The sequence below is a fragment of the Pongo pygmaeus genome, chromosome 11 (genome assembly GCF_028885625.2).
Source record: "Pongo pygmaeus isolate AG05252 chromosome 11, NHGRI_mPonPyg2-v2.0_pri, whole genome shotgun sequence".
NCBI lineage: Eukaryota > Metazoa > Chordata > Mammalia > Primates > Hominidae > Pongo > Pongo pygmaeus.
In genome coordinates, this window is record NC_072384.2 from 137,916,309 (window position 1) to 138,060,487 (window position 144,179).

At 45.7% G+C, this 144,179-nt stretch overlaps 1 protein-coding gene and 1 long non-coding RNA gene across 3 annotated transcripts; both read right to left on the reverse strand.

Annotated features, from left to right (window-relative positions):
- Nucleotides 1–11,618: 11,618 nt before the first annotated feature.
- On the reverse strand, nucleotides 11,619–101,836 carry COL6A3 (collagen type VI alpha 3 chain). Its single transcript, XM_054477909.2, has 44 exons — nucleotides 101,612–101,836; nucleotides 84,198–84,318; nucleotides 82,056–82,673; nucleotides 75,093–75,695; nucleotides 68,419–69,003; nucleotides 66,139–66,738; nucleotides 64,277–64,849; nucleotides 61,947–62,555; nucleotides 59,270–59,875; nucleotides 56,092–56,706; nucleotides 54,216–54,815; nucleotides 53,227–53,564; nucleotides 51,881–51,959; nucleotides 50,789–50,934; nucleotides 49,269–49,361; nucleotides 48,650–48,703; nucleotides 47,615–47,686; nucleotides 46,895–46,921; nucleotides 46,739–46,783; nucleotides 46,568–46,621; nucleotides 46,055–46,117; nucleotides 45,348–45,413; nucleotides 44,869–44,922; nucleotides 42,403–42,438; nucleotides 40,851–40,913; nucleotides 40,032–40,094; nucleotides 38,639–38,701; nucleotides 37,655–37,717; nucleotides 36,111–36,161; nucleotides 35,847–35,882; nucleotides 35,305–35,367; nucleotides 33,982–34,044; nucleotides 32,682–32,714; nucleotides 32,560–32,596; nucleotides 32,443–32,454; nucleotides 31,852–32,345; nucleotides 29,615–29,711; nucleotides 28,013–28,711; nucleotides 26,582–26,684; nucleotides 23,662–24,074; nucleotides 22,154–22,417; nucleotides 20,988–21,086; nucleotides 13,159–13,323; nucleotides 11,619–12,413 (listed from the first exon to the last, which is right to left on the reverse strand). The coding sequence occupies exons 2-44, from the start codon at nucleotides 84,286–84,288 to the stop codon at nucleotides 12,373–12,375; spliced, it is 9,549 nt and encodes a 3,182-aa protein (XP_054333884.1). The 5' UTR covers nucleotides 84,289–84,318; nucleotides 101,612–101,836; the 3' UTR covers nucleotides 11,619–12,372.
- Nucleotides 101,837–112,947: 11,111 nt separating this feature from the next.
- LOC134737766 (uncharacterized) lies at nucleotides 112,948–122,601 on the reverse strand. Of its 2 annotated transcripts, none has more exons than XR_010122983.1 (3): nucleotides 122,275–122,595; nucleotides 120,839–120,934; nucleotides 112,948–113,034 (listed from the first exon to the last, which is right to left on the reverse strand). It is a non-coding gene; the product is annotated as an uncharacterized LOC134737766 (long non-coding RNA). The 2 variants fall into 2 exon arrangements; XR_010122984.1 differs by lacking the exon at nucleotides 112,948–113,034 and adding an exon at nucleotides 119,731–119,842 and having other exon boundaries at nucleotides 122,275–122,601.
- Nucleotides 122,602–144,179: the final 21,578 nt, after the last annotated feature.

The following is a 144,179-nucleotide window of genomic DNA, read 5'->3' on the forward strand; positions in this document are numbered from 1 at the left end:
ATAAAATAAAAGACCGTTAGTGGGAGTATAAATTGGTGTAGCTTCTCTAGCGGGCAGTTTGATGATGCATCCCAAAAGACTTAAAAACATGAGCCATCTTGGACACACATATTTCATTTCTTGCAATTTGTCTTGAAGTAACAAAAAGAGAACTGGGTAAATACCTGTGCAAATGTTACTCATCACATCAATGTTGTAATAAAAGTGTGCCGTCACTGTGTAGTGAAAAAGTAGAAACGACATAGGTGTCCAAGAAAATGAGACTGCGTGACAGTGGTACACACATACCTATGAAAGATCAGGAGTTTATGAAAACCAAGCTGCAGAATCATAATCAGTCACGAGAAACACAACCGTGATCTCATTAGGAAGGATCGCCAAATACTGGACACTGCTGGCCACATTCTTCTCCTTGATGTTCTCTCCCACCCCTACTCTTGGTTTCCAGAATCCACCCTCCCACCTCCCGCTTCCTGTCTTCCATTCCCCTTGAAACCTGCGGAAGGCCGCATCCCTGTGTCCATCCCGAAAGGCAGATGCTCCCCGGTGGCCCTTGCCTCTCTTTGCTCACTATACGTTCTCTCTGGGTGACAGCATTTGAATCCAAGGCTTCAGTGTTGTAGGGATTCCTCCCGAATCTCTAGCATCCAACCGACTTCCTCACCCTGCTTGGATGAATAGATCTAACTGCTGGCTAATTAGCTTGTACCCCGTAAGGACTCAAAAGCAGGATGCATTAATTTTCTTGACCATTGTATAGCTCATCATGTGTTCCCTGTCTCAAGAACGGTTCCACCATGCACCCAGACAGATGGGCACCTTTGTCGCTCAGCCCTCTCCTCACCAGACACATCCGGCCAGCCACCAGCCCAGATCCCCTCATTGTCTCCTTCCCATCTCTTCAATCACCCACCCCTTCCCTTGCCCAGGGCTACAGTCCTGAGGAAAGCCTTCACATCTCTCTCTCTAGACTGTTCACGGCCTCCCTGCTCCACTTGACATAAACCTAATAGCTCATTATAAGGGAAAATGGAGAGTAGATTGTCCTGGATACTGAAATGCAATCATGTCCTCTGCTTCCCTAAACATTTAGTCAATGTTCCTCCCTCTGTGCTGTCTTAAACATAAACTCCTTTGTATGACAGGGCCCTTCAAGACCTATTTGTCAGCTGTCAGTCCTGCCAGATCTCCACTATCCCAGGAAGGACCCCAATGACAAAGCTCATGCCCCCTAAATAATCCCCTCTCTCCAGAGACGTCAAGTGTTTGCACGTGCACAAGCACTCACCGTGCAGAGACGTCTCATCCTTTCAGCCCTACTGAAATGCCAGCCCTGCTACTCAGTCTCCCCAGGTGCTGTTGAGTAGACTTGAATGTGTTTCTCCTCAACTCCCAGTCTTCACCCTCACCTCAATTGGAAAAAATATTATCTTGTCTTTACTTGCCTGTGCATCTGTCTCTAAATGCTATTTAAAAGCAAGGGCCAAGATTTTTCATTTTCTTATCCCCACTGCTTTTCACAGTGCATGGTTCACAGAGGGTCTCTTGATGGCATACATGCCTTCATCAAAGCTCCTGTCATTTTGCACAGCAGTCATTGTTTATACATCTGTTTCCCCTGCTAGGCCAGAGACAGAAACTCTAATGCTTTCATCCTTGTGGATGCACATCCCATAGCACAGACCATTGCTTGCTAACTACACACCAAAGTGGTTACCAGACATTAAAACTTACATGTACGCCCGTGCTAGCATGATCGTTCTTGGATCTGCTTGGATTTTTTAATTACCAGATAGGATGATGACCAGCATAGGCCAAATCTCCAAGGCCAGTTTGAGCTGGAGGACCTGGCCTGAAGCATTCCTTCTAGAAGCTCCTTTCTTCAGGCTCTCCATTTATGGAAGCTTCCTCGGCATCTGGTGCCTAATAAAGCTTGATCTCCTCTTTCCTCATGGCACTGGTTCAGCAGCACATCCAGAACGCGCATCTGCACTGTGTCAAGAACTCGGCTTATTCTTCATAGAAACAGCCTACTTAACACAACCGGACCTTCAGACAACTCCGGCCACTCTCACGCCGAAACACCTATGCATTCACTATATAAACCTAGGTCTGTCATCTGAACAGTCTTTCTGTTGGGGTCACATTCAATGATCTTTTTGTCAAGGGCAAGGGCATTCATTCCCAGGCCGGATGAAGCTTTGCACAGCACTCTACAGAAGACCAGACACAGAAACATGTACTTAGAGGTGCATTTAACCCAGTGCCTCTTAACCAGAGATTGCAAACTGGTGGCTCAAGGGCCAGATTTGCCCAGAAGACATTTATTTGGCAGGAGTGTATTCAAGTCTTCAAACCTGAATGCCTTTAGAATGGACACATCTTCCTTATTTGCCTCAAGCCCCAGCAGTCCCTAGTGCTTTGCTCCTCCTCTGCCCAAGAGACTCACCCAGCCCTTGAAGACACAAGGCTGTGATTCCACCTAGACCGAGTATGCTCCATGAGCTCCAAAAGGACCCCAAGGGACTGAGGCTGAGGGTGGTCTCTGAGCCATCATCACAGTGGCTGCTCTGGCTGCCAATACATCCCCTATTATCATACATTCAACCCACTTTGAAATTGTCTAGTGAGAATCCCACTCCTGCTCCTGGAGCCTAAGGAGGCCTAAGCCTTGTGCTCAGGGAGGTCACAAAGGGAGTGACCCCGAGAGGCTCCAGGATGGCGCCCTTTCTCTGTAAATCAACAATTAATTTGGGTTGGGGTTTGAGTAGCAACTTCAGCCAAACAAGGGAATCAGCCAAGTCCTGATGAGGCTCCACAGACAGTGCCTCCACTTCCACAGAAGACAGCCAGGCTGCGCAGCAGACCCTGCTGAGCTGCACCCCGCTATTTTTAGTGCTGCTCTCTGCCACGCTGGCGAGGCTGTCCTGCTCAGTGGCAGGCAATGCGTTCCATGTGTGCAGGCTGGAATGCAGCGGCTGAACCAGGGCCAGCAGCAGAGCCTGTTTCCTTAAAAGGCAAGAGAAATTCAGATCACATGGCCACAGGGACAGAAGCATGGATCCTGGGACAGGAACGGATTTCCATCCTAGAGAGCTCTTTAGGGGCAAGTGAACTAACAGAAATCTGCTTATGAACATGCTGTAGGTGAAAATGGATTTTTATATTGAAATTCAAATAAGGACAGGGATTTGAGCCGATTGTTCCATTGCATTCCGGTCGTCTCAGGAAAAGAGATCCTTGTGTGATTTATTTGTGGCAGAGACTCTAGAGCCACTCATATAAATTCCCCTCAGACATTTACTTCACAAATCAAAGCTGTTTGGCCAGCTGGTTACAGCTTGATGCTAAGCAGACCCAGGCCTCAGCTCAAGCTTCTCCCAGGGCAACCTTGTGGAAAGAAACAGTTTTCTGAATATATTCTAAAACAGACTAGAATGGAATAGAATAGAATAAAACAGAATTAGAATATATTCTAATCTGAGACCTTTATTCTGAATATCATTAAATATGCATAAGGTTTTTCTGGAAATGGTTAATATTTATCTTTCTTATCCCGAAATTGCTTCTTACACTGAGTAGCATTCATTCCCCCCCATGAGGTGGGAAATTCAACAAACGACTCATTGTGTATACATAAGGGCCAGGCAATCTATTGCCAAAGTCCTCTTTTGCCTCACAGAAAAACAAAGATAGAGACATTTTTTAGGTCCTTCTGCACAGCCCTAAACTTGTACTCAACCTTCGTACTGTTTTCCAAATCACTGTCTTAGGTCACAAGCATTAGACCTGGCCCAGGAATTAATGAAGGCCACCAGCAAATGAAGAAGACAGGAGAAAAGAGTGGCTAGGATGATGGGCACAGACCCCCAACCTTCAAATCTAGACAGTCAGCAAAGTCAGTGTCTAGTTGAGGCAGTCGGGTTGACAGTCACATAAGGACCCAGTTTTCCTGTCCCACAGTGAGGAAACCACAATAGCCTTTACATGTCATTAAGTCTTATTACTTTAAGTGCTTCCCTTAAACAAAAACTAGAAAGCTTTGTTTCTGTTGTTTTGCCTCTTTTGGAAACTATCAAGGGAGTTAGTAGGGAAGGTGATGCCTATACCTATGCCTATATAGGGTGAACTACAGGCTCTTAAATGTCACTGATGACTGTGTGTCATGGCTGCATACACATGAACTTATACAGGAGCAGTGATGAACGCAGTCCTCCCACATCCTCCCCACCAGAGCCCTCAGGTTCCTGCGCCTCTCCACAGGGGTGGGCTTATTTAATCTAAGAGGGGTTCCGGTTGTTTTGTTTGTTTGTTTGTTTGTTTGTTTTTGACGAAGTCTTGCTCTGTCACCCAGGCTGGAGTGTAGTGACATGATCTGGGCTCACTGCAATCTCCACCTCCTGGGTTCAAGTGATTATCCTGCCTCAGCCTCCCAAATAGCTGGGATTATAGGCATGCACCACCACGCATGCATGGCTAATTTTTGTATTTTTAGTAGAGACGGGATTTCACAATGTTGGCCAGGCTGGTCTCAAACTCCTGACCTTAGGTGATCCACGGATTCTATTCTTATTCCCAACATTGGCTTAGAGACATGCGACCCGTTTCTAACCAATGGAATGCCAGGGGACATCTGCCGGGGGGCTTTCTGGAGAAAAGCCACAAAAAGGATGGTCTTCCTTCTTCCTTTAAATATCATTGTGTCCACATGAGACTGTCTTGTTACTAGCCTAAGAGTGGAGCCCAAGCTGAAAATAGCCCAGAGAGATGGGAAAACCTGGGTCCTTGATGGCATCTTTGACTCCTCCCACAGCCTGTGCTCTGGATTTCTGTGAAATGGGGACAACCAGTGACTTCATGATCTAAGCCAATGCGAGATGGGGTTTCAGTTCCTGGCTGCTGAGAGCATCCTAACTCACTACACACCACAGCCCCAAGAATACTCTGTCCTTCCTGCTCTCTGTTTTCTAAACCATGAGCAGCATTCAGCACAGGTGACTGTTCCGTTCATTTTGACACAGCTTCTGCCAACGCTGTCCATGCATGACACCTGTCTCTACTGATTCTCTTCTTATTTCTACAAACACTCCTCCTCAGCCTCTTTCACCAAGCCTGTCTTCTCTGTTCAACCTCTAACCGCCAGGGCACAGACAGGCCTCTCCTGACTCCCTGTCCCTCTTCATCTACACTCTCAAACAAGGAAATCGCACCATAAATCTAGGCTTCAAATATTGTATATTTCCAAACTGCTGAATGTATATCCTTAGCCCCACCCTCTCCTCTGAACTTCAACTGTCTTCCTCATACCACCGCTTCAAAGTTCAATAAGCATCCCAAGTTCTAACACGCAAGACAGAATTTTTGATTGACTACCCTGCCTCCTTAAAGAATCACATGTCACACCCAAGACTGCCCGGCTTAAAGCTCCCAATGGCTTTCTATCACATTAAAGTAAAATCCACAACTCATTAGTTATGAAAGAGTTTTGGGGCCTGACTTGGCCATTCTCTCTCAGACTTCAACTCCAAAAATTTATCCACTTATTTGTTTGGCTCCAGCCACACTGGCCATCTTGCCGTTTCTCAAACATGTCACAGTCATTTCTCTACCCAGGATCTCAGATCTAGCCCCTCTCTGGATCTAGAATCTTCCTTCAGGTCTTCCCAAAGGTGGCTGTCTTGGGATTTTTTGTTGTTTGTTTTTTGTTTCTTGAGACGGAGTCTCGCTCTGTTGCCAGGCTGGAGTGCAGTGGCGCGATCTCGGCTCACTGCAACCTCTGCCTCCCAGGTTCAAGCAATTCTCCTGCCTCAGCCTCCTTACTAGCTAGGATTACAAGCATGTGCCACCATGCCTGGCTAATTTTTTTGTTGTTGTTGTATTTTTAGTAGAGAGGTTTCACCATGTTGGCTAGGCTGGTCCCGAACTCCTAAGTGATCCACCTGCCTTGGTCTCCCTTGGTGCTGGGATTACAGATGTGAACCACCATGCTGGCCTCTCTTGGTTTTTTTTTTTTTTTTTTTTTTTTAGCTCATAAATCAACTCTTCAGAAAGGCTTGCCTTAAACATGCAGTACCTCATCAGACAGCCTCCGCTGCAGCTCATACGTCCTTATTTACTGAGGGTTTTGTGTGTTTGCCACCTACTTCTCTTGCCGTGTAAGGAACACAAGAGGAAGACGTGTGTGCTGTTCACCCCTGCGTCCCCAGTGCCTCGTCTAATATCTGACACATGTCAGGTGCTCAGCAAATGTTTGTTGAATAAGTGATTGAATGAAAGATTGTGTACCTGTCCAGGCTCTAGGCAGCAAGTGACAGAAACTGACTCTGGTTAACATATGAAGAAAATTGAATTATTGGAAAAATATTGAGTAGGTTATAGCAACAATGGGAAGGCTAGCAAATCAGGTTCAGTTCCACAAATGGAAAGGAACAAGGTAGTTGGGCAGCCCGAGCCACAGCTGAAATTCACAGACACAGCACAGGCTCGATGGCTCTTGCTGGAGCCCCAAAACCACTGGACACTGGCAGGGTCCTTTACCAGAAGTTTGCCAACCCCCATCTGGTAGAGTGCTGGGCATACCGTGGGCTATGGTTTAAGAGCTCAGAAGCTGTGCTTAATCCATAAATCACCTCATTTCTTTCCATCAGAGTAATCAGGAGTGGACAATATGTCTCTATTATCATCCTCATCTAGACAACCCTCTCTAATCAACTTCATGTTAAAGACACTTCAATTTCTACAGGTTCATGTTCAAACTGGCTGATTGCTGATGCTGTTTATGCCTTGCTCCTTAGCCCACTTCTGAGCTCCCCTGCAGCTGTGCTGGCTGGTTCCAAGTGTGCTGACAGCACTCCACCTCAGTGGCCCACATCACTCTGCTTCTCTGCCGAGGACTTTTCTAGCAACAGTGTGTGCAGGGCAGCCTCAAAATGCTGGCATGTAACGCCCCCAGGTCAACCCCTGTGAGTGTCAATTTGACTGGATTGAAGGATACAAAGTATTGTTCCTGGGTGTGTCTGTGAGGGTGTTGCCAAGGGAGATTAACATTTGAGTCAGTGGACTGGGAGAGGCAGACCCACCTCAGTCTGGGCACTATCTAATCTGATGCCAGCGCAGCCAGAATAAAGCAGGCAGAAGAATGTGGAAGGACTAGACTGGCTGAGTCTTCCCGCCTTCATCTTTCTCCCGTGCTGGATGCTTCCTGCCCTGATACATCAGACTCCAAGTTCGTCGGCTTTTGGACTCTTGGACTTACACCAATGTTTTGCCAGGGGCTCTCGGGCCTTTGGTCACACACTGAAGGCTGCACTGCCAGCTTCCCCACTTTTGAGGTTTTGGGACTCAGACTGGCTTCCTTGCTCCTCAGCTTGCAGACGACCTATTGTGGGACTTCACCTTGTGATCATGTGAGTCAATACTCCTTAATAAACTCCCTTTCATATACACATCTATCCTATTAGTACTGTCCCTCTAGGGAATGGTGACTACTACAACTTCTAACCAAAAAGAGATGAGGGTAAGTAAACGCCCAGCTTTCTGTTCCTCGTAGCATTCTCCCCACTTTCTCAGTGGGTTTCCAGGGGGACTGAGCCCCAGTTGCTCTCAAGGGTAACATGCTTTTAGTTAACGCACCGTCCCTTGACTTGCCCACTTCTTTGTCTTTGCTTCTCAGTGGCCTCATTTGTGCTTCCCACACACCTTCTCAAACAAATGACTGCAGCCAAAACTTGGTCAGGATCTGCTTTCGGGGAACTCAACATAAGGCTGGTTTACGAATGACCAGTCAACTTCTTCAACTACAACTCCTATCAAATGTAACTGTTTTAAATGGAGTCTTTCAAAACAAATATTCTTTCCCAGATATACAAGTTCTGCCAATTTCTTTTTATTGTGCTATTTCTGTTTCTAACATCTCATAAAATTCATGTAAATGCTGGGAATTTACTATTCTCTTGAAATCAAACATGTATAGCTAGCTCCCTTTGCAGATGCCCAAATACCTTCTCTTAGATGACTTTTTGCAACAGCAGCATGGTTTTCACAGAGACATCTGACATAGGCAGGAAAACAGTATCAGTTTTCCAGGTTGAGCGATACTTGGGTGGTGTCCCCATCATGCACAGAGGCCCTTGAATCGCTGGCCTTTTCCCATCACTCGTGACTAAATGCCTTCAAGCTTTGACAACTAGATTCCAAAATACTACTTCTTTGGTGTTTTGGTCTTTAGCAGCTTTATGCCCACCATAAAGTTGGGTGGAAGACTCGAGAATACCATGGAAAAGGATTTCTGAACTGGCTCCGCATGGGATCTCAGGAATGCTGAGGGGTGGCCCAACGCTGGAGAGCTTGATTCCAAGAAAACAAGAAGACCCCAGGAATCCCATGGCTCTTACAGTAGCTCACCATCAGTATTCAGCTCCCAGGGAAGGAGAGGAACAGGCAGCAGCAAAGCTCAGGCCCAAACTAAACCGAGGAGGGGTATGGCAGAGGGCAGCCTCTGGACTGGGCCCCCTGGCCTGGCAGTGTCAGCAGCCCCCAACTACTCTGGAAGCCACACCCAGATAGGTGGAACCCTGAGAGCCTGGCTCATGGAGAGCAGCTACGTCCAGCTGGAAATCTGACAACAATGGAAATTTGGCAGGAAAATACAAACCATCTCCTGAAAATGAATCGCCATGGGGAAAGAAATTTAAAATGGTTCTTGAGGGTTTGAAACATTGGCTTTCTACAAAAAGCCTGGCACCCATTCATAAGTGCTGTGATTTCTTTTTAATTATGCAGAAAATCATTAAGAGGGAATAAAAGTATAAAGCACTTGTATTTAAAAACCCAGCAAAGCTGCTGTTGAAAGGATTGAGATGTGCTCATAGTTCAGTGCAAATAGACGTCCTCGTGACTCGGCCTTGGAGCCCAGGCAGGCCGTACTCAGCCCAGGCCACCTTCTGCACAAGCCCTCAACACGAGCCAGAGCCCCCAGCTTCTCCAAGTTCTTTCCTAAGCCAGAGCAGCTCAGGATAATGAGAAGAGATGGAAAAGACTACAATGAAAGGAAGGAGAAGGATAGAGACTCGCTGTCTGAGAAAGAGTGACGGAAGGTCTTGGGGAGGGTCATGCGGAGGGCATGCTTTGTTCTGGGAAAAGACACATGGCTCAGATCTGACTTCCAGAGAAACAGCCAGAAACATCTAGAGAATGGCAGTGAGGGTCCCACAGGAGCCAACCTTGGAGCTCTGAGAGGGCTTCTGTGTCACCATGACTTGCCCAGATCCTCCATTAGAACAGAGCTGGGTGAACAGGATCACTCTGACCCTCTGTTTCATCATCTCTAAAACTAGAATAATGACTGCTACTGAACAGCACCACCTAAGATGTGTGTGAAACACCTAGTACAGCACCTGACCCACAAAGTCTTCTGGATAAAGGTGCGCTGTGTTCGTTAAGGTCACACCAGCTGCTAGAACAGCCCAAGACCTCAGTCTCTTACTTCAATAGAAGTTTATTTCTTAGTCACAAAATCCAAAACAGGTGTTCTTTATTGGCAGGCCACCTTCCACAGGCCAGGCTGGAGGCTTCCCCAGAGAGAGCTAGTGGATATTAGGGTCAGGGACATGTCAGGGTTCAAGGAAGGACACAGAGTCCTTGGCATAGTCTGGCAGAAGATGCGTCTTGGGAAGAGAAATCCACGAGCTGTCAAGGGGTCAGGAATCCTGCAGCTCAGATCATGTTTTGCTGAACCCTAAGTTAGGACAGACAACGTAACAAAGGATTTTGTTTTATTTGCTCTGTGGGAATAAACGGGAAAAACTGCTCATCCACCGCCTGAGCACCTTGCCTTACCCCAAGTTAGCAGCACACACAGCTTAACCAGCCGCTCACCTGGACTTCATCACTTCCTGCTTCTCCTGAGTCAGGTGAGACAGTGGGCGTGATTGTCCCAGCAACCTTGAGCAGCCAAGGGACACGTACAGACAAGCAATGCATAGATAGAGTGAACCAAGAATGGCAGGGATGGGCATGCTGGCAATAGGAGGTGGAAAGGGAGAGAGGGTTCCATCTCTGGAGCCCTTGGAAGTGAGTCTCCCAGTGACAGGCCCTGCCCCAGTCTATTGTAACATGCCTTGAGCAGACCATCTAGGTATGTTACAAATATTGGTGTCCTACTCCTGTACCTTGGGCCTGACTACTCCCCCAAGTTCCACATGGGAATATCTGCAGGTCTTTGCCAAGAACATTTTCTTACACCACAGAAGGCCCCTTTGCCAGTGTGCCTGCAAGCCAAGAGGACCAGAGCATGAATGCCTCAGTGACCCGTGGAAACAGGTGTATGACTACCCAAGCTCCTTCACCCCTCTGCTGGGCTATGAGGTGCAGCGCCACAGGGGCTGCCAGGGTTTCCCCGAGGGATTAGGCTCTGGGCACCCACAGTGGATGCTGACTACACACCTCTTAACAGTGCTCTCCCCTTCCTTGTCTCACTCCCCATCTCTCAGCCACTCAGTGACTTCCTTCACCTCCCAAATAAACTACTCGCACCCACATCCTTAGTCCTAAGGGCTGCTTCCGGAGGAACTCAAAAAGTAAAACCAGATTGCGATGCTCATTTTAGGTCCATAGCAGATCAAGTCAATGGGGGGTGGGTGGGGCACGGAGATCCCTTGGGAAGTGAAGCACTCAGCCCATTACTTTGGGAGCTGGGCCCAGAGCTCTCTGCTCCTCAAGTTCCTGCAAAAGGCTGGTGTTGGGTGCCTGGCGGATCCCAGTGTTGGTCACCAAGGGCCACAGCTGAGAGCACACTGATCTGAGCACACCATGGTAGCTGCTGAGATAGAAGAGGACTGGGGAGGAGGTCATGGCGACCTTGTGAGGACTAAGTGGCGCTCCTGAAGAGTGCCACACTCCTCTCTCCTTTCCCAATAGACCAACTGGCAAATTCATCCCCTGATTTTACATAAAACAGTTCTGCCGACACCCAAGATTCCTGTAATTCTACCCTCAGCCCTTGCCAGGACATATGTATTTTATCCAATAAGTTGTTTCCTTTGTAAGTGGAACTCAAGTGCCACCTGAATATGTATTTGTTGGTTTCTTGTATTATTTCTGAAGAGAGAAAAAAACAGTCTTTAAGAAAAACAAAAAATTGAAAGACCCTGTGCTTTGTCTTTGAGACTCCAGGAAAGGGGTTGGGGGTCGTGGGGCAACACTGACTCTCTCAGCCATTGTGAGAGGGAGCAAATCAACCCCCTGGGAAAGGATCACTGTGGAGAGGAAGACAGGAGGAGGCTGAGGCTCTGAGGGCCAACCAAGAGTCAGAGGAAAAAATGGAAGCCAGCCTGGCTCTGCAAATCAGAAACACTACCGGGACCCAACAGCAGGAACACCTTCTGCTTGGCCATGGAGCACTGGAGCGTGTGGGGCTGAATCCACCAAGCGGGGGATGCTTGTTTCCACCCGGTCTCTTTGCACATTGGCTGATAAAGCTCTTTTGCCTCCTCCACTGGAAACGAAAGGGTGTTGCACAGGTCCATGGGGCCAGAACCGAACCCAGTTTCCCCAGCCTAGGGGTGATTCTGACAATCGCTGCTATGGAAACAAGACAGCCAAAAACGCCACACCCAGGAGACTTTCAATATACTTTATTAAAAAGTTTCTTTGTATAAATTTCCTAAAAATTTTAAAATTAAAATTAAATCCCCTCCCCCCTGCACAAAAAAAAACACACACACAACATTAGAGGAATGCCAAAAATATTCTCTATTACAACTTTTTTTAATTCTTTAATTAAGGCATTGGTCCCAACGGTGCACATAGATAAAGGGATTTTGCTTCCTTCTCAACTAGATCATTTGTTAGAGGCTTTAGAAAAAGAAAATTAGCTTGAAATCTAATCCAGGAAATTGGGGGCAGGGAATGAAAAAGTTGGTCTCTTGTTTCTCCACGATACACAGGCTTCCCATCTAAAGTCATGCTTAACTAAAAGGGAAAAAAAATGAACCAAGCAAAAGTATATAGAGTAGCCGTGACATTTGCATTATTTTCTAGACTTTACATTTGCCTGCAACAGGCATAACATGAAACTCCAGAGGGAATTTGAATTGATAGGAATGTTCACATAAACACCAGCAGTGGCTAACTGTTACACAACATTCAAAGTATTCGAGAGAACTGCCTGGAGACGGAGAGCGAGGGTCCACAGACACATTAGCACCATACTGACAGGTCATGCAGCAGGATGTTCCCTCCCGAGTTCGAGTGTAAATCAAAGCATGAAATGATACAGTGCAAGGGAATCTACACCCGGAGCTTCTACAGAGACAAGTTGGCGATGGCTGACTCCTTCTTCTTCAAGAGGTATATGATGTTGGCCAGCCACGCTTAGGTTCCCATCACACTGATGACTCCGGGTTTGGCGAGCACTGAGCGTCGAGAGAGGGGGTGGGTGGGGTGAGGTGAGGAGCCGAGAGAAGAAAGGAAAAGCCACATTACTGACCCAAAAGGGCACTGTCATTATCATGACACAGTCCCGCAGCCTCTGGTTTCCATCACCTGTCTCACTTTTCTACTCAGTACCATCAAAGGCCCTCTGTGACCTTCTTGGCCTGGGGCCCCGGGGCCCGGGGATGTCTGGGAAATCTGATTCCATTCTTTTGCCCTGCACCATCTACCAGGCCTTTATACGAACTGAACTCTCCCCATTCTGGCACTGACCCCAGGCTCTGTTCAAAGTGTTTATTTTATTACCAGTTGAACTGCACAATATAATGGAGATACTGGATGGCCCCAGTGACAACATTGTTATTTATAGGAAGCAAAACTATTTAAAAGATAAATTTGTGGGGGTTATTTATCTTTGGTGTTATCTGTAGTTGTTCATTATATTATCTTCCCAGGAATCATTTTTGGTGCAATATTTTACAAATAACACCAACTTAGTAACATTTCTGAAGAATGACAAGGGACAATATGTTTTTAGAAACCCAAAATAGGAATTCAAAAAGAAATTTCATGGGTTGTATTTGAAACTCTTCCTTATCTGAGGATACACTTTGTCTTTTTTTTGACATGTGTCATAATCATTGCACTTCTAATATTTTTCAAGGTGACTTATTGACCTGAATCTCTTATTTGCAAAAGCCATAAACACAAGGAAGAATCACTTACCAGGAGCGCAAACCTTTTCACATTCTTTCTGTGATCCAAATTTGTTTTCGTTTCCACCACAACCTCCATACCAGAATCTTGCACAGCTTTTGGTGTTTGGATCATAGTACCATTTTAATATGAAATCCCTGCAAGTTCCTTCGTCTTTCGGCAATTTGCATATATCTTTAATAAAAACATGAGAAAAGGACATTAATAAGAACATGCGTTTTACTCTGCTCCCAGTGTTGGGGCTAACAGTCTGATGACCCTACTGTGGCAGAAGGAAAAAAAAGAAGAGCTTCCAGGTGAAAACTCCCTTAACCTGCTCAAATCTCCATTTCCTCACTGCCATATGGATATAGGAATTGCTTACAGCATTGTGAGAGATAGATGAAATTATATCAATGAAAGGGCTTCATAAACAGCACTCAGAATCCCAAATGCTGGCAATGGTTATTGAATAATTTTAAATGAAATGAATTGTTTTTCCCCTTTCCAATCACTGGGCCATTTGCCCTCCAAATCCTTTCATGTTAAATCCCCAGAAAAGAAACTGAATTTTAAAACCTCAGGGTTTTATATTTCTTGGCAAAATGGAAATTCGATTCTGTTGGGATATAGTTCAAAAATAAGGCTCTACCTTTCATTACAAGCCAAGTAGACTGAAAATTAAAGGTAAAGCAGAAAAGAAAATCCTTTATGAGTGTGTGTGTGTGTGTGTACACACGCTTGTGTGGTAGCCAAGGGCCTTTGTGACCTGCCAAATGAAACACGTAAAACGAAGAGCTAGCACTGATGTAAAATTCATGACGGCAAAAATGTCACATAGCAGAACTATTTTGAAGACAGAGAAGCATTCTTTTTCCAGTTAAGGAAGTTTATGTTTTAAATGCACACGTCTGATGTAGCCCAGCTGCAAAGTAAAGCAAAGGTCCCCTCGACGCCTGGAGAGAAGAGTTTACAGTTCACACACAGCACGACTCCTGTTTACAGAGTTTTCTGGCAAACTCCAGATTGTTCTGGGAAAGAGAAGCATTGATGTCAACTGTTATCTGTAAGTTTGAAAACGTAAACCTTCTTTCTCCAAAACTCCCTGGAGCCAATAATTCTGCATGCTCCTGTGAGTAGCTAACAGGCTGGAATTATCCACCTCTCCCGTACAAAGGGATGCTTCTCCATCTCCTTTGTCCCCAGCGAGGCAGGCTGCTCACAGCTGCGGGGGTGGTGAGCATCTGTGCTTCAGATACATACCAAAAAGGACAAGGAAAACCTAAGTCTTCAGTGGATAATCGTAGCTGGGATCACCCACGATGGATCAGACTCAAAGGTGCACAGGACTGAGGCTCAGAATTGATCTAAAACATTTCCTGGTTGCTGCTGTCACCCAAATTCCAGGCTGGTGGCTGGTGGCTCCACAGTTACAACACCTCCTAGTCGCAGACCCTCTCAGGGCCCAGAAAGCCAGTGGTCCCCATGAGAGCCTTTGAAGACTCCAGGAAGTCAGAATAAAATGAAGACAATTTACAAAAACAACCTTCTTTCTCTCAAATATGCCAATAACTGAAGGAAAATGCCTGGCTTTCAAGGAAGGTCCTGGAGAGAACTGACAAGGCAAGGTTATTTAACCATCAAAACTGATTCCTTATTTACCGGTGGGTTCCCTGTTAGCATGAGGCCGGCGTCGAATGATCTCCCTATTCTTCCTTCCTTCCCAGAGCATTGGCCAATGGACCCTATTTGCTCTATTTTATTTGTTTCAAGTGCACTTCAGTCCCGACCATCTGTGTTTAGCTGTTCAGTTCCCAGTCCCCTGGGCTCCGCTGAACCAGTCACGAGAGGTCTGCCCAGAGCCACGGACACCCAGCCCGAGTGGCCTCGCAGCAGCGCGCTCCACTCCCCGTCTGATTGGCTTCTCCAGCTTCCTTGGGTCTCCACCCTAGCCCTCCAGTTCCACACCATGGCACTGGCGTTTTCTGCCCTTATTTCAGTGACAGTCACTACTGAGACCCTGTAAGATTTACTAGTGGAAAATAAGGACACTGTTACTGTGGACAAGCAGATATTTGGAAAACCAAGAGAAATATATTAGTGAGGTGAGAACCCAGCACTATTCAAAGACAAAAATCTGGACTTCTCTGCTTCTGAAGCACGAAAACGGGGGATTTTATGTCCTTAAGAAGCCTTCTAATGCAAACTCCACATAATCTTGACTTCTGAGACACGTCGTTTTGGCTGGACTCTCCTCAGCTATGAGTGCATATGTTAAAGCAACTGTTTTAAAGCAAAAAACAAAAAGTATTAAATGTCCTGGAGTACAAAGGGAGATGGCTGGCCCTCGTTGAACTTAACCTGGACTTTTCCCTAGAACGACCTGTCTTTGGATGCAATAGCTGTTCATCTTTTCCCTCTGAAATGAGTGTGCCCCTCAGGTATAACCTGTGTAGGAAGCTAGAGCCTTCTCTTTATCTGAGAGGAGCGCTTGGCTGAGTCTTCCTTAATTTGCTCTTCTTTATTATTGAGAACCTAGTGGGAGCCTAAAAGACAATGGGGACTGAAAACTATCCACAACTTTCCCCAGCTTCCTAACCTAGAATAACAATGTAAATAAGTTTGCTTGGAAAACAGAGAGGGGAAAGGCTGCCTGACTCAGACCACTGTCTGCTGAAACTTCCTTACTATTGGTCACTGGGCTTCAGGAAAGCATCCAAATAGAAGAAAGGAAATGGAGGCAAGCACAGTGTTAGGTTAAAACCCTGTTCTGGGAATCCCACCTGTTCCCAGAAGCCACAGGCGCCTACCTAGAACATCCTAAAAACAACCATTCAAAAACAGTGGGGCACAAGGCACCCTAAGCACCACAGTCCATTTTTGTAATAAAGATGTGCGGGAGTGGATGCACATGTGCAATGCATACACCTTCCCACAAGCAATAATATTCATAGAAAAAATAGGAAGGCTATGCATCGGGTCATTATTGGCTTTCATCAAAAGCCAGCAATGCTGTCACAATGAGAATCGTGTAACATATTTCTCTGTACATCCTGAATGCTTGACAATGCATATCTATTAACTTTATAATCAGCAAAAAATATATGTATTCTTCAGAGTGGAAAACATATATTGATTGGAAAATCTTGTCTTTTTCATAGTTTGATATCCCCATAGTGTTTCAATGCATTTTTAAAGGCATCAGCTTTGACATTTCCCAAACATATTGATTTCCAAATCACGATGTAAGTACTTCCTTGAGCAAACTGAAGGAAGACAGGCTGAAAGGTGTTTATGCTGCAGTCATCAACATGTTCCTCATCAGTTTAATGGTCCCCAAAACAAGAAAATTCAATCACCTTCTCACTCGGCATTGTTGTTATGGTATAAAGTACTTCCATACCTTGGGTGCAGGTATGATTTGCCTGAATGAAAACACTTTCCACCATCTACATTTTCAGCATTGGTCAGTTCAAAGGGTATCAAAGAAACTTACTAAACTTTCAACTTACTTAATTTATTTATTTATTTAGAGACTGAGTCTCACTCTGTTGCCCAGGCTGGAATGAAGTGGTATGATCTCAGCCCACTGCAACCTCTGCCTCCCAGGTTCAAGTGATTCTCCTGCCTCAGCCTCCTGAGTAGCTGGATTACGGGCATGAGCCATCATGCTTGGCTAATTTTTGCATTTTTAGTAGAGACAGGGTGTCACCATGTTGGCCAGGCTGGTCTTGAACTCCTGACTTCAAGGGATCCTCCTGCCTCGGCCTCCCAAAGTGCAGGGATTATAGGCGTGAGCCATCACACCCGGCCAATTTTTAACTTTATTTTAAAATGTAGCTGTGGTTAAATTTTACTCTTTCAGATCTTGACCAACAGACTTCTATTTTTTAAGACTTCAGGATAAAAAACACTCCTTTGGGCTCATCATAACCCACACACGACAACTAACCAGAAAACATCCTCGCACAGCGATGAACAACAGACAGCCTGGAGAGGACCATTTCCTAAATCCCTGTAGCTATTTAACTTACTTCAGCTGTGGGATTAGTTTGTCCTTTAAATTATTATTAACATAAAGTCAGGTATTTCCCCCAAATATACCATTTTATGCTAATCGATGATATATATTCACACAGAACATGGCCAATCAAATACTGTATTCTATCCAATATAAGAGATCTTAATTTTATGATGCACTATTATTTTATGTTCCACTAAGTAACACAAAATGCTACCAATAAACCATGATATGTTGTCAATTCTAAGTCACATTTCAGTTTCAGAAGTGTCCCAAGGGAAAAAAATTGTGCATCTTAGAATCAATAAGTAAAACGTTAGTAAACACAAAATGATGGTTCCTTCAGGGCTATACAATTGGCCCAGTCATGTCTACTTGGACAAAATGTGATCAGTTCTACAGATTGCTAATTTCAAGAATAAATAATAAAGGACATGATGATTTTGTTAGTTGTTTTGTCTAGTTTCTGCATTGAAACTTCTTTAACACGTGTGATTAAGCCAATAATTTAGGATTCATTTTGTAATACTGCAAAAAGTAAATTTTAAGTTAGATTTTTGTTGTTGTTGTTGTTGTTGTTGTTTAGAAATTCTAGAGAGTCTTATCTTTAATGGTAACATGCATAGAAAATATCTATCCAAAGCTTCCTTAGCTAAAAATGAGAAGGGAGAAGAGGGAGGTGGTAACAAAAGCCTAAAACCAAAATTAGCAACTACGTAGCACTGTCAAAATCAGCAGCAACAAAGCAGGTGGCAGAAAGGCCCAGCACACCCATGCTTTCAGGAGGCCATGGTAATGAATGAAAGATCCACTGCTGCTCACTGCCATTTATAGGCAGCAGATGTGTGACAGAAAAGTGGCTGGAGTATAATTCTTTTAGATGCTGAGCAAAGCAAAAAGCAGAGTGAGATATTTTTGTGGGGGTTCATTTGGTTTTATTTTAAAAAGTACAAATATTAACCATTTAAAATCAAATCATGTAATATTGCAAAGCTGGAATCCTGAGTGTTTGCTAACGATGCCCTGGGTATATTAATGGAATCAAGGTCTGTTAACAGAATCAACCTTCATCTCAAAGGTGAGAGTCTCCCTGCCACACACCAAACAGGGCCATATCTTGTGGAGGACAGAAAATGCCCTAACCAGGCTGCCCTCGCATTACATGCCTGACTCAAATTCCTGATAAACAAGCATCTATTCAATGTGATTGTCAAAATGGGCAAACATTAACATATGCAAATGAAAACCAACGGTAACACTGCTCCTCTCCTCTTCCCCTGCCTTAGGTGCCCAGGACTAGGAACTTTTCATTTGAGTGTTTCTGCCTACGAATTCCTTCACAGATTCAAACACAGGTCACCAGGGTCCCAGAATCCAATGTGATAAACTGTGAAAAATACAGGTTCTTAAGACAGTATCTTTTATTCACAGAAGTAAAAAAGCAAACAGTAGTATCTACTATTTAATACTAAGAAAGGGACCCATCTCTGTAAACATGTTTCTAATTAATGGATGCTGCAGAAAGTAAGAGGAATTAAAATGGACACATGCAAATATAAAAATATATATTTTAAAAACTTCATTTTGCCTGAATGGTGTAGAAAATGTATATTTGGAGAAATAATGCCTATTGTGGTCATTGGAATTTGGATGCAAAATACACATGCAACTACTGAGTAAGCATACAGTTATTATCTTTTCTTAGTTATTTAATAAAGAGTGATTCATTGTCTCTCCTTTTTCTATATCCAAATATATAAAAACCATTAAAAGATTCTCTCCCCACCCCAGGGGAAATGGTTAAAATGACAATTACAGGAGAAGGTGAGGAGGAGAGGGAGAGAAGTTGGTGGGGGGTGGGGAGGATAAGGATTCCTTTCCTAATTCTGGTTATCCATTTTGAATTTTAGACATTTTTAAGTAAATGTCCCATTTATTAGGTCGGTGCAAAAGTAATTCCAGTTGTTGCCATCACGTTCAGTGGCAAAACCGCAATTACTTTCGCACCAACCTAATAATTCAAAAAGAGCTCTCAAAAATGGCATGTGCCTGTGTGTACGCCAACATATATTCATCAGGCCAAGGCGGGTTAAGTGCTTGTTTTGTTACTATGAAGTAAGTAAGTTTAAGAGATCAGAGATCAATTATGCAGGGCCTTGTTCTTTTTTTTTTTTAAAGTAATTTATGTCTTCACTCTGGACAGGAAAACACACATATGCATGTGTACACACATACATACACAGACACACACACGTGAAATGGTGAGAGGACATTCACATCCTGGGTCTGAGGGTTATGCTCCAATTAGTATGAAGAAGAAAGGTTTTATTTAGATTCATCTGTATCAACTACTTGTAGCCTTGAAAGAAACACAAGCCCCAATTTCAAAAACTCTTTTCTCTTTATCACAGGTAGACAGGCGATCTCAGTGTTAAAGGTCTGGATCAAAAGCACCTTCTTAATTCTGAACCTCACAACTCAATATATATTTTTTTTTAAAAAAAAAAGGAAAAGAAAAACAAAACAGCCCAGCCAGACCCTTGCTTAAAGATTTTGTTGTTTATATTAACCAGGCACTGTTTATACAATCTTGTCCCTTTTGGACCACACATAAGATAACCAAAAAATCCTCAAATCTTGCTGTCTAGTTTACTCATTATTGATCTCTGATCTCTAGTTTACTCCAAGTCTTTTTCTCTCAATGAAGCACTAAATTGGCTAAAAATTTTCTATTTCCCACACTGTATTCAGGGTGAAGTTAACCAATGAGTGAGAAATGACGCACACAGATTTCAGCAACTTTGAAGTTAGAGTTGAATCTGTCCTGACCCACACCTTTGGGGAAAATCTACTGTGTTCTTTGTGGCTTCTCTTTGAGCTCAAGCACCATGGTGGGGTCGCCTAACAGGCTCATTCAACAGACACCTTTAAAATCAATTACAGAAATAAGCATTGTGAAGAGAAATGCTTTCCTCCTCCTGACGGTAGATGATACACCAAAAAATAATGAATTGTCCCCTAGTTAGCAGAAAGTTTTTGCTTCAGGTCTATAAAACAGTATTATATCTAAATTCCCATGGCATTTCCATTTTTTATGTTCATACCATCATTCTTTGCTGAACACTCTTAAGCAAAGCCTATTAACTATTTTAATAATCAGTTTCTCACGGATGAACAAGCCAAGTCCACATTCTGCTGAATGAGAGATTCCAGGTCTCTCAGAGTTTCACTGCCCAAGAACAAAAGCAAGTAACAGCTGTCAGTTCCTGAATTATACCTAACCAGTCACTAACTTAGCATAGACTATGCACACACTCTGGGGCTCAAGCACATGAGAGAGGGTATCACAGACTCACACACTAAGCTGGGGTGTGTGCTTAGGATGTCAGGACCAGAACACCCCATGGGTCAGATCCAAACCCACGCATTTCATGGATTCTAGCCAGATTTGTCTTGTGTTCTTCTAGGCAGTTGTTTTATTAGATTAAATCACTGAGTAAATGAAACGCCAATCTTCACAGCATCACAGACCACAAATCAACTCGAGTCCCAGTATAAGGCACAGGAGAAATGACTAATGGATATGTGAATTCTAGTGATAGCCCCAAATGCACCTCCCATCAAATTTTCACTGAGTCTGGTCACAGGTAAAGTAAGACTCCATTTACACCTGGGATTATGCAGAATAAGATGATGTTGGACTGCATAGAGCTGACATGGACCTATTCCCCCATAGAAGTCATGCCCGGGCTAAGACTCAGAACCCAGGAAGGTAAATTGGAATCAAGACGAGTATTTTCTTAGTGCCATTAATGGACCTAATAGTTTCACAACTCACCTGTTTCAGTGAGAGCCAACGGTTCTGTGCTCACCATTAGATTGATGGTTGAACTAGAAGCTGACCTTGCTGGCTGTGGAGGTGGGGGCTGAGATTTCTCTATAAAAGAAAAATATATGCAACTCATAGGTAAATCAGAAACAAGAGGGCCTGGGAATCCTTAGTGACTGATATAAGGTTGCCTGCTGTGATTAATGTCTTATGTGAGGGAGTGGCGATTGAAAGACACAGATCCAAGACACCTCTACACCCACGACTTATGCTGTGGGCGGCAAGTTGGATCCACGTGCTAATAAGCGACTAGAGGGGATCCCTGAACTTCTGAACAAATCCTCTCACCTCCCACACAGCCTCTGCTGCTGTCCAGGAAAATAGAGCCCTAGGGTTGACTGGGTCTTTGGACTCATATCTCTATGGGCCTAATCCATGGCACTGGTGGGAATTCCCTTTCCTCAAGCTGGTTCCTTGATCTGAATAGCATTGGCCTGAAGAAAAGAGGAGGCTTCCCTTCACATTCCTGGAGCAGTGGGGGTCAAGAAGAATGGGAGGGGGGAACCCAGAAGAATTTAGAAAGATGAGAGAGGGGACCATGAATAATGAAGAAAAGCTGGGACAGCACTCAAGTGCAGGCCTCAGTGAAATGGGGGAGTCCTGGGGACAACAGCCAGCCAAGGGCAGAGCCCAATTATGGTGATCAGGGTAGGGAGACTCAGCTATCGACATCCTCCACCCCCGGGGCGGTGAGACTTCAGGGACACCTCCATTACTCCCTAAGGGGCCAGTGACTGGTTGATGTTTTCCTGAACATGGAAACCTGGACAGGGTGGTGGGCAACCAGGAGCCCTCGCCAGGAGACGTGGCCATCTTTCCCGGGTGCAATGTTGGAAACGGCTGTGCTCAGGCGACATGGATCTGGCTTCCTCCATAAAGTGGCCCAGGACCCAGAGGGCAGGACTGCATCCCACATGGAATCCCATTTCCATTCTCTGTTTTATAAACTTAGGGTGCCACCAAAGCACCCAGGCTGAGTTGTTTTGTTGTTGTTGTTGTTGTTTTTCTAATTTGTGGTTATTTCAGAATAGTTCAATAAGTAAGTATCTCCTTTGTGTCCTATTTGATACTCTACATAGAAATCAGGTACTGACTTGTACTGATCATGTACTTACTTGTACTGAAACTTCCGTGGTAGGTGGCTCTGACCTGAGACCTCAGGTAGCAGACCACAGCCACATGGTATGTCTGCCCAGCAAGCAGGCCTCCGATGATGCGGTCCGTGACTGTAAGGTTCTGCTTCAGAACCAGGGACTGATCATGGGCTGAGGTGACGGTGAGGTCATAGAAATAAGGACTGGGGGGCTCAGGCCTCTCCCAGTGGAGTTTGGCGCTGTTCTCTGTTATCTCAAACACCTGGACTTCACGGGACACCCTAACTGGAAGATAGATCAGAGTGTGAAGATAAAAAATAAAATCCTCCATGACTGTTGTGCATGAGCGAGAGAGGAAATCTGAAAGCGATGTGTTAACAGACAAATTGACTTGAAATTTAGGTGAGGTGGGGAACTAATTTCTGTTCAAGCCTCTAAAAAAATATTGCTCTCATACATGAAATGTGGAATTCACAGTAAAGAAAAATCTCATTATTCATCAACTATCTTTTTTTCTATTAAAAATCTCCACTGTTAAGAAGATACTTTGGAAATGCAAGGCCCAGCATACTAATCATAAGTTGTGTTCGCTACAAAATGAGCCCCATAATTTAACATATATTAAGTCATAAAATTTTAGGGTATGACATGAATTTCTTTTAAAGGAATTCACTTTCTCTCTTTCATACTGTTCATAAAATGAAGATAATTTCCATTTTATCATGAGCCTTCCTTTACAGCTTGTGACATTCAGTAGTGTCTTCCAGTATCTTCTTTAAGAAAATGATAAAATAACATACTCTTGGTCTCATTAAAGCCATCTACCTTTTGTATCTAATTCAGTCTGAAATATATTAAGTTGGTACAGAGTAATTGTGGTTTTTGCCATTACTTTCAATATTTTTCTCATGGTCAGTATGAGCATAGATTTCAGCCTTGGAGAATGACTGATGGTTCAGGCTCTGACTTTTCAGGTTGCTGGACTGAACACCCAATATCGCCACAGCACACAGCTTAGGGCCCCTCTTCTGTGGGTCTGAGGCAGACACAAAGTTTGCACTTGCAAAGGGCTCCCCCAGACCTTTTCAAGGCATATTCTAAGGTAGGCGAGTCCGGCTCCATACACCAGCCCAGAAACAGCTGCCTTGCTGCCTAAGAACCAACTGCAGCCTTTTTCTTTCTGTCTCTCTCACTCCCTAAATAGGAGCTAAAACCTTATTTCGACATGGAAACTTTTCCCTTTAGTTTAAGACAACTCAATTTTCAGGTGAAGTGAGCTGTGCCCCCACTGACATTCCAGAGAGAATGACAGCTTCCCATCCCTACCCAGCGACAGGATCGAGGGCACAGGATGGGGAGTGGGGAGGCTGGAATCCCTAACCAACGCCTCTTAAAATACATCATCCAGGTGTACAAGCCCAGATCAAGGACTGTATTCTGAGTGTGCTACATGCAGGCTTTGAGGAACACACCCTGGAGCAGTAAATGAGGATGTCACAAGATGGCAGCCCTAGCAAGGGCTTTCTTACCCACGGGCTTAGTGGTGGCTGGCTTGGTGGCAGCTGGTTTGGCTGCCTGGGGCCTAGGGGCCTCAGGCTTGGTCACCACTGGTTTTGCAGCAGCAGCAGCGGGGGGTCTTACAGCTGCTGGCTTTGCTGCTACAGGCTTCGCTGCTGTTGCTGGCTTCACCACCACTGGGGGTCTAACAGTGGCCGTCTTCGTGGCCACAGGCTTGGCAGCCATAGGTTTTGCAGGGGCTGGTTTCACAGGGGCCGGCTTTGCAGCGGCTGGCTTCGCAGATGGCTGATTTACAATAGCTACAGGCTTTGTTGTGGTGGTTACAGGCTTTGTTGTAGTGGTCACCGGCTTCATCGTAGTCACCGGCTTCGTTGTCATCGCTGGGTTGGATGTAGGACTTGAAGTAACATTATTCGGAACATTTCTGTTAAGACAAATTAAATATTACCTCTACTTTTGCCTGCTATCTAAAATAAATAAAGACATAACCCCATGAGCTACATTAAATTTGTTTTAGCAAAATGCCTGCAATAGTTTTTATAGATTATGTATAGTAGTGCATGTATTAAAATTAAATTCCTTCTTTTAAGGATCTGTGCCTCCCTAAAAAAAGATATGGAACAGCATATTGAAAAATAGAATCATTAAAAATGAAGCTTATATTGTTCTACAAAAACACCTTTCAATTTCTAAAATAAAGACAGAGAGAAAATAAGAGACAATAATAAATAATATCCAACAATGTTCTCATTATAGCAATTAACCAACCAAAACATACACCAAAAATTAAATGAAATCAGTAGTTAGCTACTTACATTATAAGAAAATATCCACTCAATCAAATGCTATGTTGAGCTGGAAAACTATAAAGTTAGCATGTACTATTTTGCTCCCAGGGATTATTATTGGGAGTATATATATTTTTTATTTCTCTTAATTTTTGTGTATGTGTATTTTTTTTTTACAATTTCTTGATCTATTATCAACATCTAGAGAGAATAGCAACCTAATCAAACAGACATAACAACATGGACCCACACTTCATAGCTTTCTTGATCTTAGAAGAAAATATATTATTTTATAGTCATATCTTGCTACATGTCCTAGGAAGTATTAATATATTTTCAAGTTAATATCATAAGACTTCAAATACTAGGTTACTTCATTCATTCCATTTTCCTAAAGATAAAAAGGTTGAGCCAATTTTAGGGAATGTTTCAGAGAAAAAATACGAATCATTAGAGCCTAGAAAAATAGAGGCTACAAAGCTAAATGAAGCATCCAGTGCCACGATAAGGGTCCTAGCTGCCTTAGCAATGATATTCATTCTTGCTATGCTGAGATTTAAAGCCACTCCTTCTGAGGTCAAAAGAAAGAGTTGAAGGACTTAAGTGGTGATAGAGAGAAGGGTCTGCAGTAGGAAGAGATGGGCTGTCTTTCCCCATCTTGAGAGTCAGCCAGTAGTAAGCCAGATAGTCATTTTTCAAGGATCATTTGCATTCACGTCTCATCTGTGTATGAAGTTCAGAATCTGCAGAATCTGCACTTCCCTCCAAAGCATGACACACTGTGACGTTCTCTTAAGGAGCACACATTGCTGACACACTACAGGAGCTCAGTTCCTGCAGCCACATCACCCCAGCTAGCCTTCTGTTACATGGCCCCCCTGCCCTCTTTGCTCCTAGGGTTGGCACCTGAGATGGAGCAGGGCATGAAACACGGCACACGGGCCAGGCAGCAGCATCAGCATGGGTGCCACAGTCCTGCCCACTCCCACCTCTCCCGTCAGTCTTCATAGAACATGCACATGGCTTCCTATTATTACCATCATTACATGTTATCACAGCATTAATAATTTGAAGAAGACATGGAGTCCATTTTTTGATGTATCCAATCCTTCTTTTACTCAATCATTTCACACCAGATATGGTAAATTGTTTGGACCTGCGGTCTCAATTATCTAACTTCTCTCTGCCCATGCCTTTTACAATGTAATGTGGCAAGTCCTTCCATCAAGCCTAGTTTTCCACTCTTAAATCTAGGTTAGCCTTTGGACATGCTTTGCTCAATAGAACGTGGCAGAAGTAACAGTGTGCCAGTTCTAACCTAGGTCACAAGAGGCCTTGCACACTTGTCTTCTCTCAGGGAACCCTGCCAGGTCACCTTGTGAACAAACCCAAGCTAGCCTGCTGAGAATTAGAGACCACATGGAGCAGAAATGAGCCAGCCCACCTGAGACCATTCTAGACCAGCAGCTCTATAGCTGACAAGCAGCTGACCACAAACATAAGGGATCCAAGGAGAAAACAGAAGAACCACCCAGTTGAGCCCAAACAAAAATTGCTAACCCACAGAATTGCAAATTAAATAAGTGGTTGTTGGCCAGGCCCAATGGCTCACGCCTATAATCCCAGCACTTTGGGAGGCTGAGGCAGGCAGATCATTTGAGTTCGGGAGTTCTAGACCAGGCTGGACAACATGGCGAAACCCCATCTCTACTGAAAAAAAAAATACAAAAATTAGCCAGGCATGGCTGCAAGCACCTGTAGTCCCAGCTACTCGGGAGGCTGAAGCATGAGAATTGCTTGAACCCAGGAGGCAGAGGTTGCAGTGAGCCAAGATTGCACAACTGCACTCCAGCCTGGGCAACGCAGCAAGACTCTGTCTCTAAATAGATTAATCAAGTAAGTAAATAAATAGGTGGTTGTTGTTTTAAGCCACTAAGTTTTGGGTAGCTTGTTACGTGGCAAAAGCTAACTAATAAAACAGATTATTTGAGAAGCATGACCCACACTACCTTTGGGAAGTCACATTTTCTGGATTTTAAGGTCCTCATCCCATAAAGTCAGGAGCTGTCTGGAGGACCTGTTGGAGGACCTGTGCATTCCCTGCAGCACTACAATTTTTAAGACAATAATTATAATCACTTACACTTGTTTGTGACCAAACTTCACAAGGTTCTTTGTGGGTTGGTCCCCCTGGAACCAATCACACTGTTTCCTGATATCTGGGGACAAGTAAAAAGCATTTTCACCTAAAGAAAAAAACAAAGAAAACAATTGAACTGCATGCTAATAACATGAAAATTAAAATTAATCTGTCAATAAGTTCAATGAATCACATAACATTTATTTAGCCCATAATTATTGTTGAATTAACTATATCAGACAAACTATGTCCAGTGATTTTAAACATAAAGTATGATAGCATTTGATCCATAAAACATGCCAATATGTTCTATTTGGCAAGATTTGGGTGATTAAGTTAAAGATGTATTTATCCAACATGAGAGAGAAGACAGGGATAGAAGAAAAATCAAGTGGAGAGTTTAACAAGTTCTAGACTGTTGGACATCAGATTACAATCCAACTGCTTTTCATATTTTCTCAATGCTTTGTTGAGCAAAGCTTTTGTTTTTAATCTTTGGAAGACAGGAACAGTGACCTGTGGGTGAACCTGGGGGCTTACCTTTGCTTCACATTTTTCCTTGAATCTTTTGGGGGCCAGACCTTCACAAATGTGAATACTGTTTTCATAGACCTCAACATTCCCTTAAATAATAAACATTTAGCATATACATGTTTATTTATACTTTATAAATCCCCCTCATTTGTTCCAAGACTTGCCTGTACTGACCCTGGGCTGCACACTGTACACAGGCTCTGGAAACTATAATAGGCTGCACCTCCTCAAAGAGCAGTCTAGGGGACCACAGACCCACAAACAAATGATCAACAGGCCAGGTAATAGATGCCCTAAGTAGGGTGTCCGGATTAACCATGAGCAGGCCTTGGGAGCGGGAGCCTCCACGGCGAGCAGAAGCCATTGGAATTGAGCTTTGAAGATGAATATGGGTTTGTTGCTAAAGTGCAGTGGAGAGCATTCCAGGGAGGGGGAGCCCCATGAGCAAAGACCCAGTGTTATCCAAGCACGGGGCTGGTGGCTAAGCCTAGATCAAAGCAACTCTTTCTAGAAGCTTTCTCCGGTGCCCCTAACAGAAGTCACTTCTCTTGCAACATGCCAGCCTATTATGTCATGTGTAATAAATGTGCATTTGATCCATTTGCCCACCCATTTGTAAACTGTTAAGGACACCAAGAGTGCCTTATGACTAGGTGGTGCTTGGTCAAATGTGGTAGAATAAAGGAGTCAATGAGAACAAGGATTCTGTCTGCATGTTCCCTGCTTACTCTGACTCCTAAGAGCATTTGTGGCATATGGCAGGTGTCAATATATGCCTGTTAAATGAATGAAACAGTCCCTGTCAACACATCATTGTCTTTTCCGTGACTGTTCCCACACTTCTCCGGGCCCGAGCATAAAGCCAGGCCAGGGGCACATGCTGTGCCACACAGGACTTACTGCTGACGAAGGACGGCAACAGCCTCCCAAAGCGCATCAAAGGCTCCTCGTTGAGCTCGGTGGACTTGTCCACTAATTTGAAGAAGACGTCGTTTGGCTCACTGGCAAAGGTGTATACCTCCTTGATGTTCACCTTCCTGCCAATGCCCAGGACCACGAAGAAGTAGCCCTTGCATTTGGCCTGCAGGATGACTCTCTGGGCCTCCTCCAGCTGCTGCTCCTGCACCTCGCCCGTCAGCATCAGGACCACAATTTTCAGGTCCCGTGGGTTTGGGGCACTTTCAAAGACATTCTCTATGGTGTATTCAATGGCACTTCCCAAGGCCCTGGTTCCCTGCAACTGTGTCATTCCCCGGCTGAGGAAGTCCACCAGCTTCTCCTTGGAGCCATAGTCAGTCAGGGAGAATTCCACCTTCACAGGTGGCATGCTGGCATTGCCCATGGACTCAGAGGGCGCGTGCTGCACAACGGCCACTCTGGCGAAGTGCTGGGAGGCCTTGGGGTCTGGGCTCATGTCCAGTTGTCTGACCAGGTACGCTATGTACTTCTTCATCTCATTGAACTGGAACAGGGTGGTGGTCTCAGCGCTGTCTAAGACAAAAGCCATGTCGATGTCCACATCGCTCCCTGCTGCTCTCCTGTCCCTGAAGGAAGGCCTCCAACTGCCAAATCCGCAGGATGGGTCGATGTTGCAGATGTCTAGAAAGAAGCATGGCAGCCTATTTGTTCTGTGACACCCACAGCAGTATACACAGCTCATCAATCTGCTGGGAGACTTGGGTGATTAAAATGATCACATAAGATCAAAAGCGGGCCGGAAGCAGTGGCTCACGCCTGTAATTCCAGCACTTTGGGAGGCCGAGGCAGGTGGATCACGAGGTCAAGAGATCGAGATCATCCTGGCCAACATGGTGAAACCCTGTCTCTACTAAAAATACAAAAATTAGCTGGGCCTGATGGCGCATGCCTGTAGTCCCAGCTACTCCGGAGGCTGAGGCAGGAGAATCGCTTGAACCCAGGAAGCAGAGGTTGCAGTGAGCCAAGATTGTGCCACTGCACTCCAGCTTGGGCGACAAGAGCGAGACTCTGTCTTAAAAAAAAAAAAAAAAGATCACAACCAAAACCAATTTATATCTTGCCTTGATTTGATTACGGCCAGATTTCAGTTTCTATCACCTAATACTTAGTAGATGAAACAAATCAGTAACCTAAAATCTTTGTAGTATACCATGTGCTGGCATTTTTAAAAGAAATGAAAAATTATCTTACTTCTTTGCCACTCTTTGAAGAAATATGTTCTAGAAAGTCACTAGTGCCAATATTTTCATTCTAGATTCTAATATCAAAACTTAAGCAGAAACTGCCTCCTTCTTTGTTACCTGTAAAATGAATTATCCCCTATCAAAGAGAAGCTCTGTTTTGGGAGGTCCATTTTTAATATAGAAACTGCTGCAGTAGTATTTACTCTGGTAAATATGAGGCTTTGTGAATCCATTGAACTCAAGCTCTTTTTACAGATCATCATTATTCTCTCACTCTCCTATGGATATTATGTTTTGCAATTGCAGCTGAGCAGATCTTCCTGTTAGAGAAACAGCTTACCCAAGCAAACATGACACGTGAGAACATTCTCCAGGAAGTCTGTGAGGTCTCTCCCTGCAGGCAGGACAAGCGCATGCCCCACTGCTGTGTTATTGATCTGGTTTAAACAAAAGAACAATTTTGGTAGGGGCGTACATGATCAGTAATATCTGAAAATATGGCAGAGGAGTAAATCAAAGCTACATCAATAAAATAGATTAACTTCCCAATAGGGCAGTATTGGGAATATCTTCTCATTTGGGGGTGGGGCTAGGCTCTGAGTATAATAGAAAGACATAGGTTTTATTCTAATAGGGTGAGCTGGAGTTCATATCCCGTTCAAATGGGGTTCAGTTTTTTTCAGCTGTAAAATGGGGGGTAATACCTTCCTAATGGTGTCATTTGGAGGGTTAAATTAGATAGTAAATGTTAGTACCTGGTGTATCCTCTGGCAAATAGTAGGAACTTAATCTTATCGTTATTTTTAGCAACAACATGGGAGCTCCATTCCTTCCCCACCCTCTCAGGTGTGGTTAAAGCAAGTAACAAAATCACTCCCAGTGGGTGCAAAGAGTCCTGTCTATCGCAGTACCTGGGACACGATTAGTAATTATTCATTTAACAATTAGCTAGTTTGAATGAATGACTGAGCAAATAATTAATGAATGAATAATTTTTTGATCTTGTTGAAACCATGCTAAGAAACTCATGTGGTTCTGGGTCCCTCAGCCCACACAAGGGCAGATTTATGTGAATGAACCCCCACATCAAGAGCTCATGGCCAGTAGCCCAACTTCAACACTGGATTCCCAAGCCCAGCACTCTGTGCACAAATCATCCTGTGTTTGGCAGAATAAGCACTGAGGAATGGCAGTGATGACCCAATGTCTTTTGCTGACACAGGCTGTGGTAAAAGCACAGAATATCCAATGTGGAAGGAAAGACATTAGCAATCATCCTGCCCCAGCCTCAACTTACAGGTGACAAATCTGAGACGCAGGGAAGCTAAGTGGCGTGCACATTACTTTAAATGAGTGAGGGGAGTGTGGAACAAGGCCAAGGCCTCCTGACTCCCGGGTGGGTGGACTCCTTCCTACCCATCACCCATCTGTCTTGAACAGTATCACCAGAACTGCACTGAATAAATATTAATTGATATAGGAATTAAACCAGTTGGCTGGGTGCGGTGGCTTACGCCTATAACCCCAACACTTTGGGAGGCTGAGGCAGGCGGATCACAAGGTCAGGAGTTCAAGACCAGCCTGACCAACGTGGTGAAACCCCGTCTCTACTAAAAAAAAAAAAAAAAAAAGAAAAATACAAAAATTAGCCAGGCATGGTGGTGAGTGCCTGTAATCCCAGCTACTCAGGAGGCTGAAGCAGGAGAATCGCTTGCAACTGGAAGGTGGAGGTTGCAGTGAGCCAAGATCACGCCATTGCACTCCAGCCTGGGTGACAGAGCAAGACTCTGTCTCAAAAAAATAAAATAAAAACCAATTAAACCAGTTATTTAATAGAATTACAAGGGACACTTGGCCTCTCTGTGGGCTGACCCTTGGGGCCTGACTGATGAAAGCTTTGCACAGTGGTGTAGATTGGGGGTGCTGAGTCGGTGTAGTTTTGGGGACCTCACTAAGAGACTGCAGGCCTCCAGGGCCACCCTGGATATTCACCTTCAGGGCCGATTGAGACAGAGTGGAGAGTGGAATGGGTATCATCAGCACATGGGTTTCAGAGTCTAATGGACTAGGGTCCTAGCTTCTCACGAGCACCTCACTAACAGCAGGATCTTCCTATCCATGAGGTGAGACTGATGATACAAACTTCACCAGCCAGTTATGGGAAGCAAATGCCCAGTACACAGTAAGACACAGCTCAGAGTGTGCATAGGGGGCCATCTTGGGAGGAGACAGGACTGATTCAAACGTCCAGGTCCTCATGAATAAAGCAAACAAGTCACACCCCCTTGTTAGTAGATAGAGGGTGTCACCAACACTAGCATCACTAACCGGCAAGAGTGGCCAACATGTGAGGAGGGACCTGGGGGCAGTACTACAGGCATGTAGGCGTCCCTGTAGTGCTGGAGCCACGAGGCTGTCCTGGAGACCTCACAAGAGAAGTTCTCAGGCAGATGGCCTCATTGGGGACGTTTTAGGAGCTATGGGACATGAAGTTGCCAAGGAGCATGGACGTGTCTGAGAATTTTCTCAGAGCCCCAGAAGAAAGGGAGATGCCAACAGCACCCACAGAGCACAGACCTGCAAAGCGTTGATGAGCTGCCGGTCTTCCTGGCTTGTAAGGAACAAGGGGGTGATCCCTGCATCTGAGAGCTTGAGCACAGCCTCTCTGAGCTGTGGGGATGCTCTCGTGGGCGTGTTGCTGAAGAAAACAGCCACTTTCCTCATTAGGAATCCGTTCCTCACACGCTTAAATGTGTTCCTGGCCACAAATGACATGGCGGTCTCCAGACTCTGCTGTTTGGATGTCAGAGCCACCTGAAGGTTCTTAATCTTGTCCAGGAGGACCGACTTCCTCTTGGAGTCAGCAAACCGGATCTCCGTGGTCACCTCATTGTTGTAGGTGACCACAGCCACCCGGGCCCCCCGTGGGCAGTTGCTCTCAGCAATGGTCAGGTCATTCACAATACTCAAGACCACATCTCGCATCCGGCCGAAAGTGTCTTGGTTGACCCCCTCAGAGGTGTCTAAAGCAAAGGCTAGTTCTGTTGGGAAGACGGGACACTCCAGGGGCCCTGTGGAAAGTGGAGGGTGGAGGGTTAAAGACAAACTGTACTTACTACAAAAGGGAGGCTTCCTTTCCTTAGGAGAAAGTCACCAAAATCAACTTACCATAACAGCAAGCTAGAAAAGAAGCAAACAGAAGAAAGAGTGAGAGACTACTCTACCATGTGATAATTTCGAATGTAAAAATATGCATTGTGAGACAACAGAAAATCATGTACTTACGGCATTTATCTTTGATGCTTTGGATGAGGGCACATTGCTTTAAAAGAAAATAAAAGAATATGTAAAGAGAGCAAATCAAAGGCTCATGAGGTAACGAGTCATTCTGGACACATGCAACTTACATCGATGGAGTCGCCTCTGTTGCCCTTGGGACCCTGTAAAACCAAGGAACAAAAGGCTGAGAGGCACAGCAGATGGAGAATTCGAATAAACAGTCTTTGGCCCCCAGAAATACAAAGAGCAAGACAAAGGGGCCCCTGGATAACCTTGATTGTTTACAGCCTCTCCCTATAAACCTGATTTTATCCCTTGCAAAGCAAAAGAGAGAAGATTCTGAGAGCAAACGTGTTTCCCTGGGAGGTCATTTAGCTTTTGAAATAGTCTCATGTTCTGAAACCAGGAATCTCACCACCAATCCATGTAAAGCCCACAAGTGAGCTTGGGTCTAGATTCTGCTTCTCTTGAGAAAAGAGCTCCGTTTCACACACTTGCTTGATACGCCGTCCCCTGCCGAAGGGGCAGTGAGAGATCATTGAGCTGCCCTGGTTCCCTCCATATCTAATGCATCCCAGCTGAATTCCACCCTGAGGAGCTCTAGGGACTGACTTGAGGCTTCCCTCAGTGTCCCATCCCTAAACCTCACCAACCTGACAGCCCAGCAGGCATCTCACGTGCCATTAGTTGTCTTTTCAGGGGGCTATTTCTGCCTGCTTGGTCTTCTGCAGGAACTGGCTTAATGTGCTCCCAACACTTCACCTACTTAAAGACAGCAATCAGACCCACCTGACCAGCCTTCTTTTCCCTAATTCAACCAAACTAAGCCCTGAACCTTTCCTTCTAGGAATGATTTTCCAACTCCTGAATTATCTTTTCCATTATTTTTTGAAACTCATCAATTTCAATATTGAGGGACAATATATGGAGAAATTCAAATAAGAAAACAAAGGTATTAGCAATAAAGAGGTTTGTGAAGGGCTGTGGGAGGATGCCCTCCTGGCTCCTGGTGGCGGCATGACTAGTGGGCTTTAACTACAAATCAGGACCTCCCTTGGGGATTTCATAGACCACAGGAAGCATTGTCAAACCAAGGCCTGGCATAATTGCACTGCTTCTACAAGATGCAAGCAAAAGGTATTTAGATTTCCCCTCTTTGGTTCCTCCTCTACACAAACCTCAAATGCACCTATGCCAGGAAACTATAAAGGCAAATTACAATGAAACCTATTTTTTTAAAGTTTCTTGTTTCTCTAAAATTCAAAATCTCTTTGCTGCATCGTGATGTCAGAGAGGTGGTTTGACAACCAAGCAAATACAAAGAGAGCACGTTTTCTTGTGAGCAAAGCAGATGGTGGGAAGTTTTCAGGGACTACGTGTAAAGCACCCAGCCCCAGGTTGCTGGGTCAGAACTGGATAAATACTTACAGCTGGTCCTGGGTAGCCAGGGTCTCCCTTCTGTCCAACTATCCCTGGAGGTCCCGAATTTCCCTAGAGGGAGCAGAACAAACATTGTTCAATTGTGTCAGAAAGTGGAGAATTTAAGGCTCCTATAGTTGGAAGGGACGGTAAAAGTGATCTAACCCAAGGGACTCCATCACCACGAGAAATCTCTCTTTAAGGGAGCTAAAATGTCTCTTAAATTCAAGTTTAGGCACAAGCAACCTCAACAAAGCCAATGGGAGTCCCCCGCCAACTATAGAGGGATTGTGTTCTCTGCCAGGCTAAGGTAAGACAGATGCTTTCCCAAGAACCATTAATATGATTACTAAGGACTCCCAGGAGAATAGGTAACAGACAATGAATTAGCTAAGGTGTTCAATGTAGATAATCATCCAATGTTTTAAAGCTCTTTGGGATATTAAATGATCTAGTTTGACTGTCTTCACTGATCAAATTAATAGGATAATCATGTTTCTTTTTAAACTACATTTCAGGCTGAAAATAACCATCAGCAACATTTACCCAGATCTAGGCCACAATTTGCTAATTGAAGACTCTGCCATTTTAAGAGGGTGAGTAAACATCCATTGAGGAATAATCTGGCCAGGTGTGGTGTCTCATGCATGTAATCCCAGCACTTTGGGAGGCTGAGGTGGGAGGATCGCTTGATCCCAGGAGATGGAGGTTGCAGTGAGCCAAGATGGCACCACTGCACTCCAGCCCAGATGACAGACTGAGACCTTGGCAACAGAGTGAGACCTTGTCTCACACACACACACACACACACACACACACACACACACACACACACAGAATAAAAAGAAAAGAGCTATCAGGGCCAAAAGTAGCTTAAGGAAGAGGAATCTCAGCACCAGTAGTCTGAGGAGCCCATGGCCTTGGCCTGGCTCGCTTGCAAGCCCAGAGGCTTCAGAAGCAGTTTCCATGCCTCATTCACTCCCGTTGCCTGGCCGTCTGGGTTGGCATGGCCCAAAGTGACTGCACAGACTTCCCAGTCACCCCTAATGAGATTCGAGACTGTAGGTGGGTGCTGTGCCTGGAGTGAGCTGGGCTGGCGACCCTGGAGGTGAGTTGGAGGAAGAGGAATACACCTACAGCAGGAGAGCCATGGACCACAGCCATGGTGGCACCCTGAGGACATTGGTCTGGGGCTCAGGATTCCCTTCCTTCCACCCTGTGCTATCCCTGGCCAGGGTGCAAGTGAAGGATAATTGTCAAAGCCTCAGCAGTTAATCACATTGAGACATACATTCTCATTCCTCACTGCAGCCAGGGCCCAGGCAAACTTACCCTTCGGCCTCTGATGCCTTTGGGTCCTGTTGTTCCATTTAGCCCAGGCTCACCTGGGTTACCCTGGGAAGAAAGCCGAGAAGTGGCACAGTAAGCTCTGGAACAGAAGATCTCACTGAGGGTCCGTGGGGCAAGACATCCAGGGGACGTGTGGGTCACACTTTTCCGGGGCACCCAAGTGGTTAGCTTTGATTCACTTTTCCGGTGGGTTACTAGTATATTTGTGGTATTTGCAGATAGTCTTAATTTATTTAATCCGTAATGATACTATCATATAGGTTATAGCATTTCACAGCTTACAGAGTACTTTGATTGCAGTATATTTTATTTAAATCTCATAAGCACCAGGACAAGTGTGTATTGTGACCTCCACTTGACAGATGAGAGAGTGTTTTAGGAAAGGAAGGGTCTTTCTCAGGGTAGCCAAGTTAACTGAGTGGCTGACCCAAGACTAATGCCAAGATATTCTGATTCTCAGTCCACGGATATACCAGAGCCATCCCAAAATCATGATGATGCTTCACCAACCAGGGATTATTTACCTTTGGTCCTGGGTATCCAGGGAATCCTCTTTCTCCCTATAAAAGAAAAATAGATTATTTAATCCTTGGTTCTAATTTAAATTCATCTAAAATAAATTGACCTTGAAAGAAAGAAATGTCTGCTGAGTCATCAAAAGAAAACACTCCCTCAAATAGAAAGACAATTTTTAAAGAAATAATCCTTTTAAAACACAACACATCAGAAGTTGTCCTTGGAGCCTCCTGGCAGCAAGGACGCTTGGATAATCCTCAGCAGATACGTACTTTTTTGCCTCTGCGTCCTTCACTGCCAACTCCGTCTCTCCCGTCATCTCCCTAAGAGTGGGAAAGAGATGCGACTGTAGGTCGCCATGCCTGGCACACCATAATCACCGTCTCTGCCCTGCCACTGCCCTGAGAAGTGGATCCTTGAGCTCCTGAAATGTTTCCAGACTAAGGTACAGGAGTAGGCACACTTCCTGCTCCTGTCCTGTCCTCCAAGTGTGAATGAGACCATTTCTGTAGGTGGTGGGCTCAAAGGACTCCCGTAGCAAAATGGCACTGGCGGACTAACGTAGAAAGAACTGCTGGTTGCTTTTGGTAAAGATTCTGTTTGGATGTAGAATCAAAGACTCGTCAACCCCAAGAATCTTAGAATTGACAGGAATCTTGATGGTTACTTTGATTCTCTGCATCCATGAGTCTTTGATTCTACTTCAAAACCAAAACACTGAACTCCATCTCTCAGGCCCAGGTCATATTCCCCCTCCCCATACCCCTTCCCTTCCTTCCAAGTCATCACGCCTAGACCCCCTCCTTTCCAACACCTCCCCCCAGCATGCTCAGATCGGTTCCTGTTGCTCTCTCATGAGGAGCATTCAGAACTGGACATCATTAATTATTTCAAAAGAATCAGAAGAACTTGTGTGAATTGTACATTACTATCTCTAACGTATGTAGGAATTGCCACTTAGTTAATTTACAGTTTTCAACAGATATCAACAACCAGAGATCTGTTGACCCAAATTAATAGAAACAGAATCAGGAAGAGATTTCCTTCAACGGTTTGAATAGACTTTGAAGTCTGATTTTTTCCCTGTGCTTCTGAGATTAAAAGTAATACAAACAGATTTGTTTTTAAACTTCAGTTAGTTGAAAAGACAAAAATGCAAGAAAGAAAAATATTTTAATGCTTGGGATTAAAACAGTCAGATCAATCTGGTCTTTTTATATAGTGTTTAGGTGTCATCACTCCTTTTGGAAAAAGTCACAATGGACCGTAGGTTTCTTTATTCTTTTGTAACGTAGAAATGTACATTACAAAATTATTGTTGGTGAGTTGCTGGGGCGTTTTTAAATAGCATTTAAAAAATGAGTTACTGAGGTAATAATTTCTATTCCTAAGATGTCTCATTCAAAAGAAATTGTTTCCATCTGGACTGAGACCTAATCAAATCCAATTCCATTTTAACCCAAATGACATTTACTTCTTTGCAGAAAAGCTTCATCTAGTTATGCTTGTAAAGAATTTGCGGGACCTAAGATGAAGGTGGTTTAAGCTTCATTAGCCTCTACATTCCCTTGTATCAGGAAAAACACAGGGGAAAAAAACGTCTCTACCCACGGCCCACCCCACCTCTCTACCCCTGCCAATAAAATAAAACTTGTTAAATTAATTTGCCGTGGATGAGCAAGTTTCACTATTTCCAGCCGTATCCCCAATAATACAAGAAGCAAGGCTCATCTTTATTTGGAACCCTCTCCTGGCTTCCTGTACCTTCCAGCAAAGAGTCAGCGACAGCCTGACCCCGAGTGCTCTGTGACCTTACCGTCTCCCCACGAGGGCCCCGGTTCCCGATTCCTCCTTTTGGTCCTGGCTCTCCGGGCTCACCCTAGACATGAGAAACATGGCTGAGACCCTGTGGCCTGAGGCTGGCTTACAGTGTGATGCCAAGCCATGCTTTTGCTCTAGGTAAGGGTGCTGCAACATGCTGACTTCACCTTTGAGATTTCAGTGGAATGATTTTCTAAATTGCAACATTCATGTGCAAACTCCTGGAAAAGAATCCAAGAGAGTTTGTGTTTGTCCTTTTCACCAGCGTGGCACAGGGGACGGGCTGATGAGAAGAGAGAATAACGGCTGGGAGAAGAAGGCACGGAAGGTGGTGGGCATTGAGCCCAGCATAAAACCCCAAAACACTCTCCAGGCAGAGACCATCGTGGATTCACAGGAACTCATTTCTTTTACAGAGAACATGCAGTCTTTTCGGACTGGTTATGACAAATTGTAATTTATCTCAAAGCTAATAGAAAGGAGGTTTTCAGGCAGCCTTCATACAGCAGACTTGCTGTTATCCAGAACAGTCAGGGTTGGGGCTCTTGGATGATCTAAATGTGATTAGCTGAGCCGCTGTGCGTGCACTGCCCATGTTTAAAGACTGCTCGTTCCATATTATACTGAAACTGTGCCAAGCATTGCCCGGCTGCTCTGATGGCTCAGAGGGTGCTGCACTATTGGCACAAGCCAAGCAAGAGAGGAGCAGAAAATCCAGCAGCTGATGGAGGGCTGTGGCCAGGAGAAAGCCAGCCCTCTGAGCAGGGATGGTTGGTGGCAGGGATGGTGGTGGGAATTATGGTGGGGATTGTCGGGGGACAATGATCCCACTGGCCAAGCCACAATCAACAGGGGAGGCTGGAGTGGGAACCAGTAGTACTGAAGAGGAGGGACAGACAGACTGACCAAAGAGAGAGAGGGGCATGTGTGCCTGGCTGGTCCCTGTCCTCAGGAAAGCTCTACCTTTCTCAAGACAAACCTTTCTTCCTAGGGGACCGGTTCTGCCTCGTTCTCCAGGAGCACCGGCGGCACCTCCGCTTCCCTGGAGCAGGAGGGGAGGAATGTGTCAGTCAAGGGGTCAACCATCCAGGCAAAGTTGTCTCTGAAACCTGACTCTCCCCTGCATGGAGGTCAGAGCCCGCCAGGAGCATGGGACCTGTCCCACCTGCAAATCCCAAGCACTCAGCTCTGAGCACAGGGCTACGGACTCAAATATAAACGTGCACAGAAATGGCATGCACAAATTTAAAACATGAGTATTACCACTCAGTGCCAGTTTTCACAAATTAATGCATGTTGCAGTTATTAATGTACATATCCTAGGTTCCTGACAGGACGGCAAACTCCCAGATTTTATGTGACTTTATTCTGCCTCCCTTTTCACACCCTCACAGTGAGCACCTGGTACATATGGGTATGTTAAAGCCTGTTAGGTGAATGAATAAACTGATGGATGAAATTAACTCTTAAAATGTGGTACAGTCTACCCAGCCCAGAAATAACATAAAATAGATGGGGAAAAAGTGCAAATTAATAAATGTTTCTGGAGCTACTGGATAACTATTTGAATAGCTTTGCATCTATACCACCTTAAATTGCTGATAAATTACAAGTTAAGTAAATGTTTTTTAAAAACCTCTAAAATATGTATTTATCAGCTTTCAAGCTAGAGAAGGACTTTCTAAGCAAGTTCTTGTCTGCTTCCACCATAAAATATTTTTGTACATTTTTGTAGCAACATATTGAGCTCATTACCAGTTTATTAGTCATTTTCTGGTAATAAATGACAGGATGCCTCCCTCAATATCATCTCAGACAAGAGGGAAACCTGAATACGTAATTCCATGACACCTGATCCTAGCCCAGCAATGACAATATGTCTCTGCTCATCATTGCTGATAGCTACATTGCAAGATAACATCCGCAATCACAGCAAGTTTAAGGGCCATCTTCTGTGCTGAACTCAAGGGTGAACTTGAGGCACTCACTATACAAAATACGTAAGTACAAGGGGCTATCTCCAGGGACCAAAGGTGAAACACCTTGCATAATCTAAGCATTTTGGTAGATTTAGATTTTCCAGGATTCCATCCTGAGGCGTATCCCCTGATTTCCACCCAGGGGCCTACACTTGGAAGGAGCAGAATTGAGACTTAGAGGCCCCTGGAGCACCAAAAAAGGAAACTCTTACTTTCTTGGGGTGAAGTAGCCAGTCACTGCAAGGCCTGAGGTTAAATTTGGGGTTTTTGTTGCCAAAGAGGAGAGCTAAAGGGAGGTCTGTCTACAATAGCATCATCCGAGAAACTCTCAGCCTGCTTGGCAATGTGCCCTCTGTTCAGCTAGAGAGGGGGCTGGTATTAGGACAGGCTTACCCGAGGTCCAGAAATGCCTTGTTCTCCTATCAGCCCTGGAGGACCAGCAGGACCAGCTGGGCCCTGAGGAAGGAAAAGACCATCGTGAGTGCTAATGAGGTGACTTTCCATGAGAAGCCTCTGCATGGCATCTGCCCATCCCACAGGGCCTGGAACCTCACTTCTGCTGGCCAGAAAAGGCCACCAAAACCCACAATTCTCCTGTCTTAGCTGCAGTAGCAGCTGCCTCAATCCAGAACGTGAATAGGCAAGTGAGCTTAAAATGTATATAAGCAACAAGCATTCAAACAAAAACACGTAGGAGAATCTTCACAGAAGCATCATTCACAATTGCCAGAAGGTCGAAACAACCTAAATGTCCTTCAACCAATGAGTGGATAAACAAAGTGTGCTGTAGCCACACAACTGAGTATCCTTCCACCATGTAAAGGAATGAAGTGCTTCTACATGCTGCAATGTGGATGAAGCTCAAGAACATGATGCTCCGTCAAGCCACACACACAAAGCTGCCTAATAAATGATTCCATTTATACAAAATGTCCAGAGTGGGCAAATCGATAAAGAGAGAGAGATTAGTGGTTGCCAGGGACTCGGGGTGGAGGGTGACGGGGAGTGACTGCTAATGGGTACAGGTCTCCTTCGAGACTATGTTTTGAACCTAGACAGACGTGATGATTGGACAGCATTGTGGAAGTACTAAATGCCACTGGATTGTTCACTTTAAAATGGTTAACTTTCCGGATATAAATGCCACCTAATCATTTTTAAAATGATTTGTGAAATATCAGAGGGCACACAGTCACACAAGGAAGCACTCACCTGTGCACCTCTGGTCCCCTGCTCTCCCTCAAAGCCTGGCTGGCCAGAACCGCCCTTGTTGCCCTTTGAAATAAGAGAAGATTCAGGGAGGAGTCAGGATGGTTCCTGTCAACGTCAGCTCTTTGCTCTACAGTCATTTCTGGGCCAGGGACTTGGCAAGCAACCAGGGAAAACTCAGCTCTTCCAGAGGTAACAGATGATCAAAGCAGTAACCCCAGGGCGAGACAGTGAACACAGGAGCCAGCTGTCTCCCTGCGCTTCTACAATTGTTCCTCACTCTTGCCTCACCTCTCCTCAGACAGCTTTGTGAAACAAGGATCATTTAGACCTAAAGCAGAGGACCAAGACACCGGGAAGTTGCGGGTTGCTGATGGCCAGATAGGTGGGCACGTTCTGGAAGAGGCACCCACCCGGACGCTACTGCCTCAATCATGTTTCCTGTACTTGGACCCCAAGTCCCCACTGGGCACCATTTTCTCTAGACTGCAGAAGAGGCTGTTTAAGGAGACAGCTGACAGAGCCTCGGGAGCCATGACAGCCCAAGGAGGATGAAAGAAAAATAAATCTCAGAACCCCAAAATCGCTAAGTCAAAGGGAAAAGTCAAGCTGGGAACTGCATCAGACAGAGCTGCCTCCCATTCTATTCTTAAATAAGATAGCTACAAATATATATATACTTTTTGAGATGGAGTTTCACTCTTGTTGCCCAGGCTGGAGTGCAATGGCATGATCTTGGCTCACTGTAACCTCTGCCTCCCGGGTTCAAGCGATTCTCTTGCCTCAGGCTCCTGAGTAGCTGGGATTACAGGCATGCACCACCACGCCTGGCTATTTTGTATTTTTAGTAGAGATGGGGTTTCTCCATATTGGTCAGGCTAGTCTCAAACTCCCGACCTCAGGTGATCCGCCTGTCTCAGCCTCCCAAAGTGCTGGGATTACAGGCGTCAGCGACCACGCCCGGCCAGATTTTTTTTTTCTTTTTTTTTAAGCTGCATACCTCCCTCACATTCTGCCCACAGGGAAATTCCTTGTGGACAAAGGACAGACAGAACTGAAAGTCATCCCTCTGTTCATGGGAGACAAAGGCGTATCCAATTGCTTCCTTCACCCTATTTTTCACTAAGCCTAACTAAGGCATAGGTGACTGTTCTTGTAAACTGTGTATTCAGCGAAAGGCTAATCAGAGACTCAAAAGAATGCAACCTTTTGTCTCTTATCTACCTATGACCTGGAAGCCTCCTCCCCTGCCTCGAGTTGTCCCACCTTTCTGGACTGAACCAATGTACATCTCACACATATTGATTGATGTCTCATGTCTTCCTAAAATGTGTAAAAGCAAGCTGTGCCCCGAACACCTTGGGCAGGTGTCATCAGGACCTCCTGAGGCTGTGTCACGGGCATGTCCTTAACCTTGGTGAAATAAACTTTCTAAATTGATTGGGATCTGTCTCCGAAGCTTTGGATTCATAGGAGAGAATGTTTTTCACTCCTGGGCTGGGCAGCATCTGGGCTGTTTGAAGAGAGCCTCCTGGGGGCACTCCATGAGGCTCACCTTAGCTCCAGGGGGTCCCCTTCGGCCAAAGCCACCCTGTGGAAGAAAAAGTCCCACAAACTGTGAGGGGGAGCATGGGACGCTGGGCATGGGGCCTACAGCTCTTTCAGACTTCACCCTCTTATTCTGCGGTTACTCAGGGGAATCTTCCCAAGCACCCACATCATGCCAAGAACCAGAAACCACACCTCATCAGCCCTGGGGAAACTCGCACACACAGACACCCTTCCTCCACCCTCATCCGGGTGAAGTTTCGCTTCCTTGCTGCTCCTGTTAATCACCCAATGGAAGTTTTGAGAATTACTGCAGACCTGCCAAGCAAAATAATGACTCCTTTTGGCTGCACGATCCCAGCCAGTTTCAAATGAGGAATGTGAAAAGAGAATGTCAACCTGTCTATTTTTCTTCCATCTTCGCAACTGTAGTGAGAAGTCATGAAATACGTTAATTATAATGGAAGGGAGTCCCAGGCTCTCCAAGTGATCCTGGCCAAACACAACACACACTCGGTTAAGTAAAATATCTGAAGTGCACACATGTGCACCTAAACGTCTCATGTACTTAGGTAGGGCTCACGACTTGGCAACATTTTCCTGGATGCTCCAGAGGTGACCTTTAGTTCAAACATGTGGGCTTACTTCACAAGTAATCCATTAATTTCCACCTCAAAATTGTTTCCTCGGCAGTGGAAAGGTTTGGGGTGGGACTTTATGAATGTCCTAGGCGGTCTTTGCAAAGTTAGGGTTGGTGTTGCAGAGGCTGTGACCGACTAGCTCTGTTGTGGCGCTCAGTCATCTGCTACATCAACCTAGGAACCTCACTCTCCGCTTCCAATGGACCAGCCCAGTGATCTGCAATGACCAGTTTGCCATTATTCACTGTAATGCCACCTGCTTCAATGAAAGACCTTGGCTACCTTCCACGGAAAATTTGAGAGAAGAGGACACTCTTCTCTACAAAGCAACAATCTGGCCTGGCCCCTCCCAAAAGAGACATGCTAGAGTTCCATGAGAGTCCACCAGCACTCAGTGATACATTGCTCAGGCCAGAGGCCGCCTGCAGAGACTCTAAAAAGGGGATGTAGGCATGCTGAAGCCCAGTGGGAGGGACATATTTCAGCTTGGTCTGAACCTGGCACTGTGGTCCTAAGGGAAGGGATAGCAGGCCATTAGGCCACAGAAGGAAGAACTGAGTCCTCAAGAGCCCGAATTCAAATCCAGTTTCTACCTTGTGTGTAGAATTGAAATTAATTGTATGAACTACTCAATTTTAAGTCACTTCATGAAACCAAGTTTTGGCTCTGCTCACACGCTGAGTTGTAATAGCCTGTTGTAACATTTGATGAGTATTTCTTCTTTTTCATTATATAGCTTCTTTTTCATTATATAGCATTATTCAAAAATAATGCTCACTTCCAAGCAGTTGATCCAGGTCTTTAAAATTTATTAAAAATAAATAAATAAATAAATAAATAAATAAATAAATAGTGCTCAAACTTTTTTAAATGATATTTTCAAAATTTCTATTTTCTTCTGAATTTTCAAAGCAAAATGATGCCCATAGTCCTTCATTTGATTTTGGTGAGTCGCTCCTTTTGAAAGCCCCTCACCACAGTGTACTCTACTGGCCCAAGTGCTGGGGCCTAACGAGCCATGAGCCACTGCCCCTCAGGGCGTGGCTGAGGGCCCAGTTCCCAGCACCCAGCCCCAGCTTGCAGCCTTTGTGCTCTGTTCATTTTTGAGCAGAGACCTCTCCTAGGCACCCACCAGCATCCTGAAATTCCTTTGAGGGGTTACAGACTTCTACACCACTGCCTCCCTGAGCAGGGGTCTTCTCCCAGCTACAAGGGAGATGCTGTCTGTGCCCGGGGACCCTGGAAGCTTTTGGAAGGCTTCAGAAAAATCATTCACATCACTTTGACTTTAGCATTTCTTCAACAAGACTGAGGATTAGGCATACAGGGAGCTATTCTGCTATAGACATTTCTGAAATGTCTTGAAATTGCAAGATGCAATACACCAGAAAAGAAAGAAATCTAGTTTTGTTATTTCACTTACAGCATCCCCCAAAAAACCCACAGATAATTACAAAAACAACAAATCTGCAACCCCCTCAGCCTTCTTGCCCCTTATTCCCTCCCTCCCCCAGTATCAGGATTTCCATTTGGGTTTCTCAAATATTTAGTTGGATCAAACCTGGCCCAATATTTGAAAGTAGCAAAGATATTATTTTTAAAAGCATCTGTTCAGTATGTTTTTGGGGAGAGCAAGAATTGGGGAGAGAGAAGAGAAGAAGCACCAAGGAAATTATAAGAATGAAAATAGATTGGAGTAACAACCGTTTCAGACATCCTTTTACATTCACCCAGTAAAGAGCTGTGGACTAACCATGCACCAGGTAATGTTGGGCAGATCTTATGGCACTAAGTATTGTCACAGAGCCCCCCAAAGCCCTAATGGCACTCACATTCTTCCCAGTTTCTCCAGGTCCTCCAGGTACTCCATCTCTCCCTGGGACACCCTGGTGTGGGGAAAATTAGCATGAGATTCTCATCTACAGAGAAGAATGTCCAGCTCTGAAATGCTGCACAAGACATTGCAAGGAAAGGGGTCGATTCACAGAGGAAGAGCCCATCTGCAGGACAGTTGCACACTTTGCAGGATGCACCGGACTTCAGTACACTCCCACCTCTACAAGCCTTTGGCTTAACAAGCACCTTCCGTAAATATCTAAGAGGCACAGATTCTGCTGAGAAGCCCCACTTGGCAAGGGTCACTCTGGTTCCCCACGGAGACTTCCTTCATGGGGACTCTGCTCCTAATCTTAGGCTACCCTGCAGTGTTAAAGGCCACGTCTTTGGCCTCTGTGGCTGCTGATGAGCCGAGGAGCGTGTCCTTTCTCTTGCCCTCAGTACAGGGAGAGTCTAGGAATGTGCAGAGCCCTACCATGGGGCCGAGGTCACCGGTTTCTCCTTTGGGTCCTCTCTCCTGGCTGTCTTGTCCTGGGTTACCCTGAAAGAGACATGGGAAAGGGAAATGAGCCACATATGGAAGGAAAGCAGCTGCCACTGGACTGGGTGGTCAGGGAAATATTAGCAAGGACCTGCATGCAAGGCTTGGAGGGACAAGCCCTTCGGCCACAGCCCATCCAGGTAACATCCATGCAGGTCTTACGGAACCCAATCACAGGATCAGCAAAGCACTCTTAGCCCCAAACAGGTGCAATGGTTCTTCCCCAGGGAGGAGGATGCCCCAGGCTCACTCTTGCTTATCCTTGGCCACAGAGGCAGTGTGGACTGGAAGAAGAGGCTAGCTTGTACTGCTCATTTGCTTAAAGGTTTTACAGAGCCACAAAATGAGAAAAGCTGCAAACTCTTCTCTTTTCCAAAAGCAAATTTAAAGTGCCCTGATACCACATTTTTGGAAACTTCTCAGATATTTGTGTAACAGGACTTGCAAATGATTATCTGGTTAGCAAGAGAACAAACACATCTCCCCAAGCCCCCAAACCACAAGAAAAAGACAAAGCACATACTTTATCAACATGTTTTAAAGCAATTTCAAAAGTAGCATTCTTCCTTTCATCCCACTTTCCCAACAACCCTCTTCCCCAGGCTCAGGTCTGAAATCATCAATAAAGAAATCTTCTTTACCGGGTCCCCTCGAATCCCAACATCTCCTCTTTCTCCTTTCTCTCCTCGAGGTCCTTTATCACCCTAAAGAAAAAGCACAAGTGGATGCTAAAAACTGATGTTTCCATGTTTATCTCACCCTAAAAATCACATTCTTCAATTCATAAATCTTAACTAGAACAATGTTTACAATTTACTCATTCACCATGAAGGCAAATTCACTTCCACATATTTTTAATTCGTTTAGTAAATCCATGAATATTTATTGGGGACTCACTTTGTGCCAGGCACTGGAGATTTATTTATAACAAAACAAACTCAGTCCCTGCCCCATGGGATGTGATCTTGAAACAAGAAAATGTACTGTAATGTGTCAGAGCTGAGAGGGGATGTCATGGGTGCACCCACAGGTGAGGTCAGGGAAGGCTGCCTGGAGGAAGTGGGCTTGACATATATGAGAAAAGAAAATAACTATTCCCTAAATGAAATGTTGATATTCTTTCCATAATAGCAGCACTGTGGAAATACACCTACCCTTCTTCCAGGATTCCCTTTCTCTCCAGAAGAACCAGGCAATCCTTTGTCTCCCTGCCAAAGACAAGGATTAAAGGTCACACCTGCTGCAATTTCTATCATAGACTGGGTTGTTAGTTTCTGGAATCTTCAGAACCAAAAGCAGTTTCAACTTAGAGTAAAATCACTTACATCTTCACCGTCCAGACCATCCAGTCCAATTTCTCCTACTTCACCCTAAGAGGGAATAAGGCAGACAGGTAAGTATAGAAAGCTATTCTGGCAAAGGAAGAAATGAGAAATACTGGGAGAGTTTTCCATTTGTAAAACAAAACCAAGCTTGCATACCTTCTCTCCTGGGAATCCCCGAGAGCCCTAGAAGGCAAGGGGACAGGGGAAGCATTAGCTTTTCCTGCAGGGCTGGTCCCTCGGGCAGAAGAGGCCAAGGGCTGTTCCCCCGCTCCACCCCATTTGAATGTTGCAGTGTCTGAAAATTTAATATTAGAGTCCCACCCCTTTGGATTCCTCTCTCACCACCACGTGCGATGTTTTAAAACTAAAACTAGGACTGAACGCTTGGGTGGTCTTGGCTCCCTGGGCCAAGGGGAGGTGGGACCCAAAACCCAGGGCAAGGAGCTGACTTTGTAACTTTGCAGCCCTTCCTTTCAGCACCTGCCTTCAAACTTCAGCAAACAGAGAAGTAAGTTCACCAGCCTTCAACCCACCTGCTGTCCTCTCACTCCACTCCCTTGCCTGACTGCTCCCATGGTCCAGGGCCGGGGCGGTGGGCACCAGCCTCCCCTCCCCATGTTCTCTCCTTGTGAGGGTTTCCTGGCTTCTTCATGTTTCCATAGGGAACTATTTCTCCATTCTCAGGCTCCCCACCAGATGCAGGCCCTGCTCCTGAACCCACCCTGCTCAGAACTGCCTTCCAATGAGAGGTCACGGGCTGCTGAATGCTGAGGTCAAGAAGCCTGGACCGGTGGCCTCCCTCCCTGGCAGCATCTGGAGAAACTGCGAGTCACCTGATCCCTCCCCACGCTAGCACCCCCATCACCCACGCCTCACCTTTACTCCTCTCTGGCCCGGGCAGCCCTGGAAACCTTGAGTGCCATTCACACCAGGCGGACCACGCTCACCCTGTTGTGAGAGACAAAGGCATTTTGCAAGCTGGAGCCCTTCATCACCCTGTCTCTGCCGGGCTTCCAGCAGCATGAAGGGTACTGTGAACAGCATGCAGCAGAAAGCAGATTTCACCATGGGGAGCGCCGATCGAGGCTACGGGGAGCGCCAATCGAGGCTACGTGAGCCAGGGAGCCTCTTGGGCCCCTGCATGAGGCCTGGCCTGGAACCTGCAGTTTCACTGAAGGGAATGAGATCTGGGAGGGTAACAGCGCAGACAGCACTGCCCTGCGGGGCGAGGGTGGGTGGCCCCCAGCACTGTGTCTCGGTGGGTGCTGAATCCCAGGAAGACCCACTGGGCTGACAGCTCCTCCAAGTGATGCTTGATTCCCAGTTCTCTAGCCGAGCCCTGCCGGCTGGGCCCTGGTGACCACACTGTTCCTCGTGAGCCCCTCTGTCCCCTATCCCAGGGCTGGACCTTGATCTAGGGTCCCAAAGCTCCCCAGACAGGCGTCTGTCCCGGGCATTGCTCCCATAGACCCTGCTACTGGGGTCTGTCCATCCCCAAGACCCTCAGACACTGATGATCTGATCCAGCAACATCCCCTCCAGGGACTGCCCTTAACGGGGTAACCCCTACAGCCCTGGTGAGGTCTCCTGCTGTGTCCCCGCACCTCAGCTCACTCCCATCTCTACTTGCATGGGTGTACAAATTCGGTGTCCCTCTGCCTCAGAAACCAATTAATCCCTCCTTCTGAAACAGAGTAAGAACAAATCCCACCCTTCATGCCCACATTTGTCATACTTCAATTATCGTACTTAGACATCCAGGCAAAGTTGTTAAGAAAATTAGAAATTGATTTTTCTCCCAAAGGGAAAGCCATCAGCAACTGAACAAATGATGAAATCCACAATGCAATCTCAATGGGTAAGGATCAAGGAGGGGGTGAAATTTTAGGGACTAAAACAATTTTTACTTACGGGTCCACCCTCATCACCAGGATAGCCTCGGTAGCCGTCTTCTCCAGGAATACCCTGAAACAAAGTAAATCAGGTCCTCTGTTAAATCCCGTGGTCTTCTTTGCTCTAGAGTAAGGATCCCTGTGGTCCCCCTTCATTTGGCAGAGCAGCACTAAAACTCAGCATGGCTTTCCCTGTTACTGCTTTTTCCCTCAGTACACCATGTCACTATTCTCTCTATCAGGATCTCTAAGGCTCCTGCTCTGCCAAGAAAGCCTGTTAGTTCCTACTGACTCAGAGCAAATGCTACAAGTTCCAGCCGCCATTCACAGCCAGGCTGCTGTCAGGAACGCCAGTTCCCTTTAACATTATTTTATGAAATGAAGGACCAAGATGTTAAAGCACAGATCCCCTTATCCTGTGCAAAAGGAGGGTCCCGCCTGAACCATCTTCACTGGAACAGGCCCCAGCAGAACAGCACATGGGTCTGCCCCTCAGAGCTCCTCCTTCTAACATAAGAAATGGTCTCTCGTCTCCTCCTTCATCTCCACACTCTTCTGTTAGAGAAATTACCCCACCAAAGTAATGTCGGACTTCTGACACCTCATCTCAGGGGTGGGCAAGGGTAAAGCCACTGTACCTTTGGCCCGATGCTGCCGATGGGCCCGCGGTCTCCCCTCTGCCCAGAGCACTTGCAGGGAACCCCACAGCAAGCTTTCTCGGCAATGTTGTCCTACCAAAAGGAAGAGAAATCAAATGTTCAGATTCCAAGAAATGCCCAGCAGAAAATCACAAATGCGCTTTAAGGGTCAAAATCGGATGCGTGGGGGTTTCACGGTGTGAGATGAAGTCCCTCCAGGTGACATTTGCTGGACGACTGACGATATGATAGAAATTGCCAGCAAAGTCAGGAAGGCCCAGCTCCTGGCAGTCGGGCTGCAGGTGGGAAGTCACCAATGGGAAAGCAAAGAACAACCAAAGTAAGATAGATCTTATCCACAGTGTCACTGCAGGCTGGACCTTATTTCTAGAAGTTTCCATCATCAAATCTTAACTATAACTTACATATGTTCCAGTTCCAAAGTGCAAAGCCAAGCAAATGGCAGATGGCCAAGACTGAAGGTGGTTCCAGAACAGATATCCATGACCACCCTTCCTTGGAACCAGGGTGAGAGTCATGGGATATGGTACCAGCCCAGAAAGAGGCTTCCGGAGCAGCCGTGGTGGGAGCAGGCACAAGTGGTCCTGGCCTCGGAGCCACAAGCTTCTCAACTCCAGGTCACACCGACACCCTGTACATTTTCATCCCATCCTGCCCCTGACCTTATGTGGGAAAGGGCATGCCCAAATACATTTCCATCTGCTAAATTAATGGTGGGCATATGCACTTTCTTCCAATGAGCTTCCAAGAGCTTTCCCTTTCTCCCATATCCCAGATTTGTGAGCTAACTCAACCTACTTCCACCAATAAAAAAATCCTGATTCTAGCCCTGCAAAGAAGTATGGAAGAAAGGAAGGAGCCGGGTCCATTCATCCCATTCTCATAGCCAGAGTCCACTGTTGCTACCACCAAAGAATCTCTGAGTTCGCAGCTCAGCCCCACATCTCCCAAAAGCTCCATCCCCAGTCTAAACCCAGGAGGTCACACCTCCAGCTGAGAGAGGCTGGCCCTGGGGAGAATTAGGAAGCCTCAGAGGGAGCTTCATTGACACAGAGGGAAACAAGGGAGGGCAATTAAAGCACTTCTCCACCCAGAAACAGCCTTTCTTTTCCTGCATTTGTTGTTTTCATCATGTAAGATTTCAGATGCTCTTGACATGGTTTCCTATTTGAGGATGACCAATCTCGATGGTTTGCATCCCAGCGATAGTGTTAAAAGAGGCCGTTGCTAAGGGAGCAGAGAAAATGCTAAGGCCACAACCTCAGCGTGCCCAGGATCCCCTTCCAGCTCGCTGGATTTCCAGCGATTTGCTATCTCCATTTCCAGATTCACACGTGTTATGGCAACAAGGCAGTTCCCAAGTGAATTAAAAAAATTTAATTATCCACCAAGGCACCGCCTCCCCCATTCACCTGGTGATAATTAACTTCATTCTCTTGAAATGCCAAAAGATGTGGTATCTAAACTGGTTTGTGTACAAAGACATAAAAAAAACTCACAAGCTGCTCCGCTAGTTCATAATCCAAGTCCAGCAAGTTAAGCCTCAGGGGCCTGTCATACATGAACCCTCGCCCAAACTCCAGATGCATTAGCCGCTCCAAGTTGGCCACTCGTTCAAGGCCCACCAGGATCAAGGCATGGACACCTGCAAAGAAAGACACATTTAATACAGCTCACCTAGGCGCATGGAAAATGCAATGTCCTTTTTTCCTGACTACATTTTTAAAGAAAACTTCAGTGTAAAATTTAGCTTTTAACTTAAATATATTTAATCGAGTTGATTGGCTACTCTGAATAGTTGAAATACTCAAACTTTGGACTCTGCTGAATAATTGTTTCCGGTATGTCAATAACTAAACTTATTACTAAAGATATAGGAAGTGGCATCCGTGAAGTGTATTCATGCATGAGTTCTCAAACTCAGGCCCTCTGTAACACGAGTATGCTGTGGGAAGTATTGAAATACTAACACCTCCAAAATCAGATAGTAGCAGCCTCGTCTCCATTGCTTGGGAAAAGTAAGCTAATAAATAGAACGTTCTTAGGATAAATTGCACCTCTGTAATGGCATCCACTTTCTGATAGTCAGTGCTACCAAACACCAAAGCAAGTGAAGAGTCAAAGATCACATCTGATAACAGGCATGGCTGTCACCTTATGTTTGGTACATCATTGCTTACAATGTTTTCTTTGTATTATTTGGGTGTAGTGTTATTAAATGTTGAACTGTGATAACTGCAAACCAAAAATAGAGCAATGTATTTTTATTAGTAATTCCTAGTTTATATGATGAAGTTAAATGAATCAATATTTCATAATCTTTTGCAAAAGTATCATGCTTTCTGAACATTCTATCACCTGAACAGCCACAACACAGCAGTAAAGCTGTCTAAGTACAGAAAGAATTTTTGTTAGCTCCATCCCACAGCTCCAAGCAGGTGATGAAGGGCCACGATGCTGGGAGGAAGAGTCTCCCAAGACACGCTGCTCCCTTGGGGCACTGCATTAGCAGAGGGGTTTCTCTCCAGCACAGCAGTACACCCCGCCTCACCAGGGTTTACTTCTCATATTTAGAAAGCCTTGGCACCTACCTTCTTGGCGGAGGTTCTCAGATGCTCTGTGTAAATCAGCCAGATCTCCATCTGCTCCATCAGTAAAATGAATGACCACCTGAAGATAAAAGAGCTGTCAAATCCCAGGAAAACTAAAAAGGAGTGTTGCAGACTGCTGATAGAAAACTGAGAAACTCACTGTCTCAAACCCTTCATTTTACACTTACAGAAACTGAGGGCCCAAGTTGAGGAATGATTACCCATGTTCACAAGACGTTGATATTGCACTTAAAATGGAGGAGTATATTTGAGTGCTTAATTTATTTTAAAAAAGACAAGCAGCAATGACAACAAAAACAATTTATCTCATTCTCATATTTCTAAGATGTAGTTTCTGCAAATCATATGCATATGTGTGCATGCATGTGTGCGTGCATGTGTGTGCATGTGTGTGGGTGCGTGTGTGTGGGTGCATTGTGTGTGCATGTGTGTGCATGTATGTGTGTGCACAGGTGTGTGTACATGTGTGGGTGTGTGGGTGTGCATGTATGTGGGTGCATATGTGTGCATGCATGTGTGTGCATGCATGTGTGCGTGCATGTGTGTGGGTGCATGTGTGTGTGTGCATGTGTGCATGTGTTATGGGCTAAATTGTGTCCCCTCAAAATTTGTATGTTAAGTCCTAACCCCCAGTACCATAAGAATGGGACTGTATTTGGAGATAGGGTCTTTAAAGAGGTATTCAAGGTTAATGAGGTCATTAGAGTGAACCCTAATCTAGTATGACTGATGTTCTTTTAGAAGAGGAGATTTGGACACAGACACGCACAGAGAGAAAGCCATGTGGAGACACAGGGAGAAGACCCCTGCCTACAAGTCAAGCAGAGAGGACTCAAGGGAAACAGCCCTGCCCACACCTCAAGGATGTCAAGCCTCCGAGACTGTGAGAAAATAAATGTCTGTTGCAAAAGCCAGACAGGCTGTAGTACTTCATGATGATCCCTAGCAAACTCACATGGCGTGTGTGTCTACACAATATATATGCATGTATATACACACATGCAGGCATGCACACATACACACAGAGAAATGAAAGTGGAGAACATACTGACTGGACTATAATTAAACATAAATCAATCACAAATTCAACTCATTCAAGTTAAACTACTGATTTCCAGGATTCTTTTAGAGCTTAAGTAAGGCTACCAAAATGAGGAAGACAGGACATGACATTAGATCAGTTAATAAGTAAGGGATTTTCCATGTAGACACTAACAACCCAGTTAAACATGAAGAGGATTTAACTTGGGGGAAGGGGCTTCCTCCTTTCCAGTAAAAATCTGGAAATTGCCCAGGAAGCACCTGAACCAACGGGCCCCACGGACCTTCACACTGTCCGGCGAGGACTGTCTGAACTTGTTCTGGTAGACCTTCAGGGTGTCCTCCGTGAGGACATAGGGGTGCTGGCTGCGCATGTTCCGGAACTTCTCGAGCATCTCTGGCTGGTACTCGTCAAAGTCAAAGGCCTCCACCGGGCCCGAGGGCGTGTTGGCCACCACTGACACACGCACAGTGGGCGAGCGGCCGCCGCTGCAGCTGACCCTGTGCATCTGGCTGATTCTGTTCAAGATGGCGTCCACCTTGGACTCGAAGCCCTTCTGGGCCACAAAAACATTCTGGTCTCTAGAACCATCAAACCCCAGAATCACATCCAGATTACAAGCTGGAAAGGAGAAATGCAGGAGATGAGTTCTTAGCTGGGGCTGAGGAGATGAACTCTACTTATACCAGCAACAGGGGCAACCCAGGCAGAGGACCACGGCATCGCACTCAAGTGCAAAATAAGATCCTGTGTGTGTGAGCTTTGAGAAGCAATTTGATCCACCCCTCTCACAGAGAGAAATGAGGGCAGCTGTTAGGTGCCAAATAGTAAGCTATTTTAAAAAGTTGGCTTTTTTGGTGTTGTTAATTAACTTTGGTGTGATGATACACCATCGGTGTTTAGATGCACCCTAAGTTTGTGCTTTAAATTAAAAGCACTTGAAAATCAAATATTCTGATCTCAAATACTTGATCTAATAAATCTATAATTAGACACAGGAATCAATAAATCTGAATTGTTTGAGGGATTAAGGAATAGGGGAGAAAAGTAAATCTTATAAAAGCAAAATACGATAGACTTCTACTCTTATCTTGGAAGAACGCCCTAGGTAGTGGTGAGGTGGGTGTCAGGACCAGTCCCAGTGGGTATAAGTAAATATATGAAGCAACCAAATGCCTAAGGACTGCAGAGGTCAGCGCCAGGGACCAGACAGCTAAAGAGGCACAAATGTTAACAGGAAAGGATGGAAAATATGCACATAATGGGAGTTACCTTTGGCAGCATCAGTTACACCAGGGCACAGGGTTTCATGCATCGCATCATGCAAAGTTTCCAAAACTTGCTCGCTCAGTTCGGACAGCTCCTGGACGTTGCCCACACGGAACGCTGTGGCGCTGTTGGACGCTATCTTTCCGACCTCCTCTGAGTCGATATTCCTCACTCCAACAGCAAACACTTTGACCCCCCTCTGGGTGAGGGCCAGGCTCACATCCTGTGCATCTTCCACCGACTTTCCTCCCGTGATCACAAAAGCAATCTGAGGGACCCGCTGGTCCAGGCGGCTGCCTGCCTCAGGCACGAAGTGGTTCACCCGCAGGTGCTCAAGGCCCACCCTAGTGTTGGCGTGTCTTCCCCCTTTGTAGACCACTTTGTTGATGGCGTCAATAATCTGCCTCTTGGTGGAGAAGTCCTTCAGGAAGAATTCGTCAGTGGGGTCAGAGTTGTACTGGACAAGCCCCACTTGGATGGAGTCGCCATCTTCATAAACTGTGTCCACGATTTCAGACACAAAACGAAGCACTTCCTGGAAACTGTCCCTCCTGAAGTTGATGGAACCATCCAACAGGAACACAATGTCTGCTTTCTTCTTCTCTAGACGTGATTACAGTGAAAACAAGGAGAGATTGGGTTTCCAGACCCAGAACATAAATACACAAAAGGTAAAATTAAATAACTGAAATAAGACATTCCTAATAATTTATTCACAGTGAAACCTTCACTCAAATCCATGCCTCTTTAGTCTGTAGTTCCTGAATCTGCAGCTCCCAAACATGCTAAATACAAGAAGATGAGTGATAAATCCTCTAAACAAAAAGGAAAGGAGAAAAATTATTTGATGTCACACTCTGTGAAAACTCAGTGACAGAGAACTTCAGTTATCCCGTGCAAAATGGCATTGTGACAAGAATTCAGTAGGGACCTGGCTTTGACATTTGTGATCTCAGGTGTTTTAGGAAATGCCACTAGAAGTTTCCTTTGTGGTCAAGAATTTTAAATGGTTCCTAGAAGTGAAGAGATGTGTGTTAGGGGCAGAGCAAGGAAGGACTGGGAGAAACAGATTGGAAAATAGGAAGAGACCCCTTAACCTTCGGATGATGGTCGGAGAGCTTTGTAGGAGCTGGCTGAATATCAGTGGTATGGAGGGTAATTTCTTGATTATAATTAAACAATTGAGACTGGAATAGAGAGGAGGAAGGATGAGAGAAAGTGTGAGGGATGTGAGATGTGCCACAGGCAGCCTGGTAGGGAGCAGTGAGCTAGGGAAACGGGCATACTGCTCCCCTTTGAAGAACCAACCCTAATGGTTTGCTTCAGTTGTCTACATGGCAATTACTTGGAGGAGGGACAAAGAAAAATATGGGCTGGTGGAGAGATCCACTTTGCTTTTGCAGCCCCAAAGGCGAGAACTAGGAGCACGGGGTAGAAGCTGAGGTGGACGACTGCAAGTCTTCCAGGAAGGTGCTCCCTGATGGTCCCACCAGGCCAAGGAAGGAGGGGACCTGGACTATATTGGGCATCGGGCCACTGGGCATGGGCCAACTTCAAAGTCATGTTCAGTGGGGCATGGACTGGCTGATTTCAAAGATGCCATCCTATTCTGAGAGCCAATGAGTTTGTAATTATCTCAGTGCAACACTACAGAACCTTTCAATGGGGCTATGATTAGTCTCAGGAGTGATGGAAGATCAATAATATGCTTCCTTCTGCAATTTCAATGGAACTACTTTTCCAGTATTTAATTTCTAATATTATCTGAAGAAACAACCCAGAGAGAAGAAAATTATTAAAAATGACTACTGATTACTTTTTTAACTAAAAAACAAATGTTGATGTCACACTCTGTAGTCATGGGTCACACAGTGCGTACCTGGCCGTGAAGGGGGAGGGGTGTCCACCCCTGGAGGTGCAGGAGTGGCTGCGGAGGGTCCAAATGAGTTCATGATTCTTTCCTCTATGTTGGGAAGCTCTCTGAACTCTCGCACTGTGAAGACCAGTCTGGGGTCATTGGTGATGGTCTGCAGCTCTGTTCTGTCGATGTTCCGGTCTCCTACCCCTAAACTCACAATCCCCGAGGAACGGATCACCTGGGCAAACCTAGACACGTCGTCCTGGGATTTTCCACCCAGGACCAGGACCAGGTGTTGGGGCACCCCGTCTTCTATGCGACTCCCCGCAGACTTAACAAAGAGGTTTCTTGCCACAAATTCGAGAGCCTTGCCAGTGTTCAGTGGGGACCCCCCTCTGAGCCTCAGGCGCCGTATGGCATCCAGCACCGGGGCCTGGGATCTGTAGGTCTTCAGGTAGAATTCTGGGAAGACATCATTGCTGAACTGCACGACCCCAACTCTCACTTTACTGGGGCCAATGTTCAGTCTTCGAACAATCCTACTAACAAAATCTCGAATATGTGCAAAGCCATCCGGCCTAACTCCCTCAGAGCTGTCGATCAGAAAGACGATGTCTGCAGCATCACTCTCAACTGCTGCAGATCAAAGAAGAAAAAGGGAAACGTTCAGTGTGTAAGTAGCTCTCGCCCGGGTTTGGTGTGCACCTTGCACCATAATCTTAATCAGCCTTAAGATTATATCCCAAGATGCCTGTGTTGTTTGTATCTTGGGCTTTTTGAAATTAGCCGTTAAAAATTGGACTTTTTACACCAAAACAATTTCTGCTCCTTGAAATATTTGAAGTTATCCAAAACGTGTCTTTCTGAATTTACTCTATTTAAATTTTGGCATTGTGGTCTGGGTTACTACTGATTTCTAAAATGTAAGCAGCATTTAGAAATCAATCTTGGGCTACCATAATCTACAGAATCATGAACTGTTGCTACCAGAAGAGACCAAGGCCACTGGGGTCTATATCTTTGTTGTGCAAGAAGAGAAACAGCTGAGGCCAAAGGTCCTCGCCTTGTCCAAGGCCATCACTTAGCAAGTGAGACCCTTGAGGAGCCCAACACCATCCCAGCATGCTGCCCAGGCTCAGCCCATGGGGGCAGGGATGTACAACACAGTGCCATATCCAAGGGATCACATTAATGCTCCCCAGGCATTTGTGTCCTCGTATTTCCTTTTTGCTCACACATCTCTAGCATTTATACAAAGTTTTTATTTTTCACTATTATTCTTCTATTTCCTTTTCTTTCTTTCTTTTTTTTTTTTTTTTTTTTTTTTTTCTGAGACATGATCTCTTTCTATTTCCCAGGCTGGAGGGCAGTTGCAGTCACAGCTCACTGCATCCTTGACCTTCCAGGCTCAAGCAATCCTCCCTCCTCATCCTCCAAGTAGCGGGAACTACAGACATGAACCACCGTGCCCATGCCTTTATTTTTTAAATTTCATTAAAAAAATTTTTTTTTTATTTTTTGAGATGAGGGTCTCACTGTGTTGCCCAGGCTGGTCTTGAACTCCTGGGCCCAAGTGATCCTCCTGCCTCAGCCTCCCAAAGTACTGGAATTATAGGCATGAGCTGCCATGCCCAGCTTCCCCCACCCACCCTGACTCATTTTCTTTACACTAGCGCATTTTTTAAAATATTTAATTCTATTAAATAACTGGTTTAATTTTTTTTTTTTTTTTTTGAGATGGAGTCTTGCTCTGTCGCCCAGGCTAGAGTGCAGTGGCGTGATCTCGGCTCACTGCAACCTCCATCTCCCAGGTTCAAGTGATTCTTCTGCCTCAGCCTCCCGAGTAGCTGGGACTACAGGTGTGTGCCACCACACCCAGCTAATTTTTGTATTTTGAGTAGAGATGGGGTTTCACCATATTGACCAGGCTGGTCTCGAACTCCTAGCCTCATGATCAGCCCACCTCGGCCTCCCAAAGTGCTGGGATTACAGGCATGAGCCACCACCCCCGGCCTAGTGCATTTTTAACAATAAAATTAATCAAAAGATCCTGAGAAAGATGAGCCACATTTTCCTATTAGTTAGAATTTTAGGTACTCCTCAGATGCTATTTTATTAAACTTGTATGTTGCTACTCCACACGTTTCAACCTGCCCTTTGCCTCATACACAATTGGGCTATTTACAGTGTAAATGCAGCACAGTGGAAGCTGAGCAGCTCTTGTGATGGAGCTGTTTAAGAAAGAGAGAATCAGCCCCCACACTGGGGAGCTGGTCCAGCACACACAGCCTCGGGGTTCTCCTGTTGAGCACACAGAACCCCCACAACAGACAAGGCTACTCTGTGATCACAATGGGGCAAGATGAAAATGAGACCACATTGTAACCCTATCTGAACACAGACAAAAAGAAAAACATGGTGCAAACCACAAAAAGGACAAAAACACCCCCTGTCCTGGTTAATAAGAGTGACTGCTCTTCTCTACCAATCTATACCAAGGCCATCCTGCTTCTAGGTAAGACTTAAGATACAGCTACAGAATCACCTCCACATCTTGACAACATCCAATCCAGGCCAAAGTTTCATTTCTTTAAGCCTTCCACAAAATGACCTGCCACTAGCTCAAGTCCCCCCATTCCTTCCGGCCACCCTCCTATGGAGATGCCCCCATGCTTCACCATGGTATGCATTCTCCCTGGATGCCATGAGCAATAGACCCAACTTGTTCAATCACAGGTGTGTCCTGGTGGGGTCTGGCTGGTGGGCATGAAGAACACAAAGGTGCTGGGCACGGTGTCTCACGCCTGTAATCCCAGCACTTTGGAAGGCCGCAGCAGCTGGATCACTTGAGCTCAGGGGCTCGAGACCAGCCTGGCCAGCATGGCGAAACCCCGTCTCCACAAAAAATACAAAAATTAGCCGGGCATGGTGGTATGAACCTGTAGTCCTAGCTACTGAGGAGGCTGAAGTGGGAGGTTGGCTGGAGCCTAGAAGGCAGAGGTTAAAATGAGTTATGATCATGCCACTGCACTCCAGCCTGGGCTACAGAGCCAGACCCTGTCTCAAAATAAAAAACCATAAAGGTAAGGGCATACAACCTTTATTTTAATTTAATTTATTATGAGTACCATGGCCTTTGATCCTGTTATTTTTCATATGGAAAATGCTCCAAGGAGAACCTCCGACACCCCCATCTCACCTGGAGGTGGATAGCGAGTGCTGGCTAAGAGCTTCTGGATCTGCTCTGAGGTCAGAGTTGTGATGGGCGTCAGCAGTTTCTGCTCCAGGCTGGGCAGCTCCCGGAAGGTGCTCACCGAGAACACATATTCGGGGCTCAGCGAGATCTTCACCAGCTCCTCCTGGTCTGCGTTCCTGGCGATCGTGAAAGGGGCCACGCCAAACTGCTTGAGCTCCACTGCCGGGTCGTCCACCTCATCGTCAGACTTTCCGGACGAGATGAGGACCAGGAACTGCGGGACGCCCTCTTCAATGCGGCTCCCCAGGGGCCTCTTGAAGATGTTCCTGGACACGTACTCCAGGGCACTGCCCACGTTGATCTGCCGCCCTCCCTTGGGCCTCAGCCGCTGCACCGCGTTCTGCACTTCATCCTTGCTTGAATGAGCATTCAGCAGGAACTCCACCTTGGGGTCATCGCTGAACTGGATGACGGCCACCCGGGTGGTGTCAAAGCCCACGTCCAGGTAGTCAACCAGCCTCTCTATGAGTGTGCGAATGTACTGGAACTCAGGCCCGGCACTTTGGGACCCATCGATGAGAAAGACCACGTCCCTCTTGCCGCCAACACCTGCGAAACAAATGTGAGCATGGCTTCACCTTCATCGTCACCAAATTCTTAGCGTTCATGAGCCACTGCCCAGTTTGTCATGGAGTCACAGGCAGGGGATCCTAACACCAACCACCACTGTTAAAAGTCCAAGAAGTGGGAGTCCTGGGCATTGCAGTGTTTACACATCAGAGAGAACGGGAGCAAAGGATGAAAAACCCAACGGAGGCGGAATCAGAAGAGTTGCATCAGCACTAGCAAGGATGGTACTTGGGAAGGAGGTGACCTGCACTGCATCAGGTGCTGCTCAGGGACCTGAGGGTCAGCCACTGGGCTTCGCCAGAGGCAGGGACCTTGTCAGATGGAGTGACCTCAACTGGAGCACTTGGGGGAGGAACAAGGATGAATGACAAAGTAGGGTGGGCTCAGAAGAATGAGAGGAAAGGAACTTTAGAGTATAGATAAGTCTTTAGAAGGAGAAAGGTGCTGCTGGCAGGGCAAGTGGCGCATCAGAGAGGGTATTTAAGAGAGAAGAAGCAATGCATTTTATCATGGATGGAACCAACCAGTGGAGAAAGGGTGACACAAGAGCAAGAAAAGGAACTGCAGATTGTGCCACTGAGCAGGTGAGAGGAAAGGGAGCTGAGGAGGCGGATACAGGCCACCCAAGGAACCGCAGGACGACGTGGCCAGGGACAGCTCTCTTCGGGTTTACTTGCATTTTCTTGGAGAAATTGGACTTGAGATTTTATCAGCTGAGAGTCAGCTGGGTCAGGAGAGGTGTGAGAGAAGCCTCTGAATGGGGAGAAGGGGGAAAGAGGGAGGCTGTTCTGGAGCGCAGGAGACTGACTGGGCAAAGAGCCACAGGGTTGTGGAAATGTACGTTCCTGACAACAGAAGCTGCACCCGCACTGTGACAATATTCCCAAAGTCCATTCTCGGCAACCAGGGGCCCAGACACAGCATAACAGAGGCCTCCTGCAGGCAGATACATTTTGGAAATGTTGCATTTCCTTTCTTGTGTTGGAGACACACAAAGCACCTTAATTAGGAAGAAAGAAAGCCTCTTTCACTTTGTTTATCCCACTGTTGCCCAAATTTACCTGATCACAAATGCTTAGGAACATCCCACAGAAACCTGGTGGGCCACATTGCTCTCTTCCCCGGACACCAGCGAGGAGAAACCAAGCCCCTCTCAGTTGCACCCAAATAGTCATCCTCACCACCCTCATCACCCACTGTATCCTGCGGTGATTTCCTTTCACTTGTTTTTACTCCTTCCTCCGCTTCTCCCCACCTTTCCTTCTTTTCTCTCCTCTTGGAAGAGCAGGCGAGTGAGCAATACGAGGGAGCAAGGCCGCATCTGCCTCCTTCGCCACTGTGAGCCCCCCAACCCTAGTGCCCCGGGAGAGTGGCCCTTGGAGGGCACTTATTGAGAGGTGGATATATCTTTCCTCCTTCCTTCTCAGCACCAGGGCTCCCACCATTTTTTAGTTTATTGTACCAGGCCTAGAAAGAGGGAACAGGAAGAAGAAAATAGAATAAACTATGGTCATAAGAGCCAGGTGGCCTTCCTGCCAGTTAAGACACTTCTCAGCACCAAGCAAAGTCAAAATTATCTTCACACCTTGGCTCGGGAGATACCAATATTTCAGAGTCTATGTCCCAGCTTGCAGAGTGTCCCTGGTCAGACTCCTTCCTGCCTCACAGAAGGCTGCTGACCAAACCTACCAGGGGGCGCAGGACTGATATGGAACAGGCGTTATCAGTTAGACAGCCCCTCCCTTCAGATATCTAGACAGAAGCCTTCATGCAAAGTTAAGGAGTCTTGAACTCCAAGCTGCATATATATCCCTTTTGGAGAATTTAATTTGCCCCAAAACATGAATCTTAGCATCTCCCCCCTTGAACCTCTGTCATTTCTGCCCATCGAGGCCAAAAAGGGCATGTGGGTTCCTAAATTTTCCTGTAATTTTAGTTTTCACTTCATATGGCAGGAAAAGCAAAATTGAGAACACCTTGTGGCCCACAGTCCAGACAAGTAGCCCCAGACAATGACACCGAGTGAGGGTGCAAAGAGTTCCCTGCGTACCTGGGCTCGGTAGAGGCTGCAACACCGGCTGCAGCCTGCTCAGCTCCTCGCGGGTGAGCTGGGTCACCCTCTCAGAGATGACCTGTTGGACGGTCCCCAGCTGGCGAAAGGTGGGAATGGCCACAGCAAAGTCCGGGATGAAGGAGATGGTCTGCATCTCTGTGATGTCAGCGTTCCCAATGCCAATGCCAATGGGCACAGCCCCGCCCCTCTTCACGACCACAGAGGGGTTCCGCACATCATCCCCAGACCTGTCGGCCGTGAGGACGATCAGCAGCTGGGGCACGCCTTCTGTTATCCTGCTTCCCGCAGAGCTGACCAGGATGTTCCTCAGGACAAACTCCAGGGCGGCCCCGGTGTTGGGGGTCGGCCCTCCCAGCAGGGTCAGCTGGCGGACAGCGTTGACAACGTCCTGCTGGTTCATGTATGAATTCAGGTAGAACTCGGGCCTGGTCCGGTCGCTGTACTGCACCACGGCCACGCGGACCCGGTCCTGGCCCACGTCCAGGCTTTCCACCACTCTCTGGACAAACTCTTTCAACAGAGGGAAGCCGCTCCTGACACCCTCAGAGCCATCAAGCAGAAACACCACGTCCTTTTCGCCTGAAACTGGGAGGAGGACAGCCTGGTAACTCACACGGGACATCAGAGCAACAACTTCATATCAACGAGGTGGGCTGCATAACAGCACCCCAAGGATGTCCAAGTCCAAATCCCTGAACTTGAGAAAAGGACTTTGCAGATGTGATCCAGCTAAGGATTTGGGGATGGGGGGATTACCCTGGAATTAGCCAGGTGGGCCCAATGTAATCAATCACAAGTGTCCTTATAAGAGGGGGCAAGAGGGTCAGAGTTAGAGAGAAGATGTAAGGATGGAAACAGAGGTCAGAGAGGAGAGAAAGTGCCAAGCTGCTGGCAATGAGGATGGAGGACGGGGCCAGGAGGCAAGGAATGCAGGCGGCCCCTGGAGGCTGGAAAAGGTGAGCAGATGGAGAATCCCTTAGAACTTGCAGAAAGAACACAGCCTGTTGACACCTTGATTTTAGCTTAGTGACAATTTCCAGCCTTCAAAACTGTCAGATAATAAGGTTTTTTGGTTTTGTTTTTGTTTTTGTTTTTGTTTTTGCCGTGGAGGGGTCGGGGGGTGGACAGAGTTTCACTCTTGTCACCCAGGCTAGAGTGCAGTGGCGCAATCTCAGCTCACTATTCTCCTGCCTCAGCCTCCAGAGTAGCTGGGATTACAGGCACCCGCCACCACACCCAGCTAATTTTTGTATTTTTGGTAGAGACAGGGTTTCACCATGTTGGTCAGGCTGGTCTCCAACTCCTGACCTCAGGCAATGGGCCCGCCTCAGCCTCCCAGAGTGCTGGGATTACAGGTGTGAGCCACCACACCCGGCCTGTTTTGTTTTTGGCCACTAAATTTGTGTTACTTTGTTATAACAGCAATGGGAAACTAATACACCAATATAGGGACCCCTTTTATTTTGGAACTTTTCAATGCTTGAAGAGTATGGTTAGCTTTCAAAGATGTATTCAAGAAAAAACTTGGGATGGGAGGAGAGATATGAGATGGCAGCACCTGCACAACCACTAGCATTTTATTGATGGGAAGTTTCAAGTGAGTTGCTGCAAGTCCCAAGTGGGTTAATGGGAGGAAATGGAACCCAGATGTCGGAGTTACCATCCCAAGCCAACGGCCAATGGGCCCAGTAGTCAAAGAAGAGGTTCTGGAGTCTTCAGTTTTCATCAAAAGGCGTACAGGGGAAATTACTCTCCTCACTGCATTTTTATCACTAAATTAAAGTGGTTAAATGAAAAGTCATGGCAGTGTCAACTAGCAGTTAGGGAATTTTAATGCAGAGTTTATGATGGAAATTTATCTGTCTCTTCTAATCTTTTAATTTTTAATGAATGTAATGAAGGAATTATAACAATATAAAGGCATTGGGTGAATGTGAAGATGAAGGCTGTTTTAGGTATAATGTAACCATATGATATGGCTTTTATTATTTATACCATAAAAACTGTTTTTAAAAAAGGATTTTAACCACTGATATCTAAATCTTTATAACATGTCTTACTATGAAATAATCTAATGCCCTTAAAAATACTCACTCTGATTCTCCTGAGAGAGCAGCTAGCAAATCAAAGTAAGGAAAGAAATCTCATATTCTATTGCTCCTGCTGAAACCAGCAGGTGATTAATTTTCCACCTTTCCTGTAAACTCAAGGAGGACTTCTATCTGAGGACCAGTGGCCAGCAGCCTACCCTCAATTCATGCATTAGAGAACTGAGTGGCAGAGCAACTAGCATTTCTCTACCATACCTGGTGCTGGTGCTCCGTTGTGCACTGATTTTAAGAGATTCACGATCTGTGGTTGAAGATCTCCAATCTTGGGAAGTGACTCCGCAGCCAGGATAAATGCTGGAGACAGCACGATCTGCTCTAACTCAGCAGGGTCCGCGTTCTTGGCTTGGAAGATGAAAGGCACAACCCCACTCTGCTTCAGGTTACTTGCTGGCCCATCCACACGGTCAGATGACCTTCCCGCCACCAGCAGCACCAGGAACTGAAGCACTCCATCCTCGATCCGGCTGCCAGCAGACTTCACAAAAATGTACCTCTGTGCATAGTCCAGGGCGTAGCCCAGGTTGAGGGCTTTGCCTGTCTTGATCTTCATTCTCTTCACAAGATTCAGGATCTCAGGCTTACTCTGGTGCTCATCGAAACGGGACTCCACCTTGACATCATCACTGTACTGAGCCACCGCAATTCGGGTCCCATCTGGCTTCACATCGAGCTCATCGATAATCTTGTAGAGAAAGTCACGGACAACAGGGAACTGGCCCACGAGATTGGCTGAGCCGTCGAAGAGGAACAGAATGTCTCGCTTGCTCTCTGCAATGAAGGTAGATTAGGATACAATGAGGGAAGAGAGCATAACAGGCACCAAAGCGACTTCAGCCCAGCACCATTTGACAACAGGAGTTGGCGAAACTCATCTGATGACCACTGTGCCAGCAAGAGAAGAGAAAACCCAAATTCATACCACTTGTCTTGAAAATGTGCTATTTCAAAGCAGTGCATATTTGCAAAGCTAGTAACTAGAACAGCCTATCCCATCTAGCATCATGCTTCTTCAATAAAGCAAGCCAGGGAAAAGCTCCACCGGGTTGTGTTCTTACATCAGGTGGCAGTCGCTCCAGGAAAACAGACAGCATTTTCAAACTGTTACAGATAAAAGTATTGAAAACATGGCCCTTAATAAACTTTTGCTTTAAAAAATTGATCTCAATCTCTAGAAAAAAAAGGGGGGGCTAATATGGGTCAACCACTCAAAGATAACTGGGTTGCCATGAATCTGCTGTAATTGAATGATCAAATCATTAAATTTGAGGTTACGGGCCAAGACCCACAATAGTGCCCATTACTGCTATGTGGGTCAGGCTCCTTGTCAGTGCTTCCCAATCTGTTGTAATGAGACAATAGGAAACACAGATGACAGGCCCTATGGCACCACAACGTGTAATATAAATAACATTCTCAGTTCAAACAATTCTTAGAACTATTTTGATTAGGTTTCAATTGGTTTAGTCTTGCCAATCATCTGTGTGATGTTAGCAGACTGGTAGATCTAATACAACCATATCTTACCACCATAATAATTTGCAATAATAATAATAAGTTAGCCTTCCCCTAGAAACCATTTTACCATTGCATGAAGATGCACCCTTTGTTTGTTTTATAACAAAGAATTTTCTAGATACAGCAGAAGTTGAACATTTAAAAATCATGTAAAAATACAATTTCAATGTTTAAATAATCCCAAGGCATATTCATGTAAGAAAAATCTCTCTCTGTCTCTCTCCACCCCATGATCCCCAACTCTGGATTTGAACTCCAGAATCCTCACAGTCATTAGAGGAAAAAAATCCTTCTGAATAAAGGGTGAGGCAAAATGGACAGAACATAAGCTGGATGTTCTAGACTTTCTTTCGTGAACACCCTTTAGACAGAGTCCAACCTTGCTGGTACAGTGTCTCAAGTCCCTATTCAAACTATTTCAATGGAAGGGAGCCAATTGTCTTCCTACAGTCCACAGTGTTCTTGAGTTCAGACTGGCAAACTACCCGCCAGGGTGGTGTCTGAGGAAGGAGAGGGAGTTCCCGGCAACAGGGGAGGTTTACCTGGCTGGGCGAGTGGTACTTCCTCCACACCTCCACTAACATATGTGGTTAGGGGCTGAATCAGCTGCTGAGGCAAAGCTGGCAGGGAGCTGAAATCATCCATGAGATACACCAGGCTTGGGTTAAAAGCAATCTGCTCAAGCTCTGCCTTATTCGCCTGGCTAGCTCCAACACAAAAAGTCAGGATGCCCGCACGTGTCAAGGCATTGGCAGCTTGCAAATAGGAGTCCTCAGACTGCCCAGCTGTGAGCAGAAGCAGGAGCTGTGGCACGTGTTCATGGATCCTGCTGCCGCCAGCTTCTGTGAAGTGGTTGGCATGGACATAGCTTAGGGCTGAGCCTGTGTTCAGGCCCGAACCTCCCTGGAGCTGCAGCTGCCTCAGGTGACCAAGGATGTCTGACTTGGTTTGGTATGTGTTTAAAGAGAACTCCGTTACAGGAGTGTCACTAAATTGCACTAAACCAACACGAATATTGTCATTTCCAACATCAAGGCTGTTAACTAGGTTCATTACAAAGTCACGCACATAAGGGAAATTGGTTTTTCCAACGTTGGCTGATCCATCCAAAAGAAAGATGATATCCCTTTTGTTTGCATGAACTGCAGTGAAGCACAGAAAACAAAGTGAGACATACACAACCATGGAGAGTTTTATCATGTGTGCCTACAACACGTGCACACATGCCAACATTTAGAACACAGAGAAAGTCAGCGTGGCAAAGCATGTCCATCTTGTAAAATATGGCAGATGGCTGCATATTTTCCTCTGGTGGTGGCTGATGTTTGTGAGACATATTGGTAGCCAAGTTTACGAAACCAAGTTGGCTCAAAGAGAGCTACAACATCAAAGTTAGAATGTTTACAAACAACAAAAGTGATCAGAATCCTTGAAACCAAACACTCCTTCCCTAAAAATGAATTCTATGAAGGTGCTGCATCAGTCCACATCACTCATCCCAGTCAGGTTTAAGTTTGCCTGGCTGGATCCTCTGGGGTTCACCTCTACCCACTAACAGAGGGTCTTCCATCCATAGCTCAGAAGCAGTTAGCCCTCACTAACCTGAGAACACAAGCTCCTTAAGGCTAAAAAAAATAGCAAAAGTAGGCTGGTCTCACACTGAAGTCTTCTTCGGACTTCCCCATTTGTCATTCTCCACTGGGACTCTTCTCCTATTGGAAGTCACAGCCTTGCTAGGCAAGCATCCAACAGGGGAATTCCCCCAAAGTGAGATGATGGGACCATAAATACACAGCAAAATAGAAAGAGACTAGTTGCTAGGCTTGGCCAAACTTATACACATCAAGAATAAAAAGTATAATTCTCAAAATAGTGTATTTGACCCAACACATTTAGCATGTGCCTTTAAAATTTTATGTTTTATTTCTTCCCTGATGCCCTACTGTAACTTAGACCTCACAACTAATTGTATCCTAAGTTGAACTTTGGCTATGAAAGTGTGGATTAAAAGTTTTAAGAAAAATTTTAAAAGAGAGAGAGAAAGAGATGGATATAGAAGACCAGGGAGTGTGAAGAGAAAGCATGCATCCAGGCAACATGGGTCATGCATGTATCAGGCAATCCTCTAGTGATCCGAGTCTGCAAGGTGGGAAAGCATCATTCTGTGATGCTTATCTTCCCTTCATTAAGGGTGGTGAATTGTATTTCTTCAACTCATTAGCTCATAGATCTGTATAATGTCTTTAAAAATAACTCTCCACTGGCAATCATATTAAATGAGGGATTTGAAGAACCCCTAGATTTGAACTCCACACTAGCCATTCAATATGCTTTCCCATTGAGGGTAATCCCTTAATGAGAGAGAAGAGAGGGATTAAAAGCTGAGGACACTGTGCCCTAAACAGCTCAGACTGGGGCTGTTTAGAAGTAGATGGACAACTCAGGAAAGGAAAGCTACATCCTGGTGATGAGGAGGAGACTGGACAGAAATCACCAGTAGAAACAGAAGAACACAGGGATCTGACAAGCAATAAGAACTGAGATGTGACCTCCTCAGCCAGAAGCTTCAAAGACAGGTGGCCCATGGTCCTATGGTTTAAATCATATGGTTCTTATCATATGAAATTTTATTGCATGACATTGTAAACCATACAATCCTCAACCCAGTGCAAAAGGAAACCTGAAATAAATCGTGTTTGTTGCTGCTGTTTTCATCATTTGTTGTCTCTTAGCTAAACACAAACACACTTCATTTTGTTTTGTTCTCAAAGGTCCTGCCTGGAGACCACCCCATTGTGTGTCTGAAGCCATCACCACCATACCTTCAGGGGTTCCAGAGAGGGTCCTGAGAGGTGCCAGGAAGCCAGGCAGCATGCCTTGCAATGGGGCGGCTCGGAACTCGGCCGGGATGAACACCAGGGAGGAGTCGAAAGCGATCTCTTTCAGCTCAGCCTGATCGGCACCCTTGTTCCCGATGGCAAAGGCCATTATGCTGCTTCTCTTCAGCTCCTGGGCAGGCTGGCTGATTTCATCTAGGGACTTACCACCTGTGATCAGCACCAAAAGCTTAGGAATCCCCTCGGCAGCCCGGTAGCCGGCTGAACTCGTAAATAGGTTGTTACGAACAAAGTCTAGAGCGGAGCCAGTGTACAGGGCCGAGCCGTCCAGGTGCTTCATTTTCCGCACAGCAGTTATGACTTCCCTTTTTGTTGGATGGGTATTGAAATAAAATTCAGGCCTCACAGTGTCTGCATACTGGGCCACTGCCACCTGGATAAGATCCTGTCCGATTTCCAGCCTCTGGATGACTTTAGCAATGAAGTCTCGGATGGCATTGAAGTTGGCCAGTCCCAGTGCGGATGAGCCATCCACCAGGAAGACTATGTCTCTCTTGTTGACTTCAATGACTGTAGGTGGCAACATTATAAGGCAATTAGAATGGCCTTACCAAGCACAATCAACAATGACTTTCTACAAAGCTAACTCCATTTAAAGGACACCCTCATTTACTGTGGCCAGTGTGACCACAGGGCCACCCCAAAGGGAATTTGTCCTAATGAACACATAAGTTACGGTTGCCTCCCCACCTGCGGGAGGAAAGCTGGCTCACCTTCCGCCCTGCCCAGTCAGTACTTTTTACAAAATAGTTGCACAAAAACAAATTTAGTTTTAGTAGCCACGTGTTTTGTATGCTGTCACTGAAAATTCAGTAAGTTCTTTTCTGCCATAAATACACAACTTGGCCAGAGTGAAGTCATTGCTTGAATAATTAAAGAAACCACTGATGTCTGCTCAGAGAACCCTTTGCCTCACAGTCTTGATTTCAAAATGCTCATTGTCAAGTGCAAAAGCTGAAAGAGCCTGCACATCCCTGTTCTCTTCAGTTCTATATTCCATGTCTTCATTTGACAGATGAAAGAATTACTTAACATAAAACTTATAAAAAGGAAATCAGCATCAAAGCCAGCAAGTGCCACAAACATTTTTCACTTAAGAGACCTGTGTTTTGGCCAGGCACAGTGGCTCACGCCTGTAATCCCAGCACTTTGGGAGGCCGAGGCAGGTGGATCATCTGAGTTCAGGAGCTCAAGACCAGCCTGGCCAACAAGGGGAAACCCCATCTCTACTAAAAATACAAAAATTAGCCAAGCATGGGGGCAGACATCTGTAATCCCAGCTACTCGGGAGGATGAGGCATGAGAATCACTTGAACCTGGAAGGAGGAGGTTCCAGTAAGCCGGGATTGCACCACTGCACTCCAGCCTGGGTGATAGAGTGAGATTTCATCTCCAAAAAAAAACAACAAAAAACCTGTTTTTAAAGATCCTAAGTAATATGACAGTGATAACTTAAAGGCAAACCATAAAGCAAAAACATCTCAATAAGATCACTGTCTCACAGTGACTGTGAACTGCTGTATCCATGTGTAGGCACCCCGCCCATACTGCAAGAACCATGAAGTCTGTTAAGACCACAACACCTAACCCAAAAACCTGACAGAGCTTCCAAGAAGTAGAGGAACATAAATGATTAAACCTGAGATGGACTGTTTGCAAAAGAGTCCTCTGTTACTGTATACCATCAGATAGATTGCATGGCAAGTTGATTTTGTAAAAGCAGACAAAGGAAACAAAGTTTGGGATGAAGGTAAGGAAGAATTTTCTAAGAATCAGAGCTAACCTTCTACAACGTATTTTTATTTTTATTTTAGGACAGAATCTCACTCTATCACCCAGGCTGGAGTGCAGTGGCATGATCTCAGCTCACTGCAACCTCCACTTCCTGGGTTCAAGCGATTCTCCCACCTCAGCCTCCTGAGTAGCTGGGATTACAGGTATGCACCACTATGCCCGGCTAATTTTTGTTTTGTTTTGTTTTGTTTTGTTTGGTAGAGATGGGGTTTCACCATGCTGGTCAGGCTGGTCTCAAACTCCTGACCTTGAGTGGTCCACCTGCCTCAGCCTCCCACAGTGCTGGGATTACAAGCTTGAGCCACCACATCCAGCCTAGAACACATTTTTGAAATGCAGTTCATTTCTAGTTGTTTGGACCAGAAGCTGGGAGCATGATGCCTGGGGTGAGAATCACTGGCACATGCCAGACAAAGACAGCAGTGCCTCATCTGGGTGCTCACCTGTAGCATCAAGATGAGGTCTATGTTCTAAGAGAAGGGTAACATGTTATGCACCAACGTCCTTAATACAATAACACAGTTGCCTACTGGTGTAACAATGTGTGCAGAACATCATTGAACCTTTCCTCAATATTTCATGGTCATTGTTATGAACATCCATTCCGGGCTTTCCTTCCTTCATTTAATTTAGAACATGCTGTCTCTCTGGGCTACCCGTTCATTTTGATTTAAAATATCTTTGCAGATAAAACTAATGTGTAGATCTCTAGAAGACTTCTTATACCTTTGTACCATTAGAGAGAATATATATGTATATAGATGGATACACACATACATGTATATAGACACATATAAATTCCATATATGCTATACCATGAATCTACCACTCATGTATTTACTATGTATATCACACATGACAGAAAAATAGACAAATACTCATATAACAATGACCTGAGAAGCTCCTTGCTCCTATACCAAGTGGCCCAGATTGTTATATTCTTCTTTATAAGTACCAGCAATGGCACAACTCGGGGTGGGAGAAGATAAATATCAACCCCTCCCCTCCCACGTTTTCCCTCCCCCTACCACTGCATCACTAAAACTTCTCCCGATGAGCCAGCGGGAAGGAATACCTTCCAGATCTAATGAAACAAGTGGCCTAGTCTCCTTGCACCCAACAAGGATTCAGCTCTGGGAACCCTGGAATGCACCTCTGGTTACCAGAGGCCCTGTCCCAGAGTCCCCTTTGATTAGGTAAGAGGTCATTTACGTTTGATTTTTATTCAAGTCATGGGAGCTCATAACAGATGATATGCCTAGAACCATGCTTAGCCAAATACAATAAACACTGAAAAATATTGAGTAACTGGAAGAATAACTGAATTTCTATGTTTGCTTCATGACTCTGACGCAATTCACCTAGCCTTTGCAGAATCATTTCATTTCTCTGGGGGCTGCACCATGAATCTCCTCTGACCCAGTGATAAAAACCTTGGGATTCTCACAGCTGACTCTTCTGTGAGCCACGTCAGGGATGCATACACATTTCCTTCCACCTGACATAAATATCAACCCAAACACAGCTGTCTTATCTCTTTAATGTGGCTCTGCAGGGCCTGACTTCACTGCCTTGTTGGGAGATGAACTTGAAGGTCCTGCTACTCCTCACCAACATGGCACAACCCTCTTCAGCCCTTCTCCCACGCCTCTCTCTGTTTTCCTCCATGCCTCATCCCTGCACCTCCATCAGACTCTCCTGAAAGCCTCCATCAGGCCCACGGTCTTCCTCATGCATCACCCAAGCAGTGGACATTCCTGGAGAAGACCACACAACCAGGTACCTGCATGCCACTCTCGGAACTCCAGACCCCCATCGGAAGACCTGTGCCTGCCCACCATCCTCCCACGCCTCCTTGGGAAGTTGGCTGTCCTGTCCTCCAGAATGACTGTCTCATGGCTGTGCTCTCTGCTCAGCCCTCTGCCACTGCCTCCAAGGCCTCCTCATCTGTCTCTGAGAAAATAGAAGCCCTCAGAGGAGAGCCCCTGCCCCCACCACTAACCCACAGCCTACCTTCCTCTGCCATTGTCTCCCAACCCACAGGCTCCACTCCCTGTGGCTTCTCATCCCCCGACAGCAGCTGCTTCTCCAGCCTCCATGCATCCAGGGAGTCTGAACCTCAGGCTCCCTGTCCAGTGTGCTCCAGCTACACTGCCTTCTGACAGTTCTGGGAAGGGACTAAGCGCCTTTACGTTGCAGGGCCACCCCTCCTGCTCTTCCTTCTGCCTGGACCACTCTTCCCCCTGCTCTCCACATGCTCATCTGCCTTCGGTTCCACACCTTCTCAGGGCCTTCCATCCACCTGATCTAAAATTCCCTTCCCCAGTCTTCCTATCACAGCCCTGTTGAGTGCCCCAATGCAAATTATCATGCTCGGAATATTTTGCCTGGTCACTAGTTTATATTATTATTGTCTCTTTCCCCATTATCCTGTAACAGACGAGCAGCCACATCTGTCTCATTAAACAGCACCATATCTCCAGCGCTTGGCATAGTGTCCGGCACATGCCAGATAGTCAAGGATATTTGTTGAATATTTACAAGTTAATCATGGATATTAAACATGAGGTTTGTAATCAAGGGGTTGAAACTCTACTTAGCTAGGGAAAATCTGAAACAAGGGTCATGTGCTGCCCATTTTCATTAAAAAGTTGAAACTTCTCCTGGTACAGACATATCTTCATCTGGTGCAACTCCTTTGTCATAAATTCAAGAAATCAAACCCCAGAGAGGTTGCATGACCTGCCCAGGATCACATGGCAGGTCCACATAAGACCCAGGACCAGAGACCAGCTTTCCCATCTACAGCCATGTTGCATCGTCGGTGTCTGCAAAACATAGGGAAATCTCTGGGCTTCTATACTTTGGGATGCAAACCAATAGTATGCAAGCTCAGAGAAACCTCAGCAGGTCATAAATTTTCACTTGATTGTTTTCTTAATTGCCAGAGTCACAAAACGGCACCATAATGGAATAAGCATGAGCAGCTCCAGGCACCGGGCAGGTAGTCCTGCACACTGTGTTTCCATTGCTTCTCAATGTCCATTTGCATTCAGAACATTATGTTCACAATTCTAGTCTCTCTATTAGCTCATCTGAAGGATTTGGGCCAATTTTATGGTCCCATCAAGTGAGAGGAAAAGCTGGAAAACTGTATGCAGCAGAAGCTAAGCCACATGGAATTGGCCTTTCAAACTTAAATAAATGCCAGACACAGCCTTCAGAAGGCAACACTCACATACACTTTTCTTGCTACATCACCAGGTCACAGTTCCAATGTACAGATTAAGTAGAGATGCCATAGCCTGAGCTTTCTACCTGCAATTTTTATTACAACAAAAGCCATGGTTTAAAATCATTTGAAGCAAGTTCGAGCTAACTCAGTGTGAATTTTGTAACCCTTGTAAGGAAATGTGGTGATGTTGCCTTTACATGAATGCAGCAACTAGAACTAATGATTAGCAAGGCACTATTAAGTAGAGGTCAGTTCCTTAAATAAATAGATAGTGATTTTTTAAATTAAGACTTTAAAATGTTCTACTCTTAATTTCATACAATGGTATATTCTCCTAAAGGGTTATTTTTAAGTTATTGTCACTCCTTTATCAAAGGAAAACCTCCCTTTATCAATTGTAATTGATACAATGGGTAAAGCAGTATCTTATTACAATATTTATCTTGTAGACCCAGACTTTACTTATAAAGTTAGCAAATAAGAGCTGTGACAATGTGTTATTTCACCCAAGAAAATTTAGATGATTGGTTGCAGATGATAATCAGAGTCTTATAGGAGCCTCAGTATCCACTCACCAATTTTCACTGAGCCCATACTCTGGAAGGACAATGAAGAACAAGGTCTTATAGTCAAGGACTAATCTCGTTAGAGCATCCCAGTGTGTAAGCAACACTGAAAGTGAGTTGGGTGTTTCTGGAAACTGTTGGGGGCCACTGTGTCCCTGATTTACCAAATGGCATCCTATTGGCCTGACCTAGGTAATGAAATTAATAGGTCTGAAAAGTGACTGATGTCTCAGAAAACAGTTCAAAAGGTAGAGGAGGCTATGCATCCTGATGCCCCCACCACACCTCCTATGTTTGTTGTGTGTATTTGTTATGCGACTTGGTTGGTTTTTTTGTTTTTTAAACCACTCCAATTTGCTGTTTTGCCAAAGGCACTCCATTTGAGCCTGTATCCTAATATTGCCACCCAGGAGAATTACTCCTACACTTTACAAGCACAGCAAAAAAAAAAAAAAACTTCATAAATATTCCATCAAGTGATTGCACTGTTATTTCTTACCTTCAGAAGTGTAACTCTCAGCACCCTAGCACAAAAGGACTTTGAGGAGACACCCTCACTCCACCTTTGCTTTTGGAAAGACACTCTATGAACACACTTCTAACACTGACTTTTAGAGCCCAATGCCATGGTCCTGGAGTAACTTTCTCAGAACTGTAATGAGCCCCTCAAGCCCATTTTTAGGAAGACTGGATTATAAGTAGTTAATACGGTGATGTTTAATAATCTCAAAGCAACAGGTTTGTTGAATTAGCCTTAAAAGTACGCTTTCTCAGCAACTCATACTCTCGTAAGAGCTTTCACTCACTCATTGGTCTTTAGTTTTTCCGCACACTGCAACAATCACAAACATGACATCCAGGACCCAGCTCATCAGGGAAGGACTGGACTGTGGCTACTTACAGCTTCTCCTGTGGCGAATCATGCTGGTGCCCACCTTACGTCTATGTAAACCAACACACACAACACCCCACTCCCACACAGATGGTGAGAAGAGGATACATACCTTGTGTGACAATGGTTGGCGGTTTCAAGACAATGTGCCTTTGGGCCACGCCAACAATGTACGGCAGTAATTTCTCCTGGAGGTCCCCAAAGCTACGGAATTCCGGGACAGTAAACACCAAGTTGTCATCGGTAGCTATGTGCTGAAGCTCTGCCCTGGAGGCGGCCTGGGCTCCGAGGCCGAATGAGAACACGCTAGCCTGCTTCAGTGCTACCACCCCGTAGCGAATCTCGTCACTAGAAGGCCCGGCACTTATGAGGACCAGCACCTGGGGAACCCCTTCCTCCACGCGGCTGCCCCCTGCGCGGGTGAAGTGGTTCTCCACCACGAAATCAAGGGCGAGGCCGATATTGGCCAACTCCCCACCAGCAAACCCCAGGGCTTTCACTGCACCCAGAACCTGGGCCTTGGTGGAGTAAGTGTCCAAGGAGAACATAGTTCTGGGCTCATCGCTAAACTGGACCACCCCCACTCGGATCTGCTGAGTTCCAATTGGGAGTTTCTCAAGGAGATTTACAAGGAAGTCGAGAATGACTGCGAAATTGACACTTCCGGTGTTGTTTGATCCATCAATAAGGAAAATAATGTCAGCAGAGTCTTGTGCTTTAAAAGAAAGAAATGCAAAAAATGTGAAAGCATTAGAACAAGTGACCACATGCATTATTCAGTGTTCTGACATGTTTCTTTGGAAACCAATAAGAAACACGAAATATGGGCAAACAAAACACATGTTGATGAAGGAATGTGAAATTCTCTTTCAGTTCTGCATTCTGAATGGATAAGAGGCAACCTCTTAGAAATCATGGTGTAAAAAAGGGACATTTATAGCAATTTTTCATTTGTGCCATCCTCATAGTTAAATTTCCAAACATCATATTCACTTTTCTGAGGGGACAATCTTGGGTACATATTCTAGAAATTTCCACTAAATTTGGAGGGAAAAGTAGTTGGATGAATTGTCCACTACCAAACCTACCAGGGAAAATCAATGAGTAGGTTAACAAAACTTTAGAGATGATTTCTAATTTTTGGTCATTTCTCCTGCCTCCTCAAATGATTAGAATAATTTTTTATACAAATCCACAGCTACAAAACAGAGTCACGATTTGGTGATTCCTCAACCCAGTATGTTGCTGGATGCCTTAAGCAACTATTGTTTCTTCTTCTTTCTTGTACATGCAACTTTGTGAATCAGAACTCAAACTACATTTAAAGTTTTCATGTAAAAAATACTTTGATGAAATTTTTGTTTGTTTTTTTTTCTCGAATGATGTTTAGTTGCATAAAACTCAAATGCAGGTCTGGGATTGGGCAGTATGTTTTGTTCACTTATTTTGTCATTGCCTCTATATTCAGTCACTTAATGCAGAACAATGTTAAGCAGAGTGATATGAAACCAGTCATGACATAATTATCCAACCTTGTTTTTATGACATCCTAAACTAGTTACCTAGAAGGACCATGAGCATCGAATAAACCCCGATCAGAATTAGCCTGGGGTTACACAAAGGGCAGAAAAACAGCTGACCAAGACTTCTTCTCTCCCCCATAACGGCGAACAGAGAATTCCCAACCTGATACTGAGAACAGGGTTATATAGCAGCCCTGAGGGAGGAATAGGGATCGAGAAATCTAAAAGTCAGGGCCAGAGATTTCACAGCCTCAGTTCAAATGTTTAAATTTGGCTGATTTAAACCCAAGGAGGAGCACAATTATTCTAGTCGATGTTTTTGATAACTTAAGTATGTGTTAGGGACAAGAAGAGATTATATGTGAGCTTATCTATTTATATTCTGGGATTCCAGAAAACTACACTCAGGGTATTGTTTTTAAATGATGGTAATATTATAGGTAAGACCATTCACTCTGATCTCTGATCTTTTCAATGACAGAGAACATTTTATATTTAAAATTAATGTTTCCTTGTGCCAACAAAATTGTTTTTGTTCTCACTGTAGAAAAGGATCCAAAGCTTGTCTCACAAAATTGAAGAGTTTTGCTCTAGTGAAATTACATTCTTACCCAAGCTCTTCTCATTGTGTGAACTGAAACAGAGATTGCCAGGGTCGGAACTGCTCTCTTCCCTTCCTAATATACACAAAAGTTCCTAACAATATATTTGCAGATTAATTCTTTGCATAGGGAAATATATTAACCTGGCAACATTGCTATCACAATCCTTCTTATAAGATACAATGAGTAGGATAATTGTTGTGCTACAGTAATTAAGATCTTGTGTTTTTAGTAATTGCCACACAAAAGTTTTATGTAAGACTAGGCCCTTGATTAGGGCCCAAAGCATTTGCCACTGTTCAGCCAAAATATAAGATTCCTGAAGGATCTTCAAGAGAGTGTGGTGCCAGGGGATGTGAATTACACAGAAGGCCATAGAAATGGCCTGCATCATTGTATAATACAGAGGCTCCACAAATCCCACAAAATTCCTCAACATTTCCCAGGCCTAAACCAATGACTTCAAAGGACACGGAATAATTTGCCACTTCCTCAGCATATCAAGACATTTAAAAGAAGGATTAAATATGATCAATACAGTCAAGCTTTTAAAAATGATCCGTAAGTCGCAGGATAACACTATTTCTTCTCCATTTGTAACTTACTTTTCGGTTGAAATTTATAGTCATGCAAATAAGATAAATGGACCCTGAGGGAAAATCCTTGAACATTCTCTTCTAAAAGACTGAACATCTACAGTGGCCAGTCATAGAACACGTTGGATAATTTGTCATCACTGAATAACAACATTATCCTCTTACACACACAATAATGGGACATACAAGGGCATGCTTTGTTATTCAGGAGAGCTGAAGCCTCAAGGGCACACAGGGGCCATGTGTGCTTGTGTACAGCAAGGCGGACCAATGACCAATGTTAATGTTACAAGGAATCAGATCTATGCACAATTTAAAAGCTTTAAAGCTGTCTGGTTTTCTGCTTCTGTGCTTTGTGTATCACATCCTCTATGGTGTTTTCTACAGAAAAGTTTTATGGTGTCCAAGGAAAATTCACAGTTTCCTTCGACATCCCTGGAAGCTCTTTTCCTGAGCTCACTGGTGTGGGCACAATGCCTTTCTTAGCTCATGTGATGCCTCCTTTCATTAAGAAAAACAAGTTCACATTCTTATTTCCTATGCAGAACACAAAATTGTAGATATATTTTACAAATTTTAAAAATCTTCATCCTTTACAGAGAAAAGAAAGCTCATGCCAAAATCCTCCCTGTCACCTTTAGCTTTTGTTTTAAAATAAAGGCTTTGTATCTCAGGTATATCCGTTTTTTTAAAGAATAATAGAGGGATTTTTAAAAACACAACCATTAGAGATTGATTATTTGAGTAGAGTTCATTGACAACAGTGGTGATCGTTCATATTTTACACATATGTGTGTTTTACAATCAAGAACGCTCTATGGGGAATTTACCTAGCAGACAGGTAGTAACAAGAGGCAGCCCTAACTAATTAGCAATCTCTATAATGCCCTTCTAACTGGCTTTCCAAAAAACTATAAGCAGAGATGTACTGTTCTTCCTAGGATTATTATTCTATGTTTTTGCCATGGAACATGCAGCAGGACATGGTACTAGGAGGAATTGCAGAGTGATGTTAATTAGAAAAGACACATGAATGGATTAATTTTCTGCCCTGGTGCTGCTAGTGGCTTGGACACTAGAAGACAGAGATGCTTTCTTGGCATAAAAACAAAGGTTTTATCATCTGTGTGGAAACATACGATGTTGGTAGGTTGATTTAGCATTCACTACAGTAATCTAATTGTTTGTCCATTTCATAGTGGTTAAACATAAAGGCAAACTCAGCTATTTTTGTGAGTATAACGAAATGTCAATAAAAGATGTTCCATTTCTCTACTGGTCCCTTTCACTGTTTGTTTGTTTGTTTGTTTGTTTGTTTTAGACAGAGTTTCACTCTTGTCACCCAGGCTGGAGTGCAGTGTCACGAATTCAGCTCACTGCAACCTCCACCTCCTAGATTCAAGCGATTCTCCTGCCTCAGCCTCGCGGGATTACAGGCGCCCACCACCACACCTGGCTAATTTTTGTATTTTTGGTAGAGACGGGGTTTCACCATGTTGACCAGGCTGGTCTCAAACTCCTGACCTCAGATGATCCTCCCGCCTCAGCCTCCCAAAGTGCTGGGATTATAGGCGTGAGCCCCTTTCACTATTTTTTGGTAGGTCTTTGTTATTATCCCGATATTCTGAAATGTGATGGATCAGGGAATTAATGATACTGAGACTATGGTAGCGAGCAGTGCAGTTCATTGTAGATACCCTCTTGTCATTTCCTGGTAATCTGAGTGTTTGATTTAGGGTGCTGTTAGAGACACCCACCTTTTCCTGTCATTTGGCAGGACTGATGCCTGTGTGGTAATGCCGGGGGTGAGGCTTGTCATTTGGAAGCAGGAAACACTTTGCAGTGTTTGAACTGCCTCTCACTCTTTCCTATGGAGAAGCAGACCCACGGGTAAGGGCATCAGCACTGCCAGCCCCGTTAAAGCTGAAATCAGGGGTAACCACTGGGAAAACCATTTTATGAACAAACTTCTGAAACACCCTGGGGCTGGCTAGTTCTGAAACCCTCTTCTTCATCAAGCTCTGCCTGCCCAAGACAGCTGGTTCCTTTCTGCTGATGTTGGGTCATCTCTCTTCAGCTCCTGCTTTCTGAATCCTTGTTATGAAAAACTGACATCTGGTACTGCTTCTCTGCAACTGCTCCATTATTCTGATTGCAATCTTGCAATTCCTCTGCTGTCCCTCCCATGTGGTCCTGTAGAGTGATGTGTGCCTCCAAGCCTCAACTCTCTTTTTCCTGCCCCACCATCCACGTGTATTCACAAGAGACTGACTCTCCATCAGTCACCTCACCTCCTACCTCCTGTCTCAATGGCCATCTTGGTGGTAACCATTTTTAAAAGTGTAGGAGAAAAATCTGTTCATAAATCTTGCTTCCTATGATCAGTTCCCCTATGCCATGTGGTTGCCCACTCATTCTTTTTTGATTCAAAGAGTTATCCACTTCCTCATGCCTACTAAATACACAGAAGAGAGTCTCCAACCTTCCTACATGATTTAGTTACATTATGTTCAGCCTGCATCCACACTGCAGGCTCCGTGGTCATCTCCAGACTTTAAGGTCTGTATGGACAACCTTTGTGAGCACCACCCTCTCTGGTTTCTGCAGTGGCTGGCTGTCTATAGTTCCTACACATCTGAGGACCACATTGAGCACCATTGGAAACTCCTCCAGCCCTGCGATTGGCCCTCGGAGGTCTCCCTGTCTACACACCAGCAGTGTCTCCAACTTGCACACTCAGCTGTCTCCAGGGCTCTCCTTCTGAGCCCTGGCCTCTCATCCTCTGGCTCTTCAGAGGTCTCCTGGCCCATTCCAGCTCTCATTAGCTCCCCATGCAGCTAAGATGCCATGGCAGGCTATTTCAGGAATTTACTAGCTACCACTCTGGATTTCCTTACTGAGAAAATTTTCTTCTGTCCTCTCTATTGTTCCCTCTTTGAAAGTTCCAGTTCTGGGAACTCCTTTGATCCTGGGAGTGCCTGAGATATCTGCAGAAAGGCAGGGATCCACACTAATGGAGACACCCACTGACTCGTAATCTCTGATAGCAACTGGAAGCCACTTCAAATCAGCAGTTGCTTCCTGAATGTTTTGTGACCCCTCTTCACATCCTTATAGCAGCTGATCAAAAATAACTTCAATCCCTCCAAGCCCCCAAGCCCCACTGCTTCCCTTCTTTATTGAGATGATGGATGTCAACTCAACTTGAACTCTCTCAATGTGCCTCTTATACACCTGAATATCTTGGAAATACAGCCCCTTTTCTCATGCCTTCCCTCCATCTCAGAGAACATGTGTGTCTCCTTTCTGGAGCTCAACTCTCCCCCTGGATTCCTCTCTCATTTCCTGCTCATTCCACCCAGAATTCTCTGCTACCAACTATCAAATGGCTGCATGGGCTCATTTTCTAACAAGGGGAGGTCCCTCTGCTCTGCCCATCACTGATGAGTAAGCTCTGGGCACTCATTACAGTTGCTGTGGTATGGTACAGTTTGAAATTGTACTTGTCAAATTCCTTCCCCACTGGCCATTTAGGCACTTAGCCCTGGAAGGAGAGCTAACAGGCTTAACTGGTTAAATAACTTGTTGGCCAATTAGCTCTGTACATGCAACTGCACATGACCCATCGATGCAATGTCCATGTGCTCTCAATACTTCCAGAGTGGCTCTCATCAACTCCATTAGAATTAGAAGAGTCTCTGTGGGCACAGCCATGATTACCACATGGAAAAGAAATAAGAAGACCAGACCCACAGCCCAAATGCACAGCCTCCAGCTCCGGCTGTCACTAACCATCCACGACTAAATTTTTTCCAAATCGATCTAGACTGGATCATAGCTGAGGTTTCTTGTAATTCCGATTCTACCAACACTCTTAAATTAACTCCATGAAGTAGAAGAGAGACGCTCTCTGCTAGTCTACTGGACACGAAAACAGATGCCCTCGCTCCCGTCTCAGTTCATGCACTCTCCAACAGGGAGCTTTCCTTAAAGGAAACAGATCCCAACGCCAAATAGAGGAGTTTGATCAGATACACACCTCACCACTCTGAGGCTTTCTTTTCTAAGGAAGGCAGAGGTATTTTGTGGGATCATGATATTAGAATGTGGGTTTTCTTAGAGTGAAAATATTAGTTGTTTAAAAAAAGACTCTTCTTGTATGTAGGTGAATGCCCTACTTGGGGAGAAGACTATGGAAGAATATTCCAAATCAAACCTTTGTTTTTAAACCTGTGAACATTCATCTCTTCCCTGGCCCGCGCGCCATCCTAGCTGTTGCTTTAAGGCCAGCAGTTGCCAAGCTCATCTCCCAAGAACAGCAGGGCAGGGCGTAGCTTGGTGGCGTTGCCATTACCTGTGATGTCTTTAAGGGTTTCCGTGTCTCCAGCCCTTTCTGGACTCACGGATGAATGCACACAGGACACTAAGTTTCCTACTATGTCATGAAGTGAGGTAAAATTCTCTAGGTTGAACATATGCATATTGAGCGGTTCACTTGCTATTTCTTTTAATGCTCCTTCATCTGCATCCTCAACTCCAATTGCAAACACGTTAACATCAGCAGACTTAAGTTCCGCTGAGGGCAGAGCAAGGCCATCCCTCGAGTGTCCATCAGTTAACACTACGATAACCTGAGGGACTCCGTCACCGGCCCGGCTTCCAGCAGCCTTGGTGAGGTGGCTTTGCATTATGTATTCTAATCCTTTTCCAGTCTGATTTGTTCCCCCAATATAAGACATGTTGGAAATATGAGAAAGGACTTCTTGTTTAGTACGATACGTATTTAACAGGAACTCGGTATGTGGGTTTCCGTTGAACTGGACCAGAGCAAAATGGAAATCATTTTCTCCCACAGCTAAGGATTTTACAACATCATATAGAAACTCTCGAACAAGTTGGAAATGTTCCTCTCCAATGGTCCAAGAGGAATCCACTAGAAATATTATATCAGCAGCCGCACCATTTTTGACATCTTTAAAAAAAGACATTGGTTTAGATTTTTCTACTATGTAAGCAATTACTTCCTATCAGTGCAAAGCCTTCCTAAACAAATTTGGTTTACACTATACTGCTACTAAACACTTCACACCTCACTGGTAATACAGGAAGGTGGACCCACTTACCTGGGAACCAGGGACCTGAGCCCATGCACTCAATAACTGCTGGTACCCAGTCACTAGCCCAAGTTCCATACTCAGAGACCATCATGAATGGGCCAGTAGCATGCTCCAGATTGGGGAAACAATTTCGTGGGCTGTCTTTAATTCAAGTATTATTCCCTGTGGCAGTTTGAGCCCCGAGACCCACCTGATTAAACCAGAAGGAAGTCTTATCACAGACAACCAACCATCATTTTATAAATTCATTCTTTAGTTTGGAATACAAAACTGGGCCTTGACAAAAAAGGAAAAGTAAAAATTGCTATTTTCCATTCACTAACCCCCAATGCTTTGGGTAATTTGTGTGAAAAATAAATATAATAAATACATGTTCTTTAAGCAAGGAGGACCTGTGTAAATGTAGAGAAGGGAAAAGACTTATTTTTTCCAGATTTTTTTGAGCATGAACAAACTGTACTCTACTAGTTACTGCATATTTTTCAGAGCCAGAAAAGTCTTCATAGATGTCAAACATTATCTATCTCATTTCCAGATGAACCCAGTTCTCCCTCAAGGGTAGGGGCTCAGGGTATCAGGCTGTCAGTGGCCCCAGGAGGTGCCCTTCTGCAGCTGTGAGCCAGGCTTGCTGCTGGACTCTACTTACCTCAGGCTGACCTGATGCCCCAACCCACGTTCTTCTTCCATTGAAGTGACACTAGACTTCCCTCCATCTAAGAGCAACCTGGCCTGGAGGAAGAATCCCTCAGAGGCCCAGCTCTCTGGGTCAAGGAGAGGGAGACCCACCTGAGTCCTTTCCAGCTTGCAATGCATGAAGCATTTCCCACTTTTCTAAAACTCTGAAATCAAATTCTTAATAGAGTTAATTAGAACCCATGCTTTTAATTCGTTTTGGGAAACAGAAATCTTAAAGATCCAAGGATCCTAGATGAAAAATGCCTTCCTGCATCTGGAGTTAGAGAGAGAGGGTGATCTTTGTTTTTTCCAGGGAAAATAGTTTTTACTTTCAATCATTGACTTCTCCCTACTTTATGTGCTCAGAGACCAGCCAATGCCAGAAATGTGGAAAGTCCCTTCAGGTGGTAAAACATTTGAGATACAAACTTTCCGTTCACATCCAATGTAAAAACAAATCATGTTCAAGCCAATTCCAAGATACCAAACCCAAGTTTTAATAAAAAATAGGTCATCTCTCACTGGATAAAGAGTATCTGAAAAGGTCTATAAATCCTAGAACTATCCTATCTGACTATCCTATAATAAATGGCTTAGCTACCTTAAAAACATATCTAAGCTCTATGTCAGTGCCTGATGTCTAAGATCTAAAATCAAAGAATGATATTCCTTTTTACAAAATCAAGGACGTTTCTGGCTCTTACCTGCTTGCTGCTGCTGGGCATGAGTTGTGGGAAAGCCTGAGAGAAAGAGACAAAAGACGGCCACTAAGGGCAAGTGCCGATGTTTCCTCATTTTGAATTTGTCTGAGCACCAAATATGAACCTAAAAGAGAAAACAGGGCAAAGGGAATGATCAGTTTTTGACTCTCATTATGCAAAATCCCTCAAAATCCCATGCTTTCTACATCCTTTTTAGACTTCCAAGAAGACTTTGTATCTGATTCATTCTTTGAACCAACAGCAAAAGGATGGATGATAGATAGTTAGATAGATGATAGATAGATAGACAGACAGACAGACAGATAGATAGATAGATAGATAGATAGATAGATAGATAAAAATCTATACAGATACATACATGCGCACATATATGCATATATACAAGGAAGGGAGGAAGGAAGGAAGGAGAAGGGAAGGGAAGGGAAGAGAAAGGAAGGGAAGGGAGAAGAGAAGGAAGGTAAGGGAAGGGAAGGAAGAAGGGAAGGAAGCAAGAAGTGAAGGAAGGGAAGGAAGGGAAAGAAAGGAAGGAGAGAGGGAGAGAAGGAGGGAAGGAAAGAAGGATGGAAGGAAGGAAGGAAGGAGAAGAAGAGAAAGAAGCAGAAGAAGAAAAACAAGAAGAGGAGAGAAGGAAAGAAAGAAAGAGAAAGAAAGAAAGAAAGAAAGAAAGAAAGAAAGAAAGAAAGAAAGAAAGAAAGAAAGAAAGAAAGAGAGGGAGAGAGGGAGGGAGGGAGGGAAGGAGGGAGGAAGGAAGGGAGGAGGTAAGGTGGGAAGGTGGGAGGAAGGTAAAGAATAGGTGAGTGAGAAGTGAATAGGCAGAGCTCTCTGTCTGAGGGGACCTCAGACTTCTTCTTGTTAGCAGAACATAGATCACCTGTAATGGCAATGCTCACTCTCCTCTCTGGACATTCTTAAACATAGTTCAAAGAACACAATTACATTTTTAGAAAATAGGCATTCATAGTAGTTTCTCCACAATCTGAAAATATTCTCTTTCTTTTTCAAATTACTAATGAATGAAAAATTTATCCATTATGAAAGATAGTTTTGATTAAACATATAAATGAGAATTTTTGAATCTAGTGACTATTACTTTGGCCACAGCTAAAAGCTATGCAATTAAACCTTCTTTTCCTCCCAAAGTGATGTAGGCAGCAATTTGGAAATAGCATATTCCTAAGCAAAGAGCAGAATGGAAATGGGTCAGGAGTAAAAGCACCCATAGGCACAAGGTGTCAGGTTTTGACACCCAGCTTAAGTTTGTAAGTCATGTTTAAAAGAACCTCAGAGGAAAGCTTCAGTTTATGGAAAGAACAGGCTTTGCCCAAATTACACCAAACGCAACCCAACCACAGCAGCTGGGACCATGTCAAGCCTTTTCCATATTCTCTATTAATATTTAGCACTTTTCCTCCAAGGAAACTCTGCCATATGCCAACCTCCAATCTCACAATGGAATGAGCCCGGGGTGATTTAATTAGTAAGACTGTGAAGCCAGACCTGGAGGCTAACTGCCCTGATGCACAGTCTCCCATACCCACGTGCCTCTGGGGGCCGCACACATGATGCCCCACCAGCCAAGTTCACATTCACATGAGCTCTGTAGTGTGTGTCATCAGACCTTTCCCCTGCCAACATCTTTTCTTCCTACCACAAGATTTTGTGACAGCCTCTTCACTCTCCAATCTCCAATCTAAGAGATCAGCTTGGGGGCTGGGGTCTCCTTTAAGACCCCTCCGGAGAGCTAGGGTCTTTCTGTCTAGGCTGAAGTCCGCTTGCCAGGACAGCATCTTTTTTCTCCTCTCCTTGACGCAGGATTCTGGTTTCCCTTAACTTTTTCTGAGACCACAGACAGGGCTGCCCACAAGACCCTGTGCTCTGAAGGGCCCCATGCTCAGTTTGATGCTTTGATGTTGCTATCTTGGAATTGTTAAAACATTTGAACGAGAAGCTCATTTTCATTTTGCAATGATGTGCATGTCAGTGACTCTTCTTACCCAGACTGGCCAGGGGTTCCCCAGTTAGGAGCTCTCTGGTCAGGGGTTCCCTTTTCAGAGGTTTGGGTAACAGTACTGGGGAACAAGGCCATTGGCGACACAGGTAGGCTAGGATGTTATTAAACCGCTGTTTTGGGTGCCATGTTATCAAAAGTTATTCAGCATCTACTATGTGATAATTGCAGTTTTTCATAATTTTTCATAATGTATGTTATTTATCTTTACATTATCCTTAGAGATGGATGCTGATCCTCATGCTTACAGGAAAAAATGGGGGTGCAGAGAATAAGTGGCCAAGGTGCACAACTACTCAAAGACACCTTGGTGCTCTATAGCACCTGCCACACTGAGGGTTCATAAGATGAGAGGATAAGAAGAACATTTTTATTTCTCCATGAAAACCCCATGATTCCATAGCAACTTTTCAATCAAGTTCACCAGCCTGAATTTGGGCTTTTTAGGAATCAGAAAAGGAGCCAGTGATGTTGGGGAAAGACAAGGTGCTTGGAATCAGATAAATCTGGATCCTGGATCCACCACACCCTACCTCAGGTAGGTGGTATACTTGCTCAAAGCCTCCGTTTCCTCCTCTGCAACACAGAACAATGATAGCCATGCCTCTCTTCCAGCCCTCTGTGAGGAGCATGTGGCAGGCTGTTTGGTAAATGCCTGACGCAGAATGGGTGGTAAGTGAACTCTAACTACCATTCTCCAACAACGTAGGTTTCATCGGCATTTCCCAAAGCACATTCCATGGAACACCCATTCCATTAGATGTTCGAAGGGGAAAAACAGGCGTTTCCATGAGAAACGCAGTTTGGAAAGTGCTGAATATGAAGCCTCCTTCTGTAACAGTTACAATATACCTTAGTGTATAGCAGTTCTGAAAAATAAAGAAACCTGCTGTACTTGATTTAACCCAGAATTCCCCAAACATATTTCATGGGCTATTCCTCTCCATGTCTAATTTTGCTAAGCTCTTACTCCTCTGAAGCAGTGACCAAAGGCATCTCCACCTGTCCAGGCCTCCACTGAGCCCAGGCCACTGGGTTTGCAAATACCTGTTCTCTTGGACTCCATTAACTGTAAGTGGGACCCATGTCCCTTGATGTCCACCATCTCCCTGTGACCGCCTCCTGCCTCCCTGTGACCAAGTGAGAGAATTAGAATGGGTAGACGACTGACATTTCCCCAGAGAAGCCCAGGGGAAGGACCAGACTCAATCTCATTATCAGCATGAACTTTCATGACACTAGTTAATATTGTCATTTTTTCTTATACTGAGTTTCAGGACGTACTATTTGATATTGGAAATGATATAGTATAGACTACAGTTAAATTAGAAATTCCATTTGACTTAAGAAACTGAAATACATATAATCTAGGGAGATTGAGTTATCATCATCATTTCACTGTTAGGGTTTGAAGGTTAAAAAGTCTGTTTCACAGATTATAGCATGTAAAGGCATTCAGCATCGGTGTGAATGAAAATCAAAAACATCTTTCTGGTTATCAAGTATATGTCAGATTTTGAAATGTGACTTTTTTCATCTTATAATTCTAAAACTCCAAATGCTTCTAAATTGGTTTTATATCCCCTGCATCAGGAATAATTTGACAATTCCCTGAAGAAAGCAAGGGGAAATTAAAGCAAACCAGGCACGTGAAATTATTTATACAAGACTTTGGGAAGACATACAAGACTTTGGAGAGACTGACAAGACTCCATGAGATCTGTAAGAAGTGAGGAAAATAACACACCTAGAAACTGGATAACCTAGAAAAAAAATAGATATTTGCTTGAAATATACAATCCACCAAGACTGAATCATGAAGCAATAAAGAAAATTCTGAACAGACTTAAAACTAGTATGGGGTTGAATCAGTAATCAAAAACCTTCCACAAAAAAAAAAAAAAAAAAAGAGCCCAGGACCAGATGTCTCTCCTGGAAAATTCTTCCAAACACTTAAGGAAGAATTAACACTAATCCTTCTCAAACTTTTCTCAAAAAAATTAAAGAGGAAGGAACACTCCCAAACTCACTTTTATAAGACCAATATTGAAAAGAAAAATACAGACCAATATCCCTGATGAATACTGGTGCAAAAATTCTCAACAAAATACTAGCTGACCAAATCAACAGCACATTAAAAGGATTATACACAACAACCAAGTGGAATTTATTTCTAGAATGCAAGGATGTTTCAACGTATGAAAACCAATCAATGTGATACACCACATTAACAGAATGAAGGGGTGGAAAATAGCAAAGCTTGAGACCTCACACTTATAATTTCAAAACATATTACAAAATGACAGTAATGAAATCAATATGATGCTGACTTAAAGACAGACATATGAACCAATGGAACAGAATAGAGAGCCCAGAAATAAAACCTCATGTATATGATCTTTGAGCTTCAATAAAGCTACACAGTGGGGAAAGGATAGCCTCCATCATATGAATGTTCCTCAAAAAACTGAAAACAGAATTATCATATAATTCATCTATCCTACTTTTGGGTATATCCAAAAGAAGTGAAAACAGGATCTCAAAGATATATTTGCACACCCATGTTCATTTCAGCATTATTTGTAATATCCAAAAGGTGGAAACAACTTAAAAGTCCATCAATAGATGAGATGAATAAAGAAATTAATTCATTTCAACAGTGTTTTATAGTTTTTAGTGCACACATTTTTTTCTTCCTTGGTTAAGTATATATATGTATATATACATACACAATGGAATTTTTTGCAATTATGAAATTGATTATAGATTTCCAAGGCTGCTTTATCACAAACAAAGAGTCTTCCAGGACTGTGAAGCTCAGCCACACTCTGAGCATAGAGTATGGCAAAATGCCTATCTGTATCATTGTAGGTGTATAATAAATATTTGTTAAATTCATTAACTGCTATTCCTACAGTTCTCCTAGGACTTTGCACTGTTATTACACCATTTATACTGTAATTTTTTTTTTTTTTTTTGAGACAGGGTCTCACTCTGTCACCCAGACTGGAGTGCAGTGGCAAGATCACAGCTCACTGCAGCCTCAACCTCCCAGGCCCAAGCAATCTTTCCTTATCAGCCTCCTGAGTAAATGGGACTGCAGGCACACACAACCCCACCCAGCTAAGCTTTGTATTTTTAGTAGAGACAGGGTTTTTCCATGTTGCCCAGGCTTGTCTTGAACTCCTGGGCTCAAGAGATCCTTCCACTGTAGCCTTCCTAAGTGCTGGGATTACAGGCGTGAGCCACTGTGCACGGCCTACTGTATTATACTAAGTCTTATACATGCCACATACAAGGAATATTATTCAGCCTTATAAAAGAAGGATATCCTTTTATCTACTGCAACATGGATGAATCTTGAGGATATTATGCTAAGTGAAATAAGCCAGTCACTAAAAGACAAATACATTACTTTATAATTCCATTTATGTGAAGGTATTTAAAGTAGTCAAAGTCTTAGAAAAAGAACTTAGAATGGTGTTGGCCATAGGCTGTCAGGAGGGGGACAGTTGTAGTTACTGCTCCATAGGTATAGAGCTTCTGTTTTGCAAGATCAAAAAGTTATAGATATTTGTTGTACCACAAGGTGCATATAGTTAACACTGCTGTACTGTACACTTAAATATAGTCAAGATAGTATGTTTTATGTTATATGGTTTTTACCACAATTCAAATAGAAATGAGGACAGGAAATATCATTTGCCAGGTTTTAAAAGCATGGGTAACTACTCCTAAAATGTAGCCATCAATTTAACAGGAATGATGTAAGTGCAGCATCTCTTTTTTGAGGTGTGATAGAGTTTAAGAGCTACTAGGAGAAAACAGTACAACTAAACATCCTAAAGTGTGTCCACTTGCCACTGTATTCAAATAACACAATGTTTGCCCTTACTTCTAAATAAGATTTGGAAAGAAATAAGAAAAGAATATATGTCATGCAAAATGTTAGGGTTTGGCAAAGAAGATCAGAGTCTCATGAAAGTGGGAAAGAATCTAATATGAACATTCAGACCTGGTGCAAACATGGCTTCTGCCCTGACTAGTATCCTCTGAGCTTTGGAATCGGCTCTACCCAAGGCCTGAGCTTTTGTGTCTCTCTTAACCTTCCTCTCTCCACAGGTGCCCCCATGGGCTCTGCAAGTCTTTATGGTTGTCTGTTGTGTAGCACAGGAATTCCATTTTCCCCATACAGCTAATGAAATCAGGGATGAGGATGATCTAATGTTCTCAGCCTTGCCATCTGAAGATTAATGGCAGAGGACAGTCTGTCCGGCTGATGAGTGATGTAACTTTGCCATGAATGGAGCAGCGGACTAGTGTCCAGATGGACCACTTAGCAAAGGTACAGGGAGAGCCACAGAGAGTTATTGAGGCTGCCAGTCAAGGACAGGAGCTAAGTGGGTACAAAGGAAACCTGAAGCTCAGTCCCGTGGATTTGTCATGAAATTCCTTCTGCCTGAGGTCAGGCCCAGAGGGAGAAGCTGGAGTCCAAATTTTGGGGCCCAGCTATGAGGAAGACAGAACACAGTGTGGGCCCTAGGCCTGACCCGCCAAAAATTGGTGAGATGGAGACAGATGAAGCGATAAACAAGGGAATGAACACTAGGACCCATGTGGCTTTGGATTTCCAAAGAAAGTCAACAAAAAGTACCACCTGTGATGAAACAAATCTACCCTGTGATTCAGATTCTGAGAACTTGAAGGCATGATCTCAGCAGCTAAAATAGAACCACCTGTCAATACAGCAGTCTCTTGGAAATGTATCAACAGTGAGAAAGGAATGCTGTTCTAATGATGCTCAGGAGGCCAGTTATCAACAGAACAGATTTTTTTCTGCAACAAAGTGACAGCAATGAGTGGTGATAATGGCAGTATTGCAAAAGCTCAGCCCAATTTTTTTGCCTTGCAATGGTCACCGCCTTTTGGACATGGATATATGTTAATACAATGTAGAAGAGCAGTCTCCAGTGCTTGTGCTGTGGTTTGACAATGCTCCCAAGCTTTAACCTGGTCGCAGCACAGCAGGGCTCAGGGACCCCCGACAGGCCGGACTGCCTGTTCTCCTCCCTCCACTTAGGATGACCCTACCTCCACCGTGCCACAGCCCCAACTTTGCCCCTTCACTCTCTAGGAATCCTCAAGCCCATGCAACCCTGGGAAACTTCCAGACCTTTCCACCAAGCTTTACCTTTCTTCCCTACAGTCTGTTAGACCCATTCCTGAGTGTTTCTTTAAATTAAAAAAAAAAGCAATTGCCATATCTAATTTTTTGTATGACTTCAATTAAATAACGATATACACTTTAGAATAATATAAAAGTATATTTTATATGTGCTATTCTTGATTCTTTCTATCAAGCTTGAGAGTCAATTTTTTTTTAGCAAAGGTAAGCTTCCTGCTAGATTCTTTCCAAGAAAATGGCCTGTTCTTTCCAAAACAACCTGTATTATTGTAATTGGTCTAGATCAATGTTTTAATACGGGATCAACAGATTCAAAGAGTCTATGATCCTCCCACAGTTGAGTGCAAAATTGCATCTATGGATGAGGGTTTTTCTGGGGATAAGGGTCCATGTTTGTATGTGATTCTAAAAGGCAGTTGCGCCACTCCTCACCCCCCAAAGTTTAAGCATTGCTGCTTCAATTAAAAATTTTAACGCAAATCTTCTGGAAAATCCAGTTCAATTACTTTAAATGTTTAATCCATGTTCAAGAGGCACGATTTTAAGTGGTATTTTTGTTTGTGAATGAGAACACAAGAGTATTATAGAGGCTCTTTGTAAAGCATTCGGCTTTGTAATCCAGGTGGAAAAAATAGGACATGATAAGATGAGAGCTGTCCCCTCACTGTTGAGTCTGGGATGGGAAGAGCTGCAGACGCCTCTGCAGGGAGCACTGACAAAGAGCACAAGTGAATTATGCCTTGAGCAGGTTTTGCTAACGGTTTTCTTGATCATTCCTATACCTCACACAGTGAACGCCTTTGAATCCACTGATTCTGTCACATATAAAGCATTGAGTGGGCTCACTCTGGAGCAATTCCAAAATTACCTTTCTCATCTTCCAGAGTGCTCAATACAATCTAAATAGTTACAAAATAAAATCCGGGAAGTCTTTCTAAGACATCACTCACTTACTTCAACCATTCTGAGTAAAATAAACTTTTAGTTCACTGAAAATCATATGTAAAGATTTTTATTTTCAAGATGTGAATCTTTAGAGGAGTAGCCCCCTCAGTGGAGATACTTCCCATTGGAACACAAAGTAATGAGATAAATACACTCTGCACAGGAATTATTTTATCCAGAATATATCCAGATATTGAGGGAAGAGGAGGGGAGAGAAGAGAAGGAAAGGAGCCCTTCCAGCTCTGAAAAGGACGGGAGATGATGCCTGTAGGACAATGCATTATCCAGGCTCCACTGATGACTCAGAACCCATATGGTTTGACTGAGCTGAATTCCCAGATGGGAAAAACGCCTTTGGCCCCACATACTTTCCTACCATCATGCGAGAAGCAGGTCTTGTGGCTCGTGGGCTCCTAGCCCAGCTGTTGAGTATTTGCTGATATTTTCATTTGCAATTAACTCTCTTCTATTGTTTATCATGTCCTGGAGTCTCCATTTATAAAAAAATGAAATTCCCTGGCAGCAAATTTTGGAGAACTTTTTAATTTAGATCATTAAAAGATGTCAAACACCATCACCCTCCCACTTCAACAAGGGGGAATGAGGCAGCCATCCCCGCTCATTCCCTGACACCACCCTCCCGGAGGAAGGAGAGAGGAGAGTGCTGGTAATGTTTCCTGGGCTTCTGTCTTGTGGGTGGGATTTCACGCCCTCCTCCCAACCCCCCGATGGCTGATTTCCCTCCATTTTATAGCTGAGAAATTGAAACCCCAGCAAGGCAAAGTGATTGTTCAAAGTGATCGTTACATAGATAAAAACAAGATAGAACCAGAATTCCAACCCAAGTTAGCATTTCCAAAGCTCATGGGAAGAACCCTAGGGAACCCTAGAGGCTGTGCCAGATTTGGCCCAGATCTCAAGGAAACTCTCCACGTCTTTTGGGGAAAAAATAGACTTCCTTGGTGGTGACACACCACAGATTCTATGTCAATAGAAGTCGGCTGTCTGCTATCATTCTTTCAAATATGAAAAAAAGACTCAGAATTGGCTGCTTGAGACCCTTGGGCTGGAAGGGGTCTGTTCCTTCATCCTAGATTCTATGTCCTAAAGGCAACAGATTCAATAAGAAACAGTCATCCATTTTCATTCTCATCTTTCTATTTAGGATTATTCATCTTTTTGTTTACTCTGCCTCATTCTAAAAAGGATTTCAGGTGCCTTTTTCTGTTTAGTTTCTATCCCTTTGAAATTTAAAAGGATACCTTTTATTACAAAGGTTGCCCTACATGGTCCTTCAACCTGAAATCATATTCAATCATATTACAATGAATATGATTTCCCAAGCTATTTTGCAATTCTGTAAATTAGTTTTCATTTAGCCTATTCAAAACCTTTTTCATTTTCCATGTCTGGAAATCTTTTTTAAGAAAGAGACACACACACATGCACACAAGGAAATAGTTTTAAAACAAAGACTCAAATAAATCCAGAGCTCCCATTTTGAAGTCATTTATTTGGTTTTCTCCAAGCAATGCTTTTTAAAATCAGCCTGTCCCTCCTATCAAGTTCTGGGACTTCTGTTAGTTCCTAATTGTCCTGTTTAAAATGGGAGCAGTGGCAATAGTCAAAGACCACAGAGGGAGAGCCGTGCACACTTACTGTGAAATAAAAAGTCAAATTTCAGTAAATTTGAGGCACTCATCCACCCTTGCCTTTGCCACGCCCGTTCCTAGACTGTGAGAAGGAGTGCCCCATTTCTTTCTCTTTTTCTCACTCTTTCTCTTTTTGCATGAATCCTGGGAAAGGAGTCCCCATTCTTTTCCTCAGGAAGGAAGCTAAGAAAGGATTTATTAAGTCCTGCAATTAGGGTAGGAGGAGAGTGGAATTTAATATACTCTTGCTGTTTGAAAGACCCAAAGCAGAATCCTCAAAAGTAAATGTTTTGGAACAGCTCCAAGAAACTTCCAAAGAAATACAGCAAATTTTGGTTTTTTACTGTTTATTTAACAACTTGGATTTCATGTTTCTTTTTTTCTTTTTTTTCCTTTTTTTTTTTTTTTTTTTTTTTTTGAGACAGAGTATAGCTCTGTTGTCCAGGTTGGAATGCAGTGGCACGATCACAGCTTACTGCAGCCTCAACTTCCTGAGATCAAGCAATCCTCCCACCTCAGCCTCCCAAAGCTAGGACTACAGGTGTGTGCCACCATGCCTGGCTAATTTTTTTTTTAATTTTGGTAGAGACAAGATCTCATGATATTGCCCAGGCTGGTCTCAAACTCTTGGGCTCAAGGGATCCTCCTGCCCTGGCCTCCCAAAGTGCTGGGATTACAGGCATGAGCCACTACACCTGGCCTTTGAATTTCTATTCTATGAAAATACTCTAGAACAATAATCTGTTTGACCCAAACTGAATATGTATCCTGTGATAGCAACATTTTAAAACTCTTCTCGTCAGGCAGGGTAACTAGACCTCCTTTGTCACCTACTGGGGTCCTTTGTCACTTACTGGGGTCCTTGTTAGACATGGAGTAGCCAATTCGAGATCTTCAGCTCTTCCTGGTAAAATCTAACAAAGCAACACCTGTTCTGCAACTCATGGATTATAACAAAGCAATGCAGAAAGAGAGGGCCCGGACATCCCCTAGCAATGCCCCCCCCTCTGTGAATGAGAGCACCTGTAAGAACGCGCCGACCTCCGGCCAGGCTTAGGCCAAGCTCCTCAGAGGTGGGTCTCCTTCCCATTACAAAGGCAATTAAGAAACTCCAGATTAATTGCCCAGATATTTGAAAAAATTACTCTAAAGCATATTCATAGCATTGAAGATAATAACCATGAAGCAGAAATTCCATATCTGGTGTGATTTGAAAAGCTAGACGCCACCATGCAAATGTAAAACACATTCCACATTCTGAAATATACGGCAGCCAGACGAGATTTTGTCTGCACTTATACTGCTAATTATAAACATCAGGCAGAGACTAGTTCCATTTCAACGTTAAAGAAGAAAGGTGCATTAGAAAATGCTTCAAGAAATATTGCACAAATGCCCACTCCATTCCAACTCTTTGCCACATGACGCTGCTGGATCCAGATTGGAGCTTGGCACTTATTCCTGTCTTTTCCTTCTTGGCAATGAACTAGGGTGCTACTGACCTTTCCAAAACTGTGGTGTTCCATTGTCAATGATTAAAGTGGCTGAAAGGTGCTCTCATTGTAAAAAGAAAAGTTAGATATTTTGTCTGTTTTCTAGTCTAATTCATAATCAAGTAGAGAAGATAAAATTATTCTTGAAAATAGAAACCTTTTCAAAAATCAAGTTGAAACATCCGATAAAATATCATCCATGCTGGATTTATTGCAATAACCTGGGAAATTCTACTTCCTTACTGCCTCTGTCAGCAACGGTCGGCCAATCTCTCCCAGTCAATCATCTGTCGGCCAATCTCTCCCAGCCAATCTGTCGGGCAATCTCTCCCAGCCAATCATCTGTCGGCCAATCTCTCCCAGCCAATCATCTGTCGGCCAATCTCTCCCAGCCAATCTGTCGGCCAATCTCTCCCAGCCAATCATCTGTCAGCCAATCTCTCCCAGCCAATCTGTCAGCCAATCTCTCCCAGCCTCCCTTTTGTGTAAAAGAAGGCTCCTTGCCTGTCGCTCGAACAGGCCATAGTCCTGCAACTGTTCTCTTCCATCTGTTGCCCTGGGCTCTGATGAGTGATGGGTTTTCTGCAGCCCCAATTAGAAACAGAGCACCCTGGTGCACCGCCGGGCCAGCTGTGGGTTTAGCTGAGTTGGCGCTAACTCTGGGTACCGGCCCTGGGCTGCTGAATCAACTAATGAAGATTCCAGAAGTGAAAAACCAGTTTCCTGGAATGGTTTCCCTTGAGATCTGAGTCAACTCCAGCTGCTGTTCAATTTTTAATTTTGAAATTAAACCGAGCCATGAGCTCTTCCTTCCAGTGACCAATTCCTGATGCTCTGGGTTCCTGAAAATCTAATGTATAGCACACACAGGGGGTTTTACAGAAACATTTCCCATTGTACTTTTCCCTGGCCACTCGCAATTCTCAAATGTTTCTCTGTATTTCATGAGTTTAAACTTCAGGAGAACAGTAGGATCATACTATGCTAAATGCAGCCAGACCCCTACAAGACTAACAATTTGCCTTTGGGAGAGGGTTTGGCAGAACTTTTCGTATTTGTTTTTTTCTTCTCTCCTTTTTCTTTACAGATTTTTTTAAACAACAGTTACTCCTCTGCTGAATCAACTTAAAAGAGGCTACTCCAAGGAAGACTGGGAATGGGAAGAGTACCTTTCTCCACATGGCACCCTAAAATACACTCTTAAAAGGCTTGTCCCCCTTGAAATGTCCAGATTCCAAGATGTCTGCATATTGGAAACGTCAGACAAGCTCTGTGGTCCTGTCACTGGGCATACCTCTCTGAGCTCTCTTTCTTCATCTGAAGCATAAAGGGCGTAGAGAAACCGTCCACCAAGGTAGTAGTTTTTTTGATATTTCAATTAGCCAAACAGAAATTATATGTTTGCCAACCAGAAGAGAGGGGGCTATGTCTTAGTCATTTTTTTTTATATTCTCCAAGAATGTATTCTCTTTTTTTAATTTTATTATTATTATACTTTAAGTTTTAGGGTACAACATGCAGGTTTGTTACATATGTATACATGTGCCATGTTGGTGTGCTGGAACCATCAACTCGTCATTTAGCATTAGGGATATATCCCCTCCCTGAACCTCAGCGCTCAAGGCTGTGATGCACAATAGGTCTTGTTAAACTTAAGTAAACATGAGAACACAAAGACCAACCAAAGGGTTAGGTTTTTGTTTTTTGTTTTTTTTTTTTTTTTTGCTCTGAGCTAGAATTCTCTCCCTCAGGGTCTTAATGCTCGTTATCTCAAGCGAACAGACATAAATCTGAGAGTCAGTAATATATATTTGTATTAATAAATATTTAAGATGAGACATTCATAATTATAGTTTGTGTGAATTTTTAAAAGTATGTTAAAACCCATTGTCCATTAGGGGAAAGTATCAAAGGACATGTCATGAACACCCTTACAGATCTAAAATCCTGTAATTCTACAGGGATACACAATGGTATGAATATGCAAACTTACTTTGGTTCTCAAGCACTCGACTGTTCATTTAAACCTCTGTAATTAGATATGGGTAAAATGCTTCCTATAAAATGTCTTATTTGCTGAATACCCTTGTAATGCAATTGTTTGGGAACAAAGATGCCTCCTTTGATGGCACAATTTCATCTCAATACACTTACACCTGAGCAGAGAAAAAAACAAAGCTCTAACGTATGTCCACTTCAGTTATTATGAACAGTCACAATAAATATAATAATGATAATCATGTATTGAAATATCAGTCCTAAAGTTGCCCGCAAGCTCTGCTGAGATGGTCATCACTGAGTCACTGCAAACCCTGAAACTCCACCCTGGGAGACTCCAGGCACCGCTTCAGAGATTTTTCTGAAGCTCGCAGAGATACACCTCCCTCTAGAGGAAAGAAAACCAAACTGCCTTTTCAAAAACAGACCAGGATGAATGTGCTAACTCAAAATTTCTTTTCTTTTTTTTTTTTTTTTTTCTGAGACAGGGTCTGGTTCTGTCGCCCAGGTGCTGAAGTGCAGTGGCATAGTCACGGCTCACTGCAGCCTCAACCTCCCAGGCTTAAGTGATCCTCCCACCTCAGCCTCATAGCTGAGATTACAGGCACATGCCACCATGCCTGGTTAATTGTTTAAAATGCTTTTGTAGAGACAAGGTCTCCCTATGTTGCCCAGGCTTGTCTCAAACTCCTGGGCTCAAGCGATCTGCCCACCTCAGCCTCTCAAAGCGCTGGGATTACAGAGATGAGCCACAGTGCCCAGCCCTCAAAATTTCATCTCTTTCCCAAAATGGATTATAAGACCAGAATGTATTAAAAATTATATTTTTCAAAGTTAAAAAAGTGAATTGTTGAAGGGAATATCTCTGCAAAATCAGGACCTGCGGAATACTCCCTGAAAATAAGACATTCGTGGCCACACATTAGAGGGGGCAAGCAACATCTTTTATTTAAAGAGTAGGGTTGTCCTTTCTTTGCACTGAATTTTTACACTGAATTCCACTGAAGTTTTACAGTGGAAACAGAGAAGCTGTATCTAGAAATGCGAGAATGAAGATAACCATTCTTGTCTAGTTCATGGCTGTCTGAATTAGCAGGAAACTTTAAAGCTCCCCCGCTTTAAAATTTGGAGGGTTTGCGGCTTTCATTTCCTTAGCTAGAGCTAATAGGATTTTCTGTAAATGTCAGGTCCCTCCTCAAATCGTCAGCTATTTATGTAGCGCAATGTGTCTTTTACTGCCTGCTTGCTGCAGCCAGGACACCGTGAAAAGTTTGCTCCCGTAAGTCAGGGAGGAAAAGCTGCCTGGTACACAACATCCCTGTCAGATGGAAACCGCCTGCGAGTCTTCCCCCAAGAGATACCAGATTTTCAGCTTCTTCCAAAAAGAGCAGTGACAAAACTGAACTTTCAAATAAAAATTTTTGCTAAAGCTGTTACTGTGCCTGCAAGGAAGTGTCACACAATAGTATTCATGACTTGCCGGTGAATTTTAAATCCTAAACATGGAATTTCACATATAAGTGGGAGGTGATATCAACCGCTGATGAAGACTACGCTTGATCCAGTTGTCTAAACACTCTGAGCAAGGAAACAAATGAAGCCTCGCTGGCAAAAAGTCACTGCCAGCTTCCAAAGCTTCCAAAGAAGGCGGTCTTGTTTCAAGCCGGCTTTAGGCATCCACGTCTATGGGTTCCGTTCCTGAAACTAAGGTCAGGATGAGCAGCCTCATTGGAACCACAAATCAACAATTGACTGAAGAGAGGAGCTTCTTCCTACTTTCTCATCAGGGACGTATTAAGTTCTAGGACAGGAAATCACAAAAGGCACTTATGATAAAGTCAGTGCAATTTGCTGAGTCCTGAATGCTTTAGAAATAAAATGAAGTGTGAAGTAAAGACAATTTTTCAGAAAGGTGCCTACCTCGTATCAAAAATATCATTCAGACCCCAGGTTTGGACATTTGCCACACAGCCCCTCACCTGTGGGCCACAACCATGGTGGGGTGGAACACGCGCCCTGCCAAGCAGGGGAAGAGCGGGGCCAAGGGCTAACATTCTAGAGGCTTCCCCAGCCACCTCCCAGAAAGATGCTGTGGCCACACCCTCCAATGCCTGGATAGGAAAAGCCAGGACAGCCTCACTTCACCCCAACATGGAATTCCTTCCCAAGCCCTCCCCTCCACTCAGTGTCTGCTTCCTGGCTTCTCTCGACCATGAGTGAGGAAAGGAGAGAACTAAACCTCTGGGTAGCAAGAAACCCCCTAAACAAAGAAGTCCAGACAGGCAGCTGTTCCTAGATCCTGATCTTTGTAAAAACCCTGCCTCCCCACCCCAGGCTTTCATCCTCAGCTACAAGCCCACTTCAGAAAGAAGAGCATTCAAGTCCCCTCCTTCAGGGCCCTCCACCCCCAGGAGGTGGCCTGAGCAGGGCAGCCAGCCCCGGTATTCTGGTCACAGAGCCGATGCCCCCACCCCACGGTCCACCTCCCTTCTTTCTCAGGTCATTGGTAGAGTCTTAGTGAGCCCAAAGCAGTTTTCCCAACGAGATGTGAGTTATTTGGGATCCTCCGTCGCTGGCTCATCTGCTCTCCTGCAATGGGGAAGCATTTCACTGCCATCTCAGACACTCGCTCCCTGGCCTGGGCAAGGAATTCCGCATCTCAGAGCCCCTGGTTGCTCATTTTGAAAACCAGGAAACGACTACATCAGTGGTTTCTGACCAAAAATCTCTTCCATTATCTTTAGCCCAACAAAAACCTCAGAAGTTCCAGTAATGTCATCAACGGCCACCCACTCAGTTTTCAATATAATTTTGCTTAGGAGCAATGTAACTTCGATTTTAAAGCCATTTCGGTTCAGTTTTTTACAGTGTTAAGAATGGGACCCTGGGAAGCTGGGGGATCCCAGGTTGAGCATCCACCATCCCCATGAGCTCTGAGCACCCTGCAGCTCTAGCACCCTGTGGTCCTCATCGGGGTGAGCTGTATGTGGAGAGAGAAGCTGGTCAGCCGGGGCCACAGCCCTGCCTCCCCATCCGGCGCAGCAGACTCCCCTGCGCTCAGAGGGGTTTGCTCCTGGGGTCTGCACCAGCCTCTAAACTGGCTCCTGGGGCTTCCTGTGGAAGCAGATTTTTCTTCAACCACTCCCTAGTCCCTCCCAGTGACCCCACCCATACTTCAATCCCCGTTCATTATCTAACATAGTAGGCCCCTTGAAACAGGTTCCCCAAACAGGCTGGCCACTGTCATTGAATGTGTTCCATCCTCAGCAAGAGAGGACCCGAGCCCCACCCTGCATCCTCCGGGCCAGAGAACAGCCTTCGGGGCCTCCCAGCTTGGCACTGGCCTCACCTCTGTGCAGCATGGGCTGGCCCTGCAGCCCCAGGGGCCCCGCCTTAGACACTCAGCATGCTGCCCAAATGCCCAATTCCTTCTTCTCCTCTGACCCCTGCAACTCCTTTAAGCAACCCCAACGGACAAAGTCTCCAATAGAGACTTCAGGTTCCTGGAAAGACGAAAGCTTGACGGCAATGACTGAGCGACCCTTTACTTGGACCTGATCCTGGGCACCAGAGTTACTCCAATCTCGTGAAAGCAGCAAATGTACTCCACCAGCACCTTCCCATGGGCGGCCCTGGGCAGAAAACCCACGCAGGTTGTTGCACCCTGACCTAGTGTCACCACCCAGAGAGCTCAGAGAACATCTCCCAGCGGAGCCACTCGGCAGGGAGCTATTCTAGTCCTCAGCAAAGACGCTTCTGCAAACAAAGCGGATCCCGAATGGGTTTTAGAAGGCGGCGGTAACTTCAATAAATCATGGGCCGAAACACGCTGCCGCCCGGAATGCACAGGGCACGTGTAGCAGCCACAGACACGCGGTGGAGAAGTGCTCACACTCTTAGGCAACCATGACCTTAACCAAGTTAAGGAAATCCCATTGCCACAAAGTGAGAAAGAAAAATCAGCGGAATCTTCCAGAGACCTAAAACATGTACAGAAAACTGGTGAACAGCATGAGCATAAGAGCCACTAACGCTACCTGGAAAGGATCACTTCAGGTTGAGAGCATTTCCTTCTAGCCCCAAACCTGGAAAAACAGAAGAGAAATCACACTTACCCCTGAGCAAACCTGAAGGCGTGTGTCCCTGGGCTCCTCGATTCAATTAGATTTGAATAGGATGCATACTTTTCCCACTCACTGCGTCTCTTTTTCTTTTTGCAGACTTTCTCCACCAAAAAAGTGGAGACTCAGAGCTGCGGAGGAAAACTCTTGCAGTCCTTGCAGGAGGCTGGAGCCCAGGAGAACTGAACAGCCTTTGGTGGAAGACTGAGCTCCAAACTGGACTGGGGCCAGGGATACCAGTCAGGGCTTCCTCCAGCTCCTCCTCCTCCTCCTCCTCCTCCCTCCCCCACCCCTCCTCTCCCCCTCCTCACTGCAGAACTGACCCAAAACTGTAAATGAAACCAGACTCCTCCACTCTGTTTCTTCTGGCCCCTGCTCAGGCTGATGTCACCCTCTGAATTCTGTCTTCACCCTACAAGCGTTTAGCTGGACTCCTGCAAGCCCCAACTCTTGAAAAAAAAATTGACCACTCCTACTCATCACCTTTTGGGCTGGGCCCTTGGCGTCAAAAAGAATAAATTTTGGAATTTCTTCATGGGTATCCATGGTTTTCCTGCAATGTTTTCCAACACCATCTGAAAGGAAAACAGGAAATGCAGTCCCCCCCTTACCCTCACCACACCCTCCCATTTCTTCTTGAAGTTTCTGAATTGAGACTTCTACTAATAACCTCCCCCTTCAAACAGAAAAACCAGCAATTAAAATCGCCTTGGTTTTCTGTTAACCAAAGCTCTGTTCACCGGCAAAAAAAAGGAGGCTACATTTCTTTTCATTTCTATATCTAATGATTCTGATTGTGGCGCTTATAGGCCCATTCTAGGCACAGACGGGGTAATGAAAATGGTTATCTTGCCAAAGCTTCGGGAAAATACTTGAGTAAGAACTTCTGTTTCTAGAAAGCTTTGCACATTTCAAAACACTTCAATATACATTCTCTCCTTTATCACAAACATCAACACCCTAAGCCCTTTTAAATAGAAAGATGTCTTTTTTTATTAGGTGAAATTGTGGTCCCATTTTACAGATGAAAGAAACAGGCTGGGCACAGTGGCTTATGCCTGTAATCCCAGCACTTTAGGAGGCCGAGGCAGGCAGATCACAAGGTCAGGAGTTGGAGACCAGCCTGGCCAACATGGTGAATCCCCATCTCTACTAAAAACATAAAAATTAGCCAGGCATGGTGGCAGGCGCTTGTAGTCCCAGCTATTTGGGAGGCTGAGGCAGGACAATCGCTTGAACCCAGGAGGCAGAGGTTGCAGTGAGCCGAGATGGCACCACTGCACTCCAGCCTGGGCAACAGAGTGAAACTCCAAAAAAGAGAGAAAGGAAAGAAAGAAAAGAAAAGAAGAAGAGAAGAGAAGAGAAGAGAAAAGAAAAGAAGCAAAGCAAAGCAAAGCAAAGAAAAGAAAAGAAGTTCCAAGAGAGTAAGTGACATCGTCATTGTCCAGTCTGGGTTAGTAGCAGAGCTCAAATGACAACCCAGCCTTGGCCATCCCCAAACTTCTCACTGCTCTCCCATCATGTGGTCCTTATGAAAAGTCCATTAATGTGAAATATCAAGAGACATCCGAAAGGATCTTTTTGACTGAGAGATCCTTCCGAACCAAGTTTGAAGAGCAAAGAAATCATTAACTGCTATCCATGGATTATCTCTCTCCAACTTAGGGAAGAAAGGAGACAGCACCCCAGAGAGAATGCCTGCTCCCCTCTGCAGCTCCAGGGCTCCGTTCCTCTCCCATAAAGAAGCCCAACCCATCTCTGCACCAAAGGGCTCACTTGCAGAGCACTGGGGTAGGGAACAAGGATGGAACCTGAATTATGGGGTTCTTAGGTGAAGACACGCTGAGCAGAGGCTCCGAGTATAGAACCGCGCTGCCTGCATGACATGTAGAAGGACAACACACCCCTCCAGCGGCATCCAGTTCTCTGCCCTCATCCTCTCTGCACAGTGCAGGCATGGACTCAAGCCCCTACAGAGACCGGGAATACTTGCTGCCACCCCCTTGGTTAGAGTCTGCAACTTCAGCACTAAGGGGGACTATTTATCCCAGAACATTGTCTGCTGCAAAGAAGACAACCTTTGATTACAACCCCATGCTCCAAGCAGCTCAGCAAACTGAGGTTAACTGAACAAGCACGTTTTAGGTGTTTCCACTCCACAGTTTCTTTGAAATACAAATACACTCTTTTTCACAAAATCGCTAGGCACATGCATTCCTTGGTATTGAATGTTTCTACTACAGTCGACCTTGTATCCATGGGTTCTGCATCCATGGATTTAACCAACTGTGGTTCAAAAATGTTTTTAAAAAGTAGATGATTGCATCTATACCGAACATGTACAGATGTTTTTCCTTGTCATCATTCTGTAAATGACACAGTATAACAACTGTTTACATGGCATTTACATCGTATTAGGTATTATAAATAATCTAGAGATGGCTTGAAGTACACAGAAGGATGAGCGTAGGTTATGTGCAAATACTGCACCACCTTATTTCAGGGATTGGGGCCTCTGTGGATTTGGGTATCCATGGAGGATCCTGGAATCAATCCCCCATGGATACCAATGGATGGCTATATTTAAATAGCAAGGGCAAGAAATCATTTAGAACATGATTTAAAGAAATAAAAGCTCTCATTCAGTAGGAAACCTTAATCTTTAATATTTAGCTACACCTAATCATTGATGATCCAGATCCTCTTCAGCACTGCCCGTGGCTCTAGAAACTTCCAGAAACTCGTGGTAAACCTCCCTTGTGCTAACAAGAGAGAATTTGGGTTCTATGGCAGCTTTCTTCCTTAATCACCAGTATGGGGATTCCCACTTACATTTCCAGTTCCTCTCTACTACCTGATCCCAGGAGGAAAACGACCTCAAAAGTTTGAGCTACCCTAAACGTCCTGAGTCCTGGATCTAGGCCTGGCCATCGGTGGGACCTCATAAGTCACTGAATCTCTCAATTCACCTCATAAGTCACGGAATCTCTCAATTCTGTTTCCCCTTCACTGCAGGCTTGAACTGGCTCTTGGCACTTCTTCCCATTTTCTTCCCTTATCTTTTCCTTAACTGCACAAGTTAGCAAGTTCAGAACTCCATTTTCCAAGCTCCCTTGTAGCTGTGGCCCTGATGGGGATGAGGCCTCCCCAGCCAGATACTCGGCTGTGGGATTGGAAGGTGGCCTGAGGGATGGTGATTTTCTGAGACTTTGGCTGGCCTTTCTCCTGTGGGCAAGGACAGTGTGGAAGGTCCCATGGGTGCCTCTGCAAGACCCCCCTCAGATGAGAGTCAAATGTTAGCAGTTCACACCCACGCCCTTTCCTGGAGGACTGTTCATGGATGCTGGGAACTGTCTCTTCTGGACACATTGGGGTGTGTGAGGTGGGTGGAATTCTAAGACGACCCACAGGAGTCAAGCCCTTGTGTAATCCACCCCCCCCCCCTTGAGTGCGAATGGAAACTGAGCCCTGATTCCAGCCTTTGAACATGACAAAAATGAATGGTGTCCCTCCCTGGATTAGGTTACAGTTGGGTGGCGGGAAGTCACCCAGGGATCACGGAAGACTCTGTCCTAGGAAACGGCAGGGAGAGATTATCTTGCTGGCTGCTGGTGTCTGGATGTCATGTCCCCCAAAAATCCATATGTTGAAATTCTAACCCCCAAAGTGATGGTATTGGGAGATGGGGCCTTTGGGAGGTTATTGGGTCATAGAGGAGAAGCCTTGATGAATGGGATCAGTGCCTTATAAAAGAGGACATGGAGAGACTGCTCCATCCTCCCACCGTGTGAGGACACAGAGGGAAGGTGCCGTGCATGAGTCAGGAAGCAGGACCTCTCCAGACACCGAATCTGCGGGCACTTTGATCTTGGGCTTCTCAAACTCCCAAACATGAGAAATCAATTTCTGTTGTTTAAGCCACCAAGTTTATGACATTCTGTTACAACCATCCAAATGGACTAAGACACTGGCCTTGACAAAGTGAGCTGCCATCCTGTGAGGGCCAATGGCAAGGAAATGTGGGGGCCTCTGGGAGCTGAGAGCAGCTCCTAACAAGCAAGGAAGCAGGAACCCCAACTCGACAACCACAAGTGCCTGACTTCTGCCAACATCTACATGAGCTTTGAAAAGACTCCGTGTTTCAGAAAGAAATGTAGTATCCCAAACCGAGGTTTCAGCCTCTGAGACCCCAGCAGAGGACCCAGTGAAGCCAAGCCCGAACTCCTGACCCAAGATAATAAATGCATGTTGTCGTAAATTGCTAAGTTTGTGACAATTTGTTACACAGCAGTTGATAACTAGTACAGGGTTATAGCCCACTCCCTTGGGGTGGCCCACAGCCAGTGATGTCTGATGTGGGATACCACACTCCAGTGCACTGCCTCTGGGCCAGAAAAACTTGGCAAGAGGATTCCCACTGCAGAGCACCCACCATGGGACCAGCCTGACTTCTCAGAACCCACTCCTTGCCTGGCTTCTTCTCCTGCCCTCATCCTTCTTCCTGCCTTCCTTCTAGGTTTCCCCTGGGAGCTCTCCCTCAGTAATCGCTTGCACAGCACCCCGTCTCAGGCTCTGCTTGAAGGAACTTGAACATACACACAGTCACAGAGAAGCTAATATGAAGACTCCAGCTCCCTGAATGTTAAGAGGTAGTGGCAGACTGTGTAACGGACTCAGCATCCGAGTTCCATTACAGTCTCTGGGACTCAAAGGGAAGTTGCGGCCAAGCAGCAGCATCTGCCACACCCCGCATCCCAGCATCCAGACAGTTGCTGAAGAGTGCCTCGATCTTTGTCCTCTAGGCCCTGGATTGCAGCTGTGCAGTGCGTTCCTAACTTCTGTCTCTCCAGTACAGGCTCCTGTTTCCCTGCCTCCCAGAATAGACCAGAGGGTTTATACTGGGATATCCTAGGAGATATTCCTGGAGGACCAGCTCAAGTCCACTCTTCTCACCCTCCCAACCAGCTTCCAGTGATGGATCTGCAATCATGTTAATAGATTTCCTTGTTGCAGTGAGGCTGGAGTTTCCTCTTATTGAAGAGGAGGTATGTGAGATTCCAAAATCAGCTTAAAGTAAAATGGTCCACTGAGGCAACTAGGCCTGTTTCAAGACAAGAAGGATTAGAAGCCCAATCAAGGAAGAGGACTTGAGACTTCCACTGACCCCACAGCCAGAGGGCAGCTGGGGTTTCTCATTCCATCCCTGTGCCTGTTTTAAGCCCCCTCGAGTGTCAGAGTGGAAAGTTGAGTGGATCTCTGGCAATGAGGCCCTAGTGCCTTCTTTGCTACTAACTCACCACAGGTTTTGGGCACGTCAACTAAGCTTCCTGCAACTCGGTTTTCTCTTCTGCAGAGTGAGTGGTAGCTGTGCTCAATAATGTCCAGAATCATCCAGCAATAACCCCTCAGGGATCTGGGCTGCATTAACCATATTCGTCTCTACCTCATTTCTAGCCTCAACTTCTTTCCCTGCCCCAATTTGCACATTTCGAAACTCCCACCTCTAGATTCAGCCCCACTGAGACCCGGGTTCGGGAACAAGGATGGACCAGCTGCCCCTCCCCATTCCCTAAGCACTTCCTATGGACATGTTGGTGTGAATCTTTCCTACTCTATTCTACCGCACAAATGATGCTGTTTCTGCGATTTTCGAGAGTCTAAAACCAAACAGTACTTCACTTTATGCTACTAAAACACACCAGGCTATGAAGGAAAACAGCGTGCCAGCCATGCACAGAGAGCTGTTGGGTCATGTGTCTAGACCAACACTTCTCTTATTTCAGGAATGCCCATCCCCTACTTTGACCAGGAGTTCAAATGAGAGCTGCCATCTTCCAGAAGAACCTTCTAGCATCTCCTCTACCAGGTGATCCAGAGTTGGTAAGTTCATCCCCAGGTCTGCCTGCTTACATCTTAGAGCCAGCCAGTCTTGAGCCCTCTCTCTTAATACCAGGAGCTGCCATATTTGCTACCATTTGGAGGAAGCCAGCCAGGGAGATCAAAGCAGAGAGAAGTGGAGAGGAGAGAAAGAGAATGCAATCAGCTCCCTGATTCCAGACATCCTTTCTATACTAGTTCAAGTTAAGTTCCCCACACTTACAACCAAAGAAGTCCTGCCTGGTGCAGTAATACAATCTGTTCGAAGAAGACACATTTCTGAAATAAGTCCTGGACTAGCAGATCAGTCAAGCCATTACACTAATTCCCACTGTAATTCCACGATTTATTCTGCTGTGGTAAAAGTGTAGCTATTCTTGATTTTCCTTGACTTTTCTTAAAAACACTTTTCTCATCAAAACAGGCAGGATTGGGAGGCCGAGATGGGTGGATCACCTGAGGTCAGGAGTTCAAGACCAGCCTAGCCAACATGGTGAAACTCGGTCTCTGCTAAAAATACAAAAATTTGCTGGGTGTGGGGGCAAGCGCCTGTAATCCCAGCTTCTCAGGAGTCTGAGGCAGGAGAGTCACTTGAACCCGGGAGGTGGAGGTTACAGTGAGCCGAGATCATGCCATTGCACTCCAGCCTGGGCAAAAAGAGCAAAACTCAGTCTCAAAAAAATAAATAAATAAATATGTAAAACAGGCAGGAAGGGAAGTCTTTGTTTCTGAGTAGCACAAAAGCCTGAAATATAAAGTAGATGTCAAATATGTCTCCTAAAGCGTCAACCCAGGGAGATATGGGCGAGGACTGGGGGTCCTAAAGTGAGTCTTTGAGTGTATGGGAAACATCTTATGAAAATAAACATTCTTGTGAAGAAAAAGTCTAACAAACAATTTTATATTCATCTTGAATGATTAATTTTGGGGGAACATGTGAACCCGGACATTTGGGGAGGATGAGAAGATTGCACTAAAGAGAATGTGCCAGCTTTTAGCTGGCTCTAGGAAAAATAAGTGTAAAATTGCCCAGTTAAAAATATGGCATTTTCCTGGCCGGGCGCAGTGGCTCACGTCTGTAATACCAGCACTTTGGGAGGCCGAGGTGGGCAGATCATGAGGTTAGGAGTTCGAGACCAGCCTGACCAATGTGGTGAAACCCTGTCTCTACTAAAAATACAAAAAAAAATTAGTCGGGGCGTGGTGGCGAGTGCCTGTAATCCCAGCTACTCAGGAGGGCTGAGGCAGAAGAATCACTTCAACCCGGGAGCCAAGATCGCACCACTGCACTCCAGCCTGGGTGACAGAGCAAGACTCCGCCTCAGAAAAAAAAAAAAAAAAAGCATTTTCTCTAGATTTTTGTGAGCTATAAACCATGCTCAGCTGATTAATTTTAAGGATGTCAAGACCAAATGTGAGAAGATCCAAGAAACTTTTTGCAGTTGATTGGAATTCAAAAATTTTAGCAAGTAGATGTTTGGTTTTATAATTATAGGACGACACCAAAGTGCCAATTTGGCCTTTTTCAGTTTGAAATATAAATTTCCATGTGTAAAGGATGGGTGGACCAGTTCCTTTATTTAACAATCTTAGCCTTAGGAAGAATTTTCTCTTAGGCACAAAGTCAGATGTCTACTCATTTTAGCTTCAAAGTCATCTCAACTCCTTCATTCCTTCACTTATTCAACAAATGTGCACTGAGGGGCTATTGTGTGGGGAAGCCCTGCCCTAGGAAGTGGAGGTGACGCCAAGATGAAGCAGGCGTGGACCTCAAGGATCTAATTGCAGACCCGCGGAGAACCGGCACTAAGGGGCCGGCCGAGAGGGGCCGGGCGGATGCTGGAGACGCCAGAAGAGGGCGCCCTCACTTCCACCTGGGAGGAAGCCCTGAGGAACGTGCAAACTGGAAATCCGATCTGCAGTGATAACAGATCACTCAGGAACTGGAGGCTCCCGTTATTTTCCAAGACTGAGCTGAGGCTGAAAGCACAGGGATGAGCTGGGAGTTTCAGTAGTGAGGACTTAGGCCCCTAGGTCCCCACCCACGCTGACCACTCCTCCCTCCTCACCCTGGGATTAATTTCAAGAGAAATTAAACCAGAGAAGCTCCAGACCCGGGGACAACAAGCACAGAACAGGGCCCGGGGAGACCTACAGCAGGCGCAGTAGTGGAGGGGGGAGTTCAGGAAAGTGCTTCACCAGAAGTGGAGGAGGTTGGGAAAAGTTCTTCCCGGGAACTGGAGGGGATTCGGGAAAGTGCTTCCGGGGAAGTGGAGGGGGTGCGGGAAAGTGCTTCCGGGGAAGCGGAGGGGGTTCGGAAAAGTGCTTGCCCGCCAAGCTCCCGTCCCATTGGCCAGCATCTTGGGCGGCAGTGGGCACACACACTCTCGTGTTAGTTTGCTAGGGCTGCTGTAACAACGTGCTACAAACAGGGTCACCTAGAACAATAGAAACTTATTTGTTACTGTTCTGGAGGCTGGGAGTCTGAAATCAAGGTGTTCGCGGGGCCCCACTCCCTCCAGGCTTCTAGGGGAGGCTCCCTCTCTGCTTCCCCCAGAGTCCCTTAGCTTGTGGCTGCCTCACTCTGATCTCAGCCTCCATCTCCGTAAGGCTTCTCCCTTTGTCTGTCTTCACACGGTTTTCTCCTCTGTGTCTGTCTCTCCTCGTCTGTAAGGACGCCGGTCATATTTGATTAAGCCCCCTTACTCCAGCATGACGTCATCATCGTCTAAATAATTACATCTGCAATGACCCCATTTCCAAATAAGATCACATTCTGAGGTACTAGAGGCTAAAACTTGAACAAATCTTTCTGGGAGGACACAATTCAATCTGTACCACTCTATCAGCGGAAATGGCAAAGTTCCTCCGTGGAGAAAGTGACTGGACCAAAAGAAAAGATAGAAGATGCTAATATATAAGGTCTCCCTCCAACCACCACCCTGAAAAAAATAGGTAAGTCTTCAGCCATTGGGAAACTCACTACCCACCAAGTCCCACCCATAAATACAGAGCTCTGACTAGCTTTTCAGGGACTCATTCTCAAATACGAACAGCCAGTCACACCCTCTAAGGATATCCCTAAATAAGCAGCAGAAATGTAAATGAAAGCGGGAAAGAAGGCCGGGCGCGGTGGCTCATGCCTGTAATTCCAGCACTTTGGGAGGGTGAGGCGGGCAGATCACCTGAGGTCAGAAGTTCAAGATCAGCCTGACCAACATGGTAAGACCCCATCTCTACTAAAAACACAAAAATTAGCCAGGCATGGTGGTGGGCACCTGTAATCCGAGCTACTCAGGAGGCTGAGGCAGGAGAATTGCTTGAACCCGGGAGGCGGAGGTTTGTGAGCCGCGATTACGCCATTGCACTCCAGCCTAGGCAGCAAGAGTGAAACTCCGTCTAAAAAAAGAAAACAGGGAAGGAAGGGAGGAAGGGGAGAAGGAAGGGAGGAAGAAAGAGAGAGAGAAAGGGAGGGAGAGCAGGAGGGAGGGCCAACAGACTTGGAGGAAACAGACAATACAGAAAAAAGAGAAAACTGTTCTACAGGGAAACAATATTCACAGGGATCAAAGAAAAAATACTAATCCATGAAACAAGACAGGAATGTTACTTTTGAAATGAGAACGTTTACAGAATAAGACATCTTTTTTGTAGTTTTAGTAGAGATGTGGTTTCACCATGTTGGCCAGAGTAGTCTAGAACTGACCTCAAGCAATCCACGCACCTCAGCCTCCTAAAGTTTCGGGATTACAGGCATAAGCCACTGTGCCCAGCGTGATGGCAGACACCTGTAATCCCAGCTACTTGGGAGGCTGAGGCAGGAGAATCGCTTGAATCTGGCAGGTGGAAGTTGCAGTGAGTCAGGCTCAAGCCACTGCCCTCCAGCCTGGGCAACAGAGTGAGACTCCATCTCAAAAAAAAAAAAAAAGAAAGAAAAGAAAAGAAATCTTTTAGAAATCAAAAATACCATAGCAAAAATTAAAAGTCAATAGAAGTTTTTAGATTAACTTGAGAAAATCCCTAAGAAAGTATAATAAAAAGTCAAAGAGAGATAATAAAACAGGAAAGCCTAGAAAATTACAGGCTCATCCAGGAGGTCCAACATCTGAGAAACAAAAGTGATAGAATGAGAGAACAGAAAACAACAAGAAGGAAATGATCAAATAAATAATATGGAAAAATTCTCAGGATTGGACAGTGTACGTTTCCTGATCGAACAGAGAAACAGTGAATGAAGAAGAATTCTCACGAGGAAACATCCCTGTCACATTTCACAATACTGATAATAAAGAGAAAATCCTAACAACTTACAGAAAGTTAAAAAGAAAAACAAGATTGCATGGGTTTATCCAAAGCATCAGGAATCAGAAAGCCTATCAGACATTCTCATCAGCAGCACTGGAAGGAAAGAGCCCATGGAGCAATGCCTTTGAAAGCCTGGAAAGAAAATATTTCCAACCTAAAATTTTACATCCAACCATTAATCAAATTCACTACTAGGTAAGATGTCAAAAGTTATTATCTGTTATCTTTGCTCAGAAGTTCACTAAAGGCTGTGTTACACCAAGGATGTGTAAAACCAAGTTGAGAGAGAAATCAGGAAAAAGGAAAACAAAGATTCTAGAAGACGGATCCCAGAGAAGACGCAGGGACAGTGCATTTCCAATACATGAGAAAGAACAACTGCTAATGCAGTGGGCACAAGGTCAAGATCAATGAGCCAGGCCCAGAGCAAGAGGATAGGGGGGTCCCAAAAGGGAGGCCTCCATGAATTTAGAAAGCAGATGGATCAGTGTTGCATTTAATGGTTATTGAAGAGTTTGGGGGAGATATATATATATATATACACACACACACATACACAAGCTAACAAACCAAAGAAGAGGTCGTTTTAGCTCTCGTGATCATGTAAACACTGAAGAGTTCTTTAAACAACACTTGTGATACAATTATCAGGGAGAGAGGAATGGCTGACATAAGATAAGGAAATGCTCATTCCCATAGAAGGAAGTCAGAGATATTTATAACTGGAGAAGCTGAGATGAACAGGATAAGCATTTCACAGGGAGGAAAATGACAGAAGAAAAAGTGAAAAGAGTTAAAGTGGCTTCAGGAAAGACAGAGGGTTGCTGGATTGTGGTTTTTTTTTTAATCCCTTTTTAAAAGGAAAGAGAAAATCAAGACAACAATTTTTTAAAATGTAGCTCCCTGTCAAATAATTCATTTTCAAAATTTCTGAAGAAGATTAAAGGGTGGAAAATTGGGGAAAAGGGTCCTAGCAACAGTATCAAGTTTATTTGTTCCCAAGCACTACTTTTCAATTTGGAGAGATGGAATTTTGGGCTTAAAGTTTAAAACTTTCTGACATAAATTTATATACACATATCCTTTTTACCATTTTAAAACAGAAAGAAAAAAAAGCAAAGGATTGGCACATTCTTGAAATCAACCATACCTTTCAAAACAGCAGTAGAAGGAAATTGTGTGCAGTCTCCAAGGCATATTTTTCTGTCTTGGTGTCTCGGTTTTAAGGATTTGCCCTATAGCAAGCCGAAGCAAGAAGAAATTTATTTTAAAATGCCTTTTTCTCATCTGTTCTTATTCTACTGAGTCCCTCAGTCATAAGTAAAACAGATAGATTGTGTTTTCTGAAACAATTCCAACCTCATCACAAACTGATAAGCATATCCCATCCTTGGTGATTTGAAGAGACTGTGGAGTGGCTTGGGGCACTGCCTATGGACTAGAACTGCCTGCCAAGGAGACCCATGCTGTTCACAGGTCAGTCCTGATATTTGCATGGACTGGCAGTTTTAGCTGTGCCATGCCAATATGCCTTCCAAAGGTGTTTTTCATCATTCTTCTAAGACACGGGGCTCAGTTAGGGAAGGTTCTGAAGACTAAACTATAAATATCTGCTTTTCATTAATCCTAAATGAACAGCCATTCTGTGTTCCCAGAAAATTTTCCTGCTTAGGAAAGAAATCCAAAAGATAATTTGGAGAGTTGCTCCCCAGATGTACCATATTTTGTGAATGAAATTAACTGCGGCTTTTGTGTTTTAAAATCTGAGACAGCACAAATAAAACAACTACTAAAGAACAGGACACATGATCATCTCAACTGTGTTTGCGTTCTGTCATTCTTTAACTCTTTCAACATACCTTTTACACAGTAGGCACTATATTAACTGTAGGGATGCAGTCTGGTGAGCGTCCCATCCACCATGCAAAGCCAATCTGAAATTTCCAGTATCTGTGACTTTTCCCCTGTTTACAGGAAATAGGGGACAACCTGCTGGGTGTGGCAGAGGGTATGATTGTTCCTCTACCATGTGTGCTCCTGCCTGGTAGAAGATTATATATTCCCTCCAATCATCATTGATTTACCGAACCCACCTTTATGCAGATTTTAATTCTTTTTTTTTTTTTTTTTTTTGAGACAGAGTTTCACTCTTGTTGCCTTGTTGCCCAAGCTGGAGTGCAATGGTGCGATCTTGGCTCATTGCAACCTCCACCTCCCAGGTTCAAGCGATTCTCCTGCCTCAGCCTCCCAAGTATCTGGGATTAAAGGCATATGCCACCATGCCCAGCTAATTTTGTATTTTTAGCTGAGACGGGGTTTCACCATGTTGGTCAGGTTGGTCTCGAACTCCTGACCTCAGGTGATCCACCACCCCACCCGCCTCAGCCTCCCAAAGTGCTGGGATTACAGACATGAGCCACCGTGCCCGGCCTAGATTTTAATTCTTCATCACACTGCCAGCCTTGACCATGTGACTAGCTTGAGCCAATGGAACTTGAGAAAATGTGATATATGAGAAACACATCACAAATTTCTGCGACTCCCTAACTCTCCTTTCTACATGCTACAAAATGAGCACATATGAAATAGGAGCCGTTTTTCCGGGATACTGGATTCCTGGAGTCCAGCTGCAGCAGCCCAGCTGTTGGCGAATCCAAGGCCACTTTTTGTGTAACATAAGGAAGAAAGAAATGTTCAATTTCAAAGTCATTGAGATTTTGGGGTTGTTTGTTATCACAGCAGAGCTCACGAACAGACCAGGTTAGTAGTACCATGGCAACAGCTGTGTACTGCAAAGATGGTGGAAGACAGTTTCCTAAAACATAAGGATCTTCTCTTTCCATGTCCTCTCTTTTCCCAAAATACATTCAGTCTTGCGCCTCTTAAGGTCTAATTCTACTCTTCACTTTTAATCTGTACCCCAAGATCTGGATTGATCTTTGAAACTTCTAGTTAAATCTAAAAGTCTAGTAAAAGCCCTTGTTTTCTAAAAGAAATTATTCTACTTGGGCCGGGCGCAGTGGCTCATCCCTGTAATCCCAGCACTTTGGGAGGCCAAGGTGGGTGGATCACCTGAGGTCAGGAGTTCGAGACCAGCCTGACCAACATGGTGAAACCTGGTCTCTACTAAAAAACAAACACTATTAGCCAGATGTGGTGGCACATGCCTGTAATCCCAGCTACTTGGGAGCCTGAAGCTGGAGAATCGCTTGAACCCAGGAGGCAGAGGTTGCAGTGAGCAGAGACTGTGCCATTGCACTCCAGCCTAGGCAACAAGAACGAAACTCCATCTAAAGAAGAAAGGAAGGAAGGGAGAAAGGAAGGAAGGAGAAAGAAAGAAGGAAGGAGAGAGAAAGAAAGAAAGAAAGAAAGAAAGAAAGAAAGAAAGAAAGAAAGAAAGAAAGAAAGAAAGAAAGAAAGAAAGAAAGAAAAAGAAAGAAAGAAGGAAGGAAGGAAGGAAGGAAGAAAGAAGAAAGAAAGAAAAGAAAAGAAAAAAGGAAGGAAGAGAAAGAGAGAGAGGGAGGGAGGGAACAAATCACTACACCATTTAAGACTTCTTTTGATTTAACTTGCCATTAAAAAATATGGTGACCAAAAAAATGTATAATGAACACATCTTCTGTAGGTAGCTGTTGATAAAATATAACAATTTCAAAACAGAAATGGGCCAGAGTATACAAAAGTCACAGCCATCCCTGTGGAAGGGGAGGAGAGTAAGGCCATGCTTGCTCCAAGAACCATCCTTCAGAGGTGTGAGGCCAGGTCACGCCTCACTGGCCCTCATTCTCCTGAAGATGGACATTGGGATGAGCTTTATGAGTCCTGAATGGCTGGCAGACCAAGGAATCATTGTTGTTCACTCCCACTTCTCAGACACGGGCATTACACAGCTCCAAGGGAGTTAGGACTCAGCAGCTGAAAACCACCAATTCATGCCTCATCAGTGTCAATGTCAGTCCCCACACTTGTTCTTCCAGATGTCTATGAGGTTGTGCCAAGCAGCCCCTCTCACATGCCTTACCACTGGGTTCCAGTGGTGTCACTACTGTGGCTGTGAAAGGCCATGTAGTGCAGCACAGTGGCCCCTCAGCCATTCTGGGGTGGCTTTGGTTCATCCCTTTGATGTGAAGTCCTACCCTCATCTCCTGCAAGGTGGCTATCCATACCAGTCCCTAAAGTTCCTGCATGGCCGTGAGTCTCTGCAAAGATGCAGTTCTGTCCTCTCTGATCCGCTTGGTTAATGGCAGGACAGCAGGCAAGCTGAGTTTCGGGTCTTGTTTCTGGTTTGAGGTTCGGTTTTGGTATTGATGTTCTTCACTACGCAACAATGCCAACTCCTTCTCTGCCACCAGGTGCCTCCCTGACTCATCATCATGGGGGAGACCCACTCTCTGGAAAGTGGCCCCAAGGTCAGGAAGTCTCATCTGCTATAGACTCTGTGCATTCTGTGGGGGCCCTTGCCACCTCCATCAAGTGGCAATGATCAGCACTGAGTGCAGGCTCAATGGTGGGAACATCACATGCTTTGCCTTCTCTAACCTCACCACAACACCATGAGACACTCTTGTCACCACTGACATCTACAGATGAGGAAAATGAGGCTTGGAGCAGTTAAGAAATCTGCCCAAGCTCACTGTTCTAATAAGTGATAAAACTGAGATTTGAACCCAGACAGTTGAGCCCTGCACAAACTCCCAAGGGGAGAAGATGAAGACAGACTTCAGATAGACCCAGAGTTCAGTCGTAAAGGTGCTTGAGATTTAGATGGGCCTGGGCAGAGAGCCCCACAGCCCCAAGCAGTCATTGTGCATCCTTCCTCTATTCATAACTCTTTCTCAACTCTCCATCCCTCTCCCTCCTCTTAAAATATCAGGGCGTTCACTGGGATTATTCTGTAAAGGAGCTGGAGAAAATCAAGCTTCCTCAATTCCTAGCATTGGACAAATGCTTTGCCAACCAAAACCATTTCTCCTCACAGTTTGATTGGATGTTGGCAGGTGGCAAAGGAAGCAAGTGCTGAGTTCTCCACTCAGTCTTCTGTCTGACGAGTGTCTTGAGCCTCCTCTTTCCCATGAGTCTCTTTGAATCACTGGTGCAATAGGAGAGCTTCATGTCACACCAAAATGTGTCAATCCACAGAATTCAAACATTTCATCACTAAAAGCCTCCTGAGAGAGCATCTAATGCAAATCTTCATCCTACAGATGAAGAAACTGAGGCAAGAAGAGACCATGACTGGCACAGGAAGGTCTAGCTGCAGATCCACTGCAGAGCCTCAGCCTCCAGCTCCCTGCCAGTCCCGGCTCTCTTGCTGACCTTCTCATCTTTCTGTGGTTCTCCATGTGGGCTGCTGCATACTCTCTAACCCTCAACCACAAACTTCCTGAGGAGAACATTGACTTTTTCTCTATATTTTCAGCCTCAAAATGTTTTTACTTTTTTTTTTTTTTTTTACTATTTCGATCTTTGGTAGAAGACACACTATAATGATGTTTCTTCCATATTGTTTTTCCCTCATGTCATGCACATCACCTAAGTGACAATGAGTCACATCCCTGCAATGTTCTTGGGGAAAGAAAAGAAACAGGCTTCTTCCACCCTTTTGTCCTTGTTGGCTTTCCAGCCCTCAGCCTGTATCCAAGATGCAAACAGTTGAAGCTTCTATACAGTTGCTTGAGATCACAAGTCTCCAAGATACTGAACACATATGAAACTCAAGTTTCAGATACAAAAATTACAGGCAGAATAAAGACAGGGTTGAAGGCAAAATTCTTTTATCCGATTAGCCCCAAAATAAACATAAGTGTGTCCCTAGCTTGGTGAGAATTTTTTGCAAAGGCTGCTGAGCAGCCCTGTGGGACTCTGGGGATTGTTGGTGCCCTGAATCCACTTACAACTCAGAAAGGAGGCACCCAGCCAGGAGGCGGGGCCCATGCTCACTGGAGTCCCTCAGCTTGCACCACTCCCTCACCTCTTGACTATGCTTCCCGTGCCTCTGTCTCTATAGCATCTGACTTTTTTATTTTTTTAGACAAAATCTCACTCTGTCACCCAGGCTAGAGTGCAGTGGCACAATCTCGGCTCACTGCAGCCTTCACCTCCTGGATTCAAGTGATTCTCCTGCCTCAGCCTCTCAAGTAGCTGGGACTACAGGCGTGGGTCACCACACTCAGCTAATTTTTTTGTATTTTTAGTAGAGACAGGGTTTCACCATGTTGGCCAGGCTGGTCTAAAACTCCTGAGCTCAAGTGATCCACCCACCTTAGCCTCCCAAAGTGCTGGGATTACTGGCATGAGCCACCACACCCGACCTAGCATCTGACATTCTCAACACTTCTTCCATTGCCATTCTGAGCTTACTCCTTGGGCTTAAGATGATCAGGATGTCAGAAATTTGGATCTGTAACAAGGAAAAAAAGAGCTAACTTCTTGGTAGAACTTGACAAACTGATTCTAAAATTCACAAGGTACCCAGAATATCATGTAAAAGTAGAGCAGAGCTGAAGGACTCACTCTTCCTGATTCCAAAACTTACTACAAACCAACAGGAATCAAGACCATATGGGACTTACATAAGGATAGACATATAGATGAATGAATCCAAAAAGGCCTAGCAATAGACTCTTATATTTATGTTTAATTGATAACTAAAACTTTCATTTATGTTCAACAAGAGCACTAAAACAACTCCAAGGGAAACAGTTGTCTTTTCCATCATTCTTGGGAAAACAAGATATCCACATCCAAAAGAATGAACTTTGATCCCTACCTCACATCATATACAAAAATTAACTCAAAATGAATCAAAGACCTAAATGTGGCTTGATGCAATGGCTCATTTCTACAATCCTAATGCTTTTGGAGGCCAAGGTGGGAGGATCACTTGAGCCCAAAAGTTCAAGACCAGCCTGAGCAACATAGTGAGACCACGTCTCTACAAAAGAGTTAAAAAATTAGCCATGCATGGTAGCACACACCTGTAGTTTCAGCTACTCAGGAGGCTGAGGTGGGAGGAGCTGGAGCCCAGGAGGTTGAAGCTGCACTGTGATCACACCACTGCACTCCAGCCTGGATCATGGAGCAAGATCCTGTCTCAAAAAAAAAAAAAAAAAAAAAACTAACCATAAGAGCTAAAACTATAAAACTCCTAGAAATAGACATAGGGGTATATCTTCACAACCTTAGATTAGCCAATGGTTTTTTTTAGATATGACACATAAAAAAAGCAACAAATGTAAAAATAGAAAAATTGGACTTCACCACATTTTAAAACTATTGTGTTTCAAAAGACACTTTTAAGAAAGTGAAAAGACACCCCACAGAATGGGAAAAAATACTTGTAAATCACATATCTCATGAGAGATTTGTATCTAGAATAAATTATTAGTTCTCACAACTCAATAAAAAATAAAAAACCCAATTTGTAAAATGGGCAAAGTGCCTAAATAGACATTTCTCCAAAGGAGATGTACAAATGGCCAATAAGTGTATGAAAAGATGCCCAATGTCACCAGTCATCAGAGAATGACAAATCAAAACCACAAAGAACTACCACTTCCAATTCACTAGGATGACTTAGATAACAAGTATTAATGAGAATACAGAGAAACTGGAACTCCCACACACTGCTGGTGGGAATGTAAAATGGTGCAGCCACCTCAAAAAAAAACCGTTCTGGCAGTTCCTCCAAAGGATCAACATAGAGTTATCCTATGACCCAGCAATTCCACTCCTAGGTATACACTCAAAAGGATTGAAAACAAATGTTCACACAAAAGCAAAACAAAAAAAATGTTTATTTTAGTAGCATTATTCATAATAGGCAAAAAGTAGAAACAACCCAAATGTCCATCAAGTGATGAATGATCAAAATGTGTTACATCCATGCAATGGAATATTAATCATTTATTAAAAAGAATGAAGTATTGATACACGCTACAACGTGGATGAACCTCGGAAACATTATGCCAAGTGAAAGAAGGCAGTCACGAAATATCATGTGTTCCATGATTCCATTCCTATGCAATGTTTGAATAGGCAAACCTGTAAAGACAGAAAGGCCAGTAGTTGCCTAGAGCTGGGGAGCAGGAGGCAAGGGGAATAAAGTGAGATGAGATGAAGTGAAATGGAATGAAATGAAATCATGCGTCTTGTGCATTGACCCAGCAATGGAGAAGTGGGGGGCAGACTGCAGGCTGGGGGCTGTCACTGGTCTGAAGGAGAGGATGTGGATTGTTGGCTACTCCATCTGACCTCCCATTTCTCTGTGGTGAAATGACAATAATGCCCTCACCTTTCTGGCCTCCCAGGGTTGTCATGGAGATTGGTTGAGAGGAGTAAGTAGAAGAGATTGAAGGCCACAGAGTGTTTTAGCACATGTAACAAATAAAGAGCCTCGGAACTTCACAGCCATTCATACTGTTCTCTTTGCCTGGAACATCCTCTCACTCTTCCCCACCCAGACACTTAACAATCACTTCCGCTGTGCAGCCGTCCTTGGCAACCCAGACAGAGTGATGCCGTCCTGCAACAGGGCTGCCAGCAGGAGTGTGCCTGACCTCCGTGTCATCACTTGGGCACACTGTGATAAGACCATGTGCCTCTCGCAGACAGGACATGAGCTTTCACCTCTCTGTGTCCAGCCCCCTGCTGACCACAGCACTGCAGGAGGATGAGCCCCTACAGGAGGGAATACTGGCTCTCTGGGGTAGATAAAGAAGGTTCTGGGGAAGGGAAGGGAGGAACAGGAACATGGGCTCCCTGCCAGGCTGCCCCAGGTCCGGGATGCCATCGGCAAGTGGGCGGGGACAGGCCTGGGTAGATGACATAGTAGTGAGTAAGTGGGGAGGCAGGCAAGCAGAGGAGCCAGGCTCACCTCCCACCCGCCCACCTCGGCCACAGACCGGGAGGGGTCGGAGCACTGTGTTGGGGTTGATGAGCAGACGACTGCCAGGCAGCCATTCACAGGAAATGGCACAGACGCACCTTGTTCCAGCTACCCCCATCCTCCCTCAGGGGCAAAGTGAATGAGATACTCACCAAGGAAGCCGTTAGCAAAGGCGGACACTGATTCATGGTTTATAAGCAATGGTGAAGTCCTTTTTCCACTGGCTGCAGCCACAAATGGCCGAGAAGCTGTAAACAGTAACCGTAACCATGCATGAGCATCCCTAGCTCGCTGTCTCCTCGACTCACCTCTCCAGCCCCGAGTGGGGTCACTGGGCATTGGAGAACTGCCCCGTGGCTTCTCACCTGCACGTTGGCAGTCTGCGTCCCCAGGAAACACACATGATCACTTTCGCAGACACCCAAGACCTACATCAAATCTGCCAACTAAACTCTGGGAGGGGTGGCGAGTGAGCTGCAAGCCTGTTTCTTAGAAAGACAGTGAAGGAGAAGATAACAAGGCCTCAAGTTTCCCCAATAGGCTTTCTGGACAGCAGCATGGCCAGGAACTTGGTGGCAATAAGGTTGATGGCATCATTGCTTTACTCATTCATTCATGCCACTAAGGTGTCCCTGAGAGCTACCATGTGCCAGACTGTGCCATGGGCTAAAGGTGCAGAACACAGATGCCTGCATGTGACTCTCAGTGCAGGGGAAGGGCTTTGCACTCTCAGGACATCCTCTGCACCCTTTTGCCACCTTCAGACTCCCAAGGAAGGAAGCCCATCCAGGTGCCACCAGAGAGAGGTGCCTGGTAACCGTGTCTATTGATGGCAACCACAGTGGAGATTCTGGAGCACAGGAGAAAAAAGCCCAGGAACATTCCCTTTCGAGAATTGTCTGGGCCAGGCTGAGAGCTGCCAGGATGGCTTACAGCTCTGCACTCTGTATCATGGCTAAGGATGAGGGCTGTGACGGCCACATCATTGGCTACTCCCCCTCCAGCCCCTAGGATTCATTGTCCACGGGAGACCCCATCTCCCGGCTGCTGCAGGTGCTCCTAAGCGCTTGCACAGGTAGCCTTCCCTGGAGAATCATCCCTGAGCCACAGCACCCCCTCCCCAGAGGTCCCAAGAAGTATGTCCCCCTCCAGGGAAGGCCCAAAGCCAAAGACTGGCAGAGGGAAGGCTGCCAAGCACTATAGGGCAAATCTAATGAATGCCGCTGAGCTCCGTGAGAGCCAGCTTGGCTGCACTTCCCCTGCACACCCCTCGCCCCACTTCCTCCCCGACCTCTCCTGCTCCCCTCCCTCCTGTGCTAGCTTCTCCCACAGCATCCGTATCCCTTGATCAGTCACTTGCACTGAGAATTTGTCTCAGGCACTGTTTCCAGGGAGCCAGACCTAAGACAGGTGTAAGCCAGAGGGTCTGGATCAAATCCCAGGTGTGATAAGTCACCAGGGGCCAAGTACTCAACCTCCCCAGGTCTCACTGTCTTTCTCTGCAAAATAAGGATAATAGTCACACTTGCACATAAGGGTGCAGTGCAGAGTGTATGCGCGCATAACACTTAAAGTAATTGGAACATACCTGGCCCATCAAAAGCACCTGGAGGAGACATCAGCTCTTACCACTGTAGCCAGCAGGTTGTCTCCCTGAGCTACAAATAAGACACTGGACACCCATTTAGTCAACCTTCTACAGACGATCATAGCCCAACCCAATCAAGCACCTATGTTTCACATTAGGCGTGTCCATTTCAGGGTGTCTTATCCAGCGGCTGAGTTTGAAGGATCATTTTCAGGGTGAAAATTGGAAGAACTGATGAAGCTTACAAAAGCAAGTAGATAAGCACGGCCTTTGCAGGATGCTTCGAGCAGAGCAGTGCTGGCAAGCCTGGCTGCCAGTCAGAGCCACCTGGGGGGCTTCTTAAAACTGCTAGCTCCCCTCCACTGCCACCCCCCACCCCTTCCCCAGCTCTGGCCCTGAAGGTCTAATTCAGTCTAGTCAGCTGGAGTCATAAAAGCCTTCCTGGAGAAGAAGACACCTAATCTGGGTCTGGAAGGATGTGTAGGAGTTATTCAAATGGAGCAGCCGTGTGGGGGCAGGACATCCCAGCAGAGGGGACTGTGAGAGCCATGGCGTGGGCCCTGGAACCCTGTGGTAGATGCAGAGAACCACAAACATTTCCGGGCAGCTAGAAAGCGAGTGGGGGTGGCAGGAAGTGGTGGGAGGGGCTCACAATGCCAGTAATGGCCATATTCAGGGGTGCTCCCGAGCCCTCCTTCCTCATGCCCCATGTGCTCCCACATCACCCCAGGAGATAATAAACAAAGGCGTGCACATGGGGGTCAGACCCCTGGGAGTCAACAATGACTTCGGAGACCTCAGAGAGTCTGCAAGAAGCTTCCCTGGCTGCGTCCCTCGCCCTTTTAGGACCTGTAGGGGCCATCTTTGCTGGGTGAGGTGCGGCTGAACTAAGGGTGAGCTGCTTTCCTCTGCCACCACAGGACTCGAATCCCATGGGGCCCCAGAGCAGGTGGACGGTGGTCCCCTGGCTTCTGCATGGCTGTGCCAACCCACCCTTACAGGGACAGCATCACAGGCAGCAGAACTTCCAGCATTTTCAGAGGAGCTAGAAATTCCACCTTTTTTGTGAGATTTGAATTTTTAAATGTCAGAGCAAATTTTTTCTCTGAAGCAAAACACGTTTGCAGAGTCATGACCTCTGCCAGGGAAGTGGGACAGAAGCTGGAGCCAGAAGACCTGAGGACAGGTCTCAGTTCTGTCCCCTGGCTCACCAACAAGGGAGGGGTGGGCCACAGGGTCTTTCAGTGCCTTCCTAGCTGGACATTTCTGACCCCTCCTCTTCTCCTCTCCAAAATAAAAAAAAATCCTTAAATTTTCTAACCACCTCGGTGTAATTTTACTAGAGCATTAACTGAATTATAAATGTGTGTATTCAAACAAGGGCCTGGCTAGTGAAATTTTAACCAACTACCTGATTTCCAACTGTTTTCCATTGACCCATATATTAAAATAGTAGAAGGCCTTGGTCTCATGAGGCTTCTGGAGAAGGCTGCACACAGCAGGAATGACGCCCCGGTTGTGGAATTTCACTAGGCAACAGGCTCCAAACAGAAAATGTTAGCACTTTTGAGGACAAATACAGTGTTTCTGGTACACGTTCCCCCTACTCCTTTCCTTTATCTAGTTTCTGCTCTTTCTTTGCTCTTTTATTTTTACTACTCCTTTTAAGGGTTTGTGTGTATTTTTATTACCTTAACTTCAGTAGTACATACCCCCTCGCCAAAATACTCCCTTCTCACTTTACACACTGCTGAAAATTATCATGCTGGCCTCTTCCGTGGAGTACAGCTCTGCCCTGTTGAAATGCTCACCCAGGGGGTCACCGAATTCCTGCTCTGTCACCAGGGACTGGGTGTTCAAAGAGTTGTTGATGGGGTGGGGGGTGTGGCCATGCCAGACAGTTGGTCAACCCCGGAGGAAGGCCAGCCCCAGGAGGGAGCAAGAGCAGTGTAGGGTCCAGCTAAGGATTTATGAGCCTGAAGATTGGTTCAGGCAGCGGCGCCATCCTAAGGGAAAAACAGATACACCTCGAAGAGAAGCTGCTCCACCACTGCACCTGCTCTGTGCCACATGGAGGGTAAACATCTGCTAAATGAATGCAAATGAAGAGGCCACCCCTTCATACTCTTGACTATCCCACCTGTGAGTGCCCAGGAGCAGAATGGTCCTCTGGAGATCCAACAAGGCGGCTGTTTCCTTCATAGTCATCAGTAAGACTCTGCAGAAAACTCACTCCACAGGGATTAGGCCAAAAAGAGGATGTGTCAGGAGTTTAGAGGGTGCCATGGGTTGAATGGTGGCCCCAGAAAGGTATATCCACGTTCTAATCCCTAAACCTCAGAATATGGCCATATTTGGAAAATGGGTCTTTGCAGGTGTAATTAAGAATTTCGAGGCCAGGTGCGGTGGCTCACGCAGGTAATCCCAGCACTTTGGGAGGCTGAGGGAGGTGGATCACCTGAGGTCAGGAATTTGAGACCAGCCTGGCCAACATGGTGAAACCCTGTCTCTACTAAAAACACGAATAATTAGCCAGGTGTGGTGGCACGCGCCTGTAATCCCAGCTACTTGGGAGGCTGAGGCCAAGATTCACTTGAACCTGGGAGAAGGAGGTTGCAGTGAGCCAAGATCGCGCCATGGCACTCCAGCCTGGGTGACAAAGTGAGACTTTATCTCAAAAAAAAAAAAAAAATTTGAGATGAGATTATCCTGGACTGCCTGGGTGGGCCCCAAGTCCACAAATAGTGTCCTTAGAGAGGGGGAAGAGAGAGGACTTGCGAGGGGAGCAGGAGGGGAAGGCCCTGTGAAAATGGAGAGATTGGGGCCGAGGAACACCAGAGCCACCAGAGCCAGAAGAGGCAGGAAGGATTTTCCTCCAGAGCCTCTGGAAGGGAGCACAGCCCTGCCCACACCTGGATGTCAGACTTTTGGACTCTAAAACTGTGAGAGAATACATTTCTGTTGTTCTAAGCCATCACATTGATGGTGATTTGTTACAGCAGCCACAGGAAACTAAGAGAGGGTGTCACCCTTAGAAGGGGTCCCATGGCATCTTGCCCAGTGAGGACAGGGAGCTCAAATGGGACATGGGGAGGGTCAGAGAAGCAGCACTGGCTGGGGGTGATCTAAGCACCTGAGCCCATTTCTGTGGGCAGCCCAAGAGTCAGCCATGGTCAGTGGACCAGAGAAAGGCCTCTCCACAGAATAGCTTTTGGGGACCCAGGAGCCCAGTGGATGCTGCGCCTGTCCAGGACAGCTTGCTAAGGCATCGGTCATCGCCAGAGTGACCTACAGCCTGCCAGCTCCAGATGCTGTCTGCCAACCATCCATCCACAATGTGAGCCCATCAAGACCCCCATCCACTCTGAGCCTCTCAGACCTAACTGTTCAGGCACCCCGGGGAGACAGCCCCACAGCCCCGCAGGCCACTTTGTGCCTGCGGGGATTTGAGGAAGAAAGGAGCTGCTGTACTTAAACTCTGGGGCCAGGCTGCATGATAAACCCCTTCAAAGCAGGCATGAGTGCAGAGAATGCCCTGTTACATTTTATTTTTGAATTTCTAATTTTAAAAAATACACAGGGGAGTCCTAGTTTTAAGATACTGGAGTAGAAGCTTTTCCACTCCCAACTTTTCTCAAAAAGCACGTTTTAGCAAGGAGAACAGGGAAATAGGGACACAAAAGGTATTTATAATCCCAGTTCACAACATGAAAGCAGGAAGCAAACAGATGAATGGGAAACTTACAGCAGGGCCAGAGAGGGTGGGACTTAAGGCCAGTGGGAGAGAGAACAATGAGAAGCAAATCCAGGAAGGCTTGGGAACTGCAGGTGACAGGTACCTGTGCAGGTAACTGCAGGTGATGTAGCCTGTGGATCCTCCACCCAGGCGGCGAGGGCAGGGGTTTGCTGGAAATAGTGCATGGTATAAACATCTGTACAAGGAGCCCTCTGGCCTGGGTTCCACACCCAGGTAGCCCCAAGATGCAGAGACAGGAGGTTTATTCTCTGGGGAAAGTGAACCAAAGGAACCAAACCTGCAGGCACATTGGGAGAAAAGAGTGGCTGGGCTGAAACCCAGCAGGCCAGGAAATTGTGCATGCTGAGCATGGAAATTCCCAATCCTGCCATCTCACCCAGATCAACAGTAGCCCTTGCCCCAACCCAGCTGGCAATCAGAGAGTCCTTTTCTACAGAAACCAAACTGCTCCAGAGAAAACAGCCACAGAGATTGACCACTGGGGATTCCTAATGAACAAGCCAGTTGGCCTGCAGCTCACCCTGCAGTAAAGCCTAAGTTACTCATGTTTAGAAACCCTCCCACTATCATCCTGAGGCCCCAAATTTACATATGTGCCTGCCATAGAAGTCAAAGACCAAGGACAATCAACAAATGGGGAGGGGGAGGAGTTAAAGTAAGCAATAAAGAGAGCAGAATAAACCTTCAAAAAACACTGTATTTTATAACCTCAAAGAAAGAAAAAATAATGCATTCTTAAAACAAGAGCAGGATGTTATTTTAAATTTTTTTAAAGGCAGAATATTTAACTGCCACTTTAGTTACAAATACAAGGATCAAAAGCAAAAAAATAGGCCAGGCACAGTGGCTCACACCTGTAACCCCAGCACTTTGGGAAGCCAAGGTGGGCAGATCACCTGAGGTCAGGAATTCAAGACTGGCCTGGCCAAAACGGTGAAACCCTGTCTCTACTAAAAAATACAAAAATTAGCCAGGTGTGGTAGTGGGAGCCTGTAATCCCAGCTACTTAGGAGGCTGAGGCAGGGAGAATTGCTTGAACCTGGGAGGCAGAGGTTGCAAGGAGCCCAGATCACTCCACTGCACTCTAGCCTGGGCAACAGAGCAGGACTCCATATCAAAAAAAAAAAAAAAAAAATAGCAAAAAGGTTAGACAATAATGTTGAGAAAATCTCCAAGAAGGCAGAACAAAAATAAAATGAATCTACAATGGAGGGGAAAAGATAAGACCATTAAAGGATCGATCTATCCCAAAAGCCTCAAAATGGAGAGAAGAAATTATTAAAGAAATAACACAGGAAAACTTCCCAGAATTGAACGACTTGCATTAATAGATTGAAAGGGTGGCCAGGCAAGGTGGCTCACACCTGTAATTCCAGAACTTTGGGAAGCCAAGGCGGGAGGATCTCTTGAGCCCAGGAGGTCGAGGCTGCAATAAGCCTTGATTGGACCACTGCACTCCAGCTCGGATGATAGAGCAAGAGCCTGTCTCAAAAAAAAAAAAAGAAAAAAGAAAAGAAAAGAAAGAAAAAGAAAAGAAAAGATAAGGAAAAAGAAAGGGCCTAAAACAATCAACCATTAATTCTTGTTTTGCCTCTTGAATCCCATGTTATAACAGGACATGATGCCCTCATCTTCCCTCTGCCCCTCCTCAGCACCTTCCACCACCCCACTCTGTGGAATCACTGCTCTTATTTTATTATTTTTAAGAATTTGTTAATATTAACATTCAATGCTGTTTCCATATAGAGTAAATTATCCAAAAATTGAATCTGAAAGTTAAAAACCTATCACCGCTACACAGAGATATCACACACACAATGTAAATGTGTGTCACTGCACTGCTGAGTAGGATGCTGGTGTTGCATTTCCTTCTCTGGAAGGCCAACAATGCAACTAAAAAGGAATTGTCCCTGGACGTGAGTCCTTTATGCACTCCGCTAATTGCCTTATATCTTTCCAAGACCCTCCAGGATCTCAATTGCTTTATCTCTTTTCTCTTTCCTCCTTTCCCAGAGACTTCCTCTCAGCCTTTCCCTCCAGCCTGTGCCCCACTGCCACCATCCTTGCAGAGAGTATGGTGCTCTTACAATCAAATGCACCAACTGCTAGAAGGCAGGTCTGGCTCTTTCTTGATTTAATTTCTTCTCTTTTGGGAGAATGTCCTCCATTCACCTCCCATGGAAAGATGCATGAGAGGTAAACTTGCTTAGCTCGTCCACGCGTGAAAAAATCTTTGTTATTCCCTCACACTTGAGCAATAGTTTAAGGGTGTTGAATACTGAGTTTAAGGGTGTCATAAACTAAAGTCCTTTTCCTTTAGAACTCGCTCCGTTGGCTTCTAGCATCCAGTGCTGCTGGTGAGGATTCTGAGAAGCCTAGTATTTATTTCTTCATGAGTGATCTTTGTCACACTCTCTTTCTGTCATTGAAAATGTCTTCCCCTCCATTCTCCCTGGTCTTGCTTGTTGTCTTTTTGAGGCATGGGAGGACAAATTTAGAACAAATTGAAAAACAAGGAAGTGCCAGATGGGAGATAGAAAACATCACCTATATTACTGGGGGAAGCCAAGTTGGAGGATGTGCCTCATGGTGAAAACCAAATGAGACAGCTTCAGAAACAGGACAGCTTCAGAAGCAGGACAGCTCCAGAAACAAGACAGCTCCAGAAATGACACAACTCCAGAAATGAGACAGCTCCAGAAATGGCACAACTCCAGAAATAAGACAGCTCCAGAAATGGCACAACTCCAGAAATGTTATAGTTCTAGAAACAAGACAGATTCAGAAATCACACAGCTCCAGAACTGGGTTGACTCATCCACCCAGTTTCAGTGGCACTGGGGTCACAGCAGACCTCCTGACAGGGGGACAGAGTAGAAAATGCTCCTAGCAGGAGGCAGTTCCCTCTGAAGAGGAAGAAAGACAGGGCTGCCCCTGCCCAGTTACCTTCCCACATTTACCCATCAGAAGGGTCACAGGGCCCTTCCTGGAGAGAGATATGGGAGAGGAGCAGGGAAGTGCGAGTGCCACATCAGGGAGAGAGAGCGGCTGTCCCCCCATTGTAGTCTCTGAAACTGTGAATAGTCAAATATCAGAGCTTCTGACTTGAGCCTTTGTGGCTTTTCTCCCATATTCTTTATTTCTTGGCCTTTTTGTACTATTTTCTGGGAGATTTCTCCTACTTCTCTTCCAACACTTGTACTGGTATTTTTCCCACACTTTAATTTCCCTTCACCTTCTCGTAGTGACTGTTCTATTCTCACAGCCCTCTATTCATGTTTCATAAATTATCTTTTTACAAAATTCATTTAAGTTGCTCATTTAGATGGGGTTTGAGGGTTTGTTTGATTTTTTATTGTTGTTCTTGCTGGTTGTGTGTATGTGTGGGAGGAGGGAGGGAGAGTTGGGTCATCTGCAAAGCAGACAAGAAGACAGAGTCAGAGAGAATGAGATGTGTTGGCAGAAAAGCCTGTGATGATTAAGATCAAAGGGAGAAGGAGCCTTTCCAGGCTGCCTCCAGATTCTGAGCTGAACCATCTGTAAACCAGGCTTCAGCTTTTTGTTTCTCCTCTGGCAGAGCCTATCAGACCTACCCACAGGGCTGTTAATGCTAGCTGGGGGAGGGCACTGGCCCAGCGTGGCAGGGGACGTGGTCATCTGGGACCACTGCTTGTATAGCTCACTTATGTCCTCTGGTCCTGTTCAGGCTCCATGCCAGCTGTGCCATTTCCATGTGAAAATGGACTACCCCAGGCACACCCAGCTATATGATGTGGTGGGTCTGCCCACCAATCCTGCACTCTTAAAATCTCCAAGGCTAAGCCTGATCCATCCTCCTCCCTTCCAGAGTATGGAATTGTGATTCACTGTCATGGTGGGTGGGGAGTGGAACTTCAGAGCACTCTACTTGGTCTTCCTCATCACAATTGTTCTTACTCCATATTCCAAGATCCAGCATGGGTGCTGAACCCACTGCCAAATATATTGACCCCAATTACATATCTGGGAAGTGAATGCAGAATTAAATGCAATGCAGTAATAGCCAGCCATTTTCACTCTCCTCATGTGCACTGTTTCCTCTGTATGTTTCAAAAGATTGAATCATCACACTCGTCAGGGCTTCCCCTCTTGAGTAGGACATTTGTCCAAGTCACCGCCATTAAAATTGTTACTGCTGGGCCACTATCTTGTGCCGGGTACTATCCATAGCCCCATACCACTTAGGATAAAGTCTCCCTTGCCAACCAGGCAGTGGGAAATCCAGCTCCTAAATCCAATTCTTAGGTCTTCTGCAAACAAAAGCAAAAACAACATCTTTAGATATTAATGTACGTGTAACACCTATGTAAGGAGAGGGAGGAAGGACTGTGATGGTGGGAAGAGCCTCCGCCAGCCCATCAGGGAGCTCTGGTGCAACAATATCCTCAGAGAAGCCACACAGAGCTGGGGATGGGTGGCCCTTGTACCACCACTGTTCTCCATCTTTGGCTGGGGGCTGCTGGCAGAGCATGTGGCCTTGGCTCAGAAGCAGGGCAGAACCTGAAGGCACCCAGTCAGAGCTGCCTGTGAGCGGCAGGCTCCCTTGGAAGGAGATCGGAGTGGCCCACCTCCATGGCTGGCACATCAGCCTTTATGCTCATTTCCTCTGCATTTCTTTCTGAGTGTTTTCCTCTGTTCTCCTCCACATTGCCAGTTTAAGTGTCTGGCAGTCCCTGGCTGTCTGCTCATTTATTCAAGCAGGTAAAAGAAGCTGCTGGGGAGAGGGGCCAATAGCTGGTAGATCTCACTTCGGGTGATGGCACTGGTGCAAACAACAGCTCAGGATCCCAGGACCAGGGTCCAGGGGAGGGGTCAGTAAATGTCAAACTGCACAGGGCTTGGCTCCGGAATACTGGTGCCTTCCAAAATAACTTCTAGACCTCCCAAAATAACCCATTAAATTTCCTTAGAGCAGAATGCTTAGTTAGTTGGTTGGTTGGACTGGTTGGTTGATTAATTGGTTGATTGTTTGGTTGGTTGAATTTGCAGGGGAAGGTGGGATATCAGGGGCTGGGGAGAAGGAATAGGTAAATGCCAGGTACCCCAGGGAGAGGAGAAGGGGTGGTGCCCCTGTTTCAGGCCCACAGCCTTCTCCACACCTGGCGCTCAGAATTCTGGGCATCTCTGGGCTCTGCAGGGCTCTGCCCCCTGCAAGTGTTCATATGAGGCACCTCCAACAAACGCCCTCTTCTGCTCTCCACTTTCCCAACATTTGTTGAAATTGCTTGTCATGCTTTTTTTTTTTTTTTTTTTTGAGGGGAGATGGGGAGTTGGGAGTTGGTTGTTTTTTTTTGTTTTGAGACAGGACCTTGCTCTGTCATCCAGGCTGAGTACAGAGGCATTATCATAGCTCACTGCAGCTTCAAACTACTGGGCTCAGGCAATCCTTCTGTCTGAGCCTCCTGAGTAGCTGGGACCACAGGCACACACCACCACACCCAGCTAATTTTTCTATTTTTTGTTGATACAGGGTCTCATCATGTTGCCTATGCTGGTCTCGAACTCCTGGGCTCAAGTGATCCTCCCACCTCAGCCTCCCAAAGTGCTGGACTTACAGGCATGAGCCCCCGCACCTGGCCCACTCATTGTTTGAAGGATCCTTTCCCATCTCTTTATTTTTTGTGGATTTATAACTTAAAAACTTCTTGACTGCATTTAGTGGAGCTGCAGACAGACTAGATACAGCTACTGAGCCATCTGTCATCTTGATGTGAAGTCTTTACCATTGTGCCTTAAAGCTTGAGCATGGCTATCTTAAGTCCTCTCATATTGTGTTTTGGAAATCAAGCCAAATTGTTTATATTTCTAAAACTGTGCAATAGTGAAGTTCACAAATTTTATCTTTTCTCATTGCTTCCTACCTCTTTCCTCTTGACCGTGCCTTTAGCTCCCTCTGGAGATCCAGCCCTTGGGGCATGGCTATCCTCAAAGTCAGTTGTCCTCCTGCCTCTGAAACAGGATTGAAAGCCTCCTCTTGCACCCCATACCAAACACAGTCCCATCCAAAGAAACAATCTAGCTGCCTAAACATGATTGGAAGCAGCAGGAATGTCCATGCCTGTCTCTCAGAACTGCCCAGGGAAGAATACTGTTAACTCCCAGGCCTTCTTGAGCCTGCTGCCCAGCCTGCCTCCCTCCCAACAGCTCTCCTCCTCCACCCATTCCACAGGCCCCTCTGGGCTCCTGCGCCCATCACTTCCTCCTTCCTCTGCACTGCCCCTCACCATCTTGGGGCTACCTCCTCAGGCTGGGTCATCACACCCCACAGGAACAATCAGCCATTCATTGACAAAGCACAGATACCAAAGCCAAAAAGGAGGTGCCATCCCTTTTCTCTTAGAAAGGCCGCTTGGCTGGGGCACCTGGGGACTCCAGAGATGGCAGCGCTATTCTGGGTCTCCAGCCAGAGGCAGCCAGTGTGGTCAACAGTGACGACAGTGTCCACAGGAGAGGGCTACGCTGGTGAAGAAGAGGACAGTGTCCAGTGGAGGCCTCAATGCCCACCTGGAGAACAGACCAAAGGAGCCAGAGGACACCGGGACTCTGCTCAGTCTCCAGCCCATACATCCCAATGTATACAGACAGCAGCAGCCTTGGGGAATCTGGGGCACCTGGGAGAGAACGGTTGGGAGGAAGCAGAGCTGGTGGAGTGGGAAGAAAATCATTGTGGCTGGGACATGCCATAGCATAAGGAAACACAGGTATATTTTACAACTATTAACGTGGCTGTGTACCAAATGTTCTTATCTTGTTTTCTAGGGGGTACATTTTATCTATCCCAATACTCCCCCAGAACGCTGAAGGCAGAGCAAAAACCAAGGCTCATGTAGCTTCTGAATTAATCGCTTAATAAGCATTTATTAAGCACCTCTAAATATTCAGCACTGGGTCAGGCACGGTGTGAAGACATAAAGACATAGAAAATAATTCCTCCCGTCGCAGAGCTTGCAGTGAGCCGAGATTGCACCACTGCACTCCAGCCTGGGCGACAGAGCAAGACTCTGTCTCAAAAAATAATAATAATAATAATTCCTCTCCTCAAGGGGCCCTTGGTCCCTTGGGGAAAAGGAAGACTCACACACATAAAAAGTTAGATGCTTTCCACCCTGGGCATTTAAAGTGCTGCATCTGATACTTTTCTCAAATCCAAAAAATTTGCATGTAATTATATAGCATATAATTCATTGCATCACATGAAACACAACTTCAGTGAACATTTGAGCGGTGCCTTCAGATGATAATCAATGTATTCAAGATTAAAGTAATTCATAAAGCAATTTTCTTTCAAAGAACTGGCCTTTTTTTAAAACTCTCCTTACTTTCATCTATTTCCACACACCAGCACCAGCAATTGGGGTTTTTCTTTTTTGCAGAGAAACAAAATCTATGCTATTGTGTGGGAGTAGCTGTGTACCCCCCCAGGAGTCTGGGTGAGGAGGACCTCTCAGCCCAGGGAGGCACGTACAGGATCCGGCACTGGGCAGAGTCCCCAGCTCACTGGCGCCATGCTCAGGCGCAGGAGCCCCAGGGCGGGGACACTGGCATAAGCGCAAGTAGCCACAAAGAACAGAGCCCCAGGGTTGCTCACCAACAATAAATGCGATGCTGCATCTCGGCCCTCCCACCCAGGCTTGCCGTGGGCAGCACTGACTCAGGTGCCCGATGAAGAAAAGAGCTCCTGAGGGGTGGGTGGGCTTACAAAAGCCTCTCGACCTGGGTAGGCCCAATGGCCCCATGGCAGGCAGGTATGGCTGGGTGAGAATTGGCTGGCACTCTCCCTGGACTTGGTTTCCGGGTTCCTACCAGCTGCAGCAGCTCCCGCTGGCCCCACCTTGCCGGGCAGCTCTCTGGGCACCAGGCTTCCTGTGGAATGTGGCCTTGCCTGACCCCTCCCGCATGGCCTGGGGCATCACCATCCCTGCCCCGGTAGGGTTCATGGGGGGACCTCACACAGCAAAGGCTTGAAAGCTAGGGAGCATGGCATCTTCGTGGGATAAACTAGCACCGAGAGAGTGACAGAGCAGGATGGAGAGAGCCTGGTCGGCCCCAGCGCCGACTCCAGTCCTGCCCTCCCCATGGCTTCAGTGAATGCTGACAGGTGACTGCCACGTGGATCACGTTTTTTGAGAAGAAAACTGCACTTTTTCCACATATTGAGCAACTCCCAGTCCTGAGGACCTGGTTGGAGGAGTCTCAGATTCCAGCACAGTTCCAAGAAGGGAATTCCCCCAGCCAGAGTCTCCTGTTGGAGGAGGAACGGGCCTGGTATAATTTTTATGCCTGTGTTAGGCTTTCTAAGTAAAAACATTTCCTAATCAGAGAGGCAGGACAAAGAGATTTAATATGGAATCAAGCAACCATCTTTTTTGCTAACAATGTAGAATTCAACTTTTGTAGATGAAAGTTTAACATCAATGCACATTAACTGCCAAAGACACCAAGGAGTATTCAAACCTAGCTATCAAGTTGCTTTCACTTTACAGTGTTGTACAAACAGAGCCCTTATTTCAGGCTGTTCTAACAAAATGCCATAAATTGGGTGGCCCATAAACCACAGACATCCGTGCATCCCAGTTCTTGGGGCTGGAAATCCAAGATCAAGGCACCAGCACCTGGGGTGTGGCAAGGGCCCGCGTTCTGGTTTATAGATGGCACCTCCTCGCTGTATCCTCACATGGTGGAAGGCATGAACAAGCTCCCATTTCATAAGGACACTCATCCCATTCGTGAGGGTTCCGCCCTCGTGACCTAATCCCCTTCCCAAAGACTCCACCTTCTATACCATTGCCTTGGGAGTTAGAATTTCAACACAAGGATTTGGGGGAACACAAGCATTCTGACCACAGCAGCCCTCTTCACTCTAGAGCAAAATATAAAGAAAAATATTTGGAACAGATTAATTAGCAAAAACCGAAACCATTGTCATCAGAAACAGCCCCTGAGAAGGCTTACTATGAAGACAGCATTACATTATGGTTTTGATGAACAGCTAATTTTAGTTGATGAACAAGTAAGAAAAAAATTCAAATGCAAGTGCTAGTAACTATAACCAAATTCAAAGACCTTTTCATGACACATCAGTGTATTCATTATTCCAGAGGGGAGACAGCCCATTTCTGGAAATGAAAATGAAAGAACCAGATTCCCAATCAATGAGAACAAGAAGATGCTCCCATGCTGGCGGCCGCTGACGCACTCGTGTGGCTGGTTTAATTTTCAGCATTTGGTAGAGGCCAGGGTTCCCCTGGACCTTGTCTGAGATGCTCCAAGGCCTCTCTGGTCCTTCACTGCTCTTGCCTCTCTTGCCTCAGGTGGGTTTTGCGGACCTCTCAGATTTTTCCCAGAGACACTGCTTCCCAGGCTCTCCTAGCAGCGGCATGTGTACGTCATCTTTCTCACCAAGAAACAAGCGTTTTTCAAAGAAGGAGAAATGGCAGCAGCCTGGGTAATTTGAGGATGATGTGCGAGGAACCTGCTCTTGTAATAAATACCCCAGCTAGGGCTTCCCCAGTGAAAAGCAACCCAGCCAACCCATCAGGCTGCGTTCCATGCTCTCCGGCAGCCACCCCTTCCACAGCCCTTGCTCCATCGCCTGTCCCCACGTTTTCCAATAAAGCAGTTGAGGCTGGAAAAGTCAAGAGATTAGCCTGGAATCCAACGACTCACTAGGAAGTAATGCCCAAATCCGAGCCACGTCTGGAGGTTCCAAAGGTTTTTCTTTAATCCACACAGCTTTCTTTTACTCCAGACTTTGGAACTAGAGGTGCTGGGACTTTCATTGTTTGCCCATTCATTCCATGAGTCCTGAGCTGTTCTCAGCCCTGAGGATGCAGCCTGAGACAAAACAGGTCAAGATCCCTGCCCTTCGAAAGTGACAAGAATCAGACCCCAAGCTCTCGACCTCTCCTGCACTCTCACAGGCATGGCAGAGGTGGATGCCCCAGTCCTCCCCCGCACCCCGGCTCCGGAAGACGTTCATTCTCCCTGCCCTCCAGGGGCCCACCCGTCCCCTGAGGACAGCCAGTTGTCCTGTTACCTGGAACTTCTGAGTCGCTGTCCCAGTGCCATTTGCCTGGGCAGGGACTGAAGCTGAGTGAGGGGTTCAAGACTGGGCAGGACCCAGAGGACAGCACGCTGGGCTCATGGAGCGACATCACCAAAGGAGGGAGCGCCCCAAGCTGCTCCTTGCCGGGCCATGTCCCAGTTCCTCAGAGGGCCGGAGACCTAAGGCTGCGAACTTCAGGTGTCCTTCCTCAAGGAGGGTGCTGAGACAAGGGGCTTAAGACCCACATCTAATCCAGAAAGTATTTCCAAGACAGGGTGCAAACGTGGATCTCTCTGGGCTGGCAGAAGGGCCATTTTAGTAAAGTATTTCCAGGCCTACCCAGGAAAGGGCTTGAGAAAATGGGAAGGGGAGCTGAGTCCAGGTGCTCAGGGCCCCCATCACAGCTTCATCCATCACCAGCAACCCCCGACTCTCCGACGCGTTAGAATTCAGGTGAAGAGGAAGGGCAGAAGCCCAGCAGCCAGGCCACAGTGACTCCAGCCCATCTCTACAAAGGCCCAGGCCCAGGCAGCCCCTCCCTCACATCTGGAAGGTTCTGAGCACAAGCAAACCCACCAGTCCTTAATATTTCCTGATCTGAGCAGGTTTTGTACCAAGCTGGAAGAGATCACTCGGAAAAGAAGGAAAATAAAATTCCCCTTCAGAATGCCCAGATGGGGAGATTTATCTTCATTCTAAAAAAAAAAAGTGGAAAAACATATGTCTGTGGCCCATTTTGAGTGGAACATTTTATTTATTCAACTGTTTATTGTTATTTCTCTGCCCACCACAGCAGGGTGAGGGCAAGTCTGATCTACGGCCTCGCCCTCTCCAAGTGCCTCCCCCAATCGCGCTCCCTTCCCCTCCCCACTCCCAGGAGGGCCGTGTTAGTTCCATTCTCCCTCAGACCCAGCCAGGGAGCATGCTGTGCTCTCTCCTTTCTCCAGCACCTGAGCCTGGAGAGAGGCCCTGTGTGCCAGGGGCCTCCGTGGAATCCTTGACAGCTCCCCCAACTGCCCAATGTCCGCATCAAGATCCTCTAAGTTAGCACTTTTGTCAAAGATAAGAAAAGTATTTTCAGGAAGCCCAAGTGTTTCCTGTTTGGCAGAAGCCAGGCTGAAACGCCCCAACTGGGAGCTTGACCTGCATGTGTTTACAGAAGTCAGCTCAGAAGGAAGTGCGGTCCAAGGGTCTCCTTGTTCGTTTATTGAAAAGACCGTTAACGGTTTTTGTCCATCTCTGCTCCTGCTGTTGATGCTGTTTGCATAAGTGACACCAGATTTTGCAAACCCTGCCAGTCTGGTGTGTCACTCACTAGAGCACTGGCTGCTCTGGAGCTCTCCAGCCAAGGGAACACACCGTCCTGCCTGCTTTCTGATATGGATCCAACTGGTTCTTCTTGTGCCAAAAATGACTGCATGGTGTCATGTGCATGGCACTCCATTTGATCGTTTATTCACCAAGCCTGTGTTGAGAAGCTTCCCTGTGTTGGATGCTGCTCTCTGATGCCCTGGGAGACGGGAGACAGGCTAAGGCTCCTGCCCTCAGGGAGGTTCCACTCTAGAGAGGGATCCAGATACATAAGGGAGACCCTGTTGTGTTAAAGTGAGAAGATTAGGACAAAATCAAGTGGGAGGGGCAGAGGAAGTGTGAGGGGAGGGCTGGAATTTTAGAGGGAGAGGCTGAGGCCAGGAGGACTGACTAGAGAAATGACACAGAAAGTTCTAGAAGGTGAGGTGGGAAAGTGGAACCAGCTTGCAGCCATCACTCTGAGTGTGAGAAGAGGCCTCAGGGCTCATGGGCAGTAAGGACAAGGTTCAACCCTGGTCCAGGGGGACAGCTCCAGTTCCCATGTTGAGGCACCAGCAAGGGAAAGGCAGGCCCAGGGAGGCAGGAGCTCCCCAGCCAGGCATGATGACTGTGTACCACGTGACAATGTGATGTGGTGGTGGCCATCTGAGTTCTGATCTCCAGCGGATAACGTGGTATCTTTCCATATCCCCAAGTCCAACAAATTCAGGCAGTTTTCATCCTGCCTGTTTCCTCAATACATTTTTGCTAAAAACATTTTCTTAAAGCAGGCATCATGGTGTTGGGAAAAAGCATAAACGACCATTGAAAAGGCCCTAGGGGGTGTCCAGGGTCTGGCTGTAATCACGGGTCAGGGGCTGACTGACTGGCCAGCAAGCCCGTTCCTCATCCTGCAGAGGGAGTGATAAAGCCCACGTCTGAGAGACGAGGAGCCGAGTACCTTTTCAACACCCACACACTCCTCACCCTTTCCTCAGTTCAGCTTCGTCCACCCCAACTACGCACAACAGCAGCACAGCAGTAAGGCCAATGGTGCGAGGCGCTGGGCTTCCCGGCCTGACACACAAGCTGCATGGGAGGTGGTGATGCCCAGCCAGGTGGGCACTGACCTCCCCACCCTGGGTCTCAGGCCAAGGCCACAGGGCAGCAAAAGGAGGTGCTGTGAGGGGCCAGCCTGCGCTGCATGCCCACCCTTTGACGAATCCCAGTGACCAGGGAGGAGAGGCACGTGCGGCTTGTGGCCACCACAGTGAACAGGGCCGGCAAATGTTTTCTTCGCTGCAGAAAGTTCTAGAGGAAGGGGCAGTGCCTGGCATCCCAGCCCTCTGGGGAGGTCACTCCACTGACATTCTGCATGGAGAGTTCTTTCCATGTTCTGGATACTAGTCCTTTGTTGGATCTTCCGTCTGCAAATGTTTTCTCCTTCTCTGAAGCTGTTCTTTTCATTTTTTTTAAACAGCATCTTTCCAGAGCAAAAGCTGTTAATTTTGATGAAGCCCACTTTATCACTTTTTCACTTTATGGGTTGTGCTTTTGATTCCAAGTCCAAGAACTCTTCACCTCCTCCTGGTTCCCAAAGATTCTCTCCTGTGCTTTTCCTAAGCACTTCACAGCTTTATGCCTGGCATTCGAGTTCATGATCCCTGTTGAGTTAACGTTGTATAAGATTGCCTGTTTATTCTTTTGCCGGCAGATGGCCATGAGCTCCGTCGCCATTTGTTGACAAGATGACTTTTGCACCTTCATCAAAAATCAGTTGGGCAAATTTGCATCAAAGTTCGTGCGCAGCGCACAGAGCCGTGGCAAATGACACGAGGAACCTGTGGAGTGCTTAGCTCACCCTGCTGTGCGGGGATGCACGCAGCCCTACAGCACACATCACAGAAGAAAGCCTGAACTCCCCTGGGCCCTGGATGAACCCTTAGCAAGTCGACGGCTGTTTCTTCTGGCGTCATCCAGTCCTGCTGTGGCCGCTGCAGCTCCTTGAAGGCACACACAAGCCCTCCATAACAAAAAAAGGAACTGGCCAAACCTCTGCCCAAACAAGCGTGTCCTGCTATCACCACCCCCTCACCACGCAGGCCCCCTCTGCTGGTCCAGTGGGGGAGGCATGTGGGGAGAAAGAGGGAGCTGACTTTCCTTCACTCGCGCAGGAGGATAAGGCACCATGCTCCTCTAGGGCACCCCTGGGGCTCCTGACCCCTCTCTCCAGAGCCACATCATATGGCCCTAAAGATGCATCTCTGCATTTTGGGCCCCATCCAGGATCTGACTATGGAATGACAGCGTCTCCCTCACTTTTTAAATGCGAGACCCTTCCTGCTGCAGCTGAGACCCATTTCCTCTTCAGTCCCCTGCGAAAATGAAAAACAGCTGGGAACCATCACTCCAAACACTTAGCGCACTCAAGGCTCTTGGACTGTACCACCCCCACCTCTTCCCGAGAGTTAACGGCAAGTTCACGTGGCTGGTTCCATCTCCCCCTGAGCATCCCAGTTCCTGCTGGCCATGCTCGGGGAGGTTCACTCCCCTACGGCCTTTTCAAACTGCTTCCTCTCGGATCACAAAGGAAAACCAGTCCCACACAGAGAAAGGAGAGAGGGAGGTGGCCCGTAGGGAGTGGCACTCAGCCTCACTTAGTGAGCACCTACTATGCATGTGCCAGGCAGGCTGCTCTGTGCTGCAGGGACAGAGGTTCATTCAACACCTTGCATCTTTCCTTTCCCCGGGAACTTGGGCCCCAAAGATGGCCAGGCCACAGCTCAATGCCCATGACAGTGGCAGAGGGAATGTGGGTAAGGGCTCCTTAGGAAAACCAGGACATTCTGAGGGAGATGCTGGTGCCTGAGGCAGCCCCAGGGAGAGTGTGTCCTCTGAGAGGAGAGAGAAGGAAGGCACATCAGATGGCAGCAGGAGTAGAGAAAGGAAAGGCACGGGCAGGGAGTGGGAGGCAGGACACACCGTCCAGAGCATGGGGACCCCACCCCAGTTTAGCCCTTTCACATGGGCCCTGCGTGTGGCACTAGGGTCCTCGTACCCCAGCATAACTAGGAAGGGTGAGAGATCACAGGCTAAACCTCGCCCGTCGCTCTGGAATGTTGCTAAACTCCAAGCTGAGGGTGGCAGACTAAAGTCATTGAAAACATTATTTGATGGTAAGTAAAATGGTGATAGATTATGTCATAGAAAGCAAATTTCACTTGCTTGTTATGGATGAATGCCAAGACAGTGGAGAGATTTCACCCACCCCACTGAGCCCGACCCCTGGTGTCTGGGCTGCTCATTCACTGTCCTCCCCAACTGGAGATACTTGGGGAGGAAAATGTAAGAATACCAGATTCTACGACAAAGCTGCGAATGCATCCCCAGAGAGAGGCTGCTTGTTAAGTCAACAGCGAGCACTAGTTCTTCTTCCCCAGAACTGGGAGTGAATCACAGACACCAGCAAGCCTGAATAACCTTGAGGCCCTGCAGGGAAAGTGGAAGGGCCTTGAGGAACCTGCCCAAGGGTAGGTCAGGGGCCAAGTAGATATGGCCCCTCAGGGATGGGGTCGGAGGGGAGAATCCTGGCCAACAAGTTGCAAAGGCATCCCCACTGTGCCTGGGGCAAGTTTGGTCAATGTGGGACCCCTTGCCATTCCACACCTGATGCAGGCCAGGCAGTAGCTGCCTTAAGATCCCTCAACAGCAGCAAATATAACCCAGCACCTGTGCAGCAGGCTCCCTATGACTTCCAAATGTCTCTATCCTCAGTTAACAGGGTTCCTGCCATGAATCACAGAAACCCCAGCTCCAATGGATGAAAGCAAAAAGACTCACCCAGCAAGACAGTTCGAGAATGGTGCCAGATTTCGTGACAGCTGGGTCCAGCGACCCAGTGAAGGTTGTACTAGGGTTTTCTCTCTTTCTCTCTCTTTCTCTCTCTCTCTTTCTCTTTCTTTCTCTCTTTCTGTCTCTTTCTCTCTTTCTCTCTCTTTCTTTCTCTCTCTCTTTCTCTCTCTCTCTCTGTCTTTTTCTCTGCCAGTCAGCCCTGCACGGCTCTCCTTGATTTATTCTCCAGGGAGGCCTCCCCAGTGTGACATAGTGACCACCAGCAACCCCATACTTACAGCCTCCTACGGCAAGGACAGAGGTCTTCTGTCTCCCAGAACCCACATATCAATCCCAAGGGAGACCCTGGTTGGCCCTGCATGGGTCACGTGCTCCTCTTGAGCCGACCACTGCAGTCGGGAAGAGGGAACACTCTACTGGTCCAGGCTGGGCCATGTGCCCCCTGTGTGCAGGTGGGAAGTGACAGATCAATTAGCACTTCCCTAGAGTTCAACAGGCAGCCAAAATGTATCTTCACACAGACTTTTACAGAGATCTCTAAAATTAACAAAGCATTTTCATAGACATTACTTCATTTCATTCTTGAGACAGAGCAGGGACCCCTCTTAGGGGTCTGCCAGGTGTCTCCAAGCATGGAAATAAAAGAAAATCTTGAGTTCCTTCAAGGGAATTTGCAAGCACCTAGCTGACCCTCAGAAGTAAATAAGCAACCTGATGAGCAAGAAGGTAACAACAACTTAAAACAATAACCAAGAAACTTAGAGCCACAAGGTATGTGACTCCTATCAAGACAGCATCTTAACATAGGTCTCTGAGTTATTTTTTCAGAAGCCCAAATCCCCACAAAATCGATCTGCTGGCATGCAGCCTCAGATAAGGAGGGAGCTGAGGACTGAACTGTGTCCACAGAGACCTGGAGAAAGTCATGACCACGGGCCAGATGATAACGTTCCTTTCTGCTGACCCCAAGGTTTTAGGCAAAGCTTCACTTCCTTAACCAGTTGCAAATAAGAGAATTTTTGAATGCACCTATAGGGACGGTAAGCACCCAGGTTTCAAGATATTGGTCTTGTTAGGGCAAACCAATGTATAACCTCTGTATTAGTCCATTCTCACACTACTAATAAACACATACCTGAGACCAAGTAATTTATAAAGGAGAGAGGTTTAATGGACTCACAGTTCCACATGGCTGGGAGGCCTCACAATCATGAGGAAGCCAAGGAGGAGCAAAGCCACATCTTATGTGGGTGGTGGCAGGTAAAGAGAGAGAACTTGTGCAGGGAAACTCCCCTTTATAAAACCATCAGATCTTGTGAGACTTATTCACTATCATGAGAACAGCACAGGAAAGACTCACCCCTATGATTCAATTACCTCCCACCAGGTCCCTCCCACGACACGTGGGAATTGTGGGATCTAGAATTCAAGATGAGATTTGGGTGGGGACCCAGCCACCATATCAACCTCCATGTATTGATTTACAATTTTGCCTGTAACTTCTGCTTTCCTGAAATTTACCCCTGCCTTTAAAAGCCCTTGCTTGTAAGCCATTGAGGACATAGGGTCTTAAGTGTGAGCCATCTGATTCTCCTTGCTTGGCATCCTGCAAATAAACGCTCTCTGTTCTCCCACTGCAAAACCTCAGTGTGGACATCTGGCCTTACTGCCCTGGGCGAGCAGATCCCAAGTCTGGTTTGGTAACATTTTCACAGCAGCCCCTTGAGGTAACAGGGCAGGGATTACAGCTGCCAGAGAGGTTGAGTGGCTTGTCCACTGTGACACAGCGAGGCAGGGGTATGAACCAGTTCTTGCAGTCCAGAGTGGGTGCTCTCTCCACTTCATGACACTGTCATGAATGGCCTTCCATAGCAGACACTCTTGTGCCCCACCCAGAACCCGGAACTCCTCTCCCTAGCTTCCCACCGGCTCCCCTGCAGCTCAGTCTGAGAGCTCTCTCTGGACACAAAAGCATGCATAGCCCCCAGGCAGACAGGACAAAAGCACCAGGGTGCTACTCAGCCACAGGAGCCTCACTCAGTGACAGGCTGGAGATGGGGACTCCCGCTACCTCAGCCCTAGGGAGGGACAACTCTGGGCCATGCTCTACCCAGTCCCCACGAGTTCCACAATGAGACTGAGCCCTAGCAGGCCACAGTGGCCACCTGCCTGTTTGCACACCCTGTCTCACTGGCCTACTTTCAGGTCCTCCTGGGGTCACCTCCCAAATAAACTTGAACTCAAATTCTTGTCTCAGTCTGCTTCTGAGGAGCCCCAAATTAAGATATTCTGTCCATACTAACAAACTGCTGCCAAGAAGGCAGAGATAAGTAAATTCTATACAATAAGTAAGTCATGTCTCAAAGCCCATCAACCCAGGATGGCACATTAGCAGTGCATGGCCATGGGGATTTCCTCACCACCCCTCAGAGACAGACGTGTCTAATTGACCACGGCACTTTCTGAAGCTGTGTTCACACACAGGGAAGAAAGAGCATCGTGACCAGTCAGTCACCTCTGTCCCTGTAGAGGAGTTGGGGTGGTGGCAAGTGCACAGCTACTTCTCATCCCTACTCCAGCCCCTGGCTTACCGAGCCCTGAGAGTCATAAAACAAATGTCACTCTCATAATGTCACCAGTTCCCAAAATGGCTAATTTTCCTTCTTTCCATTGCCAACCCTGCTAAGAGTCACACGTACAGAAGGATTGGCTGGAAAATGCCACCAAATCCCTGACTGGTCTAGCCCTCTGACACTGGAAATAGAGACACAGAATCTGGAGAGCATTTGGGTGGCGCCGGGCCCACCTGGGCGAGTGGCATGCTAAAAATAGGCATGACTCACATCTGGCTGGGAGGGCCTCACCACCGCTCCAGCAAGAGCAAGTCCTCCCCCGCCTGCAACACCATCTCAGGCCTTCACG

Coding starts and splice junctions, on each gene's coding strand:
- COL6A3 (XM_054477909.2), bottom strand. CDS start 84,288: ATGAGGAAACATCGGCACTTGCCCTTAGTGGCCGTCTTTTGTCTCTTT. Junction 50,935..51,880: donor TGAGAACCTCCGCCAAGAAG/GTAGGTGCCAAG, acceptor CTTTCTTTGCAG/GTGTCCATGCCTTGATCCTG. Junction 37,718..38,638: donor CCGGTCCCCTAGGAAGAAAG/GTTTGTCTTGAG, acceptor TCTCATGTCTAG/GGTGAGCCCGGAGAGCCAGG.